This window comes from Hakea prostrata, chromosome 4 (genome assembly GCF_041222555.1).
Source record: "Hakea prostrata isolate BN-2017 chromosome 4, UWA_Hpros_2, whole genome shotgun sequence".
In the NCBI taxonomy this organism is placed as follows: Eukaryota; Viridiplantae; Streptophyta; class Magnoliopsida; order Proteales; family Proteaceae; genus Hakea; species Hakea prostrata.
The window spans coordinates 22,803,914-22,948,092 of NC_142603.1; the positions used below are offsets into that span (position 1 = coordinate 22,803,914).

Sequence of the window (144,179 nt, forward strand, 5' to 3'; positions counted from 1 at the left end):
TATGAGACAATGTGCAAGTATGCATCTAACTCTAACATATGCTAGTCTCTAGTGGCGGAATTAAGATAGAACACCATACTCCTCTGGGAAATCTCAGTCACTCTCCCTCACGGCTCTTAAGCACGTCTTTTGGGTTCTCCACGGTAGTTGGATCAAGGCATCCATCTTAGATAATCACCATGGCTAGGGTTTAGGTCACCACTCTCTCGTTCCACCATTAGTATGAGTACTGGTGCGTGTCAGGGTTATACCTAGCCCAATGCACGTCATCTATTGCGTCATATCAATCTTAGGGTCGGATACTTCCCTTCCTTGCCCCTGGCAATCTGTTCCAGTATCTTTCCCCCTAGAGTCATCGTATCTTATGGCTCCAACCAACTCGAACTAAAAACTCTTAACCCTATTGGTCATCCGCACATAATAAATGGGAAGCTCTCATGTCCTCTCACGGTTTGTCTACCGGTCTTGAGCGCCCATGAGCCCAGACTTATTATAATGTGACCCTACCAATGAATGACTGTCACATCCACCCACCCTATTTGGCATACCTGTGTGTGTGTGATCCACATTCCTGAAGATAAAGTTTAAGCCAATCATTTCCACATAGCACAATAATATAATCAAAAGCACGAACAAATCACTGTATTCAAGTAACTTATAAAATAATTTAGAAAGGATCACCAAAGGATCACAAAGGAATATCAGAGTGCGGAATAAACAAGATACCAATCAAAATAAAAAACTGTAGAGTATAGCAGAAATATACCCCACAAACAAAGTGGAAGGTAGATCAAATATCAAAAGCATAGTCTAAAGCTATTACAATAAAAGTCTAGAAGAATAGAGAGTAAGCTATTCAAATTCTTCCATAGGCTCTTCTTCTTCTTCAGTTTCCTCTTCTTCGCTTTAGGTTCGTGCTCTTGCAACTTTGGATTAGCTTCTAACTCACGAACCCACCTGCGAATAAGACGGTGCCTGCTACCATCAATAGGAGTCATCAGTGTGGTCCACACCGGTGTACTGGTCGCACCACTGGTCATAATCTTCTCCAACGACATCCGTAGCTATACCATATAGGGAAGGTTCCTCTATGCCGGAGCATGGGATCTCTTCCGTTCCTGTAAAGGCATCTAAAAATATATCCCCCGAAGGGTAGGCTCAAAAGAACTTAGCAAGTAGTTCAATCACAATAAACATCTACAAACAAATAAAAGAAAACATAAATGCAATGATATAAGATAATGGATGCAAGTATGTTTCTAACTCTATATATGCTGGTCTCCATTGGCAGACATGCATTAAGATAGAACACCATACTCCTCTGGGTAGGTCGCAAATCACTCTTCCCTCAACCTTCCCGGTCTTTTGGGTTCCCCGCAGTAATTGGGTCAAGGCATCCTTCCTGGACATTTCATGGCTGGGGTTTAAGTCAACACTATCACTCACCACCATTGGTCTAAGTATTGGCGTGTGTTAGAGTTAATCTTAGCCCAATGCAAGTCATCTACTGAGTCACATCTACTTTAGGGTTAGGTACCTCCATTCCTCCTTTCCGCGATTTTTTTCAATACATTTCCCCCTAGAGTCACCGTCTCCTTCCTAGTTACGTAGATTCTTAACTCTATTGGTCATCCACACATAATAAACGGGAAGCTCTCGTGCCTCTCATGTTTCCCGCACTCTTGAGCGCCCACGAGCCCAAGTCTACTACATGCAACCCTACCAATGAATAGCCCCCACAATGTGATTTGAGTTCTCTCACGGGTTGGTAACCTGTCTTGAGCGCCCACAAATCCCCATTGCTGCCATGGGTCACTCGGTCTCAATTCCCCTTCCAATAGGGTCAGATATGATGGGGGTTCCCCTTGCCAAACACTTCTAGACCAATCTTAGATATGTCAATCAGTAGTTAAGGAAAGCGCCAAAGGGCACCATAAGAATGCGTCCCATACCACCTCCACTGGTGTCCAATGATAGAAACGCCAAAAGGGCATTCCCCATTCCATTACCACAACCTAGGCATTCACATCACATCATGATTCCGTACATATCACAATCAAGTCCAATTCACATTTCATCATTCATAGTCAATTTCAGTATGTAAATCACAACAAAATAGCCTACTGTAATTACAGAACTGAAACAATATAGAAAAGAATACTAAACAATAGCTATCATAATAAAACAAGATCTAAGAAAGCATAGAATGTAATTGTCAATTGTGAGTGAACATACTCACCTTGTATCCAACTCTGTATCCTTCAAGTAAGAGATCAGAGAGCAAGTCTAAAATCACCAAAACAATCTTAAACAAACATGTATAGAACACAAGGAACAAACTCTAAAGATCGGAGATGAAACAGAGGCAAAATAGAGGAAAGTTGCCATCAGTAGCACCCTTGGTAGATGGGTTTGGTCGATGGTATCGACCAAGCATTCTGTATACAAATAGAAACTTCCAACTTTAGTCAGAAACTCTTCAAAACACATCGGAACGCTCCAAAATTAACATGAGGATTCTAAAATAACATACAGAGACTATTTATAATGATCTAACCATCTAAAAAGGCCATTGGAATAGAATTCCAAAATATCACCAATTAGGCCTAAACCGATCTTCATGGAAAGACTGGAATGAATGGAGATTCATTCTAAAGGTAAGAGAATAGTAGATCATACATAGAAAACAACTAAGGAATGGATCTAACATAGATTAGAATGAAAAACTACAGAAGAGTAAATCATGGCATCAAGGAAAACATAGAGTGAATGGGGATTCACTCTAAGACTAAAAAGATCAGAGGTTGGGTCATTATAGTAGAGTAATACCTTCCTTACAATGAAAACAACAAGTAGAAACAAAAAAGAGAGAATAGATCTAAGAAGTATAAGATCGAATACTAACCTTGTAGAAGAGAAATCAATGGAGGAACCTTGCTTGGATGCTTGCAACCAACCTTGAGCTTGAAGAGAAGACTCTAGGGTTCTTCTCACGTTCTCCAAAAGTTAAGAGGCAAAGTGTTTAGGTTTATACTGAAGTACATACATATATATAGAGGTCCAAAACCTAAAACTTCCAAAAATAGGCAAATTTGTCTCGGGGACTGCCTTGGTTGATGGTATCGACCAAGGAGGATCGAACAGAGGGTCTTCCCTTTGCAAATTGCTGAAATTTTTGGTTTTCAATGCCAACAACTCTTGGGTCCTCAACCAACTTAAGGAAGGGTCTAATCTAACTTCATAGGTTCTCCCAAAGATGTCAACACTGTACTCAAGGTCCAACTTCCAAGTTAAACTCCATTCAAGTCACTTCTCTTTTCAAAACAGACAGGGTCTTTGGATCTATACTATGGGTTTCCAGATTAGGGTTAGATGGGATTTCACAATGTGATTATGTCCTCTCATGGATTGGATACCGGTCTTGAGCGCCATAATTCCCATTGTTGCCACGGTTCACTTGGCCTCAATACCTGCGCCGATAGGGTAAGATATTAAGGGGTTTTTAGCCAAACACTTCAAGACAAGTCCTATGTTTGTCATCCAATAATCATGGAAAGCACTGAGGGGCATAATAGTAAAGCGACACATACCACCTCCACTGATGTCTTGAGATAGAACCACCAAAAGGGCATTCCCCATTCCACAATCACAACCTAGGCAATCACATCGCAATATGTTTCCAAATACAACATTATGTCATAATTCATTCATATCCCAAACATTCTCATTCATAACAAATATGCATATTATATAATGAATATCATAATGAAATTACATAGGCATATCTATCATGAACAAGTCCTAAAATAGTAAATAAGATCATGCATTCAAAAATAGAAAGTAACTGATGTTATTTGTAAGTGAACGTCTTCAACTTGTTGTCGACTTATAACCTTCGAATAGTAGACCAAAAGGTAGGTTCACATTTGCCAAAGAAACCCTAATAATACGATGATTCAATGTTAAGAACAAACCCTAATAATACGATGAATAGAGGTCAAGATAGGGCAACTTGCTGTCTCGGTACCCTTTGGTCGCCTAGCTTGGTTTCCCGGGGCTGCCAAGGCAATCGACCAAAGGTGATGTGTCTAGACGATAAAACCCAAAGTCGGTCTGAAACTCATCGTTTGGGTTCGAAACACTCCAAAATGTGTACAAAAATTCTAAAATAATATTAGGACACTATCTAATATGACTTAGGCATCAATCAAGGTCCACGGAGTGAAAACCTAACAAGTCCTAATATAGGTTTCATCCGAAATCAATCCGCAGATTCACTGAAAGACCATTCACTCTAGGACTAAGATCAAAGTAGAATAAGGTCTGAAAACAACTTAGAATATGATCTAGCATGGATTGGAAATCAACTAATCAAAGAGAATACAATTTTATAGATTCATGCTAGGCTTTTACCAAAATCACATCATGAAGTTCATGGAAGAACTAGAGTGAATGGGGATTCACTCTAAAACTAAGAAAATAGAAGAGTAGGCCATTACAAAAACTTAAGGCCTTCTCCAAATCATCAATGGGTAGACTCAATAGGAGAATGTAGATCTAGAAGAAAGAGAGTGATTGCTAACCTTGAAGAAGGAGATTCATCGAGCGAAAAACTTCACGGATACTTGGGATTCTTCCTTAGCTTTGAAGAGAGTGCTCTAGGGATCCACTGACGTTCTCTGACAGCCTTATGACACAATGACATGAACTAGAACAAAAATTGATTAAATAGGCCTTCGGAAACCTAATTCCCAAAAAGTGACAAAACTGCCCTGATACTGTTTGGTCGTTTGCAGCGACCAAGGCAATCGACCAACCTGTACCTCTATACTTTGGTCATTCAAATGTCCTAACTTCAACTTGGGTACTTTTTCAAGTTATAGTAAGGTCTCACCTGCTTTTCTGGGACCTTCCAATTGTGTCAACATCGTGCTCTTGGTCCACTCACCACGTCCATCATCCTTCAAGCTAGATATTCTTCCGAAATTAGACAAGGTTTCAACCATAGCAACATCACCATCTACTTCCATTGGTTCCAGGTTAGATCCCATGGGTTCAATATGGATGGCCCACAACAGTCTTCTTCCTTCACTTCGGGTCTTCGGACCTACAATATAGATTTCCGAGTTTGGACTGTGAGGGATTTCACAGCTACTGAAATGATCTGGCTTCAATCCCTTTTGCACGAACTCCATGAATTTTGGTTGATGCACTAGTTTTATAGTGTGACAATGTGAGGGCCACGTATCTCACAGTGAATTGGGTTTTTCAAGCTCGCACCGAATGCCTAAAAGACTTCCACTTTGTCCTTGAAAAGGATGCTAAAAGGGATCTTCTGGTCCAATTCTTATCCACAAGATCTAGTTCACGGTCAATCCGAATTTTGAATGATCATAGTCCGAATTTCAAATCTATCACTACCATAACCACGGGTGATACTAAACCAAACCAATGACATCAATTTGGTTATCCATAATCCCCCCTCTTGATTAGATCAGCCCTTTTCACGAAAGCAGGGTTTCCTTTTCGAATCTGATCTCACCAAGATCATAAAAAGGTAGACAATGCAATAGAAGGATCAAGAACAACCAAAGGGGAACACTAATCTACTTTTATCATAGCTTAAAGTGAAGTATGAGTGAACAGGGAATCACTTACCTCAACTAGATCAACTATGAAGGACAGCAGAACCTTCTGGAATGCTAATAACACTTCAGATCACCTTCCAGCACGTCTCCACAGCCGTCTAACCTCCAAAAACAGTAATCCCGAATATAATATTCGTAAAATAGGCGAAGGTTACTATTTATAGGAGTCTGGGGGCAAAATAGGGCAAAACCCTACAACTAGGACCGGGCAGTCGCTTGGGGCGGTCGCTTGGTCTAATCAACCGCCACTAGAAACCGCCCCCAAGTATATTGCTATACAAGGGTGCTTTGCTTAGGGGGTTGATGTCCAAGTACAACCTAACCTTAAAGAACACATGGGGGAGGTATTATCTTCATTCCGGACATCTCCAGACATCACTTGCCTTATAGAAGTCCAACTACCAAGCAAGGCAGGCTCTTCATCAAAAGAATCCAGATCCATGGGTTTAGGGTATGGATCATGGACTTCTATCCGGACACTTCACAAATTTACCCGGCTAGACCTTCGGGTTCTCTGACCTGCATTACGGATCCCGGGTTAGAAATATGGGGGTTGTTACAACAAACCCGGGTTGATATACATGTAATGCATTACCACTCAATTCTCAACACTTCACATTAACAATCATAATTTGAAATGAAAATGAATAATGCAGAGCATAACCAAATAAAGTCATATTACCTCTTATACGTGCATATTCCACCATACCAATCATAAGAATACACATGACAATTATAATAAATGAAATAAAATATGAGTTAAATACGCAAATGCATAATGATCTATTCCTCACCTGTCAACGACAAAAGTAATCTCTAAGAATCCAAGAAATCCACAAATTAAAGTGCTAACAAGCTACACGAACCCTAGAAAACGTGTAAATTAACTTAGGTTTAAGTTGGAGACAAAACTAGGCATCAATAGGGTCAAAAGCACACCATGCGAACAAGGGCAGGTGATTTAGACTCATCAGGACCAGTCGATCACCCCTTGGGCTGCAAACGGAAGTGGTAAAATCTTGCTCATTTCGTAACTCCAAGTTTTGGGGACTTTTGGGGCTTCAATGGAATAGATTTTATGTCCCAAAATCAACCTTAAAACACAACATAAAAACCCCCCAATTTGATTAACAGTGTTGCCTGCCGACATCTCTGAGATGATGAATCGGTCTCAAATGGAGAAAATAACACGATTCACCACATAATGGGGTTGTGAGACATGCTAGGAAACATAAACATATATTCAATTACTTCAACTACCAACATTCACCTTCATTTATGCCAACCACCATTCTATATAACTCAAAAGAATAGTTGCAAAGAGGGTTTTAGAGGTTTCCTTATCTTAACACACGATTATCCTTGTAACTCACGCTTTGGCACCCCCAGTCACTCAATGACACCACTAATTCCCAAGGTTTTAGATTCCAAGAACATAAAATATTCATTTGAGAGACAAAAGAACAATAGAATAGAGTTTCCAAACCCAAAATCCTGAAAATACCCTTTTCTAGGTAGGGGGCGGTTAGTCAGTTGGATCAATTGCCCCTAGGAGACCGCCCCTAGAACTTCTTCATCAAATGTGGTTTCTATTGGGCTTTGGAGGGTAGACTCCTCTAAACATGTTTACTTAATGTCATACTTTACCTTGACATTGGTTCTTCTTACCTCGATTTTCTTGTGTGCCAGAATTGCCTTTTTACCCATCCGGGTTGGCTAACTCTCTCCTTCCAAAATCATCTAAGGTGGCTGGGTCATATCTTACCTCGTCCATGTCCATAGGTTTATTTTCTGAACTCTCAGTCTCAACTCGAATGGTCCAAAGTTGCCTTCTACTGGCACTCTGGGTTCTTGAACCTGAAATGATGGGTAATCGGATTAGAATTCTAGGGGATTTTACACTTACGCCTTTGCTCATTCTAACCTTGCACCTAAGTGTTATAATTAGGTTCAAAGTTTGTCAATCCCCAAAAACACACGTAATACCCTCACATCTGTTGCATCTACAAAGGTGCCTCCCACCCCAGCCACCCCTGGATTGCCATGCGAGGTTCCATCAATATTCAACGTATCTGATCCTTGTAGCAGCCTTTATCAGGCAAAAAGACTTCCTGTGGTGTACATAATCCCAACACCTTCAAGTTTAGGCCTAGAAATCTTGCATTATGAAGCTTCTAGGTGATATGTTCTTACCCATTAGTGTCTCTGGCATCTAATCTCCATTAAAACTTGGTATCTCAACTCTAGACTGAATGCCAATCTCCACCAGATCTTCTTGAGCATTGTTCTAACCACAAGAATAGTGGATGCGGACACATCTTTGCAGTCATGCATCCCTCGAATCACTTCATCGCAATTAATATCCCTACACCCTTTTAAAAACTCCATCAATAGGAGTGGGATCTCTACAAAACTCCAAATTTTGAAGTAGAACCCTTCCAACACGCAACAGAAAATAGACACCACAAACGTAAATCATTTAAATCTTTCGATGGTGCACAACCTTGCATAACTTAGACCCTGATGCCATTGAGATATCGAGCTTCACCACAGCTTCATCAACTAAGAGCTTCCCATGCACAAGCTGCCAACTAAAAAGAGCATGGCATGGCAAGTGATCTGATTTCCAAATCAAAGAAAGCCAATCCACCTTAATTTGGAATTTCCCCCCGTAATGTCATCCCACCACTTCATCGATCACAGTTTTCCCATTCAACATTTAGTTTATTTGAGACTTGGACATAATTCATCTTTAGAAACTAGTTCTTGAACAAAGAGTCTAGACCCACCACCTGCTTGGCGGTGGGGGAACCGATCCCAACCGTCCATGGGGCTTGGGTTCTACACCCTAGAGGTAGGGCCTACCCCCATGTTTAGCTGAGATTGTCTACCACCCTCTCTACTACTTTTTTCTTTTTGATAAATCCACCACCTTCACCACTAGGACCATAGATACCTACTCTTGAAAAGTGGAGATCCTCTCTACCGAGGCGGACAATCCTCCCATCCACCTGCACTCACATGTCACCTGCCCATGGTACACTAGCAAGCTCTGTGTCAGGTCTTATGTGAGTGTGGGAGGATGGAAGGATTGCCCACTTGGGTGAAGAGGATCACTTTGTCCGTGTACCATGAGCATGCCACGTGTGAGTGTGGGAGGATGGAAAGACAGCCTACCCAAGGGAAGAGGATTTGGACTCACTCCTGAAAGGGTGGCAAGTAGCTATAAAATTTCATTTCAGGCTACTCACATGTCACAACCAATATGAGATTATTACTTCCACTTTTTGTGAATATAAACCTCACATGTTAACGAAGTTTTGAAAACGAAAAGGAGAAAATGTTTCATGTCTATTTTGCTAATTCAGCTGGGTGAACAAGTAACCTATTGGATAGAGACGGAAAGCAGCAGAGTAATCAGTTTAAGTCCAGTTCAGCTCTCTGGAAGTCATTCTCCAAAATTTTGATTTCCCTCAATCCTGTTGTCCCATTAGCTTATTGCACAGGTCAGTGCCTCATACGTCCTATCAACGCTTACCTTCAGAAATTGCTTCTTCAATCCGAAATCTTCTTTGAGTTTAAACATCATTAGGTGTGATTTGCTGTTGACTCTGGTTGTGCTTGCTGGGTTCTGAAGATCTCAGGATTTTGCTACAACTCCTTGTCCTAACTGGATAGTTCTGTTCAAGTATTATGTGATCTAGTAACTTTGGAGGAAGCTATGGAGCTCAGGAAGGAAAAGATAATGAGGTGATAATTATGGTTGACGGTTCTTTCTCCTGTGATTAAATCTTCTTTAGGATTTCATTTTCAACTGGTGTAATGGGTTTGTTTTGTACTTGCAGTATTTATCCTGATCAAAGAAATGAGTTCCCTCAACTACAAACACACTCATCCATATACGATGCTGCTTCAGCGCCTCTTCTTAGATCTAATGGCCGTCGTCAAGGCAGAAAAAGTGGAACAGGAGGTTTCAGAAGTAAGGTGACTGAGGTTCTGAAGCTCGGGTGGCCTAAAATATTTTCAGACAATTATGAAGAGTCATGGAAGAAGAAGAAGATACTTGATCCAGGGAGTGATACAGTATTGCACTGGAACCTGATTTTCGTGTTCTCATCTTTGCTGGCTTTAATAGTAGATCCAATTTTTCTTTACTTGCCAGTGATAGTTGGACAAGGGAACTCGTCTTGTATGAAGATGGATATGAATCTGGGGACCATACTGACATATTTCAGAACAATTACTGACTTCTTCTATCTGTTTCATGTCCTCATAAAGTTCAGGATTGCATATGTTGCACCTACTTCTCAAGGCTTTGGAAGGGGTGAGCTTGTAATGGATCCTCGGATGATTGCAAGAAGATATTTAAGAACAGATTTCTTCATGGATCTCACTGCTGCTCTACCTCTTCCACAGGTTAGCTTTGTAATATCATTCTACTTTTTCTTGTGAGTTTTAGGATCATTCTATTTCTGATTTCATTTATCAATATTTCTTCAATTATCAATATCAAAGGCATAAGGAGAGAGTTTTCTTCAAAGGATTCAACCCAAAATCGCTTATCAGTGAACAATAATAAAACAAGTAAACTAAATACAGTTCTAGTTTTGACAATTTCACCGATGGATTTTGATCCTCAAACTCTTGTAGAGCAACTAAGAATTAAAACTGCAAATTTTTGTACATGCAGGTTTTGATCTGGTTAATAATTCCAGCCCGTAATGACTCCCACATTAATCAAACCAGCATTGATCTTGTGCTAATGGTTCTTCTCCAATATATTCCGAGATTATATCAAATTTTTCCCATGGGTTCTGAAATTATCAAAGCTGCACGAGTCATTTCAAAGACTGCCTGGGTTGGTGCAGTGTATAATATGCTATTGTACTTAATAGCCAGTCATGTAAGTATATAATTTGATCTACCAAATCATGCACAAGACACCGCAAACCACATAAGCCTTGAACATTTTGATTCTAAATTTGCAGGTTTTTGGGGCAGCATGGTATTTGCTAGCACTCGAGCGTTACGCTGTATGTTGGGAATCAAGTTGCATAAATGAAGTTGGGTGCAGTACAAGTTATTTAGACTGTAAATCATTGCAGAATGCTAACCGCATACTTTGGGAAAAAAACACAACCGTGTTTGATAGCTGTGATGTCCAGAGTCAAAATCTCAGTTTCAATTTCGGAATGTTTAACTTTCTACTTAGTAATAACATTCCCTCCATTGATCTCCTCAGTAAATCCTTATTCTGTTTCTGGTGGGGGTTACAAAATTTGAGGTAAAATTCTATTACACTTGTAATCGTTTTGGATATCTTGTGTTTCGATACCATTTTGTGATCCATATTAATCTGATTTATTTTCTTCTTCTCTGTCAGTTGCTATGCCCAGGTGGTGATAACAAGCACCTATCTTGGGGAGAATATATTTTCCATATCTGTTGCACTTGCAGGTCTTATTTTATTTGCTCATTTGATTGGCAACACACAGGTATATATCTTTAAACTATATAAGAATTGTACCTCAATTTTCACCAAGTAATTGTTTGTAAATGCTTATCTTTTCTTGCGTAGACCTACTTAGCATCCATCACTGGAAGGGTTGATGAGTGGAGACTCAAACGAAGGGACATAGAAGAATGGATGAGCCATCGCCAACTCCCTCAAGATTTGAGAGCACGCGTCGAGAGTTATATTCAGTATCAATGGCTTGCTACCAAAGGAGCTGATGAAGAAGCCATCCTCCATTCCTTACCAGCCGACATTCGCCGAGACATCAAACGCCATCTTTGTTTGGACCTTGTTCGTCGGGTATAATTATATCTCCTATCAATTTATTACTTACTCTTTATGATTAACTACTGAACTTCTTAGTGAATTAGGTACAATATTATTTCCTTACAGTCTCTTAATTAGTATTGATTAAGTTCCTATTTGCAGGTTTCCTTTTTCTCACAGATGGATGAGCAGCTGCTTGATGCCATATGTGAGTGTCTGGTATCTTACTTGAGCACCAAAGAAACCTATATTGTCCGTGAAGGCGACAAAGTAACTGAGATGCTCTTTATCATCAGAGGGACATTGGAAAGTTCTACCACTGATGGAGGAAGAAGAGGTTTCTTTAATTCCATCATTTTGAGACCAGGTGACTTCTGTGGGGAGGAATTGCTTGAATGGGCTTTGCTCGATAAATCCACTCTTAACTTGCCTTCATCAACAAGGACTGTCAAAGCCCTTAAAAAAGTGGAAGCATTTGCCTTGAAAGCAGAAGATCTCAAGTTTGTAGTAAACCAGTTCAGACGGTACTTCAAAAGCAAGAAGCTACAACATACTTTCCGATTCTACTCTCACCATTGGAGGACATGGGCTGCTTGCTTCATACAGACGGCTTGGCATCAGTACAAGAGAAGGAACACTACAAAGATACAAAACCTAGGGGTTGCAATCATTGTTTCGATGTTTGCCGGCAACAGCTCGAGGATGGCAACTCAGAAGATCAATGGAGTTGAGGTTCCATTACAAAAGCCTGAAGAGCCAGAGTACTTAACTGAGCCTGATGATGAATAGCAAGTGTCTTGTACAGCAACAAACATTCGAAGCTGTCAACTAATAATTACACTGTGTGCATTAATGAGTATTTAAGTATATATGTGAATGACATCTCTATAGGTATACTTAGAACTTGTACCTAGTTTTAAGATTGATTTGCCTCCACATACTTTAGTGCAACCAGAATGACCTATTTTCTAAGATTTGTGATGGAAGTAGAGGATTTGGGTCTCGTTGAGCTACTCGCTGATCTCCTCTATCAGTGTGGGTTTGGGGCAAGCTCCCACTGTATGGTATGACCCAACCTAGTGGATCAATCCATCTATCTCTTTGGAACACTATTTATAAACCTGACATCCTCTTGTAATATATATAAGTATGAGATTGGAGGAATAATTTCGATTTAGGGTTTTTGGGTAAGAACTTGTAATGCCATTTTGGGTGTTTTGAAAGATCTCAATTGTAATTTTCTTCCACACATGGTAAAGTTCTTCAGTTTCGCCTATTGATGTAACACATCGAGTGGTGTGGTGTGTAAACTAAGCTAAATATTTGTGTTTTTACCTTGTTTTGTTTGTGTTTGTTCATCTTGGAGTTTACAACAACAACAAGCATTGTCTCAATTAAATGGGGTCCACTACATCCAATTGACTATGTTTGAGACTATATATACTAGATACAAGGCCTAAGCTAGCATATCCTTTCTCACTACTTCTCCTAAGATTATCTTAGGTTTACCTCTAGTTCTTCTAATTCTTTCAATCTAGATTAAATTGCTTTGCCACACATGGGCATTTATAGACCTCTGTTGAACAAACGCTTTTTGTAGCTTATCATTTGTCGGAGCTACTCTTGAACCAACTCTAATATAATAATATTGATCTTATATTTCCTAGTTTTGCCACTCATCCATCTTTGTATCTTCATTAAATTCTGCAACATTGAGTTTATCTATTTGACTTAACAGCCCAAAACTTTGCACCATACATTATAGTTGGTTGTATGACAGTCCTATAGAATTTTTCTTTGAGCTTTTAAGGAATACATCGATCACATAAGACCCTAAATGCGCCTCTCAACTTCATCCATCTTATTTTTATTTTTTAGGAAACATCATCTTTTATATCAGCTGTTTTTTTTTTTTATGATTGAGCCAGTGTACCTCAAATAATCGCTTTGTGGAATCTCCTTTTCATCAAATTTCACCACCTCATCATTTGCCTGATCACAACCATAGTTGCACACTAGATATTCCGTCTTCCTTTTATTTAGTTTAAAGCCTTTTTTATTCCAAACTTGTTTTCTATGAATTTTAATCCTTCCAAGTATCTCATTTATCAAAACAATATCATTAACAAAAAGCATGCATAAGGAACCTCATTTTGAATGTATTTGGTTAATTCATCCATATAAGTGCAAATACATATAGTCTTAAAGCTGATCCTTGATGTAGCTCAACTGTAATTGAGAAGTCACTACCTTGTTCATCCACCATTCTTACACTTGTCCACTGAACCATCATACATATTTTTAAGTATGTCCACGTCAACATTTATTTTTTCTATTACTTGCCAAATTAACGCTCTAAGGACTCTATGCATGATGAGCCTTTTTAAGTTAACAAAAACCATATGAATATCTTTCCTACACTTTTTATACTTTTATATAAGTCTCCTAATAAGGTAAATATCTTCTATTGTAAATCTTCCCCGCATAAAACCAAATTGCTTCTCCTTAATAGTGGTCATCACTTGTCCTAGACTGGTTTCAACTACTCTCTCCCATGATTTATGACTCATCAGTTTGATGCCTCCATATCTTTTCTTTTGTTTTTTTGGTTTTTTTGTTTTTTGGTAGAATACCTCTATAGTGATTACAACTTTGAATATCTCCTCCATTTTCATAAATCTGAACCATGATGCTTCTCCATACTTTTGTCATTTTCCTAGTTCTCATAATCTTATTAAACAAGTTATAGGTAGTCAAGCCAGCCCATAGATTCTTTAGCTTTTCCATACTTCTATTGGGATTTTAGTGGGACATTGCACCTAGCATACTATCATCCTTATTAAAACTTCCTTTACTTATCGAAATACTCAGTATGTATGTACGAAAATTAGTACCATGAAAACTTTTGTAATCCTCTGAATCACAGATACTTGAAGTATGTTCATTTAGTAAACTAGAGAATATGTTTCTCATCTCTTCTTGTTGTCCTCATCACATACTTGTACTTTGTTATCATCTTCACTTTTAATACATCTAACATGGTCTAGATCTTCACTGAAAAAGAAAAAAATGGTCTAGATCTCTACTCTTCTTGTCCTTTATTTTAGCTATCTTATATATAGTTTTTTCCCGCCCTTCCTTCTTGTCTAGCTTATTATATAAATTTTCATACTTCTTCTCCTTTTCTTTCCACACAATTTCTTAGCTTTATTTCTAGTTAATTTATACCATCGCGGATCCTCTACATCCTTTGTAATTTGCCATATTTTAAAACTAGCTTTTGTGTAATAGCTGCTTGAATCTCACCATCTCACCACCAAGTTTCACTATAAGAATGACGCTTTCCTTTAGAGTTGTTCTCAATAAATTAATTACTGAAACCCAAAGAAAGGGCATTAGGGTATCATCTTTGTGATTATAACGTGCGAACAAACACTACAATTTAAGCCTGCACGAGCCACATATGTTAAATTATCATGATAATGATTGTGAGAAATGCAACAAACCATGTTATTTTTTTTTCGCATTGTGAGCATCCAGGGGTTGTAGAGTAACACTTCTATTCCATTCCTTGTTTTTAGGTAAGAAATAATTTTTTCTATTTCTATGCATTTTCTGTTTTTCTTGGTCCTGTGAAGTCATTAATGTTATGCAAGAAAAAGGGGTTTTGGATTGAAGGGTTGAAGACAAAGCTTGAAAAAGAACTTCAAAAGTCAAAAGTGGGGAGAATGTTTGTTATGTTTTGCCTTCAAATGACCTGATTGCCTCTGCATGCCATCATGTTTCTTCGCCTTTTCTAGATAAGGTTTTTATTTTTGACAAGGTATTTCTCAAAGTGGGCTTAAAACTGTGCCAAAACATCATCTCATTTCAAAAATGAAAAAATAAACACAAGAAACAGGCTGGATTACCATACATTATTTGGATTGTTTCAATTCCCAAAAAATAGTAACATTAAGGGTTGTGTGGTAATGTTTCTATTTCATTTTCCTATTGTTAAATAAGAAACAAAATTTCTTGTTTCCATGCATTTTCACTGTTTCTCTATATTTCTAGATGTTGAAATAATGTATGGTTATGTTACACAAGGAAAACAAAATGTTCCTTTAACCAAAAAACAAATGAAGTAAGGAAGGAATTTTGAGTCCTTAGGGTTTCAAAGTAGAAGGTTATGTTTTCATATCAAAAAGACAAGAATGCTTCCGTTGAAAGACTTTTTTTTCCTTTTTCTTTTTCCGGTGAAAAGTGCACTCAAAACTATGCAGAAGCATTGGTTCATTTTAAAAAATGAAAAGAAAAAAAAAAAAAGAATCATCCTGCCATGGATTATATATATGATTTTGATTATTTCTATTAAAAAAAATCCAAAAAACACAAGAAACAAGGTTTAACGTTATTTATTTTTATTTTTGGTAGGTAAACAAGAACATTACCATACAACCCTCAATTGGCCATTTTAGCATGTTCTATGCTATGCTTAAATCACAAACAATTTTACTAGACAATAAGAATAACCAACCATAAACATATAAAACATGACAACAATCGGACAACTCAACAAAAAAGAAGGAGATGTTTGTTAAATTACATTTCTAACAAAAAGGAGAGAAAAAAAATCATGCTATCATCATTTTTGAGATGTTTATGGTTCTGATAATCTCATTGTCATCTAATTAATGTTCTTAATGGTTTCGAAGAGTGAATCATATAAATTGAAAACCTGAAATAGTCTAAAATATATCTTTCAACAATGAAATTCCAAAGGGAGTGGGTGGAATGTGGTGCCTGAGATCATTCAAATTATTAGTGAAAATTGATTAATTTTATTCTAATTAAGAGAATATTCTAGGATCTATTTTAGAGTCTGAACATACCAAATGGTAAAAAGTTCGCAAGCTATCATGTTGTTGGGGATTTTACTTATTGTCTGTGATCGATAAGTTGTCTTGTTTTGATTGGAAAATTAATGATAATGTGGGCGTGGGCGTGGAAGACCTAAATACCTAATTCAAATTCCTTGTTTGTTTGTAACTTTGTTGCTTGTTTATATCACTTTGTTCTTATTAAGTGATCTTATTGGGTTGCTCAGCTCATCCAATGGTTTTTGAGGTCTTATTTATTTATTTTATTTGTTTGGTAACTAGCTCTTGGTTGAGTATGCCATTGTTAGAATTGAAGGGCTTTCTTCCAACTTAAATTTTTTTTAGCTGATTTGGATTTAAAGTGAATTTTAGTGGCTAAATAATGGTTTTTTATTTTTATTTTTTGGATTGTTGTCTTTGGTGGTGTTGTGACTAAACCATTTTTTGGGTAGGAACTAATCCATTCAATTTATCCAAAAAAGAAGAAGAAGAAGAAGAAGAAGAAGAAGAAAAATAACTCATTCAATCAAATGGTTTCAAAATCAAAACCTCGACTGTTTACATGTTTCCGGTTTCGACGGTTTCGGTAAGTCGGTTTACATATTTAGGATAATTATTCATGCCCTCTTGTATTGTAGCTTAGTTATTATCTTATCTATGTAATTTTGAAGTTATTAATCTAATCTTAATTTTGTACAAATTATTGATGCATGCATGTCGCTATGCTCCATTAGTTAATTGATGACATTGGAAAATAATGACCTGGTGTCTTTGTATTTTTCAAAAACCCCAAAATAATCTTGAGGTTTGTTGTTATTTAGGGATAATTATTGATACCCTTGTGTTATAATTTAATTACTAATTGGACCATGCTCTTTTTGAAATTACTATTTGTCCTCTCAATTTTAATTGTCTAAAAGACTACTAAGGTTGGGTTTACAATGTTCATTTCACCTTTCGCTAAAATTAAGAAGCCAAAAGATGATATTACATTGATTTCCATGAAATACCAATTTTGCACATATGTTCTAGTCATGTTGAATTTGAAAGAGTCAAATTCTGATTATACTACGTAAAGGGTAAATAACTATAACAAACCTCAAAGGTTATTTACGGATTTTTGAAAAATACAAAGATGTCATTTCATCAATTAGCTATTGGAACTTAATTATAGGAGGTATCAATAATTTCAGGCAAAGCATGGGGTTGGCTTAGTAATTTCAAAAAAATACAAGGGATAAGATAATAATTATATTATAACATAAATGCATCAGTAATTCTATCAAAGGGCAAAATGGACATTATAAATCCAACCTTTATAGCTTCTTAATGCTATTAGAAGTGAGGGGTGATAGAAATTTCATAAATAGATGAACTTGAATAATAATTAAGCAATAATACAAGGGGGCAACAATAATTATCTCTATTTATTTACATTTTCTCCTCTTTATGAACTAAGGAGTGGGAAAGGGATATCGATCTCTTGATGACTTATGTACTACTTGTTTTCTTAGCTAATGAAGTTCTTCCTCTTGACACACCAGAAGAGAGAGAGAGAGAAAAAAAAGGAAAAAAAGAGTGGAAAAATGAGTAGACACATCCAATATTAGAAGGGCAAAATGGGCATTGCACATCCAACTTGTATCAAACACAGAAGGAAAAATCGGTGATTTCGGAGCTGGGCTGAATGAACCCAGCACCAAAACTCGATCCGGCTGAATATCTCGCCGATTTCTTGGCGATATCTTGCCCTTTTTTTGTAATTTCTTGCTGTTTATCAACGATTTCGGCGATAAACACTGAATTTCGCTGCTGCTGGGGCCGGTAGCAGTCTCTGGCTGTGCGTCACCATGCTCGCAGCAAGCGATCTGTACATCTTCCTAGAGAGAAAAAGAGAAGGAGAGAGAGAGAAAGCTTGGCGTTGAGAAGAAATACTTGCAGAGAGAGGTTAGGGATGATGAGTGGGAGAGAGAGAGTTACAAAGAGACGGAAATTCGGTTGTCGCGTTGGTAGCATCAATATTGCGGAGAAGGTTCTGACCTGCCATCCATTACTACCATAGAGGCGTACCTGTAAAGCTCGCCACAGAAGAACTTGGACTGCTAGAAGCTGGGGTTGTTCTGCGGTGTGCACCAAAAGCTCGTAGCAACCATTTGTTTTTTTGGGGAAACCAAAAATAAAAAAAAAAAAAAAAAAGATGGAAAAAATGGAGAAGAAGAAGGACGGAGAGAGAAGTGGAAGATGGAAAATGGAGAATAGGGACGGAAGAGATGGAGAGGAAAGTGAAAACGAAGTGAGCGAGAGAGATGATGAGGGAAGATGAGGCGATGAGAGGGTTCGGAAAACACAGATCGAAGTGAAGAACTTCAGATCTGGTTTTTGAAACTAGAGAAAGAGAAGACAAAAAAAAAAAAAAATGCCGATCTAAAGTTCAGATGCGAGCAGAGGAGGGAGGGGAAGAAGGTGGGAAGAGGAGGAGAGGAGGAGAAAAGAGAAAAGGAGGCGGAGAGACTACAGAGGCCGAGTCTCTTCGCCTCAAATGGCGGGATGGTGGAGGGCATTCAGCGTGGGCGGGAGGCTAGGGTTTCTCAGCTAAGCAATAGCAAGTAAGAGTTACACAAAAAATTAGTGAAAAAAACGTCGAGACAATGGAAATGTTTTACTAAGAAGTGTTGGTCATTGTCAACTAATAAGGAATTTTGTGATGGTAACATCCATCATGTTACATCCAATTCTTATAGTTGGTATTTTCCTACCAACTCCATTAGAATTGGATCCCAAGGGAGAATGGTCTCGACATTTATGCTTCTTCAAGCCCAACTTGGGGCTGTTTAGTTTCGTTAGGTATTGGAAGTTGGAAAGCCATATCTCTACAAATCCAAGTGGAAACTGGAAAATCGGGTTTTAACCAGGCGACTCACCTAATCCGGGTCAAAATTTTGAAGAAAAGGAGGGAACAAAACTGGTCCTTCCATGTCTATTTTGGTAATTAAGCAGTCACAAATGTAGTTAAACAAGAGTTTTATATATCTATGCAACCATGGAGTATTGGAGTGTTTTGTTTCTCAGTTCTCAACTGTCAACGACAAATATAATAAGTTCAGTTCGGTGCAGTTTACCTCTCTGCAAATCACTGAAAGCATCCCAACTGGTAGAAACGTTCTCCAAAGGTGTAAAATTTCTGATGTCTCTGTACACTGCTGTGTCTTTAGCCTTAGGGAACTGCATCTCCTAGAGTTATTATTTTTGTTTGAGTTTGATTTTAAGATATGATTTGCTATTAAATTCAGCTGGGCTTGCTGGGTTTTATAGAATTTGTTCTTAACTCCTTGTTTCGTCCTGACTGTTGTTCTCTTCTCGTGTATGGATTTGGTGCTTCTAAGGAATCTATGGATATCGCTAAGGAGAAGAAAGTGAGGTAGAGTTTTGCCTTATTTTTGTATATTCTTGTACTTGATTTCTTGTTAGTGTTCTTTCTTTTTTCTGGGATGTAATTGTAATTGGTGAAATGGATTGATCTGTACTAGGGTTCATCCTGTTGTGAAACAAAACTGTAATGCACTGTGGGAGAGAACTGATTCCCCAGGACTTCAAACACCCTCACCCTTGTACAAGGCTTCAGCTTCGCCGATGAAATCAAATGGCCACGGCCGAGGCAAAGGTGGTGTCAGAAGTAAAATTACAGGGGTTTTGAAACTTGGTTGGTCCAAAGTCTTTCCTAATGAGCACAAGCTATGGAAGAAGAAAATACTTGACCCAGAGGGTGATATTGTCTTTCAATGGAAACGGTTTTTCATGTTCTCATCTTTAGTGGCTTTGATTACAGATCCAGTGTTTTTCTACCTACCTGTGATAAATGGGGAGGGGTACACATGTTTGAAGATGGATCTGAGTTTGAGGATTGTCTTGACATATATCCGAACAATTACTGATCTGCTCTATCTGCTGCACATCCTTATTAAGTTCCAGACTGCATATATAGCACCAACTTCACGGGGACTTGGCAGAGGCCAACTTGTAAGGGATTATAAAAGGATAGCGAGGAGGTATTTATGCTCAGATTTCTTTGTTGATGTTGCAGCTGCACTACCTTTTCCACAGGTATGTTTTTGTTCTTATGACAATTTTGTAGATATTTTTAGTTACTGTGAGAATGCAAATTTCCCTTTGGATGATGTTGATGTCGTAATACATTAACCTTAGCCTATCATGAATTTGAATGTTGTGGTTTCATTTCACAATATTCATGGGAATCCATATTCATTTCCCCCCTAGGCTTACTCCAAAGCTGCAATGGAACCCACTGTGTACAAAAGTTTCAATTTAAAAATTTCTCTGTTGAGAACCAGATCTTTTATTGCTAGGCTCTTATGAGCAGCTACATCAACTGACTGACAATCAAAGCTGTGAATATATACCTTTTCAGGAAAAGAGAAGGGGGTATTTGAAACGTACAATTTCTTCCAAATGTCAATAATGAAGTCCTAAATAGAAGACAAGAAAACAATAGTTTTATGTGAATGCTATTCCATATAGTTTGCTGAGAACCAGCTAATATCCATATCATGACAGAAATTACTGTCATGATCAATTGGGGCCAGTACTAGCTACTAGTATGACAAAGGAAGTTTGGAAGTGATGACAATTTTTATGTCCAGTACTTTTGGCCACAAAGTCAGTCCATGAAGAGAAATATAGTTGTATGGACGAAAATTAAAAACCTATTATATTAGAAATTTATATAGTGGACTCTAAAGGATGTATCCATTGCACATGGCCTAGTATATAAGAACTTCATAAAGTGGACTCTAAAGGGTGTTTCCACTGTACATGGAGTGGACTTGGAAGGGTGTATCTAGTGTACAAGGTGTGGGGGGTCATAATGGAGACTGGATTAGTATTAATTTTTCAACTGTTCTTGGAGAACTATAATTGGTTCAGTGTCAGGCATTCTATTTGTTGACAACCCTAAATTGTCAATAATGTGAAAAAAAATGAAAACAACTCTCAGACCATTCTGGCTTGAAGTTGAGAATTACTAAATTCCAGCTGTACGCATGATGTTGTAGACCACTGATCTTAAGCCAAGTCGAATGATTTTTCGAACTTTGTCAAATATTAGATATATTAGAGTTTAAATGCGAAATGCTCTTGGTGCCATGTTTTCAGTCCCTACTTCTGTGTCACTGATAACTCGATTGTAGTTGTGGGTTTTGATCCTATTGGTTGCATCTCTTGCAACTTCCCTAAACACATGATTGATGATATGTATAGACCAATTTAAATGCCTGATCTTTTTCTCTGGTTTTTGAAGGCATCCATCCATTATAATTAATGGTCCCTTGACCAGTTAATGGTTCTGGTTCCATGGAATATCATGGCTGTGGTAAGGTTTGTTGCACTACTCTATTCTGTTTCTGGTCCAATGGTCAACCCAACAATCCTTTTTAAAACTGTAGGCTATATAGTTGGTGATCAAAGTAGTGTATTATTGGAAGGTTAGATGTTCTTCATCATTTGTTTCTTATATTTGGCTTCAAAGGAGAAAGCAATAGACTGAGTGATCACCCTTTAAACTTGAAGAGAGTATTCTACTGAAGAATTTTGGCTGTCCATACGGCAGTGACAGTTCTTCTTCATTATTACTTAAGCAGAAAAGGAAACTAATAATTAGAGTATAATAAGAAAGATATATTTATGAGTAAGGAACTTATCTTCTCTTTGGGATCCAAGAATGATATGTGTTCGTGAAATAAAAGTAACTGCAAGCGCACTGTATCGTGTAGCCAACGGGTTGATCTCAGGGAGATATACCACTTTAGAATTTAACCTCTTGATGGTAATGTGAGAGTGAGAAAATTCAAATTTTTGATTAATTTCTTAAACTAAATTAGCAGCCTTAACACATGCATCTTACAAAGTTGAGTTGGAAATTAAAAAAAAAAGAATAAAATCAACTATAACCTAACCATTCATCATCTAATAAAAGAAAATGCATGAGTAAATAAAGACAAGAATCATGAATAAAGAAATAAAAGGGAAGTGATCTGAGTGTCAACTCAGAATTGAGGGAAGCGGAATGCAACTAAGATGTCTTTGACGGTAAACCCTTTGCCATAGCTTATAGTCCACTGATCGGGGGAACGGATATAAAAGAAAGAAAAAAAATGCAGAAAGGAAATAATAGAAAAATAAATAACAAAGTAATAACTAAGAAGGGAACCTTAACCAAAAAGAGGCACTACTATGGGCATCTTTGATAAGGACCCACGGGGAAAGGGAAATAGTAAATAAATACTGAAAAATAAATCCTAAGTTAAGAATACAGAGGGGTAGACAGAAGCAAGAATGGAGGGGAGAGAGAAGATTACTGACGAAAGCTACCTACTTGAACTCTTGAATGTCAAATAACAAAAGAAAAACCTTGATTGATTCGGAATTCAACCGACCCTAACAACCAGGTCTGGAGGAATCAAAATTTACAGTTGCTAGACCCAGAGAAAAATGAGTCCTCTTAAAACTAACTCGAAAATGAAATTACATTTATTGAAATAAAGAAAATACACTTGCATAAAAGAAATTAAAATACTTGAAGAACCATTGCATTACATAAAAAACATTGAATTTAAAAACTAAAACCGACCAAGAATTCAAAGAACTAGAGAAGGCCTAAAAAAAAAAACTAAAGAGAAAAAAAAAAGTGTAACCTTACAAATAGGAGTTGTTGAATGGATTACAAATAAGGAAAGAGAAATAATAATAGTAATAGTAATTGAGTAAAATTAAATCAAAGAATAGAAAATAGACTAATTAAATAAAGAAAGAAAAATTGGGGATAGAAAGAAGAGAGGAAGAAAAAAAAAAGCAAATAAAAAAAATCATATGACAATGGAATAGAGAGAGTGGAAAAAAAGGAAGCGTGGGTTGGTGGGGGGGAGAAAACAGAAAAAAATAAAATAAAATAATAAGGTGAAAGAAATAGTTAGTGGGGACAGGGAGAAAATAATTAAGGAAAGAAATAAGATCTAATAGAATAAAATAATCTATAAAATCTATGGAAAATTGAAAAATTGGAAGATCCTAATCTTCGACTACTTGTGGGCTACATACAGTAATATTTTTCTTTTTAAAAAAAATAAAAATAAAATAAAATTCTAACTATTCTCAGCCATTGATCAGAATTGGCTTATTTATTTCTAAGATATTCTTGGAGTTGGCCGATAATTGCATCTTGATTCACTTTTGACTCATCATGCATAGAATCGAGCCCTCTTTGCACTTGAGAAATTGAATTGGACCTCTTTATGTGTAAAATAGCATATATAGTACTTGAAAACTCCAAATATTTGCTTATTTCCAAGACATCCTAAAATCTGCAAAAAACAACAAAAATCCCAAGGTCACTCCACTCTAAGCGTGTAAAGTGCATGCTTTATGCCCTAATATTTCACACATAAATGTGCTTATCAATATGCTATTCTTCTGTTGTTTAAATAGTTCTTCTAATCTTAGAACATGTGCTTATCAATATGCTATTCTTCTGTTGTTTAAATAGTTCTTCTAATCTTAGAACATGTCCATTGTTGCAACTTGTGTATCTGCTTTATCGAAATATCTACAACAGAAGTGCATCATGTGTCTAGGGCTACTTGCCTATCCATTCTTTTCAAGCATTAAAATCTTTTTTTTTTGTCTGCTTTTTTTTTTTTTTTTGGGGGGGGGGGGGGGGGGGGGAGGTGTTGGACAGCTTCTGGTGAGCCCATTCCCTTCTTTGTCATGCCTTCTCTTTAATGTGGAAACCAGTACTGTAGACTAAATAATTGAAATAGTGTATGTCTGTGCTGATTTTTGGTGTCCTTATCTGCAAGGTCTGATCTATTCACTGATGGGTTCTGACTTGTGACCCTCAGGATCACATCATAAAATGAGTTATGCTGCCTCAAAGGTTCTAAGAGTCCTGAAGCAAAAGGCTATATATAACATTATACCCTTAGTTTTGATATAGATGATGCTTAAGACTTAAAAGTCTACTCTTTTCAAATATAGTTGGTTATGAGACAGAGCACAAATTAAAATGCAGAAATTCTGCAGGTTTTTGTCTGGCTTATACTACCAGAAATTAGAAGCTCTCACGGTGACCACCATGACTATGCTCTTCTGTTCATTGTACTGGTCCAATATTTTCCAAGATTATATCAGTTTTTCCCATTGGGTTCAGAAATTGTTAAAGCCACTGGAGTAAATTCAAAGTCTGCCTGGGCTGGGGCAGTGTATAATCTACTTCTGTACCTGATAACCAGTCATGTAAGTAACTTCTGTGCCTTTGTCTTTCTTTCTTATTTCAGTTTTTACTTTTCTTGATTTTAATGACTTCGTATTTTTGCCATTTTATAATCTATTGGTTCTTCAATTTAGGTTCTTGAAAGATAAGGTTTCTGATTAGAATTGCCATTTCTACCTTATAGGTTTTTGGGGCAGCATGGTATTTGCTTGCAATTGAGCGGTACACAACATGCTTGAAATCAGAATGCAAAAACGAAGTTGGACCTTTAAAGTGCAGTCTTAGTTATTTAGATTGTGGATCTTTGCAGAATAATAATCGCACAATTTGGGAAAACAATACAGTTGTGTTTAATAACTGTGATGCTAGCAATCAAAATATCACTTTCAATTATGGCGTTTTTGCATATGCACTAACAAGTAATGTTGGCTCCTTAAAAAGTTTCCTCCTGAAATCTGTCTTCTGCTTCTGGTGGGGCTTGCAAAATGTGAGGTAACACTCTGTTAAACTTTCTGTTCTCTTTGCATGTGTAGGATCCTAAATTTTTTGCTAGTAATCAAGCAGCATTTGAATTTCTATTTTTTTAAAATTTTTTTAAGTATCTTTATATAACTTGCAACCATTTTATGCAATCTGTGCATTATGAAGTACATAATGCCTAAATTATGCATCACAAGATGTATGTACGTTTGAAATCTTATGTAAAAGAATGCATGAGCATACAAATGTATACCATATGAAATACTGGTTCTTCTCTTTGATTCTATTTGTGTCATCATTTCTCTTTTAACTGGCATTAGTAAAAACAGAAGTACAGCTGAGGTACACCCATGCTTAAGAAACTACATCTGGGATACCTCAAGTTTGAAATACTGTATTTAGGGATCCTAGTTAGCCAATTCTGTGTATAAGACTTGAGGTAAATCCAATTTTTTCCATGGCCAGTTCTGTCAAGGCCCCGGTACCTCAGCCCCCAAGTCCCGCTTCTGCCCCATCCCAGCATCTCTCACTTGCTGTTCTTCCTCCCCCACCAAACCTGTTTGTGCAAATCTTACTAAATCCCTCTCCTCTCCCTCCTAACCGGCTTTCTGCAACCCCAACTCTAAGCCTTTACATTTTTGTTCTTTCCTCCACCACCCCCTCACAGAAAATCAAACTTATAATCAGGACTCCTAATTTTTCCAAATGATAAAACAAGGTGTGAAATTTTTATTTATTTATTTATTTTTTATGGGGCTTGCTTGAGTTGTTTTTGAAGTCCCAAAGTTACAGGAGTCATCTGGAGGTGGAAAATTCAGAATGATTTACAAGTGAATGTTGAGAGGATCCACAGATTCATGCTCTATTTCCTAACTTCTGGTCTGTAATAATCATAATAGTAGTGCCCCAGAAATAATTGCTGAAATTCCGTAACATAGATGGGTCTGGGTGGACTTGCAGTCTAATCACCTCTCTTTCAATGCTCTGGTAGCAGCTGAAATCCTAAATGTAGCTCACCTGGTCTATAAGGATGGTCTCGCTGTTCTGTTCCATGTGGTTCACTAAGTAGCTGCCTTTGTTCTAGTATGAAGGGCCTTACTACTTGAAATTTAATTTGAAAAAAGAAAAAACATGAAAAACATTCATAGGGTTTTAATATTTTAAATATAATGGATGCATATTTCTTGGTTTTTTTTTTTGGAATTAACTTTTTACATCTATATTAAGAAAGTATTTATGTTTAGTCCCACATCGGATACCAAGGAGTTGAATTCCAAGTTAATTAATAGGTGCTTCCTATTAATACCAATTTATGATAATAGGAGATGCTATTGCATGTGTCCTGTGTACGAATGAGGATGGTTTACAGTCCAAGCATGCGTGGCATGGGCAGTGGGTTGTTTAGGTTCTTTTGGTGCACGCACTTGGCACTTTGTACGCTTTCATCACTTCGAGCGAGATTTGATTTGGACTGTTTGTTTTAATCAATGGTTGATTAGGGTGATAGAGGTAGATCCATCAAATCGAAGAAGATCCACCGGTTAGATATCAATAATCTAGCCATTATGAAGAAAGATTCTTATCAATACACAAGATCAATTTGAACCATCGGATCGTGCGGCCAAATGATCCAACAGTTCAGATCTGTTCACGTATGGATGTGCCTATATAGAATCATAGATAGGTACCTATATGGTCATGGATGTACTAAATAGGTACCTTTATGCCCCATGGGTACCCTCTGGTTCACAAAATGAGCTGATGTATCTCTATAAATACTTTGTGTTTAGAATTGTTAGTGCATAACAAATTCTGATAACGACATTCTGTTGAGCTTTCTTGTACCCTGGGAGACTATTCACTGTAGCCTGATTGCACACAATGGTGGGGGGGGGTGAATATAGTATTAAGAAAAGCAATAAAAGTGCCAACATCCATTTCCATTGTGCTATTTCGAGCTTTCTTTTATAATATTCTTACGACTATATTCTACACGAAATGGCACAATCACTCAAACAACTTGTTGCGGATATAACCAAGCTGAAGCGTTTGATGGTAGCAACTTCAAGCGTCGGCAGAAGAAGTTGCACTTCCTTTTGAGTCAATTGAATTTGGTTATGTACTGATGGCACCCAAACCGGAAGAAAAGGAGGACGAAATTGTTGAGGATACAAGGTGTCAAGGACCAGGCAGAAATGGGAGTAGGATGATTATTGCTGCAAGGGTTACATCTGCAATTTTGTGTTACACACTCTTTGACAGGTAAGCCCAGGTTTAGGGTTTGTTAACAAGGACCCTCTTAATAAGAACCATCACTAATTAGGGTTTATGGTGGCTTTGGCTAAGGGTTTTAGGGTTTACAAGGCTGCTGGTTTCGTTTTTTCAGATCTGAAATTGTATAAGATTTCAAATTTCAGATTTGAAACTCAAATCCTAGGTGACCTAGAATTCGGCTTGGGTTAGGGTTTGGAGTGGGGAAGGTATCCTGCAGTTTAGAGTTGGTTATATCTCTGTTCTGTAGTTTAGGGACTGTTTAGAGGAGGTAGGGACTGAGGTATGAAGGTTTGACAATTTTCTTGAGTTTAAAAAATTTACCAACTTCTCAAGGAAGAAGATGAAGTGCAGAAAGTTTCAAAACTCAAGAAAGAAGGCTGGTTTGGGTAAACTAAGATTAGGACTGTGTTCTAGGCTTGAGGGCAACCAAAATGGTTCAATTGGGTCTGGGAATATGGGTTTCCTATGAGGGTTAGGGCTGTAAACGTGGGGAAGAAGAAGAGGATGGGAGATGACTTCTTGGGCTTAGGAAAGGGCTGAAATTTTCAGAAAACTGAAGGGGAAGGGTGAGAGGGTATTAGTGATGGGTTTAGGGTCTGAAACTAAAGGGGAGGGGTTGGGATGGCTGCGGGCAGCAAGGGAAGAAGGCTGGGGTTGGGGATGGGGTTACAATTACTTGTGAATTGAAAGAACTGTAGAATGCTCTCTGTAGAATGCTTGAATCATAGTATTGCTGAAGCTTGAATGAGAAAGAGAAGAATTAAAGTTGCAGAAATAGAACAATTTCCAGCCATAGGTCATTCTCCCAAGGATCCCACGACTATACCAATCTATTCTTCAAAACTCAATTCATTCAATTAATCTAATCTGAAAATAACTTACACTAGAAAGGCTATTTATAGCCTGAAACAAAGGACTCAAACTCATACTGGATTACCCTGATTGTTAAGGTCCCATCACAACTTGGACTTTGAAAAATGTATATAATTAGTATGCGATCTCAGCCCTTGGATCTGAGATCTCACGGCTGAGATCTCACGTAAGTCACATAATGCTAATTAGATAACAAACAAACTGGGCCCAAAAAGGAACTAACTCTTCCTAATTTATCCTTAAAAGTAGGACTTCGTAAATAAGAAACAATGCTTTCCTAAATTAACACAACTCTATGATTCTTTCCAATTGCAACTTCAAAACAAATAACTTGACTCTCAACACTTGAAAATAAACTAAATCACAGGATTTTGGTCTTCATTATAGCTCGATCCAGGGGTAGGAATTGAATATTCTACCCCTGGCCCTGGGATGGATTGGGCCTCCCTGACTCAGTTGGGCTTGGGTCCATTTTGGGGTGGGGGCTCCAACCCTGGATACATCAGAAGGATGTTTGGGATGATTTGTAGAATACTTGTCTCATAGAAGATGCAACTAGTAAGAAGTTCTTCCTCTATACTATGGTTAATAGTAGAAGAGTAATGGAACAGTCTTATGAGATCAAACAGGTGCTTAACCAATTTTCTCAATATATTATGAATATGTATGAGAGCATTGTTGTCTTAGCCATTATAGATAAAGTGCCTCCCTCATGGAAAGACTATTGGAAGATCTTGAAACACAAAAAGGAGGATGTCACTCTTGTAAAATTAGAAGCTGACATGCAGATTGAAGAAGAGGATAGGACTTGTGAGAGTACTAATGTTTCAAAGGTTCTGGTCATGGAGAAAGGCAAACACAGAATCTTGACAAGTGTAAAAGAAGAAAAAGAGGAGCTCGAACTTTGACTCAAACATGAGACAAAGATTTGAGCCAAGGAAGAAGGGACTTTGCTATCACTGCGGCAAGATGGGTCACCTTAAAAAAGAATGTCGCCTTTTGAAGAAGAAATCAGATGACAAGGATAATCAGAAGGAGAAATCTTGTGGCAATGATTTCGGAAGTCAATCTTCTTGGAGCTGATATATCTTGCTGGGTTGATTCAAGTGCTACTAGACAGGTTTTATAATGATAGAAAAGTCTGTTTTCGACTACATCCCCAGAAGAGAATGGAAGCATTCTATACATAGGAAATGCTTCTACTGTTGCAGTGAAGGGCAAAGGAAAAGTGCATCTTAAATTTGCTTTTGGAAAAACCCTCACTCTGACTGATGTTTATCATGTTCTAGAAGTTAGAAGAATCTTGTCTCTATGAGTCTTTTAAATAAGTTTGGGTTCAACTTTGTATTTGAGTCAGATAATTTTTTTTGAACAAGGGTGGATTCTTTGTGGGAAAAGGGTATTTGTATGAGGGAATGTTCAAATTGAGTGTAGCTCCTATTTCTATGAATAAAATGAGTAGTTATGCTTATATGATTGGCTCCTTTTCTTTGTGGAAAAATAGATTAGGACATGTGAATTTTCGAGAAATGAATGATATGGTTAAGCTAGAGTTGATTTCTAATGTTAACCTTGATATTGATAAATGAAAGACATGTATGCTGACTAAGATAACTAGGAAGCCCTTCCCTAAGGTGAATAGGGTTTCTAATATTCTGGATTTGGTGCATAGTGATGTTTGTGACCTTCATAGTACCCCTACTAGAGGAGAATAAAAATATTTTGTAACCTTCATTGATGATCTTCTATGTTTTGTTATGTAAATCTTTTTCCAAAGATGAAGTTTTGAAGTAATTTAAAATTTTCAAGAGTGAATATGAAAACTTGTGTAAGACTACTATCGAATGTCTGAGAAGTGGTTAATACTGGCATTGTTCACGAGGTTATTGCACCTTATTCACCACAGCAAAATGAGATGGCAAAGAGGAAAAATAAGACTTTGATGGAACTTGTGAACACCACGATGTCGACGGGGTGAAGCATTGCTGACAACTCACCATATTTCAAATAAAAGTTCCTTTCAAATAAAGCTCTAAGACCCCATATAAACTTTGGAAGAAACAAAAACCAAATCGGCATACCTTAGGGTTTGGGGCCCTGGAGAGCCATTGTGAGAGTTCAAGAACCTAAAAGGAAGAAAATAGGAGGAAGAGGTGTTGAGTGCATCTTCCTAGGATATGCTTTCCATAGCAAAGCATATAGGTTCATGGTTATTGAACCTAATGACTCAGTAGAATTAAATACAATCATTGAGTCAAGAGATGCCATTTTTAATGAGACAAGGTTTACTTCCATTCCTAGGACCACATATTCCATAGTTGTCAAAAACATGAATGAAGAGCCTCAAACATCTATTCTAGAACCTAGAAAGAGCAAAAGGAAAAGAACTGAAAAGACCTTTGGCCTAGATTTCTTAATGTACTTAGTTGAAGGTACTAGAGAAAACTATAGTGATCAAACTTTACTTGCTTTGAATGTGGAGAGAGATCCTAAAATGCATGAGGAGGCTATGAATTCGGGATGCTACCTTTTGGAAAGAGGCCATCATTGATGAAATGGATTCCATCGTGGGAAACAATACCTGGAAATCGGTTGATTTACCCATTGATTCTAAAATCATAGGGTGTAAATGGATTTTCAAAAGAAAATTAAAGGTTGATGGAACCATTGATAAGTGTAAGGCAAGGTTAGTTGCAAAAGATTTCACACAAAGGGAAGGGGTAGACTATATTGATATTTATGCCCAGTAGCTAGGATTACTACTAATAGGGTTTTGATTGCATTGACTTCTACATATAAATTTGTCGTTCACCAAAGGGATGTTAAAACAACAATTTTGAATGGTGAATTGGATGATGAAATTTATATGCAACAACCTGAACGGTTTGTCATGAATGGATAAGAGCATAAAGTTTGCAAGTTGGTGAAGTCTTTATATGGAGTTAAATAGGTACCAAAACAGTGGCATGAAGAGTTTGATGAAGTAATTTCCTTAAATGGTTTTAAAATTCATGAGTCAGATAAATGTGTTAGCCGACCCTATTTAGTTGGGACAAGGCTTATTGTTGTTGTTGTTGTTGTAGTCAGATAACTGTTTGTATAGTAAGTTTTCTGAGGGAAAGGGTGTGATAACATGTTTATATGTTGATGACATGCTTATATTTGATACTGATTTAGAATAAGTAGAAATTACTAAAAGGTATTTGTGTACTGATTTTGATATGAAAGATATGGGTGACACTGATGTCATTTTGGGTAGAAATGGGGATACTTTAATGTTAACGCAATCTCATTATATTGAGAAAGTGTTAAAAAAATTTAACCATTGGGATTCTTCACCTGTGAGTACACCTTTTGACTCTATCATCAACTTAGTACCAAATGATGAAATAGTAATGTCTTAAACAAAGTATGCTAGTGATATAGGTTGTCTCATGTATGCCATGACATGTATAGACCATACATGCATTTGCTATAGTGAAACTTAGTAGGTATAAGCAAACTCTGTTCATTTACATTGAAAAGCAGTTTTTAGGGTTTTGAGATACCTTAAAGGAACAGTCGATTATGGTATTAGTTATATTGGTCATCCTACTATTTTGGAAGGCTTCACAAATGCTAGTTGGATAACAGAGAGCGAGGATTACTCATCCACAAGTGGTTGGATATTCACTCTTGGTGGGGGTGCAGTATCATGGGGCTCTAAGAAACAAACTTGTATTGTTGATTCCACTATGCAACAAAGTTTGTAGTGTTGGCTTATGGAGGTAAAGAAGCTGAATGGCTTTGGAATTTATTAATACAAATTCCAATATGGCCAAAACCCATGTGATCGATATCGATACACTGTGATAGTGAAACAACATTAGCTGGAGCATATAGTTAGATCTATAATGGAAAGTCTAGACATATTGGACTGAGACACAATTATGTGAGATAATTGATTATTGATGGAGTGATTACCATCGATTTTGCAAGATCGAGCCAAAATTTGGTGGATCCATTAACAAAAGGTCAACTGGGAATTTGGTGATAGTACAACAAGAGGGATGGGTCTTAAGCCCATGTCCTAAGATCACCAATAGGGGAAACTCGTCCCAATACTTGAAATATCATATTGGGTTCAACGAGTAAAGTACCTTATATGGAGTGGTCTATAAGCACTAGATATTGTAACCATCCCAAGGGTAAGTGCTTGGTGATGTGTTGAGGTGGAGCATGAGTTGTTACTCTTAATAGACTTATTACAGTTTCTGTTTCTGTTAAGATGTTGTGTTACAGGGCATCTCTGGTAAGTCTACCTAAGTGAGTATGTGAAGTGAGGCCGCTTTTGTTGAGTTTTGGCTTGAGCTTTAAGGCACTGATGATATTGGGATATAGACACATTCTATATGTGTCGATTTAGTAGAGTACTTGTCGAGAAGTCAAGTGTGTGAGATGTGTCCAGCTTATCATAATGGATTACCAATCAAGGATTTATCTATTGTGTACTTCTGATAAGCTTTGATGAGTTTCACCAAGTGGAGGTTTAAGTCAATAGACACCTTCCATTTATGCATTTGATTTCTAAGGCTGTTTTGTGAGAGCTCCACTATGTTCAAAATGGTGGGGGATTGTTATATTTTAACTATAATGGATGTATATATCTTGGGATTTTTGGAATTAATAAAATAAAGTGCCTTTTTGTATCTATATTAGGAAAGTATTTATGTTTAGTCCCACATTGGATACTGAGGAGTTGGATTCCTAGTTAATTAATGGGCGCTTCCTATTAATCTCAGTTTATGATAATAGGACACGCTATGCGTGTGTGTTGTGTACAAACGAGGATGGTTTGCTGTCATAGCACGCATGCACATGTGTGGCTTGGGCACTGGTTTTTTAGGTGCTTTTGGTGCACAGACTTGGCACTTGGCACGCTTGCATCATTCCAAGTGAGATCTGATATGTTTTAATCAATGGTTGATCAGGGTGATTGAGGTAGATCCGTCGGAATCCAAGAAGATCCAACTGTTAACAATCTGAATCATCGGATCGTGCAGCCGAACAATCCAATGGTTCAGATCTGTTCATGTATGGATGTGCCTATACAGATAGGTACCTATGTGTATAGTCATGAATGTACTGAATATGTGCGCTTTTGACCAATGGGTACCCCTCACTCACAAATTGAGCTGATGCATCTCTATAAATACTCTGTGTTCAGAATTGTCAGAGCATAACAAATTCTGATGACAACATTCTGTTGAGCTTTCTTGTATCCTGGGAGACTATTCGCTGTAACTTGATTGCACACATTGGTGGGGGTGAATATAGTCTTGAGGAAAGTGACGCCATAGCATGCTTGAAAGTGCCAACATCCATTTCCATTGTGCTATTTCGAGCTTTCTTTCCTAACACACAGTTCCCTTACACTTGTGCTGTGAAAGGGAGGGGGAATAAATTCCTCAATTGCTTGTTGATTATCATGCTCTTTTGGCCACAACCATAAGGGTTGCCTTTTTAAATCTCCTTGTACGTGACTTTTATGCTTGTTCATTATAATGCCCTACCACTAACCATACCCTTGAAGCTGTTTCATTTTAATGGTTATTCTTATTTGGAGTTTTTTCATCAAGCTGAAAATAATTTGGCATCTCTTAAAATTTAGAATCAACACCTCGTCAATTATAGCAAGCATAAAACATGGATTATGGCTGAAACCTAACATACTTTTTGATGGAAAACCAAATGCTGAAACATGAGTGAAGCTAGTACCTCTCGTCTCTGAGTCTCCAACCTTCTTCCAGCCCCACCATGACCCCTCTTTTTCCCCTGCATGCATTGAAGCAGTTGATCCCTAATGTCCAACGACAAACAAAATCTGGTACAGAATCCATGAAGACATGGAACTTAGGACAGGTTGAGCTACAGAATTACTGAGAGACCTTAATAGAGTGGGCCGGAGAATTGGATCAATCCCAAGTGATTGGAATGAGGTTTTGAACTTTCCTCAGTGAAGCAAATTATGTTTCAAATTGTTGTTTCATTTCATTATTGAATGATTGATGAAATCATGGTATCCAACACTAAGCTCCTAGAATATGATATGTTTATTGAGAATTTTAACAATTTCCATCTTCTTTCTTCTTTTTTTTCAGTTGTTATGGGCAGAATTTTTTTCCAAGCCCTTTTATTGGGGAGACTATATATATCTCAGTCCTTGCTGGTATGGGTCTGGTGTTATTTGCCCATTTCATAGGGAATGTCCAGGTATATCATGAGGCAATATCCTCTTACTCTCAATTTGTAATTTCAAGAGAATATTCCATACCTCTAGTTCTTATTAGGGTATTTAATGTCTTCTATTACTCAAGACTAACTGTACAGTGCCGAAGCCCACTTGTTTGCTTGATAAATTCTTGCGTGTATCTTCTTGGTTTCGTCTGTTACCTTATTCCATGGGTGGAGCCATCTTATTACTTATAATTGATACTTGAGTATACTTAGGTTGGCGTCATTCAAATTGAAGTTCATCATGAAGGCAATTTTAAAAGAAATTAACATATTGTTCATAAAAATTAGAAGAAAAATAAAAAATGCTAATTCCGTGTATTTGTCTTGGTTTTGTCCTTGTTTTCTTTTGCCCTTCAGTCCTGTGTTGCTTTGCTTAGGGCTGTTAAGCTTTGTTGGGCTTAGCCCTGTTCTTGGATCTCCTCATTCCCCCCTCCCCTCTTCTTCATTTAGTTGATGGAAATTTTCATTCATCTGAAAAAAAAATATATTCTCTCTCTGTTCATTTGCAATGCTACAAATATGTGATGGCTCCAAGACACTTCATGAATTTCCATAGACCAGAATGTCTCACTATTCAGAACAGAATGAGTTCATGCCTAGTCTTTTGTCTTTTTCCTTATAAGAAAATAGAAAGAGTACGATTAGTTATTCATCACAAAGAAAAGAAAAGAAAAGAAAAAAAATGAAAAAGAAAAAGAAAAATAAAGATAGTACAATTAGTTGATTAGTGATAGTGAAGGAAAACTTTTAATCAAATTATATGTCTTAACATAAAAGGAGGATTTTGGTAACTTGATTATTTTGATTATTTGCTTGATTTCCTCCCTGATTATCTGGTGGGTTTCGTCCTCCGTCCAGCACGGTTAACGTTTCTGTTGAAACGGACTGGATTTTGGTATCTTGATCATAGCTCTCAAAGGCTAATTTTTTCAGGGCTGCCAACTTGGCTAATTTTTCAAGGGAGAGATGAAAAAGAATACTTTCAATCGGCAATACAATCAAAGAGACTTCCCTCAGTCCCTATTCCTATTATAATCAGTGTGAATAAGAACCTTGCATTTTTGAATGCTGTAGCTTGCCGTTGGCCCAAGTCATTCCTTCAGACACTTAAGTAGGACGGCAAACTGCTATTTCATTCAGTTATTTATTTTCTCTCAAGTGTTCAGTCTCATCACTTTTTCTGTGGAAACTATTAGCAGTAGTGCACTCTTTCAGTTTATTATATAGTATATTTGATCAAATAATTGTCTTGCTCAGCTTGTCAGCTCCTTTTCAATTTTATGGTGTTATTCTACATGCTTTGATTCGTCTTTTCTGGTGTAGACCTACTTGGCATCCACGACTGCCAGGCTTGAAGAGTGGAGACTTAAACGAAGGGACACAGAAGAATGGATGAGGCATCGTCAACTCCCACAAGATTTGCGTGAACGTGTTCAGAAATTTGTCCAGTATAAGTGGCTTGCCACACGAGGAGCTGATGAAGGAGCTATCCTGCGTACCCTACCAACTGATATTCGTCGAGACATCCAACGCTACCTATGTTTGGACCTTGTTAGACGGGTATGATCATCCCTCTGGGCCTAATAGTGTATCAGTCTTTCAGATCAGATGAGTTCATGGCAAGTACAAGTTGTGTAGAAGCTAAGCCAAATCATGACTTAAAAAATATTCAATGCCCTGAGTATTCCTAGACTCAATCCCATCCAGCCTTTTTTGTTTTCTCTTTCGTCTGCAATGGGAGCCCATCGTTTTGCTATTATCTCTCCACTTTTTGCAATCCCATTTGTTGACTGGATATGCTTATTATTCCTAGCCAGGTTTTGATTGGATAAAATTCTTGCTGAATTCCATTTCCCCATTCCTTAGTGTATTTTTAGATATCTTTGAATTATGTGGATTCATCTGATGTATAATCTTTTCATGTTTAAAGATTTCACAACCCCCCCCCCCCCCCCAAACCAAAAAAAAAAGTAAAGTTAGGTTCATTTTATTTACATATTTCAAGCTGGTGACATATCTAAGAATTGAATCTAACCATCTACGGATAATTATTTTGGGGTCTAAAATGTTTAAAAGAATTGCATTTTCAGGTGGGGTTATCCAATTTGTTTGGAGCTTCTCCTAGAAATGCAGCTTTGGGCTTCTTTATTTTCCCTTCTGTATTAGCTACAATTTTTTCTTGACTGCCCAAAAGAGTGAGATTATTGTATCTTCCAGGTCTTGGGTCTGTTCAATTGTGTTGGAAGAATTCATGTAAATGGTCCTTCCATAGATTCCCTAGGGTCTCTTTTTCTTTTTCTTTTCTTGTGATGGATGTGACCTTTCATAGTATTGGATGATAAAAATGACATCAGATGACCTTGCAATCAAGTTGAGGTATTTATTCTGTTCAATTTCCCAACCTTCTTTGGAGGACTAGTGTACAATCAAAGCATTAAACCATGGCTGGGTTTGAACCCGCTGGTTAATGGTTGCAAATCCTGCATCTGCAGCATATGTGCATATAATAAAAAGGGATGGCTTCTGTTATATGTATAGTAGTAATCAATTAAACTGGTTTCTTTAATTAGCTTATTTATCCTTATTCCCATTTGCAGGTTCCTTTTTTTGCACAGATGGATGACCAGCTGCTTGATGCCATATGTGATTGTCTTGTATCCTCTTTAAGTACCAAAGGCACTTGCATTGTACGGGAAGGGGATCCCGTAAGTAAGATGCTTTTTATCATCAGGGGAAAACTGGAAAGTTCTACCACGTTTGGGGGAAAAGCAGGTTTCTTTAATTCAATTACCTTAAAACCTGGTGATTTTTGTGGGGAAGAGCTGCTTGCATGGGCTCTGCTTCCAAAATCCACAGTTAGCTTGCCTTCTTCCACAAGGACAGTCAGAGCTCTTGGTGAAGTGGAAGCATTTGCATTGCAAGCAGAAGATCTCAAGTTTGTTGCTAACCGGTTTAGACGGTTGCACAGTAAGAAGCTGCAACACACTTTCCGCTTCTATTCTCACCATTGGAGAACATGGGCTGCTTGCTTCTTACAGGCTGCTTGGCGTCAATACAAAAGGCGGAAGATAGCAAAAGAGCTCTTCATGGAGGACACTTTGTCATCCTCATATCCATTACATGATCAAGCAGCTGTTGTAACAGGACAAAACAAAGACTTAAGTACTGCTTCAACATGTCCTTCCAGACTGAAACAAGACTTGGAGGTCACAATGCTGTCTTCAAGATTTTCCACAAGCAGAAGGATGGGAGCACAGACAATTAAGGGTGTTGAGATTCCCTTACAGAAGCCTGAAGACTCCAAATACATCACTGAGCAGGATGATGATTAGCTAGGTTTTTTCCTTTTTGGGTTTTTTTTTTGGGTGGGGGGGGGGGGGGTGTGCAAGATTAGCTCGGTTCAAGTATTGGAATGTAGCAACATATTGAACAGCTGATTTTAAGAGATATATTTGTGATGTATCAGAACATATGTGTAAATATGCTTATGATACATTGAGAGCTTTTTAGCATTGTGTTCCATATATAAGTTTAAAGAAAAAAAGTTACAGGACTTGTGCATTTGACAGGGTGTTCCATAGAGGTTCTTTTCAGGACTTGTACCATAATCAAGTGATAAATTATGATATCTACAATATCAAATTACATTTGTCTTCATGGAATCTGTGATTTTGAATCTCTTTTGTAAAATAGAATGTATTCTACTAATAAGTAACTAGAAGTAACTAAGGAAAAAGACTGAAAAGGAAAATCTACTTGTGTAACCTGAAAGTAAAGTCATATACAATAAGTTCATATGCAGCAATGATTCTACTATTCTCTGCAGATTTAAGTTTTTCTAATGTAAAATTTTATTTTTTCTATTCTTAATACAAATGAACTTTTAGCTAAAAAAATAAAAAATAAAAAAGCAAATCTTGTTGCAGCCCTCAGGATGCCAAGGTGTCCATAATACAATTCGATTGAAGGTTGGATGGGAGTGTGACTCCCTTAGATTATCCTCCAAGTACTCTGCCAATTCAAGAAAAACACACAAACCAAAGGCAACCAAAACTGAGTTGGTTTTGTTTTAAATATCTAGTGTTGATTTGGTTCTAAATTGAAAACCTTGCTTCTGTTAAGTAAGGGTTTGAGAAGAAAATAGAAGAGAAGAAGATGATGTAGATGACACAGGATTAGAGTGGTTTCGATTGCAGTATGCAACCTACATCTACTATTGAATGGGCTCTTTCAGTTGTTTATTGATTGAGGTGGTATACCTCTTATAGAAGATCTATAGAAGAATCCTATATTGATTAGCTTCTAGATCTGGGATTCATTTTATATTTGACTTTTCTAAGATACAATTGGTACACAACTCTTTTTAATTTGCAATTCCCGTATCCGTATCCATATCCTACTTGAAGTCTTGCTGGTGTCAGACTACTAAGGATTCAAATTGAAGTTGTTGATTCAGTTGTTGAGGAGTACTCCATGTGTAACTTGTACTCTAACAGCTTCATAGTCATAAACATGAATAGGTACACCCAGTGCATGAGGCTATCATAAGGAGGTTGAAGTGAAACATGTGAACACTTGATTGCAATGGAGCAAACTTTAGAAGTTGCACCAAAGCTCACCCTCTAGAGGCTATAAACATAAACTCAAATATAACAAACCCAATACTTTTACCAATCATAGAGGTGCAGTTGTGACTGCAATCTCTAGTCTCTAGTCTCTAGCCTCTATCATTCAAGCTGCTAGAAGCTGTTTCAGAAAGGATCTTCATCTCACAATTGAAAGTGGACAATTTACAACTCATCAAGCTCCTAGAAGATGACCAAAAGCCCAATACCAATGATTGTTCTTCACATACTATTGGATTTAACTCATTTGCACTTGTTTTATCTCACATAATTTTTCTATATCCCTAAGAAGTGAAATTGTCACATCCACCCAGCCGGTACCCTATCTGGCATACTCGAGTGTGTGATCCACAGTCCACAAGATCCAGTAGTTAGTAAAATCAACCTCCCACATTCACAACAATATAATCAAGAACAAGACTAAATCAATGTTAACAATATTATTCAAATGAATCATAGTTAAGTAACGAGATAATCATCAGAGTGCGGAAAAGATACCAATAGATATATAAATCAAAAGTAGAGTGAGGCGGAATCTCACTCCATGAGTACAGTGGAATGTAGTTCCAAAATCAAAGGGATTACAATTGATTCTAAAGACAAGAAATAAAGATATAATCTAACTAAACTAGAATCTTTTCTACTTTATAAAGGATGTCCTCATAAACATAGACTTCATCGATTACGCTCAGACGCTCCCACTCCATAGTAGGGCTAATCCTGGTAACAAGAGAGACCACTCGAGGGATCCTCAAGGTAATCTTCGTAGTCGCCAACACTTTGCGTATGGTACGCTTCTTCATCTTGCGCTTCCTCATATTGCGCTTCATAGCCATCAAAACCTGTAGAATAATCTAACAAAAGATATTGTACAAAAGGAGTGAGTTTCAAAAGAAACTCAGCAAGGCAGGTTATTTCATAATAGCATAAATAACATAGTATCACAAACAAAGCATAAAATGATATGATATAAGACAGACAATGCATGTATGAATCTAACTCTATATATGCTGGTTTCTATAGGCAGACATGCTTTAAGTCATAGCACCATACTTCTTTGGGTAGGTCTCAATCACACATCATCAGTTGGCAAAGGGTCCTTCATCCATCTCGGACAATCCATGGCTAGGGGTTAAGTCACCTCTTTCTCACATCACCGTTTGGTCTAAGTATTGGCGCATGTCAGGGTAAAGCCTAGCTCAATGCAAATCTTCTACTTAGTTACATAAACTCAGATCCAGATACGTCCATTCCTCCCCTCTCGGGATCCTTTTCGGTATCCTTCACATTAGAGTCAATGTATCCGACTCTCTCAAATACGGACTCATCAACCCTATAGGTCATCCACATATAGTAAACGGGAAGCTCTCATGTCCTCTCACGGGTTGGTTACCAGTCTTGAACGCCCATGAGCCCAAGTCTATCCATATGCAACTCTACCCATAAATGGTCCCCACAATGTGATTCATGTCCCCTCACGGATATAACTCACCGGTCTTGAGCACCCATGAATCCCCATTGCTACCACGGGTCGTTCGGTCTCAATACCCTTCCGAATTGGGTCTGATATAACAAGGGTGTAACCTAGCCAAACATTGCTAGACAAGTCCTAGGTATGAAAACCAATAATCCGGAAAAGTGTCAAAGGGCAACATTGGAAATATCCCATACTACTCCCAATGAGGTCCAAGGACAGAAATGTCAAAAGGACATTCCCCAATCCCAAATCATACCTAAACAATCACAATCATAATTCAGTCATATCATCCACGACAGATATCTCATCATATGAAAGAGTATAATAAGACAAGATTAAATAAATAAGAAAACATACATGAGTAAGTATTCATACATAATCAAGTACATAAAGTAAATAAGGAAATAAGATCCTAATGTACTTGCATCATTCATATCATAATAAAAACTAACATAACAGTAGCAAATCTAAGTAGTTCCCAAATTAGAAACTAAATCTATGCAATCTATGTTAATATGGTAACAACTTTCCTTTCCTTAAATAGATTCGAATGTATTCCAGACGAACAAGAGGATGAATTCAAAGTTAGCAAATAAACCCTAGAATAGCATCACACAATCATTAGAAAGTAATCGTAAAAGAATAAGCATGAATCAAATCGAATCGAACGAAGAAAACAGATTCTGTTCTTGCGGGTTGATTGGCTAGGTTGAGTGCTCCAGTCGACCCAGGCAATCTGCCCAAGAGCAAATCCGGAAATAAAAAGAGAATCTTGATCCGAAACCTATGCTACACAAATCGGAATGCAACGAAACTTGGAGAGAATGTCTAACACAGGAGTCTAAGACTAAAAAGCATAATTTAGACATCAAACCACCATTAAAACCATTACTTACTAATTTAGAATCATAGTTTCCATTTTGGTAAAAATCATAGTTTTCATTGGAAACATGCTATGAATGAAAGAGATGAACTAGAGATGATTAGATCTCATTCTAGTACAAGAACACAGTAGATCAGAGGTATGAATAATCATAGAGAAGCATCTATACTGCTAGAATGAATCAAAATAGGAATATTATCATAGTTTAAGAAGAAATCATAAGAATCATGTCAAGAATGAATGAGATGATCATAGCACAAGAGAATGAAAAGAGATTGTAAAGATATGACTACAAGGTTGCAGTATCTTCATCATACTCTCAGTTCAAAGATGAGAGTGATCATAGAAAGAATAAATCAATAACACAAAAGATAGAATACTAACCTTTAATTGAAGAACAAGAGAGAGAATTTGCAAGATTGCAAGATTAGGCTCTTCTTCACTCTTGGAGGCTTGGAGATGGTTTCCCTCGTCTCTAAGTGTTATGGAGGCTAGGGATACTAAAATCACAAAGCATGGGGATATATAGCAAGATACTCAAAACAGAAGATTATGTTCGAGTCAGCATACCGGGCGAGTGGCTAGGAGCATGGCCGGCGACCCAAGCCGACCCGGCACAGCAAGCCAAAGACAGGGATTTGAGGGCTTCCACACCGGAATCAAACGAAACTTTAAACACATATTCTATAACATACCAGCATGGAAAAATGTCTTAAATCAATCTCACCAAGCTCTAAAGTCATCAACTAATCCTCTCATCAAGGGCAACCTCCTATATCCAACATTGCCTTCAAGATGGGGCACACTTCAACTCCATAGGTCGGAGTCGAACACTATATCTTCACCAATATGGCCCAAGTTGACCACTCTACTCGGGCTTGGACCACAATCAAAGAGATCCGGGAAGGTTAGGGCCGGGTTTCACAGAAATAGTGTAGTTGACTCCCTCGCCCAGAAAACCTTTTCCCATGCCTCTTGGACTGAGTGGCAACTCCCCTTTCCTTGGCTGTCTCAACCGTGTAATTTAGACACTGATGTGCTGGCTTTTTTGAATGAAAATTCATTTGTAAAAAAGGATAAAAAGAGATAGAGAGTCAATGTGAGAGAGAAACTTGGAATTGAGATTATGTCATACATAGTCAGCTTTGATGGATTTCTATGAAAGAGGGACCAAGAAAAGAAATAAAATATATACACTATCCCGATAAATGAACGAGAAAGAGAGAGAGAAAAACCACATAATCACAATTAGTTAATGCATTTCAATAAAATGAAGAGAGAAAAAAAATCACATATAATCACAATTAGTGAGCCCCTATTAAAAGGGGTAAATATAAAAAAAGAAAAGAAAAAGAAATCAAAGCAGACTCTTTCTTTACTACATAGGACACTTGGCGATTCAATAAAAATCCTTTTTTACATTACTCGAGAGGATCCAAAATTGCCGTCTCCTTGGTCAATTGTCTCTTGAATAGGAAAAAAGAAACACTTAAATGTATTTGGATTCCCACATGGTTCCTTGCTATCCTAACAATCATCGCTTTGTGCTCTAATTCCTCGGGTTTCCTATTTTGTAGCTGATGCCATATGATTAGTTCTTCAAGAGGAGGCCTCATAGCCATGTGAGGTACACGTATATTCCAACACCACAAGTTAGTATTATGTTTGATATAAAGCTGCCAATTGTTAACACGCCAATAACCTTTTTGCCATTATAAATAGAGTCTCACCTTCACCCTTTCTCTTCACCCAACAAAGCCTACTTCATTATGAACATGGCGATTAAAGCAACAAATTTATGTTCTCTTCTCTTACTCCTTTTTCTCTTCCTTCTTTCCACTGCATCGTCTTTTGCTGAAGGAGAACTTAAGAAAGAAAATAAGCTTGATATGTCGAGGAGAGAACATCAAGAATGCCAACGCCATTGCCACCAGCAAGAGCGAGACCCCAGCCTGCTACAACAGTGCCAACAACGTTGTGAAGAGAGTGGGGGTATTGAGAAACTTGACAGCCACTTTGATGCACAAAGACAATGTGAGAGACGTTGTCAACAACATGAGCAAGATCCACAACAGCAACAACAATGTAGAAGTCATTGTCAGGAGACATTTAAGAAATCTAGCTGCTATGGCAATGAAAACAACAAACACGATTGTAATGCCCCAATTCCCAATATGGGAAATTAGGTCGATAATTAACCCAAGAATCGGTTTCCCTTAGGTAGCGAACCAACCATGATAATGACTATAAATTAAACTCAAAGAATTTAGAATATTTAAGCAGCGGAAGTCTATTTTTAAATTGTAATAAATTGAAATATTTTTATTATTTTAAAATATCCAAAATAAAGGGTTCGACTATTACATTTATCAAATAAAACAATTCATCACCAATTACATAATTATTTAAAGATAGATTAAAAAACATATTTTATGTCCTTAACAAATAATATATGAATGAAGTTCATTACCAAGATAGGCTTCTTCTGTCTCACGACCCAATTCCTCAAGGTCATGTCCATTCACCATCTGGAGAAAAATATTGATAAGTTTCGAAAAACTTAGCAAGATCAAATCCAGCAAGATATCGACATGTTTGAAATAACGTATTGAAATAATACAAGAAATACAATCAAATTGAAATAAATAATGCAATAATACTAATGCACAAAATGATTATTTATCTTATTTGAAACAATACAATGCCCCATGCCGTTTACATGGCATGCATGCGTTATACAGCCTTGACATGCGTATTGCTCCATTTGGGATTCAACACATCATACCCCATGTCGTTACATGGCTCTGCACGCGTTATACAACCCCGATATGTGTGTTGATCCCTCCAGTATTCTCATGGGTTTTTCCAATAGGAAAGGATGAAGATTGATCCACGCCATTACGTGGCCTACGCGCGTTACACAACCCTATCAACCCATCCAATTTTCTATCGAACCATGATAAATGGAAAAGTTAATGTCTTCTTCTTATAATGCAATATGCAATGCAATGATAAATCTTGATATTCATAGAAAATTTATAAAAGACAATAAATCAAAACATATAGATATAACGCATGATTTGCAATATAGATCAAATGATACAATGATTCAAGTTAGTAGATATACATAAAGGATTCTCATTTGTTATACATATTAAGATAAAATACAATATTTCAAACTATAGATAATATGAAGGATTATCATTTGCAATTTAGATCAAATAAAAGACAATATATAAAAAATGTAAGGATAGTGCGAGATTATCATTTGCACCATGAATCAAAATAAAGCACAATCGTTCAAACTTGTGGATAACATGGAGGATTCTCACTTGCTTTCACAATAGATTCAAGATTACAATATTGAAATGCTTTGAGTGGTCCAAGAAAACACAAACTAGTACAACCGTTACAATAAAATGTATTTGTTTAAAATCAAAAGAAATTTAGAATTTCTATTGATTTTAGTGAGAAATGAACTCTCTCTCTCTCTCTCTCTCTCTCTCTCTCTCTCTCTCTCTCTCTCTCTCTCTCTCTCTCTCTCTCTCTCTCTCTCTCTCTCTCTCTCTCTCTCTCTCTCTCTCTCTTTGGAAAAAAAAAAAATCTCCCCCGTAAGGTGAATCCCTCCCCCTATTTATATGCAAGAATTGATATAACAATTTAAACAACTTTAATTAGAATTTCTATTGATTTTAGTGAGAAATGAACTCTCTCTCTCTCTCTCTCTCTCTCTCTCTCTCTCTCTCTCTCTCTCTCTCTCTCTCTCTCTCTCTCTTCTTTGGAAAAAAATATCCCCCGTAAGGTGAATCCCTCCCCCTATTTATATGCAAGAATTGATATAACAATTTAAACAACTTTAATTAGAATTTCTATTAATTTTAGTGAGAAATGAACTCTCTCTCTCTCTTCTTTGGAAAAAAAAAAATCCTCCTCCGTAAGGTGAATCCCTCCCCCTATTTATATGCAAGAATTGATATAACAATTTAAACAACTTTAATTAAGTAAATTAATTAAACTAAATGCATTGATAAATTATTAAAGAATTAAGTATTTTTTACTATATATAAATTAATTTATTACATTATATTTTAACTCTTAATGTATTTTGATTTCTTTACTTGATAATAAAGAGTTAAGATTATTAAACTAATAATAATAAATACTTAACTGATATTATAATTATTAACTTAATATTTGAGTTTATTTAAGTATTATAAATTTAATTAAAAAAAAGATTAATTGAATTGTGATTTGGTTTCCTTATTTTGATTAAATTATTAATTTATCAATATTATTATTACTTTCTAAATAAATGGTAATTATCATGATTTAACCTTATAACAAAATGACATATATAATGTAATTAATGATTAATTAATGAGAAAATTGACCAAAATACCCTTAGTAGAATCTAGGGGTATTACAACGATCCACAAAGAGAATACTAACAATGCCAAAGGCGTTGCCAACAAAGGGAGGCTGACTCACACCAACTACAACAGTGTACAACACACTACAAGGAGAGATCTGAAGAGGGGAGTCGGGATAAGAATGAAGATAACCACAACAATCCTCAAAGACAACACCAACAATATGAAAGGCATTGTCAGCAACGGGAGAGAGACCCACAACAATGCAAGAGAGCTTGTGAGGAGCAATATGAGTGGAGAAGTTGGGAAGAAGATGAAGACAACCATCATGATCTTTGTAGACAATATTAGCCATGCAGGAGGCAGTGCCAACAGCAAGAGAGAGATCCAATGCAACAACACCAATGCCAAAGAAGTTGTGAGAAGAGATTTGAATAAAGCATACAACTTAATGAAGATAATCGACGCCAACGGGATCAAAGTAAACAATACCAACAGTGTGAGAGACGTTACCAACAACAAGAAACTGATCAACGTAAGCAACAACAATGCCAACAAAGTTGTGAGGAGAGGTTTGACGGGAGAAGTTTGGATGAAGATGAAAATAATCAAAGTGATCGTCGTAAACAGTATCGGCAATGCAAGAGGCAATGCCAACAACAAGCGAAAGATCCAATGCAACAACCACATTGCCAAAGACGTTGTGAGGAGAGATTTGATGAGAGTAGGCAACATGGATTTTTATTTGTGGCAGCACTGCTGCCAGCTGCCAATGGTGGATATTCTTCCACATATATAGGAGGCAATCAAACGGTGTGAATCAAAAGGCGGGGGTCTTAATTGTAAATATAATTTTTTTCTTTTTACATTTAAGTTTGCAAATTTACAAATGAGGCCCCTCACTCTACCAACGCCGACGCCGACGTTCTTTTTGGTTTCACTCTCGAGCTTGTGTTTGATTATCCCTTCAAAGACTTACCCACGAAAATATGCTCACCATTTAACCTTATTTGTAATGGAGAGTTGCCGTAAAGGATCCATGGTGGGTTTGTAAACTCTAGGGTTTAGGGTTTGTAAAATACCTTTTTGATAAAGATCCCTGTTACTTCTCTACCTCAAGTGCTTAGGCGAAAGATGCAGGGTTGAAACCATCAAATTTTGGGGAACACGCCATTGTTCCTAACACCTCCACCACCACCACCACCACCGCCAACCTTAGCCTTCCTCATCTTCCCCCAACCAAGCAGCAGTCAAACAGAAAAATACTACCGCCACACTCTAACACCACTACCAGTGCCGCTAACCACCTCTCGAGACCAACAATTGAAAAGACCATCCAATTGCCCGATCCAAATCTAGCAAATACCCAAACAAGGAATCCTAATTCCTTAACAGATTTTTTCTTTTAAAAACAAAATCCATTGAGTTGTAGAACAATTGAAGATGAATCAATGACCCTTCTTTACCACCACCACCACCACCCTTCTTTAGAAAGAATAGTCTAAACCTCACCTATTCGCTAGCATGGTGGATGCTGCAAGTTAACAAAAATTCAAAAGAAAAGGTGTAAATGTTGAAAATTTTAGGATTTGTGTTGGATTATTTAGCTTCCAAAAATCCGGGATGGTTGAACTTTATAAATGTTAATTGTATAATCAATATAAAATCAATGAAGAAGATGTAAGATCTAGAAGGAACAAGAGGAGATTACATGGTTCGGCCAGAGGCCTACGTCCACGGGAGAAAGGAGGCTACTGTTTTCATTAAGTTTTAGGGTTTTACAATGATCCACAATTTATAGGCTTATTTCCACCGCCTTACCCTCTCTACTTGGGTACGGGTTATGACCCGACCCAATACAATTTAACACTCCCCCTCAAGTTGGAGCATGAACATCATGAACACCCAACTTGCTAAAAGAAAATGATATTGTTCTTGACACAAAGCTTTAGTAAAAATATCTGCCACTTGATGCTTAGAAGGAACATAAAATGTTTGAATTTGCCGAGCCTGAAGTTTTTCACGAATCACATGACAATCAATCTCAATATGCTTTGTTTGCTCATGGAAGACTGGATTTGCAGCGATGTGTATGGCCGCTTTATTGTCACAAAATAGATCCGATAGATTCCGGATGCAAAACTCATAAATCCTTAAGTAAATAATGCAACCAAGTCAATTCACAAGTTGTCGTGGCCATCGATCTGTATTCCGCTTTAGCAGAAGATCGGGAAACAATTGATTGCTTTTTACTCTTCCAAGAGATAGGACTTGATCCAATGAAAACACAATAGCCGGTAGTAGAACGACGAGAAGTGGCACAGCTTGCCCAATCAGAGTCACAATAGGCATTGATGTGTAGGTCGCTAGCAGAAGATAACAAAATGCCTTTCCCTGGACAAGATTTTAAATAGCGTAAAATTTGAAATGCAGCATCCAAGTGAGGCTTTCTGGGTTTCTCCATAAATTGACTGAGAACTTGCACAACATAAACAATATCAGGTCTAGTGACTGTGAGATAAATCAATCTTCCAACAAGTCTTCTATATTCTATTGGAGATGGAAGAAGTTTGCCATCTTCACTGTTCAATTTTAAGTTTAGCTCCATAGGACAATTAATGGGTTTGGATCCAAGTAGACCTGTGTCATTAAGCATCTCCAAGGTATATTTCCTTTGAGAAAGGAAGATACCTTTAGGTGATTGAGCAACCTCAATGCCAAGAAAGAATTTGAGAGTGCCTAAGTCTTTGATATGAAATCGACTATGAAGAAACAATTTCAAAGCATTGATGGCAACTTGATCGTTTCCAGTAATAATTATATCATTCCCATAAACCAAAACAATAGTGATGCCATACCCACTAGAAGATACAAACAAGGAGTAATTAGCCAATGATTGTTTGAATCCAGCAAGTTGTAGAGCAGAAGTGAACTTGGAGAACCAATTGCGAGAAGCTTGTTTTAAACCATATCTGGACTTATGAAGATGACAATCCAAATTATTCTCCCCCTTTCGGGAAAAACCAGGTGGCAAAGAAATGTAAACCTCCTTATCTAGATCACCTTGAAGAAAAGCATTATTAACATCCATTTGAAAAAGAGGCCAACCTTTAATTGAAGCAATAGCAAGGAGGTATTGCACTGTGACTAATTTCGCAAAAGGGGGAAATGTTTCTTGGTAGTCAACACCTTCAATTTGAGTAAATCCTTTGGCAACCAAGCGGGCCTTGTAGCATTCAATAGAACCATCAGCTCGATATTTAATTTTGTATACCCATTTACACTGTATAGCAACCTTGCTAGGGGGAAGAGGTTGCAAGCTCCAAGTATGGTATAGCTCAAGAGCCTTAATCTCATCAGCCATGGCAGCACACCATTTGGGATTATGGGAAGCCTCAACAAAGGAACGAGGTTCAGAATCAGTAGAAATACTAGAAAGGAAAGCACGATGAGTAAAACAAAATCGGTGGGCCCCACAAGTAAAAATTATAAAACAAAAAAAATTCCCATCAGCCAACCCTTGGGCCCCCCCGTAATTTGTGGTGGTAAAGCCGTGCCGCCAGGGAGCACAAAGAGCTCTCCCGACGGGTTGAGGATCCGGACTCTTAAGATCACACCATGTGCACAAAAACTAACATTTACATGGGGCTTAACTATAAATGTGCATTTTTTAATTTTATCAGACCCCTCTTAATCTTTCTAAATTTATGAAAGGAACTCCCTGTGCAGTTTTCTGTGCAATCAACTTGGACTTGACGTCAGATCTGAAATTTTGTCTACAACTTTGTTTGATTTTCAAACCTAGGAATTCAAATTTCAAACTCCAGTTCGAGTCTCTTTTCCTCAAATTTCATATTGCAAATTGATGCGTTACAGTTATGTTGATGCTGCTCCCAACTAAACCTCCTCTTCGTGCCGAAGACGACAAGTCCTGCAAAAAGGGTTAGACATGGGCTGGCTAGAATACCGGGCAACCGCCTCAGATGGCTTAGTCAGACAGTGAACAAATTAAGGTCCCATGCAAGAATTACACAAGACTATGCTCAGAATGTATTGGATACTTACCGGAGGGGTTCGTCCTTCTTCTTATACTGTAAGTGTTACCTTTTATTTATTTGGTAAGTTTACCCGACGAAGGCTGTTGTTTCTCCTGGGTTAAATCTTCTGTGGCCAAAGGCCAAACATTAGGAGAAACAACAGCGTTCGTCAGGTGTAAACTTACCAAATACATAAAAGGTAACACTTACAGTATAAGAAGAAGGACGAACCCCTCCGGCATCCTATACATTATGAGCATAGTCTTGTGTATTCTAGCCGGCCCGCGTCTAACCCTTTTTGCAAGACTCATCGTCTTCGACATGAAGAGGAGGTTTAGTCGGGAGCAGCATCAACATAACTGTAACACATCATGGATCGAGTGTCTTTCTTAAATTTCATATTTCAAATCGAGTCTCTTTCTTAGATTTCGGATGAGTTTCTCTTTTGGATTTCAGATTTCTTTTGATCTACGGGTTTTTTTTTTTTCTTTTTTCTTTTCTTTTCTTTTTTCTTTTTCGGCTCTTGAAGGTCTGGTGCTTCTTCTGAGATTTCTGGTTTGCATTTTTTTTCCTTCCAAAAAGAGAAACCCTTGTTAGAAGGGTAGAGTTTCAACAAGAAGTAATCGAAAGAAATCTAAATCCATTAAGGGCCTATTTGGTTACATGAGTGTGGATTGTTGTAAATATGTTTAAAACTTAATATTATTTTATATAAATATATGTTTTAATCGTGTCTTTTATCCTATGGTTTTATTTAGTCCCACATCGGGTTGAGAGGAGCTGATTATATCGTTTATATATGGTAAGGGCCCATGTAATATTAATTTGTGCCACACGAACCAAGCCTGAACCCTGTTGTGACCCTGCCATGATTATATAGATATATATTAATATTAATAAATCAATATGACTTGGGACTTGGGACTAGGCCACTGCTTGGTGAAAATGTGGAGATGTCATTAGAGAGGCACTCTCCTGTAGGGAGGTCAGCTGGATAGGTACCTTCTTGAAGGGAGTTGAGATGAAAGGTACTCTCACCTTAAGAGGTGACCTTACCATTTTGCCCATAGCCTTTGGGGCTCTATATAAACCCATTTTCGAGTTCATTCTAAGTACGGATTTTACCTCTCTCTCTCTCTCTCTCTCTCTCTCTCTCTCTCTCTCTCTCTCTCTCTCTCTCTCTCTCTCTCTCTCTCTCTCTCTCTCTCCCTCTCCCTCTCCCGTTGTTATTCTCTTAAGCAGTGAACATAACCTGATTACACCTAAGTAACCTTTCTGGGTGCAACCTTAAAGGTTTGGGCTGACTGATCTTGGGGTGACACTGTAGAACCCGTATTGCACAAATCGGGGTGTCTAAATACCTTAAAGAAAGTACATTTTGTACGTTTCAGCTCTGAAGAAGTATTGTGAGAACAAGCGTTCAAGTGTATTTGTAGATTCCTCAATAAGGTTTTCAACATGAAGATTTCAAATATCTAGAAATTTCAAATCTATGGAGTCATAATTCATACAATTAACTGTTTGGTTAGCATGAATTTGTGGAAATTTCATTATGAAAAACAGTTTGGTCGACATGATGTTTGTGAATGCGCAACAGTTTAGTGCTTTCATAGGAATGAAATTTCACCCCATACCCATAAATCTACAGATTCACATTTTTAGTGTAAAAAGATAAATCTCCAGATTTCTTGAATCCAAGGATTTTCACTATCAAACCGTATAAATCTCGCATTCATGAAATCTCTAGATTCATGTAACCAAACAGACCCTAAAGAAACTTGACCTGAGATTTGAAATTTAAGAAAAAGACTCAATCTAAAATCTGAAATTTAAGAAAGAGGACCTGATCTGGAGTTTGAAATTTGAATTCTTAGACCTAAAAATCAAACAAAGTTTCAGATCTGACATCAAGTCTAAGTCAGTTGCAAAGAAAACCACACATGGGGTTCTTTTTGCAAACTAGAAAGGATTAGGAGGAATTTGATAAAATAAAAAGAAATTATACTTACAATTAAGTTTATGTTGCCTTATGTTCTCATCCGTCGGATTAGTTTGGCCCACATGGCGCGATCTTAATGACTACATAGCCAAAATGCATTTTAGTAAAAAAATGATGCTATATATGTCAGTTTTTTGAGATACCACATTGAGAGGTAAATATAAAATATCATTATCTTTGGACTAAATATGATTTAAGTATAATCTCAGAGATCCAAATGAAAATTACCCTTAATAAAATACAGATTTCTCTCAATTACACAACAACTGTTGACTCAGCCATTTTGCCAAACATCAAGACTGTAATCAGTACAAAGAGAATGGGGGTGAAAGAGATCTACAACAGTTTGACTTGGAAAGTTTGGTCACCAACTCTTCATCACAACATACCATTGGGTATCCTTCATAGCTATTGTAGATTTAATTCCAATAATAAAATACAAAACTTCTCTATCTTCTTTCTCTTTTTCTCAATCTTAAGGGGTTGGCTTAGTTTGCAAAAGACCAATGCCAAATAGTATGAGGTCAAATCAAATCTCCTTGAGTCTCGTTGTGTATTTCATTTTTATATAAAAACTAACTTGAGGATGTGGTCAAGCTGTACGTAAACTGACCTGAATGAACTCAAATCCCAAAATAAATAAATAAACAAAAATAAAGCACCAAAAGGAGCTTCACCAGACAATTAGAATAGAGACACCTAAAACATGACAAACCATTATATCCATTAGACAAATGAATTATCTTGCTAATAAAGGAGAGGAAGAAAAAGCATGCCATGCATCATCTTGCTTTTACAATTACAATGGATCATATTGCTGGTGCTTTTGAACTACTAGAAAAAGAATTTACATCCTGCAATAGATCTTGCCATTAACATCGTTCCTGATTTATTCGGGCGAGAGCTTCTGAAAGGTTATTCTCATAATTAAGGTTTACTTCAAGCACAGTTATCATCATTCTTGCCAAGAAATCAGCATCCATATTTAGCTCCTAAACATTATGATACTAAGGCAAGGCACACTGAGTCACTGAGACAACATCAACCCCAAATGCCTAGGACCAAACATTTTTTTCCTTTTTCATTTTGGCTTTCCTCCCTCAAAGGCCAGGGACCCATTATGGTAGTTCAACCACGCAGATAGATTCCATTTGTTCTAGTCTAGAAACTCTTTGTAAGCAGTTTACTGATGATTGTGAGAAGGTATTAGCACCCAAACTCACCGGATATTATCGCTCTTTATATTAGATGCAAGATTTAAAATACTCTCTATTATTGTGTCATAAATCCACATGCATCGCTGTATGGTCATATGGACCACTACTTGAGCCGATAAAAATACACCACGAACCCAACCTATAAAGGCATTCAATTAGTGCAAAAGGCTCCCTATACTGCAAGGTTTAGGGAGGATCATAATATATGCAGCTATACTTTGTGTTTTCCCACAGAGACTATTTCCATACTTGAACGCATGACCACTTAATTAGGACGAGAAAACCTTAAAGACAGCATCAAAGTCAATATTCGTCATCTCTTTATCAAGGACTACCATTTTGGCTATCAAGTATTGGTTTGGAAGGATTGATGACAATATATGTCCATAAGTAAAGGAAGGAAGAAAACATGAGTGAGGAGAGAGAAGCTCTGGAGAATTCGGGGGTGCCTAGGGAATCTAGTTTCCTGAGTTTGAAGACCCCAAACAAAGCTAATGAGGTATTCGTGGCAATGGAGAGGGGAGAAAATTGTATCTTGGAGCTATGGGAGTTCAAAAATGTCTGAGATCTATTCTCTTCCTTCTCCTATGCAAGTTGGCTCATATAGCTGAATTGTGATTTTGCAACAAGAGTATTAATTGCAGCAGAACTAAATTTTGTTTCTCCTTAATTGGTAGAGCAAATTTCCATTCAACTACCATGGATGAGTTGTGAGAACTCACAAGGAAGCATATAAACTAGATTAGGGGGTGGTTTTTACACTCTTTGGGGAAAGGTTTCATCATCTTCTAGTTTAGATGTGAAGTGGATATGTCAGATGTAAAACCCAACCCTAACCTTGACCCGGAAACCTTGTTATTTGTAGGTCCAGTGACCCGAAGTAAAGTAAGAAGTCATCTTTGGGCCATCCCAGTGGAGGACTTGGTGTCTCGCTTTGAATCCATGAGAGTTGATGATGAAGTTCTATTTATGGAAACTGAATCTTGATGAAGATCGGATTAGTTGATGGACTTGGAGTGCTCTCTATCTTGGTTTGAAGGCATTTCTACCTATTAGGTAAGTCACTTGATATGTGTGCAAAACCCCTTTAGGATTGGATTTGATCTGGGCCTTCAATTCCGTGTTTTGGAATTGCTGTCTGCATTGGTCGACTGATTGGTCGACTAGACCAGTCGACCAATCCACTCCACCAATGGGTGCTGTCTTTGGCAATTAGGTCTTGCTTGCTCTATTTAAGTCCAATCTCGAGTCTACTTCGTATTTGTTGCCTCCAAACTCTTTGGAACGAACCAAAGACCTCTGCAAGTCATCTCCCTTGCATCCTTGGTGATTTTCTTGACGGATCTTCGTCAAAACTCTTCCTTTTGCATCAAAGGTATGTCTACACTCTCTTCTTCTCCTCCATCTCTGTTTTTCTTTCCTTTTTGAGTTGAGACAGTAGAGGAGATGCTGCATTCTCTGTTGCAAACATCTCTGGACTTGTCTCTCATGATCATCCTAAGGATTAATGGTTAAAACAATGATCTTAACCATGATCATTGCAAGCTTTTGAAGGAATCATGATCAAACCATGATCTAGTCTTTGTTTAACTTCTGATTTGAATTCTGATCTCCTTGGATCTTCTATATTGATCATGTTAGTAGTCAATTGCTGTGTTTTCTTTTCATGATCCATGATCTATCAATCTCTAGTTGTTTCTCTTCTACCATACCATGTTTTCTTCATGAATCATGATAGTTACATATATGGTAGGTTTTGTTTCCTTATTTAGATTTATGCTTTTAAGCCTATTTCCTTGAAGATCTAAGTATGCTTTTCATGATACCTTTACCTGAAGCAATGATCCATTCTCCTATTGTTCTTGTCTTTGATTTCTATCTTGAATTCTTCAAGATCCATGGTTGATCTAATTATGCTAACTTTTTGTTTCCTAATTTGGATCTTGATGGCTTGATTCGATTAGTGTTTTGAGGTCCCCTATATGTTAGGATACTACTGATGTAGTTTACCCCTTGATTAGTACCCTTTTGAACCACCAAATTCGGATTTTATATCTTAAAACTCTGTTTTTTTTAGGCTACTGTCTGCATTGGTCGACTGATTGGTCGATTGGACCATCGACCAATCCACTCGACCAATGAGTACAAAGCAACTCCCGAATTGGTCCGTGTTGGATGTTTTGGTATCTTTTCTGTTAGGGATCTTTCCTAATATGTTGTATACACTTGTTTAGGACCTTCTTCTCAAGTTTGCCAAGATCTTACTTGATTTCTTAGGATTCCTTTGCGAGTTATAAAAGGTAAGGATGGTTACTTCTTTAACAACATAAATTGCATATCTTAGTTTCTATATTTGAATCTTGTTAATTTATTTCTTTAATTAGATTCTTATAATGTTATACTACTGTGGTACTATCTTGATATCAGTAGCGTTACTTATTCATATTGAATTGACTCATGTATGATTTACTTACCAATTATATACAAAGTGATTGTAATTATTGATTTCTTTCCATATATGAAGTTACCATATATGTGATGATATGAATTGATGCATGTGTATGCTTAAGTATGGTTTGGAAAGGAGAGGTGTCCTTTTGACACTTCTGTCCTTGGACTACTACGGGAATATTATGGGATGTTTCCGGAGATGCCCTCTGGACACCTTCCTAAACTGTTGGATGACATATCTAGGATTGTCTAGTAGTGTTTGGCTAGGATGTCCTGTTATGTCAGACCCTAATCGGAGGGGTATTGAGACCGAATTACCCGTGGTAGCAATGGGGATTCATGGGCGCTCAAGACCGGTAACCAACCCGTGAGAGGACAGGAATCACATTGTGGGGGCCATTTATTGGTAGGGTTGCATATGGTTAGACTTGGGCTCACGGGCGCTCAAGACCGGTAACCAACCCGTGAGAGGACGTGAGAGCTTCCCGTTTACCATATGTGGATGATCAATAGGGTTGATGAGTCCGTAGTCAGGGACTATGAGGACTCTAGTGTGAAGGATACCGGAAAGGATCGTCAGGGACGAGGAATGGACGTATCTGGATCTGACTTGATGTAACTAAGTAGAAGACTTGCATTTGGCTAGGCTTTACCCTGACATGCGCCGGTACTTAGACCAATGGTGATGTGAGAGAGTGGTGACCTATACCCCCAGCCATGGAATGTCCCGAGGGATGCCGGACCCATTACCAACTGATGATGAGTGATTGAGACCTTCCTAAAGAAGTACGGTGCTATGACTTAAAGCATGTCTGCCAATAGAGACCAGCATATATAGAGTTAGATTCATTCATTCATTGCTTGTCTCATACCATATTGCATTTATGTTTGTTCTGAAATCCTGCCATTTATGTTATTATGGATTTAACTGCCTTATTGAGTTTCTTTGAAACTCATTCCTTTATTGTACAATGTTTGTTAGACTATTCTGCAGGTACTGAATATTATGACGGCCCCTATGATGAAGCGCAAGGAGAAGAGGCATATCTCCAGGAAGGTGATTGCGGTTACAACAATTACACTGAAGATCCCGTGAGTGGTTATGCTCCGTACGATGCTTAGTCCGACCATTGAGTGGAAGCGCCCTTGTGCTGTTTATGAGATTTATACTTATAGGGATGTTGTCTATAAAGTGGAGAACAATTTAGTTACCCATTGTACTTGCTACTGGGATTAGATTTTGTCTTGCTTATTCTCTTTTAGAACTACTTTTCCGCTGGTTGTAGAGTGGGATTTTGACTCACTTTACTTATCTGTTTTAGACATTCTGATTTATATATGATTCATTCTTTCCTTATTTGGATCTATGGTTTATCTTCCGCACTGTTATTATTATTGTTCATGATTATGTTATTGTTTATGTGGGAGGTTGATTACTCGATACCTGATCTTCGGGCTGTGGATCACACTCTCGGGTATGCCAGATAGGGTACCGGCTGGGAGGATGTGACATCAGAGGTCTAGCATAGGGGCTGGTGGAAGGTCAGAAGCCAATTCATCCGTTTTTAGAGGTGGCACGTGGGTTTCAACATTCATTCTCCTCAACCGGTAGCCAAGCTCGTGTGGGTGCATTTTCCTGATTTTCCACTTGAGTCTTGGCATGAGAAGGTCCTTCTTTCAATTGCTAGGACTGTGGGAAGACTTGTCTTGCTTGACAAAAGAACTCGCCAAGGTTTCATTGGCCATTATGCCCTAGTTTTGGTGAAGTTAAGGGATGATGATGTCCGTGTGCAGGAAGTTCAAATTGAACATCTTGAACCAAGCTCTACTCGAGTGTTTAGCTTCTTGCAAAAGGTTATTTTTGAGAATGGAATTCAGAAGGGTGCAATTTGCAACCGTGAACGTCACTTACAACAGCAACTTAAGGTGAAGAAATATGTACATCAGACGGCCAAGGCTACTCTTGTGAGTCCTAGTACAAGAGAAACTCTTGTGGAAAATGTGGGGGAGAAAAATCATACATAGATTCCTCAAATTGAGGTGGTCGTCCAAAGGGTGGACTCTGGGCTAGCATCTAATGTGGTGGGGCCCCTTGATGCAAATCAGATCTCAAATAATGTAAATTCAAACTCGATGAGTCTTACTCAAGAGGAGGTTGAGCCAGGTGGGGTCTCTTTTAATATTCAAAATCAAACACATTGTAATAAACCCCCTCATTCTTGCCCGAAACCTGAATTGCAAGTCCGAGAACCTGAGCATCAAGTCGGAAGAAGCTGTGGGCCATTGGAATTGAAGACCATGTTTTTGCCCCGTAACCCACAAACCTAGATGAAGAAGATGGTGAAGACCTGCCTTGTTTGGAACTAGAATAAAATCCAGTTAGAATCCGGATGGTTTGGGCAGGTAGATTTCCAATGCAAGGAAGACAAATTTTGGAGATGCTTATGAGCAAGGTAAGAGCCGTTTAAATGATGTTTAGGCTTGCGCCAATGTTTGAGATTAACTGAGAAAGCAAATTGCCCAAGTACAGAAAATTACTAGGGGCAATTGCTTGGGGCGGTTAATTGGCCAAGCAACCACCACCCCTAGCGGTTGATTGGGTTAGTATGGGCAGAATTGCCTCTTTTGGCCTCAACATCCTATATAAGGCCTCCTAAACCCTATTTCAGATTATTTTAATGCTTGAGACTGCAGTGGACTGCTACAAGGTTAGAGAGCAAGTGTTGGTGAAGGAAGACCCCTTTTTCACTGAAAATCTAACAAAGCTTTGTTGACATTTGGATTCTAGAGGTAAGTGGATTAACCAACTCCCTCTTCCTTCATTATACTAATGCTTTTGGGGTAGTTTTTCTTGCGTAACCTCTGTTGGAGAGGATCTAATTTGGGGGGAAAAATTTACTTATCAATGATCCAGATTAAATCACGCCGGAAAGATAGATCTCATATCTATTTTAATGGCGAATACCCTCAGAGAAGATGCTATAGTTTTCAATCTAGCTTTCCGTGTTCTTGTAGTTGGGGGATGTTTTGGTAGTGTTTCTGGGATATGATCTAAGCATAGAATCATCCCAAAGTCTACCTAAATTGGAGATTAAAGGTTTGAATTTCGGACTTGGAATACTGCTATAGAGCGTGGCAGTCACTACAGATAGTGATTGAACTTAATTGGCTTAAGCAACTTTCTAGTTCACAGAATCTGTTTCAATATTGATTTTGCTTCATTTGATTCCTAAGCCTAAATGTAACTTTATGAACAAAACTATAGGATTTACTGGGATCTACTAGAGTATTTGATTGTGAGGATCTAGGTCGTTTATCAGTTTTTCCATTAAGTTAGGTAAGGAAACAGTTACATATTATGTTGGATTGATTGACATGCTAACTTCTTTAATATTTCAAGCATTTTTGTAATACTTTGGTATGTTGTATTTACTGTTTATGCATATCTATTTACCACGTGTGAATTATGATAACAATCATCATTCTTTACTTTATTATATGTTCTGATAAGATGGATGTGGGGCTTTGACTTGGGGAATGCTTGGATTGGTGGTATCCCCAGCTTTGAACATCAGGGGCTATGGTTTGAATCATTGCCTTTGATGTTGTTTGCACATTCCTTAGTTGTTGTCCTACATGATTAGGGAGTCTAAATGCATGGTTAGGTTACCCATTACAGGCTACTACTCTTTTAATAGGGGAATTGAAGCTAAGTGACCCTTGGTGGCAGTGGTTGGGTCCAATGGCGTCCTAAAGAAGTAATTAGTTCATGAGGAGACACATGCCACTTTTATCATGCAATGTAGGGTTGCATATTGTTGAGAGTTGGGTTCATGAGCATCCAGAAGACGGCTTGGGTGTCGTGAGGAGACATGAGAGGCATCTGCTAGCATAAGTGGATGACCATAGGGTTATAGGGTGTTAATCCAATAGAGGTAGCTAGTCCATGAGGATTAACATTCTTAGATGGAAAAGGATACTAGACCAAAAGGGCACTAAGCATGATGAAAGGTATTTGGACCACATGTAGTGTGTTTCTGTATGACTTTCCATTGGTTTAAAATACCCGACATGTGCCAGCACTCAGACCAATGGTTGTGGTGACAGAGTGTGGACCTATACCCCAACCAAGGCGATGATGCGGACCGTACCCCTTACCCGGAATCCCAACAAAGGAAGCTAGTCTGTGAGGGATTAGAATGACGAGACCTATCCAGAGGAGGGTTGATGAATATCTTAATGCATGTCTGCCTAGACATAGACTAGCATAGTTAGACCATTAGCGGCAGACTTAGCATATCATTGCATTATTTCATTTCCTTATATTCGTGTGATCATAATATATATGTGGATTATTTCCTTACTGAGTTCTTTAGAACTCATTCTTTGTGGATTTCCTTATTTTTCTCAGATGGTTATGCAGGTGCAGAAGAAATCTTGTATCCATGTGAGAACACCGCTGAAGAGATATTGGAGACGCCAATGGGAACTGGTTACGATGAGTACTAATTTTAGTGTGGATGTCACGAGTCCTCTTACAACACCCATTAAACAAGGACAAAGCTTTAGTTAGTTGTTCGTTGTTTGAATAAAGGCATGGAAGAGGGACTAATGACTCCTTTCATAGAACAACTGGAAGAGAAACCCATAAAATGCTTAAAGAATGTTCTAAACAATAATGAGACTATTTTCTTTGCTTCCTCTCACATACTTTTTTTCAGCTATTCCTAAGTATTCATTTTGGGATTTTGGAACCTTTTTATTACTATTAATTGATGAATTGTTTATTCTTATTCTTGATTATAGAATTGTATGTTTTATTTATTACTGATAGTATAACTAGATCTTGTGGCTATGGATCACATCTCCTCCCCCTATTGGAATGACATTCTTTAACCCTATGGTCATCCACATATGTTGGGGTGGATGTCTCTCAGGTCTCCTCACAACACTTAAGCTGTCTTTTGGACATCCCATGAGCCCAACCCTAACATATGTAACTCAACCACTAAATGATAACAATGGACCTGCATGATGCTCATAGGACCTAGTCACTGTCATCACGGGTCACTCTACTTCAATAACCCTTCTGAAAGAGTAGTAGCACTCAAATGGGCTCTTAGCCAAACACATCTAGACACATAGCCACCATGCACTTAACAAATCTATTTTAAATATGTATAGGCACTAGGAGTGAAATCCCCCATGATCCTAACCCCAAAATCCATATTGTAGGTCAGAGAACCTGGGGTGTAGGTAGAAGACAACTGTGGGCCATCTAGATATAGACCATTGGATTGGATTCTGAACCAATGGAAGTGGATGGTGATGATGTTGAGTTGGGAGCATTGTTGGAATTTGGAAGGAGATCTGACTCAGACGTTGACAAGCTTGGTAGATGGATCACGTGTTCCTTGGTGACATGTGTAGAGGGTCTCGAAGATCAGGCAAAACCCTTCTTGAGTGTGGAATAGGAGCTAAGGTAGAGCCATAGGCTTTCAGAGCCGTGAAGGCGCTTTTGGCCTGGTCACCCCAGCGACTAGCCTGGTTCGTGGAGAAAAAGGGAAAAATTGGAAAATGAGATTTTGAGGCCCTATATAATGTGTTTTCATTCTAAAACGTGTCATTATGATCCATAGCCGTCAGAGGACATCAAAACATTTCAGAGAGTGCTTCGCAAAGGTGAAGGACAATGTGGAGATCTTCCCAAAAGGCTTTCCGTACAACGATTTTCTAGGGTTAGTACTCATTTCCGTTCATTCTAATTTTATTTTGTGATCATTTTATCTACTACCTAGACCTTGTAGAAGCCTTCTAAGTACTGTAATAGCCTAGTTCCTCTATTCCCTTTGCCCTAGAGTGAATCCCCATTCGCTCTAGCTTATCTGTGTTCTTTCAGAATGATTTCGGAAAAGACCTAACAATTGATTCACTAGGTTTTCAATTCATTTTGCATTGCTGAATGCCTAAATAATGTTAGATCATGTTCTAGTACTACTTCAAAATTTTCTATGTATGTTTAGATGTAATTTGGAACCAATTTGGAAGCCAGTTGTTGATCCGAGTCAATTTTGTCCGTACTTGGAGACTAGTTGATTGGCTTGGTCACCTTTGGAGACCAGCCCAAGCGACCAGTACCCCCCTAGTCGACTGCCTTAGTTGCCCCAGGCAACCCATCCAACCAACCACTCCCTGCAGTGTCGGGTTTTGTTTTTCTTTTCAATATAGGACTTCTAGGGATGTTTCTAATCTTGAACCAACATGTAAATATGACTTTTTTCTTTTCTTTTTTGGGGGGGGGGGGGGGGGGGTTGTAACTATCTTTTGAATATTTTTGGAAGCTTACAAATTAACCTCAAGATGAGGAAATTCATTTACATATGCTTACTTTCAATTCCCAACACAATGTTGACTTGTATATTGATTCTATGCTACTATTCTATGGTTTCCTCATGCATATAATGCTCTGAAATTATGTTTTCTTGCTGATTTCATGATTACTAATTGACATGGTTGAGATTGGGAATATCATTATTATATATAGACTTGAACTGGGATTGTGAATTATGAATAATGAATAGTGCATTTTATTTCCTTTTGTGGGAGGTTGTTGTTTGGTGTGACTGTGAATTGGGGAATACCTAGCTTGGGATATTAGGGGTTGTGGTATGAGACACTATCCTTATATGCCCGCCAACACTTTTAATGGTTGTTTTCTTTCATGACTAGGAGGTCTAGATAACATGGTTAGGCACCTTATCATATCATTACCCTAATGGCGAGGGTATTGATGCCGAGTGACTCATGGCAGCGGTATTTGGTTGGTGGGTGCCAAGAATGCGAGAAGCATAAAGGGATACAATATTGCCCTAGGGGCCATTAATTGGTAGGGTTGAATATAATAGGCTTAGGCTTGTGGGCATCCAAGAAGGCAAGAAGCTTGAGGGTACACAAGAGCTTCCTATGTGGATGACCAATAGGGTAAAGGGAATGCGTAGTTTGAGTTGGTTGGAGCCATAGGATACGTTGACTCCAGATAGATAATGGTATTGAACCAAGAAGGTGGGAAGCTTGAGGGGAGGTATTTGAACCTAGAATGACGTGACTAAGTAGATGACTTGCATCGGGTTAGGTTTTTCCCTGACATGCGCCAGTACTCATGCCAATGGTGTGGTAAGAGAGTGGTGACCTAAACACCAGCCATGGTGATGTTTCGAGAAGGATGACTGTACCCCTTATCCGAGATCTCAAGACCGTTAACCAATCTCTTAGAGATCAGAGTGACGAGACCTTCCCAGAGGAGGCTGGTGTTATATCTTAATGTGTGTCTACCTAGATATAGACTTGCACCGGTTAGAGTCTAGGAGCATTATTACGGTGCATTACATATTCATGATACTTCATACCATGTTAGCAAATTATGGTTAATACTTTTGTGCAAATGAAGGATATGTATTTTGTATTTACTTGTTGAGTTCTTCGAAACTCATCCCCTGTGGCTTGTTGTTTTAGATGTCTATGCAAGTGAAGAAGAAATCTCGAGCATGAGTTCGGAGATATTTCCCATTGATTGTACAGCTAAGGAAACAATAGAAACTGACAATGCTTGGTAGTACGATCCAAGTACCAATGTGGAGTACTATTACGACCCTGATCAACAATGATAGGAGACGCCTTATACTCCAGGATTACGAGCTGGACATCGCCCCAAAGTTACAAGTATATAAACGCTTGGAGAAGAAGGGAAAAGATTAGAAGAATTGATTTTTGTTCTAGTTTATTTTTTTTGGGTCCATCTTTCCTTTGAGGATTTGCTTATTAGATCTAACGTTGTTTCCACTCAAAGTTTTTGAGATCCTTGTTTATCTAATATGTTCATTTTTTTAATATTAAAATATTTGATTTATTCTTGCTCTTGATTGAGTCATTATGTGGAATGGTATGGATGTAACTGAAACCTGATCTTTTGATTGTGGATCCCTCCCTCTGATATTCGGGTGGATGGATACTGGCTGGGTGGATGTGACACAGGGGATAATGGGTGGTCCCATAACCCCGGGTTGGTATATAAATATGTAGGTGGCAATCTATCACCAAAATCCAACACACCACATTCAACACATCATTCGAATGAATTGAAAAAGTAACATGAACATAGATTTCAATGAATAATAACATGAACATAAACATCGAGTTACCTTTTGTCCATGTAAAATCTCATGTAATTCATAAGATAATAAATGACGATGACAATAATGAGAAGTGGAATCAAATTAAATTGCAAGATGTAGGATGATGTTTCCCCTCACCTATCAATGATAGATATGAACTTCAAAGTCCAAAAATTCCACAATTTGAGAACCGTAGAAACATGAAGATCAAAATGGGTATCAATTGGGATTCAATCGGGCTTTGAACGAGCCAAAACACGCATCCAAACCAGAGGGAGGTTGGATAGGCCTACCAAGGTCAGTCGACCGCCCATCACAGGGTTGTGACCAAGTTCTTTTGATTTTGAAATCTTCTTGAAATCCAATCACTTGGGGTTTTGGGGACTTCAATGGGACACTAGTTGTCACACCTCACCCGCCGGTCTCGGTTACCCGCCCAACAACCCGTGGGAGTGATCCATCACAGGATCCACGGTCTTACCCATCAATAATAATAAATGCAAGTAAAGATAATCATGAGCAGGAATAAGTTCAATAATTAAATAAAAAGGATTACAGGAGTCCAAATAGTCCAATAAAATAATCAAGGAAAGAATAAACTATCAAAAGAATAATGAGTTCAGCGGAAGCAATCAAAAAGAATTAAATGATCTTCTTTCAATTTCTTTCTCTAAAGCTAAGAACTTGGACTAAAGTTTATCAAGGTGAGGGGTCCTCCAATTCTTCTGCATACAATGAGCAAACTGCCTAGCAACTTGTCTCCTCCTCCCATCAATGGGTGCTATAAGCGCACTCCATGCACTCGCAGGAGCTCTTGCACAAGCTATCTCCATTTCCCATTGCCGGTGCCACATCCTCTTCATACGAGAAGGCTCCTTCATGGGAAACCAATCCATCTTCCGGCGTATATCCTCCATCTACAGGCTAATATAACATAGAAAAATAAAGGAATGGGTTCTGACGTACTCAGTAAGAACAACAATAATTCTCATCCATATGTCAAACCATCAGAAATGCAAATATGATATGTATGAAATGCAAAAGTATGAATACCACTAAGATCTAACTATGCCAGTCTCTAACAGTTGACATGCTTTAAGATGTACACCAGCCCTCCTCTGGGTAGGTCTAGTCACTCTGATCCGGCAAGGACTGGCTACCTTTGTAGGGATCCTACGTAAAAGGGTAAGTCCCACCCTGGCTCTCAAACCATGGTTGGGGTTAAGTCAACACTCTCTCACCACGACCATTGGCATGAGTACTGGCGCATGTCGGAGTTTCTAACCCAATGCAAGTCATAATGGTAACATACTACATGAAGTCCAGATACATCCCCTATGGCACAAACCAACTCAATTCAGTATCCTTCACAACCTAGGAATGAGAACCCTCACGGACTGGCTACTGCTATTGGACTCCATTCCATAACCCTATGGTCATCCACAAATTGTTGGGGCGGAAAGCTCTCATGACTCCTCATGACACCCAGTCTGCTCCTTGGACGTTCGTGAGCCCAACCCTAACATATGCAACCCTACCATTGTATGACCAACAGTGGACCACTGAGTCTCCACACGGACTGGTTACTGCTATAGGATGAAACAGAGTCACATCATTGTTGTCATGGGTCATCCGGCTTCAATTTCCCTACCGAAAGGGTAGTAGTATGTGGGGTACTTAGCCATGCAACTCTAGACTCTACCTAGGTATGTCATCCAATAGTTATGACAGTGTTGGAGATATCAGCAAGCATGTGTCCCATACCATAGCCCTCTGATATCTCAAGCCAAGATATCCCAATGGAATACCCTTTCCATCAGACCACATACCATCATCATCATCATACCACATTCATAATTTATAAAGCATCTGTAAAGACAATACAAACAGCAAGCATATAATAAGATTAGCATGCTATTCATGGTTACAGTAGTATATAAAATGAAAGAACAGTATTGGAAGACACTGGACTAGCATGTTCAAGTCATTTCCTAAAGATGAGGTTGTATGTCCTTACCTGTAAATAAGTAGAAATCATCTAGATTGCAAACTAGAAACAATTATAAGACTTTTATTGGAAACAGAGGACACCTATAAATAGGGTTACAATAATATGTAAGTCGAATGAATCAAATCGGACAAAAGCCAGAAGTTAGTTGCTCTCTGGAAACCAGCCGGTCGCTTGGGCTGGTTGCTTAGGTTGAGCGACTGCCACTAGTGACCGCCCGAAAAAAACAGAGAGTTTCAATCCGAAACTCAGGCTTCTGATCATCTAATTTCGATCCGATTTTTGGATGATCACAGTCCGAATTTCTAACCTAACACTACCACAATGAAGGGGTAACACGAAACCTAACAATTGACACCACATTGGTTACCCAAAATCCTCCCCTTGATTGGATCAATCCTTTTCACGAAAACAGGGTTTCGTTTTCGGACCTGATCTCATCAAGAGCATTAAAAAGGTAGGCACTGTAATGAGAGGATCATTAACAACCAAAGAGGGAAACAAATCTACTTTAATCATAGCCGAGGGTAAAGAATGAGTGAACAGGGAGTTACTTACCTCAACCAGATCAGTTAGAAAAGAAAGGAGAAGCTTCCAAATCACCAACAGCACTTCACTCACCTTCCAGCACGTCTCTACTACCGCCTAACCACCAAAAATAGCAATCCCGAATATACTATTCGTAAACTAGACGAGGGTTGCTATTTATAGAAGTCTGGGGGCAAAATAGGGCAAAACCCCGCAACCAGGACTAGGCGGTCGCTTGGTCCAATCAACCACCACTAGCAACCGCCCCCTAGTATATTGCTATACAAGGGTGCTTTGCTCAGGGGGTTGAAGTCCAAGTACAACCTAACCCTAATCAACACATGAGGGGGGTCTTACCTTCATTCCGAACATCTCCAGACATCACTTGCCTTCCAAAGGTCCAACTACCAAGCAAGGCAGGCTCTTCAACAAGAGAATCCAGATCCATGGGTTCAGGGTATGGATCATGGACTTCTATTCGGACACTCCACAAATTTACCCGGCTAGACCTTCGGGTTTTTGGACCTACAATATGGATCCCGGGTTAGAAATATGGGGGTTGTTACACTAGTTTTGTCCTAAAAGCACTTTCCAATCATTCCAATTAGTTCCCAATCAGAAGTCCCAAATTGGCTCTCGGAGAGTCGCCCTCGGGCATCTTAGAGAGGCTCAATCGGTCTCAAATAGGTGAAATGGGACTATTAAACACTCAAAGAAGTTGGGAAACACAAAGGGAAACTTAACCAAGCATTCAATACTAACCAACTACTTCAATCACCTCCATCAATGCAATAATTCATCACAAATACTCCAACAAATACTCGAAGAGAAAGGTTGCAAAGAGGGTTTTATGGGTTTTCTTACCTTAACACGTGATTCTTTTCGTATCTCGCGCTTTGGCATTGCTAAATGAGTGAGCTTCCTTCAAATCTCCAAGTTCATCCTCTCTCCCACGTTCGTAGCCTCCTTCTAGCATAAACAATGCATTTATGAGGTGAGAGAACCTTAAAATAGGGTTTTAACCCGAAATCCCGAAATCCCGAAATCCCGAAATTGCCCGAATTTCATGGGCGGTTGATCAAACTGTTCAATCGGTTCCAATCGATCAACCCTCTATCTCCTTCATGCAAAGCCCAATTTTGATGGGCTTAGGAGGATAGAAAGCTCTAATTATTTCCCAATTAATGGTGTAGTTTACCTTGACATTTGAGTCCTCTAGCATTGATTTTCATGCATGCCAAAATCTCATTTTTATGCCTTTAGGACTAACTTTCTCTCTCCTCTTAAACTCCATTAGGGTATCTAGGTCTTCTTTGTCTTCATCCAACTCAATGGGTTCAATTTTGAACCTCCAAGCTCAACTGAAAGGTCCATAGCTGCCTTCTACTCGAACTCTAGGTTTGTGGTCCTAAAATGATGGGTTAATGGGTTGGATTTTAGGGAATTTCACAATATTTGTCATTATATTCAACACATCATGGGTTGTGACCACCGGTGAGGCATTAGGTAGGTCACCACCTTGGGGTGCGGGCAATACTTCCACATGAGGAGGAGGAATTTCACTCCCATCTTTGTGACTTGAACTGTGTTCGGTTTCTTAAGTTAACCATCCTGTCACAAATCACAAATTCCATCATTCCCAAATTACATGGGCATATTCTCAATCATCCAATTTCATGCTTAAAACCCAAGAAACATATTCAATTGATGCATACATCTGCATGGGTGTCGCTTAAAACATAAAAATAAGGCCCAAAAACGATATTTATTGGGGCCAGTCAAATGGGCCAGTCGACCACCAAATCTCTGAAACTTCAAAAACACATCAGAAAAGGGGGATGGTCAATCTTCAGATGACCACCCGTTCAACTGCCCCTATTCTAGAGTTAAAAAAAAAAAAAAAAAAAAAAAAACTCAAAGAAGTGATTGGTCAAGTGACCGGTCAGTTAGAGTCGGTTGACCGCCCGGTCCCCTTGGGTCACAACCCGGCCAAAAACTGGCTGAGTCAGAACAAGTTGGTCCAATTCTCGGATGGTTTGACCCAATCCAGTCGGACAAGCCGAAAAACAGTCGGGTTCATCTAACCGGTCAGGAGGGCGGCGACAAGTGCTTTATATCCAACCGTTGCCCTCCTTTGGTCATTCCCACTTCTCTTTGATTTTTTTCTTGCTCTGGTGTGGGGTTCTACTTCACTTCTTGGGTGAATCCTGCTCTATATAGCGTGCTAACATGATATTTGACAACACTTTCTCCGCGAAACCACAGGTAGGCTTCTCTTTTGTACCATTTCTTTTTGTTTTCGCTTCAAATCCATGCTAGATTTGATATCTCCCTGTATTTTCACCTATGGAAAATTTAATATTATAGTAGATTCACACCGTTTATAGCATCCTTGTTACATTACCATGCATTTTAGCTCAAATATGCATATCTTTTGTTCAATTTGCCATATTTTTCAAAAATTTCACTAGTCGTGGAATTTCTTTCAATTTCCTTTTTTTTTTTCCCCTTTTATTTTCTCTTCTACTCATTGATGTCTCATCGAGGAGGGAGACGTACACCCAAGGGAGGCCGTGGCGCTAGATATAGCGTCCCCACTTGTTTGACATCGCGGAAGCAGAGTTCTTTTACAACCATAACTTTAGAGATTGAGCCATCAAGTACGGTAGATTTGTGGAGCCTCACCTCATAGCTCTGTTCAGGATCAAGGACCCAGGGGAATGTAGAACAATAAATAAATGCTGAAAGTAAATTGTAGAAAGTAAATAACAGAGTAATAAAAGGAAAGGGAAACCTTAACCAAAGAGAGGCACGACTGTAGGCATCTCTGATCAAGGACCCAGGGGAAGGGAGAACAATAAATAAATGCTGAAAGTAAATCCTAAATTAAGAATATTGAGGGGTAGATAGAAGAGGGAATGGAGGGGGGAGAGAAGATTATTGAAGAATGTTACTTACTTGCATCTTTGAACTTCAACCAATAAAAAAAAAAAAAAGATTTGAACAAATGATTCGAATCTCAACCAACCCTAACAACCAGATCTAGATCTAGAATGATCTAGATCTGCAATTGCTAGACCCAAAGAAAAATGAATCTTGAAACTTGAAACTTGAACTTGATCTTGATCTTGGACTTGAAATTGCATTACATTACATAGAAAAATTAAACCTAACCATTCAATCTATAAATTAGAATCTCACAAAAGCAAGCAAATAAAACTAGAGAAAGCCTAAATAAGCTAAAGAGAAAAGAAAATGTGCTCTTCCTAAGCTCTAAAACACGTTCTCCCTTGATGGGGTATGCTCTCCTTTTATAGAGTCTACATGGGATATGAATCTTGACAGAATTTGAATCAAACTCAGGGTTCCTATCTAACTCAACCAATTAGGGTTTTGACGTACTAATAGGACTGACTTAGAGAGATCAAATGCACAATTCCACCGTTGGATTTGAGGATCAAGAAGTCATGAAGCTCTCCTCCAAATATCAGCTCGATCAAACACAGGAAGACCGTTCGATGAAGGGCTTGATCGAAATTGAACAGAGACATTCAAAACAGGATTTTTCCTTCTTCCTTATCTGAATATAATTCTTTTTCCTCTTTTTCTTTCTTTAATCAAATTACAAATAGTAAATAAGATATTGAAGTATGCAAGGACTCTTTTCTCCATTTGGACTCTCTCAATATTATCTCTGTAGATTTGATTGATAATTTATAATCTTAGCCGTAGATCAAATTTGCCTTCTTTATCTCTTAAATATTCGGAGTTGGCTCATAATCACATCTCTAGCCCATCATGCTCCAGATCAGGCCCATTTTTGCATTTGAGAATTTGAATGGACCTCTTGACATGTAAAATTGCATGATTCATACCCAAAACTCCAAATATTTGCTTAAATCTTGAAAAGTTCTAAAATCTGCAAAAACAACATAAAACCCAAGGTAGCTCCACTCTAAGTGTGTAAAATGCATGCTTTATGCCCTAAGATTTCACACATAAATGTGCTCATCACCCTTCAAGGAGGCCGTGAAGGTACGGCAAAGAAGTTCATTCTCCTGTCCGAGAACAGTCATCATGGATTTGAAGTAACTAATATGTTCTTTCGGGTTTGTTTTTCCTTCGAATGGAGTGAAAGTTGGCATGATAAAATTTTGAGGGAGGGGCATATTCATGATCTCATCTGAGAATGGCTCCCGATCCACAACGTCTAGGTCCTCATCATGGTCCCAGTTTTCTATCTTTGTTCCACCTTGGTCATCCTTCTCCGGAGGCGATTCTACCTTGCTCCATTGCTCCTGACTCCGCAATGCTTGTTCTTCTGAACTGCGTTCGGGAGACTGATACCCTCGATCGGGCTCCTTGGGACTCTCCCCTTGTTGTTTGCTTTCGATCCGGTGACTCCTTTGAGGAAGGGACCTTGTTCGGGAAGGTACCGAGATGCGGTCAAGGGCGCTGACCCTTGTGTCCTTTGGCTGTCTTTGACCGTGTTCTGTCTGTATGAGCTGACCTTTGGCCTTTAGCTCGCACTCCTCTCGGGATTCCACCTTGTGGTCGGGTTCTCCTTGCATTTTGGAAGGCTCTGAGTAACCTTCCCGTTTGGGTGTTTTGTCTTGGTCCTTGTTTGACTCCAATCAGATGGACCAAAGCGCTCAACACCCCCTGCATCTCGAGCATTCCTCTTCGGATTTCATCTACATCGGCCGTAGTGGCATGTCCCTGGTGTCACATCCCCCTAGCCGGTACCCTAACTGGCATACCCGGGAGTGTGATCCACAACCCCGAAGATCAAGTATCGAGGATATCATCCTCCCACATATATAATAACATAATCATAAACGGAAAATGATCAAGGTTTTGATATTATAAACAAAAGATTCAAATCAGGAAATGAATAATCAATATAATCAGAGTGCGGAAATGATACCAAATGTAATCACATAAAAAAGAAGTAGAGTGAGGCAGAAACTCACTCCACAGATACAACGGAACTTAGTATGTAAGTCTAAAAAGAATTACAATTGTTTCTAAAGAAAAGCAAGAATAGAATGTTCAAAGTAAACTACGCGTTTTCTAATTTATAGATGACATCTTCAAAATAGTGGACTTCATCAATCCAACATTGATGTTCCAGCTCTACATTACGTCTAATCGTAGTACGCAATGTGATTGCTCGTGGGATCATCAGGGTTATCTTCATAATTGCCAGTGCCTTGCGTGTAGTACGCTTCTTCGGCTTGCGCTTCATCGTCTTGTCCTTCATAGTAGTCAGTACCTGTAGAATAATCTAACAAAAAGATTGTACAAAAAGGAGTGAGTTCGAATGAACTCAGTGATAACTCTATGAAATAGAGTTAAGTTTGGTAACTTTATACTTGAGATGGCTTGATTTAAGAGCATTTTGTCCTTGTTTTAGTGATAGTATTCATTAGATGTAGTCTATTTAGTCTTAACATGTTGAATCTTGTTTAGCTCATTATTATCACCTTTACATGAGTTTCTCTTCAGATTTGTGGATGAATTTGACTGTTTCTCTTTCTTTTGAAAAATGTAGGTAAAGAGCCATAATAGGAGAAGAAGCTTTCCTCTTACTTTGCTGTGAAGTTGCTGCAGCAAAACGGAGCAGAATATTCTTAGATCCAATACAGGTGGAAATGACCAGAAGGGGCTAACTTAAGAGGACATAATTCTTGTAAATATATAATTGTTCTCAGCCCTTGATCTCAGGAGGAATGTTCTAATCCTATGGCCAGAATCTAACCTAATGATTGAAAGCATTTTTGGAAGAAAGAGAAGGGGGAAAAGGAGAAGAATGAGGCACATTGGGCTAAGGGAGGCAAGAGAGTGCTCGGCTGAAGCGAGGAGAGATAGAGAACGAATGCTGGAGCTCTTGTGGAAGCAAGGAGCTGCTGGAGTTGCTGATTTGCTGGAGAAGAAGGCTGGAGCTCGTGTGGAAGCATTGAAGCTTTAGTTTCTTCTTGTTTTTATAACTCTATCTTCTTACTTTCTAGTCTCATGACAACTATACTTGGTTTTATGCATTTGAATTATGTTATGGGTTAAATCTTTGCTGTATTAGGATGATAGTAGTACCTAAACCTGAATTTTGAGATGTAATTAATCATGTGTTCTTTAGTTTTATTGCAATCCACTTTATTGTTAATGAATTCAGCATGTTATATTGACTAATTTCAGTTCTTGAATGATCTTTCTTGAATGAATGTTATGATTTCATTAATTGGAAAATTAATGGAGTCTAGGTGTTTGTTGAATTGTGTGAGTTAGCATAATCTTTAATTAGGTTGTGTTAATTAGTAGGTTGGGTAGGAATACCCAATTACCTCACATTACCATTGATTGGATTAGGTTTAAATTGCATTCTTAATTCAATTCTTCATAGGAATATGTAGATGTTGATTTAGGATGCTAGCTTATGTGTACTAGAAAATACCATATTGCCATTCATTCCAAGTTCTTGAATTATCTTGGGGTTGTAGTATTGCTTTAGTATTTGCATTATAAAATTCAGGGGAAGGGAAACTTGATTCTTAACACACTTGTCACTCACTAAGTTTCTTCCATTGCTTAATCTACATTTTAGTTCCTTAGTTTTCTTTACCTGTCATTTGGTTATTTAGTTAGTCAATCACCAATCAACCTTGTTAATTTCATTTAAATCAATTTTACTTTTACATTGAAGCTAAGGATATAATTCTCCATGGGATTGATACTTTACTTATCATTTATTACTTGATTGCGATACGTGTACTTGTGTAATATCTTGAGATACAAGCAACAAGTTTTTGGCGCCGTTGTCGGGGAATTTTTGTCTTTGATAATTAGTGTAGAAGTACTTGTTTTATCTATTGAAATTATTTACTTTGATATTAGTTTTCTTGTATTTCCAGGTGCTTTTACCCTTGTATGAGCACGCTGCCTGATCAAGAGTTGGTACCCTTTGACTTTGAAATAGAAAGGACATTTCGAGCTAGAAGAAGGGAGCAGTGAGGCCTAGCAGCAGTTCCAACAATGGCTGAAGCAGTGAGAAATGGATTGAATAATAATGAGAATAATATGGCAGCTAAGGGTGATGATAGAGATAGGGCCATCAGAGCATATGTTGTCCCCATGTTGCATGAGTTGAATCCAAGCATAGTACGGCCAGATATTCAAGCACTACATTTTGAACTTAAGCCGGTGATGTTCCAAATGCTTCAAACTGTGTGACAATTCAGTGGGCTGCCAACTGAAGTAAACTCAGAGTTTCTTAAGGTAGAAACCAGAGAGTATACGATCTATGTTATTATGAATAATTGTCCTTACCTTGATTATCGCCGAAGATAATCCAAAGATCAAAGAGAGAGACTCCAAACTTAGCAAATAAGCCCCTAACAATCATAGATACAACATTAGGAAAGATACCTCAAAGATCAAAGAGCAAACGAATCAAACTGAGCGAAAAATGAAGCTACTGACATCATTGGTCGAGTGCTTGATCTACTGACCCAGTCGACTAATCGACCAACCGAGTCAGTATGGAAATGCAAAAACTAGATTGGTCATAACTTCTTCGTTTGAAGTCGGATTGATCCGAAATTTGAAGGGGAACTTCCTAGAATGTATTAGAACTGTATAGGAAGGTAAAATCATCAAGTCAAGGTCAAGAGATGGGTTCTTGATTTGAACCAAGAAGTTAGGGTTTCAACCTTATGGCTCTCATGAACAGGCTAGGGTTACAAGATGAAAGGGAAATAATTGCTAGCAAGAAAATCATTGAAAGAGAGTTTAGATTAACATAAATATAATTCATGTGGTTACCCTCACATGGGAGGTTACCAATGGTTTCCAAAAAGATCAAACAAGGGTCAGGGTTTCAAGAAAAGTTTCAGGTTAGGGTTAAGATCATGACGATGATCATGGATCTCAAAGAATAGAATGAGATCATGGAATAAATGGTTGCAAGAATGCAGCATCTTCTTCCTGATCTCAATCAAGAACAAAATCGAAGAAAGAATAATTTAAAATTCAGAAGAGATACTAACCTTGAATTGACAAATTAGAGATGAGAGGCTTCAGATCTGCAGAGGAATCTTTGAAACCACCGGAAAGAGTTTTGGAAAGGTCTTCCCATGTCACAAAGTGTTTAGGAGGCAGCCGTAACTAAGAAACTCGATGTAGGTTTAAATAGAGAGTGAAAAACCCTAAAATTGGATTTTCTCGGATTTAACACACAGTTGGTCGATTGCTTGGTCGACTGGCCTAGTCGACCAATGAGTTGACCAATCAGGTTAGTAAGGTTCAAACAGGGAATTGAAGGATCAAATGGGCTCTAAACCTCAAGGGCTTTTGCACACACATCAAAGTGACATACCTAGTGTGTAGAAATACCTTAAAACCAAGTCAGATAGTACTCCAAGTCCTTCAACTAATCTCATCTTTAGACAGGTGCAGCTTTCTTTCCAGATCTGCACAGACCTCCAAGTATGGAACTCCATCATCAACATCCATGGGTTCAGAGTCAAACACCATGTCTTCTACTGAGATGGCCCATAGTTGGCTTCTTCCTTTACTCCGGGTCTTCGGACCTAAAAACAACCGGGTTTCCAGGTCAAGGTTAGGGTTAGGTTAGGGCTGGGTTTCACACCTGGGGCCTCCTTGACGTGCCTTCCCCATGAGGAATTTTAGGTACCTGATTATCCTCGGGAGGTTCTTGTTCCACTTGGGTTGAAAGTTCGGCTCCATCGTCTTGATGCGTTTGATCTTCTAGGTTCGGGTTACCACTGGCCATCTCTTGCCGAGTACACTCGTTACTCGCTCCTCGCCTTGCCATGACTTAAAGATTGTCGTTCCCACAGTCGGCGCCAAACTGATGCGTCTTAGTTATTATTTTGATGCCGACTAAGCCCCTTCTGGTTCCCAAGACGATGAGTCCTGCAAGAAAGGTTAAACACAGGTTGGCTCGTATGCCGGGAAGCCACCTCCGATGGCTAAGTCAAACAGTGAACAGATTAAGATCCCGTGCAAGGGCTACATAGGGTTGTGTTCATAATGTATTGGATGCTTACCGGAGGAGTGAGTCCTTGTTTTTATAGTGTATGTATTACCTCTTCTGTATTAGGCGGGTTTCTCGGCAAGAGTCGCTCTCTCACCCTGGACTATGCTTCCTTGTCGTCCGCCTGCTTAATCATCCTTGTAGTTGACCTTCTATCTAGGGCGTTGTTGCCATGTAGGTCCAGTGTAAACGATGCTCTTTTTTGGTTAGTCGGTAAAGGTCCCGACTAAGTGTTTGGTTTAGCCCCACTCAGGTCTGAAGTCGGTCGGGTAGAAAACCTCCCATATCAACCCCTCACGTGGAAAAGACGAAAATGTTAAAAGAAAATGACTGTCTAGTAAGAGTTATGTAAAAAATTGGGATTTTTTTTTTTTTTTTTTTTTTTTATCTAAGGTAAAACTTGTATTCACAATCAAATGGGGATAGACCCAAGATAACACAAAAATCATGACAAAAAATCAGGTGGCTACAACCACCAAAATAAAGGATAAACCCTTTAACTTTAGAAGTTTTAGCAAGAACTTGCTCTTTTTCAAAATTTTGTTGATGGATCATGGGATAGTACTTCACACAAAGGAGGTCGAGGGTGCATCATGTGGGATTATAATGGTGGATTTGTAGCAGCTCAAAGCAGATATGGTCATAGTGCTTCCCCAACCTTAGTTGAACTTGAAGTAATTAGAGATGGCATTATTCTGGGCTTTTCTTTAGGAGCGGTGGATTTGCATCTTCATTCGGACTTGTTTACTGTTGTTGGGGCTCTTATGGGTCTCCAATTATCGTTAGATTGGATGAGTCTCAGTTTAGTAGTAGATATTTTGAAGCGTTGTTCTTTCTTTTCTAGGATTTATTTTAGTTATATTCCTAGAATTGGCAATGGCTATGCGGATTTTCTTGCTAAGGGGGCTTGCAGGTTATCTCTGGATAGATCTTGGTGGGGTATACCACCTTTGTTTATTGTGGATCCCTCCCGTTTGTATAGGTCTTATGACCTTAACTCTTTCATTTAATATAATAGTAATTTTCTTGTTTTGGCCAAAAAAAAAAAAAACCTTGACATCCAATCTACCACATATAAAATTGAGGCCCGCCTCCAAACCGACAAATTGGACCATCCCTGAATGTATAGTAGTTTTCAGGTCAAGTAGTTTTAACCGGACTATGAATATAAACAACTGGCCCTAGCCAAATAGTTATATGGTGTGTGGGCCCATGATATGGATCCTTATTCTTCTAGTCTAGATTTAAAATAGGAAATTTTCTTTTGCGGTATTTGGTGGTTTAGTTCAAAATTGAAATTGTTCCAAACGTGCTCCTGATGTCTATATTTGTTTGGAGAATTCATAGAAAACTGATCGTCTGTATAGGAAGGAGACCTAAATACCTAATTCAAAATTCGTGTTCTTTGTTGCATGTTTCTATTATTTTGTACTCATTAATGATGTAATTGAGGTTGCTAAGGTTAGTTCAGCAGAAAACGTTTTAAAACAGGAAAGACAAAGTAAGGTCCTGCTTACGCAAATGATTTTTTTTTTTTTAAATGGAGGGAACCAGTTTTGCTCCATGTGTGTTCTGGTGATTCAGCAGGAACAGTGGAGTTTGGGAGTTAAACAACAATATAATCAAGTTGACTTCAGTGCAGTGCACCTCTTTGCGAGACACAGAAAACATCCCAGCTGGAACAAACGTTCTTCAAATGTGTAAAACCTCTGATATCTTGTCACCATAGAATTTAGATTTCTGTACCAGTCTCATTGATGTGTATTTAGCCTTCTGGAGTTACCCTCTTCCAGGATTTCTTTAGGTTGGGTTTGAGTTTGAGATATATGATTTGCTATTAAATTCAGTTTGGTTTGCTGGGTTTTAGAAGATTTGTTTTTAACTCCTTGTTTTGTCCTAACTGTAGTTCTGTTCTTCTATACTGGTGTGGTCCTTCTGAGTAACCAATGGATAGTAGGAAGGAGAAGAAAGTGAGGTAGTTTTGATAAGGCTTTTGCATTTATTTCTATTTCTGTTATTAATTTCTTGTATTGTTTTGTTTATTTATTGTAATTGGTGAAATGGATTGTTTTGCACTAGGATTCATCCGGATAAAAAACTTGACTTTGATCTGGGTCTGGATTACCCACGACTTCGAACACCTTCACCCTTATACAAAGTTTCAGCTTCTCCAGTGAAACCGAATGACCATGACCAAGGCAGAGGCAGAGGCAGTGTCAGAAGACAAGTTACAGGGTCTTTGAAACTTGGGTGGTCTAAAGTCTTTCCTGATGAGCATGAGCTGTGGTGGAGGAAGATAATTGATCCAGGGAGTTATATTCTCTTGCAATGGAAACGGGTTTTCATGTTCTCATCTTTAGTGGCTTTGATTACAGATCCATTTTTTTTCTACTTACCAGTGATAGTTGGGCAGGGGAACACATGTTTGAACATGGATTTGAGTTTGAGTTTTGTCTTGACATATATCAGAACAATTACCGACCTGTTCTATTTCTTGCATATCCTTATTAAGTTCCGGACTGCATATATAGCACCAACTTCACGGGGGTTTGGGAGGGGCCAACTTGTAATGGATTATAAAAAGATAGCAAGGAAGTATTTACACTCGGATTTCTTCATTGATCTTGCAGCTGCACTTCCTTTTCCACAGGTATGACTTTATTTTTCATTTAAAATTTGGTGGATATTCATTTCTTACTGTGAGAACACAAATTTTTCTTTGGATGCTATTAATTTGGTAATACATCAACCTTATCATGAATTTGTATGTATGTGGTTTCATTTTCGCAAACTTGTTGGAACCCTTGTGGTGATTTGGTAATAGTCCATTGAACAGTTAATGGTTCTGCTCCATGGAACTGTAGTCTGTAGGGCCATTGTAAGCTTTATTGCATCTTTCAGGCAATGGTTCTATTGCTGGTCCAACTGTCAACCTAGCATTCTTTCGTAGAACTTTACACTGTAAAGTTGGTGCCAAGCAGTGCATTATTTGGAAGATTAGATGTTTTTCACCACTTGGTTCCTATATTTGGCTTCCTAGAAGAAAACAATAGGTTGAGTGCCCACCCTCTGCATTTAAGAGTATTCGATCAAAGAATTTCACCTGTCCATGCAGCTGTAACAATTTATATTCTTACTTCCTAAAGCAGAAAAGGAAATTAATAGTTAGATCCAAAAGAATATGCTATGTTTCTGTTCTGTGAACTGGAAGTTTGTAGGTCTGTTTCTCTGTTGCTTAAATAGTTCTTGTAGTCTTAGAACATGTCCCCTACTGCTAATGTGTATCCGCTTTATCAAAATATTTGCCACAGGAGTTTATCGGCTGCCACGGTTTCTTCTTGTCTGTCTATTATGATCAGGCTTTAAAATCCTTCTATTTTTCTTCTTTTTTGGAGGTGTTGGAAATCTTGTCTGGTGAGCCCATTCCCTTCTCTTTATTGTGGAAACCAGTATTGCAGACTACATAATTGAAATAATGTGTTTTTAACTTCTTGCTGATTTGTGGTGTTAATTGGCCGAGTCTGACCTCTTCAGTGATGGGTCCTGATTTGTGACCCTTAGGTCAACATAGTAAAGTGAGTTATGCTGCCTCGAACCCTTCTAAGAGTCCTGAAGTAAGAGGCTAAATATACCCTTAGTTCTGATACGGATGATGCTTAAGCCTAAACCTTTTCTGTTTGTAGTATTTCTGTGATCCTCACATATAGTTGGTTATGAGGCCGAGCAAAAAGTTGACTGCAGTTTTTTGTGCAGGTTTTTTTCTGGTTTATACTACCAGCAATTAAAAGCTCTCACACTGATCACATTGACAATACTCTTCTGTTCATTTGTGCTGGTCCAATATGTCCCGAGATTATATCAAATTCTCCCAATGGGTTCCGAAATTGTTAAAGCTACAGGAGTTATCACAAAGTCTGCCTGGGCTGGGACAGCGTATGATCTACTCCTGTACTTGATAGCCAGTCATGTCCGTAATTCTGTTTCTTTATCTTTTCCTTTTGTTTCAGTTTTTACTTCTCTTAATTTTGATATGATATTTTCTCTGGTGAAGGGATAGTTTGGATGATGATTTTATAATTCAGGTTTTTTTTCTTTTTCTTTTTTCCTCCCCTTATTGAGGTTCTCCAAAGATGAGGTCTCTGATTATAATTGCCATTTCTTTGTGTAGGTTTTTGGGGCAGCATGGTATTTGCTGTCAATTGAGCGGTACATAACATGCTTGAAATCAGAGTGCGAAAATGAAGTTGGCCCATTATAGTGCAGTCTTAGTTATTTAGATTGTGGATCTCTGCAGACTAATAATCGCACAATTTGGGAAAAAAGTACAGCTATCTTCAACAACTGTGATGCTAGCAACCAAAATATCACATTCAATTATGGCATTTTTGCATATGCACTGAAAAATAATGTTGGCTCCATAAATTTGCTGGTGAAATATGTCTTCTGTTTTTGGTGGGGCTTGCAAAATGTGAGGTAATGTTCTATTAAATATTTTGTTCTGTTTATATGCTTAGGACACTAGCATTTTTGCAAGCGAACAAGCAGCACTTGATTTTTATCAAGCATCTTTATTTAGCATGCAACCATTTATGTAATCTGCATACTATGGTATATATGATGCCTAAATTATTCATCATAAGATGAATGTCTTTTTGGAATAGTGTGTAAAAGGATACAAGAGCATGCAAATAGTTTCCTGTATTTCTGGCTCTTCTCTTAGTTTTTGTCATTGTATTCCTTTTAACTAACATTATACAGCTGAGATGACCCCATGCTTAAGAAAAACGCCTGCAATACCTCAAGTTTGAAATATTCATCCATAATTTTCCCCAGGTTCAGTTTTCTCAAGCCCCAATTGATGCAGCACAAACATCAAGTTACTGTTCATGCTGCAGTAACCTGAACAGTAGATCTATGAGTTTTCTCTTCGGATCTGGCAGGCCCGAAGTCCAGCGTGCGAGGAAATAAAATAGGAGATGTTCTCTGTTTGAGAGTTTTAAAGATAATGTAGTATTTTATTATTTATTCATTGGGGTAATTATGTGCATGGACTTTTAGTTTGGGTAGGGTACGTGGGAATAACTTTAGGTAACTTAAATCACTAAGAGCTTAGTTTTATTAAAGTACATTTCTTTTAGTATTTAAATGCTTGAATTCAGCTTAAGGAAAAAATAGAAAAATATGAATAAACGATCAAGCTTGCAGCTCCCCCTTCTTTCCTCTTCTCTTCTTCTGTTAAGTATTATTCTCTCTCTTCCACCTGCTACAACTCTTGACTCTTCTCAAGTTTTCCTTTCTTCCTCTGTCTTCTCTATTCTGCCCCCCATTACTGATTCCTAACTCAGCCTCTTTTCCCCATCCCCAGAATCTCTCCCTCTGTGTTCTTCCTCCCCCAACACACCCAACCCAAGCCCCGCTCACCATACCCTGCATTACTTTGTGCAACTCTTATTCCACCCATCTATGCAATTCCCATCCTGCGCTGTCTACAGCAGTCACCTTACCCTTTACATTCCTGTTCTTCCTCCACTACCCTCTCACAAAGTTGGGAGGATCCACAGATTCCTGCTCTGTATCCTAACTTCTGTTTTGTAGTAATCACAGTGCTACAGTCCTAGTAATGGTTGCTGAAGTTTTGTAACATAGATAGGTGTTGAATGATTTGTGTCTGAAGGACACAACATGAGCTTTATTTATACAAATAACTTTCCAAAAATAGAACATCAAATCTTCCTAGTGTGGGAATATTACAAGAGAAATGAAAGATCCTAACAAATCACCCCTTAATAATAAAGTAATTCTACTACTATTATTGCCTTACAACACTCCCCATAGATGTTTACCATGTCCAACTTGCCCATGATAGTACTGAAACATTTGGTACTTAAGCTTTTTGTTAGAAATTCAAATTCGAACTGTGTTTAGAAGGCCTAAAATAGGCTAAATACCAAAGTCCAGCCTGAACTGAGCCCTAATATCCACCAAGATGGGCCCTCGAGTTGATCAAGGATTTTTACTGGATCTCGGTTTTTTGAGGAACCGAGATCCTTGTCGAGATCGAGATCTCAAACCATGATTTATACAGTTGATTGGTCATCCCTCAAAAGTGTTTTGGGTTAATATGCAGTGAATCTCATTCATATGGGCTAGGTTTAATCCACTTGTCCTTGATATAGTGTGCTAGGGAACTGGATTAATCCCAATTGATCAGAATCAGGTCTTGAACTTGTACTAGTGAAGCAAACTCCATTTCAAATTGATTGTTTCATTTAGTTTTCGAATGATTGATTAAATCATCATATCCTATATTAAGCTGCTTGAATATGATATGTTTACTGAGAATTTTAATAATTTACAGTTTCTTTCTTATTTCAGTTGTTTTGGGCAGAATTTTTTCCCAAGCCCCTATATTGTAGAGACTTCATTTATCATCATCCTTGCAAGTTTATCTCTGGTATTGATTGCGCATTTTATAGGGAATATCCAGGTATCATGGAGCTATATACTCACTCTTAATTTCAATCTCAAGTCACTATTTCATACTTCTAATTAAGGTCTTTTATCTGTTCTGTTAGTCAAGCCCAACTTTAAAATGCTGAAGGCCATTTGTTTGCTTGTTAAAATTGTTGTTGTATATGGATTCTTATTTGGCCTGTTACTGTAAATTGATCCAAGGGTTAAACCATTTTGTTCCATACAATTGACGCATGGGTACACTTAGGATGGTGTCATTCAAACTGAAGTTCCATCACAGAGGTAAAGTTTTAAAGGAATTAACTTATTCTTCCTCTCTTCATGTGCCATGCTCCGGATATGTGATTGCCTTTAGACGCCTCTGTGAATTTTTATTGATCAGAATGTCTCACTTTTCAAAACAGAATGAATTAATGGCTTATTCTCTGGTAATTTTACTTTCACAATATTGAATGATGAAAGAGTACAATTAGTTAAGTAGCGATAAAGAAGGGACTTCTAACCAAATTATAACTCTTGACATAAAAGGAGGTTCTGGTATTTTGATTATTTTCTTGATTTCCACCCTAATTATGTAGTTGGTTTCTACTCTATCCTTGTCACTCCTCCTTGGGTGGGAATGATCATGTATGCCAAGCAAGATTCTAGGTTTTGGCTTTTGGGTTTTGACTCTTTCCAAACAGAAACGGGTGGAAATGTGGGATTTTTCAGAGTCAATATCAAAACCTAGGTTTTGAGGGTCAGAAAAGTTGTTTTTTTTTGGGGTTGGGGGGGGGGGGGTTGGGGTGTTCTTTGCTGCATTTTCCACCATTTTACACATATTCCATGTATTAGTTTCCCTCCTAAATTGGTACTTGTGATTTGAACCAGAGTTTGCTAGTCTATGCTGAACATTGGTGTAGACTGGCCCTGTTATAAAGTTTGCTGCATGTTAGCTACTGAAAATGGAAGTATGCTATTAAACAATCAAAACATACATTGGATTAGGAAAATGCAAGAATACAGCAATTCTCACTCAGTAGACTGTACCACATGGACTTTCTTGGTGGGTTCAATCCATGAGCTGCATATGACTGAATATTTTGTTCCTCCTCCAAATGCAGCACAAGTGTCTCCCGTGATATAGTTGGTGCCAATTTGTCCTGATGTTTTATGACAGCTAAGCCTCACAAGGAACAAATTTTGGTCGAAATGGGAATTTCGACCTTGCAAAAGGCCGAAATTTCGACCGAAACTGGACACTTTTACTCAGACACTTGGAACCTCAATTTCGGGCCTCATATGCACTCAAATTGATTTGGATTCTTGCATACTACCTATTTCAAGAATAATAAACACTATAGAATTACTAGTTTACTAAAAAAACCATTGAAAATGTAACATCCAACTTTCCAAGTATATACTGCATATGAGAAGAAGTGAGAATGTTTGGTTTTTACAAGTCTATTCTATTCAATGTCTCCCTCTTCCGTCTGCACCCCATACAAATGACAATACAAGTCCCATGATGTTCGCCCCATATAGTTTTGGACGTAGTCAGTAATTGCATCTCTGTACTTGGCCTCCTATTTTTAAATATAAAATATATATATAAATGCATTTTTTAATATATAAATAAATAATTTAAAAATATATAAAATACACACTATCTATCTTAAAAATATCCAAACATTTCATACATGCTTCCACTAATACTCTCCTATTTTTAAGTTTAAAACAGAAATTAATTAATTTTTTAATATTTAATTAATTTTTTAATTATTTAAATATATATTAAATACAGTAAAATTACATAATTAACAGAAAAAAATTAAGTCAATGCCATAACAGAAATATGGTGTCTCAACTCTCACATACATTAATTTGAAGCTCATACATGTACTATATATATATATATATATATATATATATATATATATATATATATATATATATATATATATATATACACATTTTTAACAATATACATAATTTACTAAATAATTTTTAATAACAGAAAATTAAAAAAATAGTAGGAAGAATCAAAAAATAATTTTGACACTACAAATTTATAGATCCAACACTCTTAAAGTAAACATACTTAAATTTGGAAGCAATCTAAAGATGATTTAAGGCACAAACAAAACAAAAATAAAAAAATGAGGAGTTGGTTACTCACCTTGCAAGATTTGAGAAAATGCACAAATGGAGGAGCAAATCTAGTGTCTGAATGAAATGAAGTTGTAGAAATTAGGTGAAAAGAGGGATGAGCGCAAGAGAAATAAAAAAAAAATTTCAAAAGAGGGTCGAAATGTCTTTGGCGATAGGGGTTGAAACAGGTAAATTTAGCGATAGGGATCGAAATGGCTCAAAATTGGACATTTTAAAGGTTACAAGCGTGTCGTTTCAGCTCGATATGGTATCATGCCGAAATATCGTGTCGTATCGACCGATATACGATACAGGACACTTTTCGTGCCTGTCCACTAATTTTGTTTCGTTTTCAAATTTTGCAGGCATTTCGAGCAATATTTCGACCATATTGCTCGAATTTTGTTCCATGAAGCCTCATCAACATACTAGATGTATTCCAACCTAGGGTAATGGTTCACTGAGAGCGAAACTGGACAGAGCTGGCACAAATTGTTGAACCAGATATAAGATGTAATCAACAGAAAATGACCAGCAACTGACCCATCCCTGTAGGTAATACTAGGAATGAGGTAGAAGATCCACCACAGTTACTACATATTATCCCTATTTTTCTGGTCAGGTGCTCACTTGCTGAACACTTGTTTTGTGGGTTTAAGTATCGGAAACAGCCTCTTAGGAAACATGGGTAAGACTCCATGCATTTGTTGCTCCCTAGCCCCCCCCTGCTATACATAGTAGCCTTGTCCACTAGGCACCACCTTCTCTTGAAGATTGTGCATGGTGCATTCTTCAAATGCTCACTTATTGAATTCTCGGTCATGGGTTCAAGTCCTGAAAACAGCTTCTCTAGAAATAGAGATTAGGTTGTATACATTTGATTCTCCCCAGACCCTTTTTAAGAAAAAATCAATAAATTATTTATTATTAAATAATAATCCAATGCCTTGAAGCCTAGATCGAGATCTTGATCCCAAAATATAAGTTGCACCAAGAACTTGCTGAGTTTTTTTTTTTTTTTGGGGGGGGGGGGGGGGGGGGGGGGGCTCAAAATCAAAACCAAATTTGGGTGAAAACCATAGCATTACTGTAAAATTCTGAGATTTTCATTCAATGTCCCAGATATTACTACGTCTACATCTGTGCACTAATTCTTTTGAAAATAAGTTTCGGAAAAATTCCATTATCTTCAAGTGAGTTAATAACATAATGCAGAAAAGTTGGAAGATCAAAACATGAGAAACAAGGAAGTTTCAATCCATGGAAAAATTTTGGTTGAAACTAGGGAAACTTCGACCAAAATGCCTGCATTTTTTGAAAAAAGAAATGAAATCCTCAAAATTTCGTTTCATTCCTTTGTTTCGACTGAAAACCGACAAGTTTCGGCTGAAACAATATATACCCCTGTTATAAAATACCTAGTTTCAATCCGAACCTGCAATATTTCGCAAGTTTTGCAGGTTTCCCACTTCCGCCTCTTAGGAGTTCGACCCCCTTCGAATTTTTTTTCTTTCACTTTTTGTTGATTTCTCCCTTCATTTCACCTAATTTGTGGAACTCCATTGCATTGAAGCACCACATTTGGTCCTCCATTGGTGGGTTTTTGAGATTCTTGCACGGTGAGTTAACAAACTTTTCCATTTTTTTTTTTTTGAATTATTCATGCCTCAGAACATGTTGGATTGATTTCAAATTAGAGTATGTTTAGTCTAGAGTGTTGATCTGTGATTGTGTGGTGTTAAAATTAACTTTTGGTTCTTCCTCTTTTTTTATTTTTCTGTTTTCAAAAACTAGTTTCTAACTTAGGTATATTGCTAAAATATATCTGCATACATGATGTGTGAGCTTCAACTTAATGTATGTGAGACACCATCACTTGATCTATACTATGATGGTGCTGAATCAAATTTTTGGTTGTTAATTTTTTATTTTGATTATTTGAAAAATATTAAAAAATATTTAAATATTATAAAAATACTAATTAATTTTGGTTCTATATTTAAAAATAGGGTAATATTTGTAGAAGCATGTATGTAATTTTTGGAGCATCTTGTGATGCTTTTTAAGATATTTAGTGTGTATTTCTTGCATCAAACATAACTTGGCAATATTGGAGGCCACTAAAGCAAGTACAATTATTGCAAGAAACAAATAGAGGAGGAGGTGGGGCCATTAAATTGAAGGTTCATATAGTTAGGGGAGATAGGAATATAATAGGAAGCACCAAGGTGCCCTCAAAGGTGAAGAGGACAATGGCACAATACTTGGCTGGGTAAGCAAAAAAGGAAAGAGAAGAGAATACAAAGGAGGAGTTCGAGGGTGCTTGTCTAGATGATCTCCTAGATCTGGGAGGGTAGGACTTTGATCCAGATGAGCCTACAGAATATGGAAACAATCTTGACTCTGAGGCAGCACAGATGAGGAGAGCAATGAGGAATGAGTATGGAGCAAGGGGGGCTAGATGATATGAGGAGGCAACAAAGGGCTATGGGTTGTGTGTCCTCTAGAGAGCCAGCAGGTATAGGGGGCAGCTCCTAAGCCCCTATGAGGATGAGTCAGAGTGTGAGAGAGGAGATTCCTATTCCACAGGCCCCAACACAAAGCCGAGCTTCATTAGCACATGCTACTGATCATGGTCTTGAGATTCTTCATAATTTTGGCACTATTTAGGAGGTCGAGCATAAGTAAATGAAGCTGAAGTACTTGTGGGGGAGTGTGAAAGAGAAAAGTGAGGATGACTTTCTCCAAATGGGCATTATACCGTAGTATTGCAGCACTTGTAATCCAAAGGCCCTACTACAAGGATATGATTAAAGAGATAGGCAAGGTTGGGAGTGGTATAAAAAGGCCCACCCCTCATGAGATATACAATGTATACCTGCCTAGGTATAAACAGGAATTGAATGATTACATTGAGGGGTTAAAGCCTATGTGGGCTTATTATGTAGTGAGAGTGATCATTGATGGTTGGACTGGTTCCACTAAATAGTCCATCATCAATTTCATGTTGAATTACAATGGAAGGAAAGTGTTCCTTAAGTCAGTGGATGCATATAGTGAGAAAAAGGATGCAAAATACATTTACAAATTGTTGAAACAAGTGATGAGAGAGCTTGGAGAGGAGAATGTAGTCCAGATTGTGACTGATAATGGCTCAAACTACAACAAAGCTAGGTTGAAGATGATGGAGAATCCCAAGTATCAAAACATGCTTCTACTTCCAATACTAATTTTAAATACATATTACATTAGATACATAATTGATATTAATGGTTTATTACTAATTTGGACATTTTTATCTAGATAGATATAAGCTCTTTTGGACTCCATATGTTGCTTATTGCATTGACCTCATGCTAAAGGACATGGGTCACATCAAGCTTGTGAAGAAGACCATGGAGCAAGCCCAACATGTCAGTACCTTCATCTATAAGACTATAACCGTACCTCTGTACTATAGACAATGAGGGACTGGTGTCAGGATGAGTTGGTGAGGCTAGGCGTTACCAGATTTGCAACCAATTGGATTGCACTCTAGAGCTTTGAGAGTAAGGAGGTTGGCCTTAGGAACATGTTTGCATCAAAGAAGTGGTCTAACTGGGAGGTTTCTTCAGCCACAGGTGGGAGGAAAGCACACAATATCATACTCAATGAAACTTTCTAGACTAATGTGGGGATTGTTGTAAAGATGCTTGAGCCTGTGGTGCATGTTTGAGGATGGTAGATCAACAAAGAAGACATATTCTACCACATATATGGGCTGCAATAGATAAGATGAAGCAACAGGTTGCCCAGATCTACACACGGGGCGATAAGAAAATCCTCGTCATCTTCCAAAATAGATGGGAGAAGCGGCTACAACATCCACTGCATAAGGATGGTGTATTATTAAGTCTAGTGGTGGATTAGTTTTCATTTTCTTATCACACTATTCCCTCTTAGTAGTGCTTTTTGTTATACAACATACTATCTAAATCCTAAGTACCACTACAAAGACATGCTTAAGATGAGGCAAGATTAACTAAACTCATCATTATGGAGGTAAGATTATGATTTCATAATTCACAATTCATAGTGTCATACTAAACTTAGTAGTGCTTTTTGTTATACAACATACTATCTAAATCCTAAGTACCACTACAAAGACATGCTTAAGATGAGGCAAGATTAACTAAACTCATCATTATGGAGGTAAGATTATGATTTCATAATTCACAATTCATAGTTTCATACTAAATTATTAAGTATTAACTTAGTTATTGCTTTCACTTTATATTAGATGAAGGCATTTAAGGATACTACTGGGAGTTTCGGTCTCTCTGTTACCATATCGGGATGGGAATCCACCCCTGGGGGTAAGTTAATTATATATATTTCAGTATTTATATTCTATCTTTTAGTTACTTACTTAAGTATTGACTTCGAGTCTATGTTTGTTAATGGTGGTTGCAATATGGCTGTGACTCACCCCATTTGAGTGCGATTACATGTAGAGTGCTCTCCTAGACATGTTCTGCCAGTGGGTGTGAGAGGAATTGGAGCACCTTCAGCCTCATCCACTCAAAGAGGCGCAACCGATTAGGTGTGAAGTGTCTAGAGGATCTTGTCTAGATACGCTATAAAATGAGATGCAGGAGGATTATATTAGACATAATAGACAAAGAGAGTAACATGATCGAGTTAGCTGACATATTTGAGATTGACGATTATGATAATCCAATAGTTAAATAGATCAAGGATAGTGGTGAGTTGTTGCTGGATGAGGAGGGAGGTTGTCCCAATAAACATATTGCAAAGCAAATGGGGGCCGATGTGGATGACTTCCTGGCCTAGGAGGGGAGTGCACATACAGTGCCTGCCCATCCCTTGGTGCCACAACCCGGTGCATCCACCCAGAGTGATGACTTGATTTTTTGGTCGGACACCAAGGATGATGCGACGACTCAGGCATCCTCTGATGGTGATGATGATGGAGGTGACAATGGGGATGATAATGATGTTGGCCCTCGTGATCAGGATTCGGTTGATCCTAATGAGAGACCCCAGCATTAACTAAGAGTCAGGTAGGGGGAGGACAATGACCAAGATTCACAAATGAGAGTTTGTTCACCCATGCAACAAAGGATTTAGACATGCTGGATCTGCATCTCGAGGTTGTATTGCTTCAACATATACCAGGAAGGGGTAGGGAAAGGGGAAATAACACGAATATAACACAAAGGACACATCATCATTTGGGTCTTACTATCTGGTTGATGCGGGAAGCTTGGTGGGCTCTATGGGATACATGAGCTTAGATAATTCCAGAGCCTCCACCTCTAGAGGATCAGGATGGTATAGACCCGCCTTCCCAGTCACATAATAGTGCTATTGAAAGTGTTGGTTCTGCTTCTAGTTCGAGTTGTGGACCTTATGGTGTCCTTCCCGGTAATTAGAGTCAAACACTAGTGGGACCTTGTCCTTATGGTTTTGACTACCAGCACTAGGGTTCTTCATTTACGTACGTTTGTGGATCAAATCTTCAACATTCAACCACCACCACCAACCCCTCCAACAACATTTGTTTATTCAGACTTCCCACCATTAGGACTTCTTAGCCATGTGGATGAGGCGACATATAGAGCCACAATTGTCGACTACCTCAACAACCATATGGTCCATATGTCATGGGATATGTATTGTGCTTGGTATGGGGAGCAAGCATTACGGACACAAATGTATTAGACAGTAGCAATCTATCACTTTTGTTCATCTGTTGTCTACTTGTCTATGTACTTGTATTTCTTGAAACTTTGTTAGTTTTAAGGTCTAACTTGAGTAACTTCTAACCATTACCATGCTATGTAAATGTAATATGTAATACAGTTGGTACTTCTTGGTTTTTGTCATATGGTAGTGTATACTTGAATCTTAGCTTTTCATTGGTTTGATAAGATAGTAGTTTGTGTTTATTATGCTTTAAATAGATAGAACGCAAGAATTCAGAACATTTGGAGGTCATATAAGGCCCAAAACCCGGGGTTGAAAATTTCAAAAAAAATTACCAATTTCGGTCGAAACCTGAAATTTTCGGTCTTTGTCTGGTTCAAAACCTTCGACCGAAAGTTTCTCTGTTGTCTCAATCAAACCCTGAAAACTATATATATGGCTTGAACAAACAGGGTCAATAGTTGGACCAAACTAGTGTTGAAACTAGGTTTGATTTTTTTAGTGTTGAAACCAATATGTCTCAGTCAAAACTTAAAACATGATACCAAGTTTGGACCAGAGAGATATAAATTGAACCATGAACAAGAGCTTTGGTTTTATTTACAGAAAATAGAAAGAGTGCAATCAATTAAATTTGATTCAAGCGAAAGTTATATTGACCTTAGAACTCATAACATGAAAGGGGAATGGTGTTATCTTCAACATCAAAACAAGTAAGGTCTGTTATCTGCTTGATTTCCTCTTCTATCCAGTTTCTTGTATGAGTTGGGATTCTATCTATATCATGCCCCCCTCAAGCTAAGGTGGGAATGATCATGTACATTGAGTCTGGACTGGAGAGAAAGAAATGAACCATGAGCAAGAGCTTTGCTGAAAGCCTGATGCTACCAACAAACTGAAGTGGAGAGGGAATGAGTCAAGTAATAAGAGAGCCAACAGTCACCTTTTCATGGACCAAATGTTAATCAAGCTCAACGTGCGTAGTTAAGAAATAAAAACAGGATTAGTAATCAAGAAAAAGCTCCAGTCAGATTATCACAAAACAGAATATGAGCATTAGGGCAAGTATGTCCTGTAGTAATAATTCAAGTTAATTCAGCGGCACTGGCAACCAAGAACAGTATTCAAGCCTGAGAACTAGAAAAGATTGCCCATGTACTTAAGAGCGAACTCAAATCTTTGGTAAATTAGGGAAGGTTTCATCAAAGAATTCAAACCAGTCATCAATATATTGTCCAAGTATTCCAGCATCAATAGAATACCATGAGGTGAATGAAGAACAAAAGGGATGGTTCTACCTGACTATATAAAACCTCAGGAAAGATGAGATTAAAAAGACAACTAATTGTATGCTTGGTTTAAACAATATGAAGCTCGTTTCAATGAATGACATGACTACGAAACTGTTGATGAATGAAAATTGAAATTTGTTCCATATATTGTCTTCTTGAGAATTTCATTGGATGGAACAAGATAATAGTTGCCAGCTTAACAGTAGGGGGAACAGTATTAGAAGTTACATCTATCATAAGTCATGTTTTATTGTATTTTTACCTTTTTTTCTTGTGTACCTTTTGCCTTCGTAGGAGTTCTCTTGTAATTCTATATCATAAGTTACCTGTTTTATTGAATCAGGTAGGTGAATCGTGATTTCCGTCCTCCCAACAGCTTTTTCCATCTTTATCTCATCTTCTTTCTTCTTTCTTCATCTCCTTCTTCAAGCTCTCTACTGATTTTTAATCTCCCTAGTTTCCAACTTGCTATCAGAGCAGGTTTGATAGTTGGATGAGCTCACTGTCTTCTTCTTCCCTTTCTTGGAACCTTAGAAAAGTAGAGGGTCCCATGAGAGGTTATACTAGGTAAAGATTATACTGCCCAGAACACCCTGAGGTCCATTACCTCATTCAAAGTATGAATGGGAGGATTCTTGTTCCTTTCTGAAGCAGTTTGAAGCATCAAAGGGGCTCCACAGCTCAGTGCAGGTGTTTCCCCTGTTTTCCACCAGCAGCAGGGTGCTTGGTTGTTTTCTCCCTGCTAAGACCCGCAAATGGACTGAAGCCTGTTGGATCTGCATTGCCTAGGACTGCTGCTCATCTGCCGCAGGGCCTTGATCTACCTTAGAAGTGCATCAGAGACTTGGAACAGTTTGTTCTCAGAATACAGGCACCGCCAGGCTGCTATTTGCTCTCTCTATTTGTTCGAATGCTGTGCACAGCCATGTGAGGTTTTGCCCTATTCAATGTTTGCTTACTTGTTTGTGGTGCATCTTCTGAATATTTTTGACTGAGCATTCAGCTTGAAAGCCCCCTGTGGTTGCTGATAAACATGCTTGATTGAACCAAATCATGTTCTATTTCTTATTGCTTTTCTGAGTTGAGTGTTCTCCGTAATCTACCTTTATTGCTTCTTCTGCATCTATCCATCATACTAGGGTCCGGTTCTTGAGGTTCACTCCCCCATGGTTGGGAGTTCAAGGGGTACTAACCCTCTTACCACTGTATGAAAATCTAAATGTGCAGATTTCTCTACCAATTTCTTGGATTGGTCTCACTCTATGAACTATGAAATCATCCCTATGTAGTGCAGGCAGACTTGGCTATCTGTCTCGTAATGTATCAAAGCCCTAGCAAGTAGTAAGTTAGTCACTCCCGATCCTACTTATCTTAAATGGGAACCAAGAATTCTACAGTAATGGCTTGGCTGATCTTCTCCATGAAGCCTGAGATTGGTTGAAGATGTATGCACAAAGAGCCTGCAAAAGAACATAAGGGCAGTGTTTGCAAGACTTCTGATACAGTGGGTGATTCTACAAAGATTTATCAGCTTCAACAAATACAGTACCTTGAGCAATTTTGAGTACTTCAACACTGATTGGTCTCTTGGAAGAGTATGACAATTGTTGGGATATTCAACTTACTAATCTAAAAGATGAACCCAAGGGGTATACGATCCTTGAATTGCAAAAAGTCCTAAGCCTACTTGGAGGGCTAAATCTTGAATTTCAGCCCATTAGCCTGTAGATTTTGAAGCAAACACTCCTTCCTTCTCTAAATGAGGTCTATAGCTACCTCCAAAGTGAGGAGACTAGAAGACTTCCCCTGGATAATGTACATGTAACTCCTTTCGAAAGATCTGCCCTTGCTACTAACTCTCCTAGATGAGGGCCAAGTGGTGGAAGGAGTCATGGGACAACCCTAGGAGATATAACAAAAACAGAGCACTAGATGCCTAGATGGTTCTTCCTGGTTCTTTTGCAATTTTCCCATCTTCCTTCACCCTTGGTAAAGATCTTCCCCCCTCTACAAGGTTGACTATAGTTCAGTTCCCTTGTGGGTGTCGCTTCCAAGTCTTCCTTTGAATTTTGGAATAAGGGCTGTTTGAGCCATGTTGGATCTCTGATTGGTAAACCCATTCACTCAGATATCAGAACTCAAACTGCCGCAGTTCTCTTTCTAAAGAATCCATGTGGAAATTCTAGCCTTCAAGCCAATCCCTTCTACTGTGCTCTTCTGAGATGACTGTGGTAATCACTTCTACCTGCAACCCCTCTGCAGCCTTTGCCTTCTTCTTCAGTTCTTGCTACCACCAATGTGATCACCAATTTGTGCTCCGCGAGCCTGCCACACCCGCTACCATTGTCTAGAGCTTCCATTCTTGGCCCCTTACCCCCTTTCACTACCTTTCTGGACATGCGCCTTGCTCATTCTCCTATGAGCTTTGTTTCCCAACCCTACAAATCACCCCTTTTGTCCCCCCTAACCTATTGTCCCGCTCCTTTTCCCCCATTTGGCAACCCTCAAACATCCCATCGATGCCCACTTTTTTGGGGCTTGTTTCACACAATCCCTTTGAAATCCCCCTTTTCCCTCCCAACTTTGTCTCCACTCATGTGCCTAAACCTCCTGTTGGTCCTTTTTCACCAGCCGGCATGACAGGCTTACCCCTTCTAACCCCTCTAATCCAAACCAACCCAATTATTCTAACCTGAACCTGAACCAACCCTCCTTTGAACCAAACTGGGCAATCCCTCCTCTTTGGATCGAATCCCCCCTTAATTTGAACCTTCCCCTCTTCCACTTTTCCCGATTCCCCTCCTCAGTCCCGATTCCCCTCCTCAGTCCTTTTTATTCGGACCGCCCCCTCTCCCCCCTCCCCCCCCCCCCAAGTTTGTTTGAACATTTTTTGGACCCCCTCCCCCCTCTTGGACCATTGGAGTGAGGCTCCCTTATGGTTTGCCTCCCTAGAGTGAGATCTCTTGCTTCCACCTCCATAGATGCTTAGATCTCCTGCACCTAAATTCGTAGGATGCACGGATCTTGCGTTCAACATTATAGTGCCCCCCCTCCTCTTCATGTCTGACACCATTCTGATTTGGGATGTCAGGGGTCTTAACTCCTTGTCTAAACGCCAATGTCAAGGCCGTCCTCCTCTGTGCCCTCCTTGAAACCCATATGCAAAGTGATAATGCTTGATGTAATCTTTCATTGACATGATCCAGGCTTGGAAAGCAACGCGAGTTGATTTGGAAAGCAAAATATGCTTGTTCCCATCTAATTAATATTATTTTTTATATTTACTATTCATCCATTTAAGTAACTAGTATATTTACTCCCCGTTTACTAATATAATTAGTGTATTTTTTATCGTCCTATTCAAATAACTAGCGTATTTGCTACCTATCGATATCACTTATTTAGATAGCTTACATGTTTGCTAGCCATCTATTTGAAGTATTAGTATATTCTCTAGAAAAGGTTGTTTTACGTAAATTGTATATTTTTTTTTTCTTTTCATTTCCTTTCTATGAGAGCTCTTGTGGGCACTCATCTATCATGTAATAGAAGAATAATTTCACTCATGCTTGAGTTGATGTAGGACCTTGAAGAGTCCTTGTTTATAGCCTTGAAGAGCTATTTATCATCTTGAAGGACACTCCCTTTATCCTTTATTTTGGGTTTTGTTATCCTCAATACTGATCTTTGCAATCCTAGGATTGCACCATTGATCCTAGGATTAGCCAGTGCTCTTGTCCTGTGTCTGTTGTCAACTACACATAGCAGAGCTTTTGGACATTGCTATTCGTTTGCTATCGACCATATGTAACCTGGTTTTAAAGGAAGGGAAAAAGAAAGAAGTTTTACCATCTTTCACCCCCTCCACATCCAAAGCTTTCTCAGTCATCTCTTCTGTCATTATGAATGGTTAATGCATCCATCTAAGAAAAATTAAAGTTGTCAGCTCCTTCTCCTAGTAGTGCCTTCACACCTGTCTCAAACTTCTTCCATTATCCACCTTCAGATGATGGCTTGGATTCAGTGACAAATTCTTTTCAGCCTGAGGAAAATGATGCACTCTTGCATGGGCATGATCCAAGCTTGGAAAGCAAATCGAATTGATTTGGAAAGCCTTGGACAAAATATGTTGGTTCCTGTTTATTTGAATTATTAGTATATTTACTAATATCATCCATTTAAGTAACTAGTATATTTACTACCCTTCTATTCAAATAATTAGCATATTTTCTGTTTTCCTATTCAAATAACTAGCATGTTTGCTAGCCATCTGTTTAAGGTATTAGTATATTTTCTAAATGAGAAGGTTGTTTTACCTAAATTATGTTTTTTGCATTTCCTTTATATATAGGCTCTTGTGGCCACTCATCAATCATATAATGGAAGAATGAATTCCACTCTTGCCTGAGCTGATGTAGGACCTTGAAGAGTCCTTGTTTATAGCCTTGAAGCATTATTCGTCATGTTGAAGAATGAAAATCCTTTCTTTATCCTTTATTTTCAGTTCTGTTTATCCTCTATACTGATCTTGGCAATCCTAGGATTGCGTCAGATATCCCACTACTTGGACGGCAAGAGCTAAATATTTTCCTCTATTTTTTATCCTATAAGTACTGTTGCAAGTTATATTACTGCTGCCTTGTTTTGTTGAATTTTTCTCTTCTAAAAATTTATTCTGGTACCGTATAGCTTCGCTACTGCGTCCATTTTTTGTTTTGGAATTGAAGTCAACTTTCCTTTATCTAATACCTCTGCCAAGAGCCCAAGGACTAGGATTACTTTTTCTTCAGATCGTTAATGTTTCAGATCCAACAAAAACTAGCTGCTATGGTCCTAGGTACAATGCAAGATGCCTCTTTTCTTCTGAAAATCAAACTGCGGTAGTGAGGACTGAGGACCTCCAGGATGTTTTTTTCGATAAACTCATAAACTACGAATTTAATCCCATCTGCACTACACTGGGTGCTATATTTTTCTGGTAAGCATACCTGATACTGTCTGACATTGCGGCCACCGTTATTGCACTTCTGCTGAGGTATTCACTGCCGTGTTGGTCCTAATTCTGCTATGGTTTGTAAATATTATAATGGGTGCCACTACTGAATAAGTGAATATTAAAGTGGGTTACTGCAAGCCCGCAACTAGCCAAACTACTACTGTATTTCTGAGACTACTACTCCGTATGACTATCTGCTGCCCAATTTTATCAGATTCAAAACTGGTTCTGTAATTTTCTTCTGCTTTAATTTGTTGCTGCCCTGTTTGAGTGTTACTGGTGGTCCCAGCATTCTTTTTCTGGAAAACAAGACTTTGTCTTGTGAGATGATTTACTGCTGCTTTATTGGTGAATAACACATTCCTCTGTGAACCCTACTTTTTCTTATTGGATTTCCTTTATGCTCATACTTTGAGGTGCTGGTAATTAGTTGTCACTATTTTTCCATGTGTAATGCTACACGTGAGGGGGGATTGGAAACTCATATATCTACTCAAGACTTTTTGAAGAATATTATCCATGGAGACTTATCCTAAAGATGGTACCCTCCACCAACATAACTACATACTACCTATTTGGTCTGCTGTAATCTATACTGCAGTTTTACACACCTACTTGGTCTACAATAACGTATATTTACTTGGATAACCTTTTTTATGGATACGGTTCATCTTCACTACTGCCCGGAGTTCTCATTGTCGGAAGGGTCATCCAACATTAAGACATTTATTTATGTTGAAGTTAATTATCTCTTTGGAGAAGGTCTTTTGGTGTCTATTGGCGTCTGCTACTACTACTTACGCTCAAGATTATGTTCTTGTTGTTCCAATCTGGAGCCCTTATTTTGGGTGATCCAACTTTAGGGAGCGTTGACGATTATGGCTTAGCACTGCCAAGATATAGTTTACTTTCTATTTTCCTTGTTACTTGGGTAATAAGTTATCTTCTTAGGATAGTTTCATTGTTAGTAGATTTGGAAGATCTGATGTGATCTATGCAATATATACTTTTTGTTGTAATTCAGTTTAAGAGTTTCCTAACCTGGGATTAGTTTTTAATTTATAAATAAAGACTCACATTTGTGAGCTTTCTCCCTCTTTCTCCCTTTCACAATCTCCTTCTCTACTTTCTTCTTCAGTCTTCTTCTATTCTTCTTCTTCTTTTTCAATTTTCTTTAGGTACCTAGGCTGATTGCAAGCACTAAAATTCTAACAATAAAAAAATAGCTAAGACCCTAAACCCAGAAATAACCAAATCACCCCTAATGAAAATGCCCCTGGCCACCTCCTAAAGTATGTGGCTCACAGCATATTGATTTGCCTTATTTTGCAATTCAAGCATGCTTAGACCCCAAAACAGTCCCTGGAACACTGTGATCTTGCAAAATTGGTCTTCACTGATAACGTGCTGAAGTAGGATAGTGACCTGTTGTCTTACCCAATTGTTTATCCTCACTCAAATTGTTTGATGTCATCACTTCTTCAGTGGGAACTAGTGACAGTCGCACCCTCTTTTCAGTTTCTCAATACTATATTCGATTAAAGTGTTCTTGCACAGGCTTGTCAATGCCTTTTCGATGTTTCGGTATTATTGTACATGCTTTGACTTGTCTTTTCTGGTATAGGCCTACTTGGCTTCCATGACTGCAAGGCTTGAACAGTGCAGACTTAAGCAAAGAGACGCAGAAGAATGGATGAGGCATCGCCAACTCCCTCATGATTTGCAGGAACGTGTTCAGAAATTTATCGAGTATAAGTGGCTTGCAACACGAGGAGCTGATGAAGGAGCTATCCTGCATGCCTTACCGACTGATATTCGTCGAGATATCCAACGGCACCTATGTTTGGACCTCGTTAGGCGGGTATGATCATCCCTCTAGCCTAATAGTGTGTTTATCTTTCAGATCAAGCAAGTTCATGACAGGTTAAGTTGCGTAGAATTGCATACCATATTTTCGGGTGAGGGTTATCCATCCTAGAATTACAGTTTTGACTTGTCTATTTTCCCTTGTCTGTTATCCGCACTTTTCCTTGTCAGCCCAAAGACCGATCTATCCTTTTTTTTAAGGTAGAAGAGATCATCATATCTTCAGGATCTTGGATTTGTTCAATTGGATTGGTAGGATTCATGTAAATGGTGCTTTCATAGATTCCCCGGGATCTCTTAATTATTTCTTTCTTGTGATGGACCTCTCATAGTGTTGGACAACTGAACAAGACATCAGATGATCTCACAATCAAGTTGTGGTTATCCTGGCCAATTGCCCAACCTTCTCTGGTGGACTAAAGGGTACAGTCAAAGCATTAGAGAATAGTTTGGTTCCAAATCCATTGGGTTGGTTAGTGGTTGTATATCCTGCACATGCAGCATATATGCATCTCACAAATAGGGATGGCTTCTGTCAATATTTATATTGGTAATCATTCGAACTGGTTTCTTTAATTTGCTTATTTATCCTGCTTATTTCCTATTTGCAGGTCCCTTTTTTTGCACAGATGGATGACCAGCTCCTGGATGGCATATGTGGCTGTCTTGTATCCTCTTTAACCACCGTAGGGACTTACATTGTCCGGGAAGGGGACCCCGTAAGAAATATGCTTTTTATCATCAGGGGAAAACTGGAAAGTTCTACCACCTCTAGGGGAAAAGCAGGCTTCTTTAATTCAATTACCTTAAAAGCAGGTGATTTTTGTGGGGAGGAGCTGCTTGCATGGGCTTTGCTTCCAAAATCTCCTGTTTACTTGCCTTCTTCCACTAAGACCGTCAGAGCTCTTACTGAAGTGGAAGCATTTGCATTGCAAGCAGAAGATCTCAAGTTTGTGGCTAACCAGTTTAGACGCTTGCACAGTAAGAAGCTGCAACACACTTTCCGCTACTATTCTCACCATTGGAGGATGTGGGGTGCTTGCTTGATACAGGCTGCTTGGCATCAATATAAAAGGAGGAAGATAGAGAAAGACCTCTTCATGGAATATTCATTGCATGCGCACACAGCTGTTATAAGAGAAGACTTTAGTACTGCTTCAACAAGTCCTTCCGGACTGAAACAAGACTTGGAGGTCACCATGCTGGCCTCAAGGTTCTCCACTAGCAAAAGGATGGCAGCTCAGACAATTGAGGGTGTTGAGATTCCCCTGCAGCAGAAACCTGAAGAATCCAAGTACTTCACCGAGTGTCATGATGATTAGCTAGTTTTCAAGTTTTGGAATCTAGCGGTGTATTGGAATAAGCTGATTTTAAAGAAGATATCTTGGAGACGCATCATAACGAAGATAAATATGCCTGTAAGTGCATGAATATTTGTTTATGATACATGAAACACAAGTGTTTTTCAGCATTGTGTGCCATAAATAACTAAAATAAGAAAAGAGGTCTTATTAGTGGACAAGGCTCCCCCATTTAGCAGGGTCTAGCAAGGGTCTGATGTAAATAGCCTTTCCCCTATATCCCAGGGGGTTTCTTCCCAAGACTTGTACCATTAATAAGTGAGAAATGATAATGTCTGTCCAATATCAAGTTATCTGTGTCTCCAGAGAATCTGCAACTAAACTCTTTGCTGTTGAATACAATCTCAGTTCCACTGATAAGTAATCAGAAGCAGGTAACAGGGAAGATTCTGATGAAAAATCTAGTTAGTTTTATACTTAATTGCCTAAAGTATTCTTCTACACAGTTAAGTTCATATGCATTAATCTTTCTACAGTATTAGCAATGTATAGTTTTAGTTTCTAATAATAAGTGCTAACCCAACAAACATAGTTATAGATGGGAAGATTACAAATAATTCAAGGTAATCCAAATTTCGGTCAGTTTTCCAATTTATTTGTAATAACTGGCAAAAGCAAGTTAGAAATATTAAAATTTTAAGCCCATGGACAGTTACTCTATCCATTATCTAGACCCAGGAAAAGAGGGAAGTTAAAACTGTTAAAGCAATAAGAACAAAAAGAATTCATGGGTGAAAGCATACAAATGTAATATAATGCATTTTTAACTACACTTTTTTTTTTTTTTTTTTTTTTTTTTTTTTTTTTTTTTTTGCCCAAAAAATAATTATATTAGGCTCTCTCCAGTGTGACTCTACCGGAGACTATAAAACTGTTAGTCTACAAAACATAATGGTTGAACATATATACCCCCAACACCTGTTTAAATAAAATCAACAAAAAAATTCAAAGAGCTATTAGTGAATCTAAACTCAACAAAAGAAAAGGAGTTGCAAGTTTGTGGATCTCCTTGACTAAGCTAAAACATGATCAATCAACAGAGTGGTTTTGGTGGTTTAAAGCATTCACCATTGGCAAGCAATCAGAGTATATAATTAGTTTGTTGATTTGCAACATGGGTGCTAAGAGAACATCATCAAGAACAACCTCAACTTCCATGGCAGTTGCTGATGATCCATGGCAATGCCTGGCTTGTGAAGCACCATCCGAGCATAAACAATATATGTCCTCCTCATCCAAATTTGTGGCAGCAATCGATGTGGGAATTAAAGCATATGTGGCTGAGCAAAAGCTTAGTAGCTGAATTAAAATTGTCACATCCACCCAGCCGATACCCTATCTGGCATACCCGAGTGTGTGATCCACAGTCCACAAGATCCAGTAGTTAGTAAAATCAACATCCCACATTCACAACAATATAATCAAGAACAAGACTAAATCAATGTTAACAATATTATTCAAATGAATCAAAGTAAAGTAACGGGATAATCATCAGAGTGCGGAAAAGATACCAATAGATATATAAATCAAAAGTAGAGTGAGGCGGAATTTCACTCCACGAGTACAGCGGAATATCGTTCGAAAATCAAAGGGATTACAACTGATTCTAAAGACAAGAAAGAAAGTTATAATCTAACTAAACTAGAGTCTTTTCTACTTTATAAAGAATGTCTTCATAAACATAGACTTCATCGATTACGCTCAGACGCTCCCACTCCACAGTAGGGCTAATCCTGGTAACAAGAGAGACCACTCGAGGGATCCTCAAAGTAATCTTCGTAGTCGCCAACACTTTGCGTATGGTACGCTTCTTCATCTTGCGCTTCCTCATATTGCGCTTCGTAGCTATCAAAACCTGTAGAATAATCTAACAAAAGATATTGTACAAAAAGGAGTGAGTTTCAAAAGAAACTCAACAAGGCAAGTTAAATCTATAATAGCATAAATAACTTAGTAACACAACAAACATAAGATGATATGATATGATATGAGACAAACAATGCATATATGAGTCTAACTTTATGTATACTGGTCTCTATAGGCAGACATGCTTTAAGTCATAGCACCATACTTCTTGTGTAGGTCAATCACTCCCCCTCAGCTATCTTAGCATCTTGGGTCTGCCGGTGGTAGTTGGGTCAGGGCATCCTTCTTGGACATTCCTTGGTTGGGTGTTAAGTCACCTCTCTCTCACATCACCATTGGTCTAAGTATTGGCGCATGTCAGGGTAAAGCCTAGCCCAATGCAAGTCTTCTATTTGGTCATATCAACTCAGATCCAGATACGTCCATTCCTCGCCCTGGCGATCCTTTCCGGTATCCTTCACACTAGAGTCAGCGTATCCTATGGCTACAACCAACTCGGACTACGGACTCATCAACCCTATAGGTCATCCACATATAGTAAACGGGAAGCTCTCATGTCTTCTCACGGGTTGGTTACCGGTGTCACATCCACCCAGCCGGTACCCCATTTGGAATACCCGGGATGTGATCCACAGTCCAAAGATCAATGATCTGAGGTCCATGCCTCCCACATACATGGTAACATAATCATGAACAGTAATAGTCAATGGTAAAAACAATTAATATTAAACAATATGTATAAGATAGGATTAAATATATATCAGAGTGCGGAAGATAGATAATATCAGAATGTGGTCAAAATCATATTAGTGAGAGAAGGTGTGGTAGCCACCCTCTCAAAGCAGCGGAAAGTAAAAGTAGTTAAGTACATGTCCAGGTATCACCAGAAGAATCCAAATACATGTTAATTTCAGGCCCGTATACTCCATAAACACACCGGGGAAATGGGGCACTACGCTAGGGTTTCTTCTATACTAATAGTAATCTCCTCAATAGTACGGATGAAGTAAACCCAACGCTGCCGTTCCAGCACAACTGTGGGGCTAACCCTGGTGCGGATGGTAATCCTCCTCGGCTCTAATATACGGATCCTCACCGACACCACTACCCGGAGGGTAGTATGTGAAATCATAGTCCGCCTCAAGGGAGGTGCCATCGTAGTCCTCGGTACCTGTAATATAATCTAAAAACATTTGCACAAAAGGAATGAGTTCGAAGAACTCAGCAAGGAAGTTATTCCATAATTAGAAATCATACACATTCAGAACATATTATAATGCAATGCGATATGGAACATATAATACAAATATGAGTCTAACTCTATGAATGCTAGTCTCTAGGGTAGACATGCTTTAAGTCATAGCACCGTACTTCTCTGGGTCGTCAGTCACTCTCCCATTTCCATATCTTGGGAATGCCCGGGGAAGATTGGTAAAGTCATCAAAAAGCCGTGGTAAGGGGATCGGTCACCACTCTCTCACATCACCATTTGGTCAAGTACTGGCGCATGTCACAGTAAAGCCTAGCCCAATGCAAGTCATCTACTCAGTCGGTCAAGTCAGATTCAGATACGTCCATTCCTCGCCCCCGGCGATCCTTTCCGGTATCCTTCACGCTAGAGTCAGCGAATTCCTGGATTTTCGGACTCATCAACCCTATTGGTCATCCACATATAGTAAATAGGAAGCTCTCACGTCCTCTCACGGATTGGATACCGGTCTTGAGCGCCCGTGAGCCCAAGTCTATCCATATGCAACTCTACCAATAAATGGCCCTTTTCAAGTATCCGTAGCATGGTTTATGTCCCCTACCGGATTGGTTACCGGCCTAGAGTGCCCATCCAACCATACACTACCACGGGTTGTTCAGTCTCAATGCCCTTCCCGATTCAGGTTTGACACGACAAGGATAAACCTAGCCACCCAACTAGACAGTCCTATGTATGTAATCCAATAACCCGGGAGAGTGTCGATAGGCACCATCGGAGAACATCCCATACTATTCCCTCCGATGCCCAAGGATAGAAGTGTCAGTAGGACACCTCCCAATCCCAAGTCATACGTAAGCAATCACATATTCAATCTCATCATTCTCATGCATCAATGCATATCCATAATAGTAATCAAATCGTGATATTGAAACGAATCATTATAAACATAAGCAAATCAAAATGATAAAGTAACACAACAAGAGTATAAAGATTTAAATGCTACTGTTCTAACACATACGTAACAGTCTTATAATGATTGAAAGAAAATCAAGAGATTCCATTCTTTAAATAAAACACAATTCAATATTTGATGACTTATATGTTTATGGAGATAACCATCCTTACCTTGGATGAATTGATGATGAATTGAGAGTACCAAGAATAGTCCAATAGAATTGTTAAGGCCCTAAACAAGCATCAATAATAAGTTAGAAAAGAAGTCGGGAAGATCGGATGTTAATTGGATCAAAATTGGCCAAGGTTGCTGTCTGCCAACATTTTGGTCGATGGTCTTTGGTCGATGGTATCGACCAAAAGGATTGACCAAAATTTCCTTCGAGACAGAAATGTGGATTTTGGGGGTTTTCATCCGAAATGAGTTTTCCGGTGTTCGAATCAATCTAAAACTTGGAGGCATACTTAACAATAGTAGTAGGACACTATAAATCAAGAAATTAACCCAATCCAATGGTCTAAACAAAAAGCCCCTATTTAAGCTATCAAGTTCAAGTGATAAACATCATGACATGAGTTGGAATTGATTGCATTGATGAGGAATGGCATGTAATAGTTAGAGGAACTAGTAGAAATTCGATTGGAATCATATGGCAATGTTAAACATGAACATAATACATCCTATAACTCAGTTTGGTACCAAATGGCATGATGTTAATAGATAAATCATAGAATACATATGTTAGGCATGAGATAGAAGCATAGCATCAAAGAATAGTTAAGGAAATCATGGATTGAACATGAGTAGACACTTGGAGTGGTGGTTGCAAGGTTGCAGCACCATTCCAAATGTCTCATCAGCAAGATGGCAATAGAAAAGAGTAGAAAATGGTAGGGTAGAGAGTGGAATGATGATTCATACCTTAGTGTGGAAGATGAAGACAAGAATCAATGATAAACAAAGAGTTTTTGATGAGGTGCCCTTCAAATTAGCCAAGGAGCTGCTTTGGGAAGCTCTCCCCACGTTTTCAGGTGAGAAAATGATTGCAATAGGGCTCAAGGCTCGAGGTTATAATAAATAGAAAAGGAATATTTCATGGAATCATTAACTTATAGATCGGGATATTTTGGTCGATGGTCCTTGGTCGATGGTATCGACCAAAAGGATCGACCAAAATATTCCCAGCAGAAAACTAAGGTTTAGAACAACAACTTCAAGTAGGATTTTGAAAGGCTACACAAGGTCAATTTGAGTGAGGTTTTCTTCTACAATTCAATCAAGAAGTCTAGTTTCAGGGAGTACCTTCGGATTGTGCACAGGAGGTCATTTGGTACATCAACTATATTAATCTTCTCCGATGCGCAAACTTTCCTTAAACACTGACAATGCATTTAAGCAAGGGGTATCATTGTCAATGTCCATGGGCTTAGTCTCCGAATCATGATCATCAATCAGAATGGTCCATAAATCTCTTCTTCCACAGCTTCGGGTCTTCGGACTTGAATACAACAGTGGATCTGGGTCAGGGTCAAGGTTAGAATAGGGCTGGATATTATAATTGGTCTTGAACGCCCATGAGCCCAAGTCTATCCATATGCAACTCTACCCATACATGGCCCCCACAATGTGATTCATGTCCCCTCACGGGTTGGTTACCGATCTTGAGCGCCCATAAATCCACATTGCTACCATCGGTCATTTGGTCTCAATACCCTTCCGAATCGGGTCTGATATAACAAGGGTATAACCTAGCCAAACACTGCTAGACAAGTCCTAGGTATGACAACCAATAATCCGGGAAAGCGTCAAAGGGCAACATTGGAAATATCCCATACTACTCCCAATGAGGTCCAAGGACAGAAATGTCAAAAGGACATTCCCCAATCCCCAAATCATACCTAAACAATCATAATCATAATTCAGTAATATCATCCACGACAGATATCTCATCATATGAAAGAGTATAATAAGACAGATTAAATAAATAAGAAACATACATGAGTAAGTATTCATACATAATCAAGTACATAAAGTAAATAAGGAAATAAGATCCTAATGTACTTACAGCATTCATATCATAATAGAAACTAACATAACAGTAGCAAATCTAAGTAGTTCCCAAATTAGAAACTAAATCTATGCAATCTATGTTAATATGGTAACAACTTCCTTACCTTAAATAGATTCGAATGTATTCCGGACGGACAAGAGGATGAATCCAAAGTTAGCAAATAAACCCTAGAATAGCATCACACAATCATTAGGAAGTAGTCCTAAAAGAATAAGCATGAATCGAATCTAATTGGACGAAGAAATCAGATTCTATTCTTGTGGGTTGATTGGCTGGGTTGAGTGCTCCAGTCGACCCAGGCAATCTGCCCAAGAGCAAATCCGAAAATAAAAAGAGAATCCTAATCCGAAACCTATGCTACACAAACCGGAATGCTGCGAAACTTGGAGAGAATGTCTAACACAGTAGACTAAGACTAAAAAGCATAATTTAAACATCAAATCACCATTAAAACCATTACTTACTATTTAGAATCATAGTTTCTATTTTGGTAAAAATCATAGTTTTCATTGGAAACATGCTATGAATGAAAGAGATGAACTAGAGATGATTAGATCTCATTCTAGTACAAGAACACAGTAGATCATAGGTATGAATAATCATAGAGAAGCATCTATAATGCTAGAATAAATCAAAATAGGAATATTATCATAGTTTAAGAAGAAATCATAAGAATCATGTCAAGAATGAATGAGATGATCATAGCACAAGAGAATGAAAAGAGATTGTAAAGATATGACTACAAGGTTGCAGCATCTTCATCATAATCTCAGTTCAAAGATGAGAGTGATCATAGAAAGAATAAATCAATAATACAAAAGATAGAATACTAACCTTTAATTGAAGAACAAGAGAGAGAGTTTGCAAAATTGCAAGATTACACTCTTGGAGGCTTGGAGATGGTTTCCCTTCTTTTTCTAAGTGTTATGGAGGCTAGGGATACTAAAATCACGAAGTCATGGGGTATATATAGCAAGATACTCAAAACAGAAGATTCTGTTCGAGTTCAGCATCTCTGGGTCGATTGGCTGGGTAGCATGGCCTAGTCGACCCAAGCAGTCGACCCAGGCTGTCAGCAAAGCCAAAGACATGGATTTGAGGGTCTTCCACTACTCGGAATCAAACGAAACTTTAAACACATATTCTATAACATACCTAGCATGAAAAAATGGCTTTAAATCATATCCCACCAAGCTCTAAGGTCATCAAATAATCTTCTCTTCATCAAGGTGCAGTCTCTTCTCTATATCCAACATTGCCTTCAAGTATGGGGCATCATCTTCAATCTCCATAGGTTCGGAGTCGAACACTATGTCTTCTACCAATATGGCCCATAGTTGACTTTCACTTCTACTTCGGGTCTTCGGACCTACAATCAAAGAGTATCCGGGTTAAGGTTAGGGCCGGGTTTCACAAAAATAGTCTGGAAATTAAAAGAGTGAGAATGTGTATAGCCAAGAGGGAGTGTCCTTTAAATAAAGCATTGTTTCTAGCCCACCAAGGACACCAAAATAAAGTGCTCCATAGAATATCATTTGTGTGTATATCAGTAACATTCATGAATCGTGTGTGCACAAAGTGAACCCAGTCATGCATTGATGTGTCAGTTAAGTCAGAAGTGTTTATTCTAAGTGGACAAAAGCGCCAACACTCTTCTGCACATTTACAATGAAAGAAAGATGTAAAAGATTCATAAGCAAAAACACAAATTAGACAAAGGGGGTGGAGGAGCACTCTTTCTAAAAAATAGTCACTCAAAGAGAGGGCCTCATGGGAGGCTTTCCACAATTACACTTAGAAATTTAAGTTCACACCCAAATTTTATGAAAAATTAGGCCAAAGATCCATTCCTCAAATTAAGTTGGAAGAAATCATGGTGAGCTTTTAATTGTTTTTCTCTTCCTTTTCTTTATTTCTTTTTGGTGTGGGGGTGCACGAGGGATATGTGAGGAATATCCAAGTCTTTAGTGTGATTCTTCTCATGGGTTCATATTGACCCCACAACCATATGGACCAAAGGATATCCAAGTCTCTGATCTGATTATTCTCATGGGTCTATACCCATGCCACAACCAGATGGACCAAATTATTAGGGTTAAATGAAAAATATTCAACTTTCACCAGAAGTATTGAAGAGCATCAACCACCTCAACTGAGTACCCCTCAAGATACGAGGAGTTGAACCTAAGACCCCAAGCTTCCTTAAGCAATGGTCCCTAGCCAAACCAATTACTCCCTGTCTGGAGTTACGGTAAACTTCAATGATTTTTTGAAAAAAAATATGTGTGTGTGTATATATGTATATATATATATATATATATATATATATATATATATATATATATATATAAACTTAAGGGAAATACTCTTCCTATTTGGCTTTTATTGGGATAGTATTTCGATTGTACTTGTTGCTCATTGACAATTGTTCTCTCCTTGATCTAGGTGCAAAGGGTCCGACTTTCACCTGGAAGAACAACAGACAAGGAAACACACTCATTCGCAACAGAATTGATAGGGCCTTTGCCAACCCCCTATGTAGAACAACAAACGAAAATGCCACCACAACCATTCAAACCACTCTAGGTTTTGATCACTTCCCAATCATCATCGATTCAATCGGAAGTGCTAAAGCTGGAGTCAGACCCTTTCGTTTCGAAAACATGTGGTTCAGACATCCTGTCACATCCACCTTAAATCCACCAAGGGGTACCCTATCTGGATTTCCCGGGGGTGTGATTCACGATCCCGCCGATCAAGTTTAAGAACGATCATAGCCACTTATCACAATAATATAATCAAAAGCAAGAACAAATCTTTGTATTCAATTACTTTAATAATAAAAGTCAAGAAAGGACCTCAGAAGGATCACAAAGAACATCAGAGTGCGGAAATGATACCAATCAAATAAATAGTTAAAGTGTGAAAAGAAGGGGGAAACCCATTCTACAAAAACCGTGGAAGGTAGATCGAAATAAAGTAAAGGTTACAACCAGTTCTCAAAAGAAGGGAAAGAAAAAGGTAATCAACTAAGTTATAGTTTGTTCTAACTTATACAATGTTTCCTCAATAAGATAATCATAAGAAACTAGACCAGGCCGAATCTGCTCTTGACAAATATCAGTCTCAAACTGATAGACTTCACCGACGTAGTCACCATGATCAGTATTGTGTGAGTCATCAATTTGGTCTTCATAGTGTTGACCATCATAGTCAACAGTAGTATTACCTGTAGAAAAGTCTAACAAAAGATATTGCAAAAAGGAGTGAGTTCAAAAGAACTTAGCAAGGCAGGCTATTCCATAATAACATAAATTACATGATACAAAACATAACATGATGTAATATGATATGAAACAGATGATGCAAATATGAATCTAACTCTATGTATGTTGGTCTGTATTGGTAGACATGCTTTAAGTCATAGCACCATACTTCTTTCGGTAGGTCTGCTCACACCCTCAACCATTTAAGATATCTTGGGCAGCCGATTGGTAATGGGTCCTGCATCCCTCTCGGACATTCCTTGGCTGGGGATTTGGTCACCACTCTCTCACATCACCATTTGGTATAAGTATTGGCGCATGTCACGGTAAAGCCTAGCCCAATGCAAGTCATCTACTCAGTCATGTCAACTCAGATCTAGATACTTCCATTCCTCCTCAACCATTTAAGATATCTTGGGATCCTTTCTGGTATCCTTCACACTAGAGTCACGAATATACCCACCGGACTCATCAACCCTATTGGTCATCCACAAATAGTAAACAGGAAGCTCTCACGTCCCCTCACGGATCATTTCACCGGTATTGAGTGCCCGTGAGCCTAAGTCTAGCTATTTGCAATCCTACCAATAAATGGCTCCCACAATGTGATTCATGACCTCTCACGGATCATTTAATCGGTCTTGAGTGCCCACAAATCCCCACTGCTACCACAGGTCGTTTAGTCTCAATACCCTTCCGATTCGGGTCTGACATGACAAGGACATCCTAGACACACTACTAGACAAGTCCTATGTATATCATCCAATAATCCGGGAAAGCGTTGATGGGCATCTTCGGAGAACATCCCATGCTATTCCCTCCGATGTCCAAGGACAGAAGTGTCAATAGGACACTCCCAAATCCCAAATTATACCTAAGCAATCACATGCTTATTTCCATCATATCATATATCAATGATACATCATCATATTGAAAGATATGTCATAACATCTCATGATCAAGTGTATAAGTAAATGACAAGAATAAATAGACATGATAAACAAAGTGATTAAGTATGGTGCTACTGTCATAAGGTAACTACAGTAGTCATATGATGTCTAGAATCAACTAATAAGTTAAACCTACTAAGTTGCCAACAACAGTGTAAAAGTCATACAGTCTATGTTATATGGTGATAATCGTCCTTACCTTAAGCCGTGATGATGATGATCCAAAGGTCACAAAAGAATGATCCAATGATAGTATTAAGACCCTAGACAAACATAAATGAAAGATTAGAGAAGAAATCGAGAAAATCAGAGGTCAAATGGGTCAAAACAGTGAAAAACAAAGTTCAGCTGCATGCTTGGTCGATGCTCCTTGATTGATGGGATCGACCAAACAGAATTTAGTGCGGGTAGAATAGTGGATTTTGGGATTTTTGGTCCGAAATCGATCTTTCGAGGCTCGGATTGGTCCAAAACTTGGAGGGATTGTTAATAACAGTATAAGAACACTACCTAGCAAGTATTGTCATAATCCAATGGCCCAATTGAAAACCCCCAATTTGAAACCCTATGTTCTATATGCTAAACATCAAGTTTCAAATGAAATCAAAAGCAATTGTAAGGGAAATCAAGGATTCAATCAAGAGAATGATAAGCAATAGATTAGGAATGATTACTAACATATAATTAGACCTAGCATACTATAGGAATCAGTTTAGGAGATGAAATCATGTTGCTATGAAGGAATCATGGTAAGGCATATGCAATGATCAAAATGAAAGTGAGGTATAGCAAGAATGAAGGGAAATCAATGTAAATGGGAGGAGACACTCATGACAAGGTGTTTGCAAGGTTGCAGCACCTTGGCCATGGTCTCAACAGTAAGAAGAAGAAGAGGAGTGAGTAGGATAGAGAGCAAGAGAGAGTCATACCTTAGGATTTGATAATGGAGGCAAGAGAGAGTGATTTGCAATGATTAGATAGAATATCCTTCACCAATATCAAGGAGGAGCTTTAGGGAACCTTCTCCAAGTTCTCAGGTTTTGCAATGATTAGAATAGGGTTCAAAACACGAGGCTAGCATAAATAGGGTGTGGAATATTCCAAAGGAATCATTAACTCAAATCTGGGCAGCCTTGGTCGATGCTCCTTGGTCAATGGGATCGACCAAGCATAGTTCAGCAGAAAAAAAATCAGCAATAGTTCAGCAACTTCGGACAGGGATTCGGAGAGCTATACGGCGTCAAATTGAATGGGGTTTTCTCCTACAAGTCAATCAAGAAGTCTTGTTTCCATAAATATCTTCGGATTGAGCACAGGAGTTCGTTAGGTACTTCAAATAATTCAACCCTCTTCAATGCGCAGTTTCTTAACAGTCACTGACAATGCTTTCAAGTATGGAGCACTATCCTCAAAATCCATGGGTTTCGGGTCAAACACCATGTCTTCCATAAAGAGGGCCTACAAGGACTTCTTCTTCACTTCAGGACATTGGATCTACCCTAAGGAAAAGGTCGGACATGACCTCCTAAGGCTTTCAAAGATAGCAACATTGAAATCAAGGTCCGACTTCAAGGTCTAACATTAAACAAGCCTTTCTTTATTCCAAAACAAATAGGGTGTCCTGGCAAGGTTTGGGCTGGATTTCACACATCCCACCTGTAACGATACAGCTTCAACTACTTGGTCTACTCAACTGGTTGGCACCCCTGCAGAGACTATATTGGCAAAACAAGATCATTGTAAAGATGCCTTCCGTAAGTGGAACATGGAAACTTTTGGTATGATTCACACAAACATTTCCTCTCTTATCTCTGTTTTGGATTATCTCCACTTGCTTCCCCAAACAAATGATTTACAGGATCACTTGAAAAGCATTGAGAAGGAGCTTGAGGAACAATTGGTCAAAGAGGAAACCATGTGGCATCAAAAATCCAGATTAGATTGGTTACAAGTTGGAGACAAGAACACCAGTTTCTTCCACTCTACCACGTTGCAGCGTTGCCACAAGAACAAAATTGCCCGCCTCAAATTGAGGTCAGGGAAGTGGACTAAATCAGAAGAAGAGATCACTACTGAAGTTTTGCGGCATTTTTCCGACGCATTAAATCTGAAGGGATTAATCCCACTCGTTGCAAACTTCCCTTAAGCGTCTCCATCATATGGCTTTAGATGAAGACAACCAAATGCTATCAAAACTTCCAGATTCTCAAGAAATCAAGAGAGCCCTTTTTGCAATGAAACCTTCAAAATCTCCGGGCCCTGATGGTTTTTCACCAGGCTTCTTTCAAAGATATTGGAATCTAATCATGATTTGATATCAGTGGTTCAAGAAGCATTTTGAAGCTCAAAAATCTGCCCAATGCTCAATCAAACATACGTGTGCCTAATCCCAAAAATTCAGAACCCTGAGAAGATTTGACATTATCGCCCCATCAGCCTTTGCGGTGTAATTCAAAAGGTAATCACAAAGATAATAGCAGATCGTTTTAAAACAATACTAACCCTCTGATTTCAGAATGTCAATCTGCATTTGTCCCTAACCGATCCATATTTGATAATATACTCTCTGCACATGAGCATGTCATTTTCTCAAAGGAAAGAAGAAAGGGAAAGAAAAATCCATTGGTCTCAAACTAGATATGCAAAAAGCTTTCAACCACCTAGAATGGTGTTTCATCGAAGGTGTGCTACGTAAGCCGGGTTTCTTCAATGCTTGGGTCAACTTAGTTATGGAAAGCATCCTCACAACCTCCTACCAATTTTTGATTAATGGCTGTGTCGAAGGGAACATATCTCCTACTCGGGGAATACGACAATGAGACCCTCTCTCCCCATTCACCTTCATTCTATGCACCCAACTTTTATCAGCATCAATCAAAGAAGCAAAGGATGAGAACAAGATACAGGGAATGCGGATAAGGAATCGCGGTATCCCAATTACACACTTACTCTTCGCAGACGATTGCCTAGTCTTCTCTACTCTCAATTTAGAGAAAGTGTTTAATCTAAAATCTTGTTTGGAGGATACTGTGCAGCAAGTGGCCAAGCAATCAACTTAAAGCAAATCATCCCTGATGTTTAGTGCAAATACTCCACTCAAATTCAGACGATGGTTTGCCCGTATCTTGAAAATCAAGTACTGTTCTCCTCCATCCAAACATCTCAGCCTCCCAACAGCAGTAGGGCATGATAAAATACATCTCACCAACAATCTGCAGGAATGATTATCCAACAAACTTCAAGGATGGAAGACCAAATTGTTGTCTCATGCTGGGAAAACAATTCTCCTCAAATCTATGGCTTTCTCTATGTCAAATTGTGCAGGTTCTCACTTTAAACTTCCCCAATCTTTTCATGAATTCACTAGATAGCAGGCTGCAAATTTCTTTTGGGTGAGAAAGAAGGGGAAAAAAGAATCCATTGGATTAGCTGGGCAAGATTGTGTGAGCCCAAAATAAAGGAGGTCTTGGGTTTAGAAATTCAAAGTTACAAAATCTAGCTTTACTCACCAAACTGGCGTGGAAGCTATATTCTAACCTTCCTCTCTCTAGGCTAATTTGATGAAAGGAATTTATTTTTGCAGGTGCGACTTCATGAAGGCTCGGCTTGGATCAAATCCATCGTGGGCATGAGAGGAATCTTACAAGGGAGGAAAGTACTTGAAGAAGGCCTCACCTGGAGGGTGGACAATGGGCAGAAATTCAAATATGGAATGATAGATGGATCCCCTCTCTCCCTACAAGCATAGTTAAAGCTTTTAGACCAGCTGACTGTCAACTCAATTGGGTCCATAAACTTATTGATGAATCTAACAGATGTTGGAAGCTGGATCTAATTCACCAAACTTTCCCTACCCAGGTAAGTAAAGCCATTTTAGACATAAATCTAAGTCTCTTTCACAGAGAAGATGAATTGATCTCGGGTGCTTCTCAAAATGGTCTCTTCAGTGTCAAATCTGTATACCACCTGCTCAGCAACCTAGAAGAACAGAGAGACTTGGAGAAGGCTAGTACCTCACGCCCTCGTAGACAAGTTCTTGAACAAGTCTGGAAAAATATTTGGAAGATCAACACCTTACCAAAATTGAAAGACTTCATATGGAGATTAGTAGCAAGAGGAGCGGCTTCAGGTGAGGAACTTAATGGCAGAAAAGTTGAGATTGATCCATCTTGCTCATTTTGTGGTCATTCGATGGAAACAATGGACCATATTATTTTGGACTGCACAATGGCTAGATTAGTTTGGCTTGGGTCTTCATTATCCTTCATACCCCCACCTTCGCCATTGTTGAGTAACTGGATTCAAAGCTAGTCACACCTACCAAACTCGGGGAAAGAAGAAAAAGGTAGAGTACTCTCCTTATGCAAGTTTGTGATTTGGCACTTGTGGATGGCTAGAAATGCACAACTCTTCTCTGGAAAAAAATCTCCCCATCGGAAGTGATTGAAGCAGCAGAACGTGAATTCAAAGAATTCACCAGTGCCACTAAAACAGAGACCAAACTCCTCCACACCGAGTATCAAACTCTAATGCATCTTTTAATGCCCAATCAAAGAAAGGAGGTATTGGCTTCATCATCCGTGATCACTCAGGCAACCCAACTATAGTTGTCTCTAAACCACTCTCTTTCCCTTCGGTTGCAATCGGTGAAGCAATGGCAATCAGAAACGGAATTCTTCATGTGATTGGTGAAGGTTATGATCATCTATTAGTGGAAAGTGACTGCAACTCTGTGATTCAGTACTTAACAGACTTGGGGAAAACGATCCCATCTGATCTTGAAGTACTGATTTCAGATATTCGAAGATTAGGAAACTCTATGTTATCTTGTTCCTTTTCTTACATACCAAGAGGCATCAATATTGTAGCTGATGCTCTTGCTCGATGTGCCTTGTCTATCCCGTGTATGACGATTTGGCCCTGCTCCTCTCCTTGGATTTGGGGTTTGTGTGCCCTTGTTTCCTTGGCTCCCTCACGGCCTTTCTTCTGAATGAAACTACTTTCCTACCAAAAAAAAAAAAAACTAAGTCTCACATATCCACTAGTTGGAATTATGATTTATTCAAGAAAGGGAGGGGGCGAGGGAAGAATTACCTGATCATTCTTCTTGATATGATATGACTAGTTGGGCCAACCTAAATCAAATTTCATGCATCATGCATTTATTATTATTTTTATTACAAACTTTATGATGAGTTGTAGTGAATATCTATCACACCCCACCCAGCCGGATCAGATCATACCTGAATACTCGTAGGGGTGATACACTATAGGACCAAGGTTTATGGCCAAACCCATACCACCATACAACATATTATAATCAATAGACAAGAATAAATTAAAGTATCAAGATTTAAAGTTATAACAATCAAATTATCAAATATGATTATAACCATCCATAAATTTAAAAGTTGAAACATTAACCAAAGTTAATCAAATCTAATCATCAAAGTTTAGAGAAAGAATAGTTAACAATGAAAGTCTACTTTCTTGAGTGGTTTCAAAAGTTAAGTATCGCCCTCATCTATCAAGTGGGTGAGAAAGATAAGGCACAAAGATACAAGGGCAACTACTAAATCATATGATATCTCCAATGTCTCAGAATGGCTAGAAAAGGCACACAACTTGCCATGTAGCTCCATGTCCTCTATCATGGGTCACTCATAGGACTCATACGGCGGGCAAACTCTCCAGGTAAATGGGATCCTCATAACTTGCAGTGAAATCTATAAAGAACATACACATAAAAGGAATGAGTTCAATAGAACTCAGTAAGATCAACTTAACTGCATACCAAGCATACATTCACAATTCTCCACCACAAAATTATCTAAATATAGTATTAAGATGAATAATAAATGAATATGTAATCATGCTTCTAACTCTAATCATGAGGTCTCTATGGTAGACATGCATTAAGCTATAGATCAGCCTCCTCTAGGCGGCCTCAATCACTCGAGATGTCTATTGGGTTCTCCGCGGTTGTTGGGTTAAGTCACATTAGTCTGTGGTTCGGGATATAGGTCACCACTCTCTCACATCACCATTTGGCTTGAGAACTAGTGCATGTTAAGGATATTCTAGGCCAAATGCATGGTCATATGGTATCGTACTACATATAGCCCGGATATGATTCCTCAATGAGAGGCCTTTGTTGGTTTGATATCCTTATTCACCTAGAAATGGGATCCTTAATAGGAGGCATATGTTGGATTCCATTTCCTCAACCCAATGGTCATCCACATATATATATATATATAGATGGATGCTCTCGTGGTCTCCCCTCAAAATCACACATCGTGCTGAAAGTGACACAAGCCCAAACACTATACATATGCAACCCTACCATCTCATGAGGGCAGTGGGCCTGCTTGATGCTCATAGGAACCAACCACTAACATCACGGGTTAACCGGCTTCAATACCCCAGCTGGAAGGGTAGTAGCACTCATGGGGTTACCTAATCGACACATCTAGACACATAATATCCATGTACTTAGGTCTAAGTGCATATACATACTACATAGAGAGTCATCAAAGTAATGAGCGAACCCACAACCTTAGTTGGCACATACATATAAGAGGACAAAGTCCCATAATCAAATCCACACATTCACATTATTCTCATATAATAGTTCATGAAATTTGAAGTAGAAACAAACATGGGATGATCTTACCTTTTGTTCGCACAAAGTCGCACACAATTTATAATAGAATATGAGATAGCACTAACAATGAAGATTTAAAAGACACCAACAATCACACAAGATATGGTTTAAAAAGTGTTTTCCTCACCTTTCAAGCTACTATCAATCTCCAAGTTCTAAAGAAATCCACAAAAGAGAGTGCAATTGACCCAAAATAACCCTAGAAATATGAGAAATTAAATGAGCAACAATTGGGAATCAACCGGGGTCGAAGGGGAGTAAAACAAGCACCTGAAATAGGGACGAGATTGAGCCACATAGGGCTGGTCCACCCAAGGTCAGACATGTCGACCTGTATCGCCGTGTCGATGCCTAGCGACACCATCGACACGGCGACACAGGCCGATATATCGGGCGACTTTTTGAGGGAGTTCGATGAAAAATCGACTCCCTGTTTCGAGGGGTACTTGGGGTCATTTTGACCTAAAATTTGACGTGAAGCCTAATTCAAGGCCAATAAACACATTGTGAGTGTTATTTTGACCTAAAACATCACCTAAACTGATGTTCTTCATCGACTCATGTCCGACTATATGCAGGCGAAAGCCCCAAAACTAGAAATATGAAAACTCATATAAACCAAATCATCTAAAGTCTACAATTCATTGTACAAGTACATAGAGTCATCCAACCATATAAAATCTCCAACTCTTAATTCAAGTACTGTGCCTAGGTGGATCGAACTCCATTTGACTATGTTGTGCCTGCCATCAATGATCTCCCAACAAACTCACATTATGATCCCATCTCATACGATACTAATAATTCTCTAGATAATCATCAATTGCAGCTTTATAGCGGTCATCTTCCGCCTCCAAGAGAACTCCCATGTGAGGGAAGTGAGAATAGGGCCAAGGAAGGTGTTGCATGCCTGATGATGATGATCGTGCCAATGACTGTGAAGTTATGGACTCCTTAATAGACATTGGCCTCTTGAGACCATGGTCATAGTAAGTATCGCCCTGCGAGTGCTGAGAATAGGAAATACTAGAGGGGATACTTATATCCATATTCATACCATACTATCCATGTGAAGGAGGGACACCATAAATACCGGTAGGCCAATAACTTGATGTAGAGCCTACAAACTCATCAAAGCTCAGGGACCCCATCACTCCTATTAAGTTGCCCGCTGGAGCTGAAGGATTAACATAAGAATCATAGGATTCGTAATCGTAAGAACCGTAAGATCCGTGCGGGAGGGTGACATCATCATAACCACCTATGTGCTGTTGTTGGTTCCCATTGGCCCTTCCCCTTCCATTGGTGGCTCAACCTCGTATCAGAATATTTATGACCACGATGCTGGTCACCACCATGATCAGAATCCTGGGTGGCATGTGTGAAATGAGTCTCCCCAGTGTATCTAAGTGGGGGGCTACTATGTCTCCGATAGTGGAACATGCAAACGCTCTTCAAGGCCTCCAGCACCACCACCACCACCATCATCATCATCATCATCCCTCGCAGTCTAACTAGGAGGGAGTGTGTCATCTGGATTGTCATCCTGCCACTCCTTCGTGCCTGGTGCCATCATCCAATCCTCATCAACAGTGGCAGCTGGCTTTGCATGTGCCTAACCCTATCGAGAGGCCATAAACTCATCCACATCAACCCCTGTAGCTTGAGCTAGCTCTAGGTCTGGCCTCCCTCCAGGTTGGTCTAACACCAGCTCACCCTTGTCCAACATCCACTGAGTGAGGGGATCTTGGTCATTTGCACCCACCTTAAATATATAATCAAGATCGATGTATTGCCTACTATTCTCAACCTGCTCCCTGACTTGTTGTATCTTCAACCTCATGTTATAGTGACAAAACACTAGATCATTTAGGCGTTGGCTTCCCAATCGATTCCTCCTCTTGGGTGGATCATATTGAATGTACTCCAATTCCTCTCACATCCAGAGGCAGAGCAAGTATGAGACAGGATCCTGATTACCAATCTCCGAAGGTTTGAAGCATTGTTGCCATAGAGATACCACCACTCAGCTGCATTATCACAAAAACATTAAGTTAGAAACTCATAACTTTAATAATTAACATCAAATCAACTTACCTATAAATAATAATAATAATGCATTTATGCATCTAAGGATCTAACTATCTAAATATCTAACCTGGATCACTGGTTTCTTTGCCCCGTACAACAATATTTCCACTAAAAGACCCAAATGCATCCCTAAACAACTTGATTTGCAATAATACAATCATTAGTATTGATTAGTTAGCTAAATTCATTAAAACAATAAATCTAAATTCTAATCGTTTGAAATTCCCGAAGTCTCACCTCGTTGTGGCAAAATGATTGGAGAATCGGATCTGGCTCCAACCTCAAAATCACCTGTAACAGGGCATCCAATAGGTTTGTGTCCAACCCTAAATATTCACTCTATTGATATTTAGGGTTTAGAAAATAGACTGCATAGTTAAAAAAAGCTTACAATTAGTACTTTGAGGCTTATAGCTAGGATTGAATGAATTACCATTACCTACAAGGCTACAACTACAAGTCAGCAACCCACAATATTTACTTACCGGCCCTATGCAGGGGATGCATCAGATGAGCTGTCTATCGTGCATCCACAATGTCCAAGAAAGCCAATGCCCTCTAGGGTTTGCTGCCTATATAGAAACCTTCATACGCTTAAGGAATGCATACAAGTGGGGCATAGTGGGTCCCCTCAAGGAAGAGTCCACCATACGCAAGACCTTTACAATAGGCTCTAAGGTCTACAACACCACAGTAACACTTTTCTAGATATCATCAAATGATATTGTGTTATGTGCCTCATGTCCATTGGTCGTGCTGAATTATCACAAACTCATTAAGTCAAGACAGTAGATAACTAGATACAAGAAAATCATAGACTCATAGTATAATAATTTATAAGATGAAACAGTATATAGTTATCTTACTTGGATCCAACCCAATCAAACCACTCCTGGGATGCAAACATGGATCTGAGGGCCGACTTCTTCTCTTGCATACTGCTCAAGGCGACGAAATTCGTTGCGAATCTTGTCCGACCAGGTCGCACCAACTCACCTCCACATGATCTCCTCATCATGGCCAAAGCAATGTTATGATTGTAGATGAAGTTGGTTACCTGTCTAGCACTTTCAATTGTGTTGTGGACAATGCTGATTTTTCCAATGTCCTTCGGCATTAGGTCAATAGAATGAGCTGCAAAAGGTGTCCAAAAAGGATGATAATCAAGTGAACTCATCAACACTTCACCAGCCTTCTTGAAGTTGGAGCCATTGTCAGTGACAATTTGCATCACATTTGTCCTACCAACCTCATCAATCACATCCTGTAGGAGACCCATGATATATTTATGGTCTTTTATATGACTAATAGTGTCCACTAATTTCAAGAAAATGGTTCTCCTGCCACAGTATACCATAAAGTTGATGATGGACTTTCTCGTCGGGCTGGTCCATCCATCAGACATGATGGTGCATCCATAAGTATCCCATTCATACTGTCAATATATTGCTACAACTCTTCCTTCTCCTCCTAAAGGAGGGTGGTCATCAACTCTGTAGGGTTGGGACCCTCATATCATGCATCTGTAATAGTATCAATCATGTGCCTGTAGTATGGACCCTGTGTTGTGTTTGCTGGGATGTGACTGTAATACATACACTTTGATATTTCTTTTTTTACCATCTTGGCCATACCTTTCCATGCACCAAAAATCTTGGGCTACTTGGCCCCCTTCTTCCTGAATAGATCAGGATCCTGCTCCGTGATCGGGTCCCCATGGCGTGGATAATCAGATTGTGTTGAACATGATGTACGAGGGGCCTACAGACTCTATGATCTACCAGACATGCCAAATACACCACCCCTCCCCCTAGATTCAGAAGGTCTAGCCCCTGCAGCCCTATAGGGACCAACTCCTAAAGCTCTAGCTCTGGCCATATCATGCTCCTAATGGTGCAATCGTCTGCTCTCTACCATGGCTTGTTGCATGTCCCTCTCCTCCTGATCTCTCACCACATCAATAGGATCAACATCCCTATCATCATCTGAATCATCTACGTATGATGATAGTCCCCGCATTGCATCATCTAGTGCTTTGTTGACTCTCCTCCGATCATCTTTCTTCTTGCCCTTCGCTTTTTGTAAATCCGTAAGTGCCTTCACTACATCTGGATGGGCCTCTATGCATGTCATCACATCCTTTGAACTCCCAGTGATGTGACCCTTGAACCTGCTGATGCCACCTGAATAGATTCTCTTCCCACAAAAATTACACTATGGTTTATTTTTTATTTCTCCATCAATAGCCACATAGTATTGCCATGCTCGGTCAGTCCTCCCTCCTACTGTTGGTCTCTGAGGCTGTCTCCGTCCCTGTGACTGTCCCCGTCCACCTTGGTAAGACCCAGCTCCCCTTTGATTCCCACTAGCAAACATGATGACTGTTGCATTCAAAATGATGGCATAATCGCATAAGTCACTTAACAACACCAAAATAATTTTCTCTACACAAATAAACAATCATGTATGAATATTGCATGTATGATGTAAATAAGTAATCATGTACCTAAGCATAACTGTATAAGTATATAACTATTAAGTATTAACTAGCAATTCTTCATCTTATTTTTAAATTCAAAAGAATTTGTACAATTTTATCGGCAAAAAAAAATAAGCTGCCCATATCAAAACCGGCGATGAAGCCACATGGGCAACACAACCAACAGTTGAGAAATACTTACATAATTATCCATAATTTTCAAAACATTTTCTCCTATTTTTTTTCTTCCATTTATTCATAATTATTGATATTTTTATTAATATTGTAATATTTTTTTAAAAATAAAATAATTATTTATAAGGTGAAAAAATATTTTGACTCCATGAGTCCGACGATTGGCTCACGGAGTTCCACATATGTTTTTTCTATCATCATACAACATTTATATCGCTTAAAAAGTAATCATATTCAGTGTTCAAAATAAAATTTTTTATTCACAAAAATAAATTAAAAAAACTACTTTGCGAAAAAATTCCCACTCTGTGAGATCATAGATCGGCTCACGGTATTCAACATACTTTAATTTCATAATCATCCAACATCATTATAGCATGTATTTTGTCAAAAATTAGTTGGACAAGAATGTTTATCTGTTTGATGAAAAAAAAAACTCCCAGATCTATATGAAACCCCCTCTTGATCGACAAAAACAACGTGATATCCGACAATAATGAAGCAAAATGTACTCGTAGATGTCAAAGATCGGACCAAAATATGGTGAAATGTGCAAAAATAAGAGAGAGAAGCTTTGGAAAAGTTGGAAAGGAGAGAGAAATTAAGAAATTCGGTCGAATTTTCGACCGAATTCCCTCATATAACCGATTCTGGCGATTCGCCGAGAAATCGGTGATATATCGTCGATTAAAAGAATTAATCGTGTCGCTGGGGGTTTCGTGTCGCCCCCAGTGACACGGTGATATATCGTCGACACACTGTACCTTAGGAGAATGTAGAAGAAAATTTTAATTAAAGGTAATTTTCATTTAAATCTCTTGAGGTTTGACTCAAGTTATTTTTAGTTCAAAAATTATGATATTTTGGATTTGTCTTCCATATGACGTCTTAAAAAACCAATTGAGGACATACAGTCTTCCTTTTTTTAACCTAAATATCCTTTGACCACGTGCGCAAAAACTAACTCGGGGTTGTGGAGGAAAACATAGGGCGTAAGTGCTTAACTATAACTATGCGTTTTTTAATTTGATCAGAAACCTCTTATTCTTTCTAAATTTATGAAAGGAATTCTCTGTGCAGTTTCTATGCAATAAATTAGGAATTCGGATCATCACCCCATCAAGGGTGCATTACTGTTTTACCATCACAAATCTTGTGGAACCCACAGGTAAAAAAAAAATAATAATAATAATAAATTCCATCACCCAACTCCTGGGTCCCCCTGTATTTATGGTGGGAATGCTCCCCCGACAAGTAGCTGATCCGACTCCCACTCATCTTTTTTTTTTTTTTTTTTTTTTTTCTAGGACTTGACATCAGATCAGAAATTTTGTCTGCAACTTTGTTAAATTTTCAGATCTAGGAAATCAAATTTCAAGCTCTAGTTCGAGTGTCTTTCTTCAATTTCATATTTCAGATCGAGTCTCTTTCTTAGATTTCGGTTGATTGGTTGAGTTTCTCTTTGGGATTTCAGATTTCTTTTGATCTACGTGTTTTTTTTTTTTTTTAATGACTGCTCAAAATGCATTTTGGTAAAAAAATTGATGGTATGTCCTTAATTAGTTTTTTGGGTACCAAATATAAAATATTATTATCTTTGGACTAAAAAGGACTTAAGTATAACCTCAGAGATAGACCTGTAAATGAATAGTCGAAATCCTTTTAAGGGTGTCTGTATGTCGAATTTATCTTATCGGAAAATATTCGTATCCGTCCACTAGGCAACCGAATTCAGATAATATCCAGATAGAAATTTATCCAGATAGAGTAAAGTATTTAATATTTGTTTCCTCTAAAAATGGATGATAATCGGATTCGGAAACCAGTAATCGGAAATCTGAAATTATCCAGTTAGAGTAAAGTATTAAATATTTTTCTCTAAAAAATGGGTTAATAATTGGATTCAAAAACCGGAAGTCAGTAATCGAAAATAAAAAATAAAAAAATGATAATCACCAATTAATAATTGGACAGTTTATCGAATCGGATTATTATCGGATATTCGATAAAGTTCCAGATTCAATTCGGATGCTTCTCTAAATTTCTGCCGGATTTGGATTCAGATTCGGATAACGTTTTTGCTAATTGGATTCAGATTCGGATAACGTTTTTACTAATTGGATTCAGATTTGGACAGCGGTTTTGCTAATCAGATTCGGATACTGGTATGAGCCGAATCTGATCCGTTTGTAGGTCTACTCAGAGATCCAAATGAAAATTACCTTTAACATAATACAGATTTCTCTCAATTACACAACAAATGTTGACTCAGCCATTTTCCCAAACATCAAGACTGTACTCAGTACAAAGTGAAAGGGGGAGCCAAGATGGTTTTCTCCCTGAAACCGATCTAGAACAGTTTGACTTGGAAAGATTGGACACCAACTCTTCACCACAACATATCATTGGGTATCTTTCATAGCTATTGTAGATTGAATTCCGATAATAAAATACAAAAATTCTCTATCTTCTTCGTTTTTTTCTCAATCTTAAGGGGTTGGCTTAGTTTGCGAAAAACCAATAGCTAATGGCATGAGCTTGAATCAAATCTCCTTGAAGTCTCGTTGTGTATTTAATTAATATATAAAAACTAATTTACGGATGTAGTCGAGCTGTACGTAAGTTGACCTGAATGAACTCAAATCCCAAAATAAATAAATAAGTAAAAATAAAGCACCACAAGAAGCTTCACCAAACAATTACAATAGAGACACCTAAAACATGACAAATCATTAGATGACAATTAGACAATGAATTAAAAGAGATGTTAAATGAATTATCTTACTAATAAAGGAGAGGAAGAAAAAGCATGCCATGCGTCATCTTTGGATGTTTATGGTTTAGATATTCCCATTGTCACGTATTGTTCTTAATCAATGGTGTCAAAAATTTCAATAATTTTGTCTTAGATTATCCCAGTTTTGAAATGACTGTTGGCACATGGATTTGTTTCTTTTGCTTTTATAATGACAACGGATCTTATTGCTGTTGCATTTTTTTCTTTCTGGATAAAGGTAACTTGTATTAGAACAACTAGAAAACGAATTTACATCTTGCAATAGATCTTGCCATTAACATCATTCTTGATTTATTCGGGCGAGAGCTTTTGAAAGGTTATTCTCATTGTTAATGACCGGAATAATCATTTCCTCATGACCGGTCCGACCATCAAGTTTAGAGAAGTTGGTCTGACCTGTTCCGACCATTTTCTCTAAGGTCAGTCCGATCATCCGGTCAAGAAAGCTTCATCCAGGTAGTCAGTCTTCTACAATACTTCAACTATCTAGAAGGAGGAGACAGGTAAATAACTCTTCTAATAATTGGAGTCTGAGTCTAACTCTATCATCTTAAACTATATAAACATCACAAACAGGTATAAGAAAGTAAGTATTCATATTCTGTGTGATCAATTACTTGAATTTATTATTGAGTAATTGAGTTCACATCTTCTTGGTACTGACTTGCTCGTCGGAGACGTACCTCAACCCCCCAAGGTCGAGCACGTGTTTTGTAAGAACTTGGCAAGGGAGGACGAGTAGGGTTTCGTATCAACAATGGGTGTCATTTGTGGGAAACGCATCAAAAAGTCATGGTGCGAACCAAATCAATGGTCAGAGAAACTAGTGAGAATGAACACGAAGTCAATAATGGGAATATTCCCTCAAAAACTGCAGAGATTCCTCAACAGAAGGAGCAACTGGAACAACCTAATCAATTTGTTACCATGAGTCAGTTTGATGAGCTCCAAAAACAAATCTCGAGTTTGAACGAATTGGTTAGGGTAAGTATTCGCCATCAAATCGCCCCAGGAGTAGGTTGCTAGGAAACCTAATTAACCTTGATGAGACCAAAGAGGGACGACCACAGATTCCCGATCAAATAGCCTGACCATCTCAAAGAGAATGGGAGAAAGCAAAGGAGAAGATTGGAGAAAAGTCTAGAGCATCAAAGGAGGTAATTCCAAAAAATATTCCTCGGGTCAATAATGATGAAGATCGTGGAAGCAGCACTCATCCAATCAAAGATCTAGAGGACAAAAACAACAACAATGGTCCAAATAAGCATGAGGACTATGTGAATAGACGTTTCGAAGAGTTGGATGAGAAGCTGAAGAGATTGAAAGATCCAGGTAGGGATGCACTATATTTTGTTTTGAAAGATCCTTTTGTTTGAACTATCTTGGAAGCAGAGGTGCCTAGGAATTTCAAGTGCCCTACCTTCACTATGTTTGATGGGGCGAGATGCCCAAGACACCATATCATGCATTATAAATCTGTCATGTCCTCATATAGACAGTAAAACAGCTATGTGTTGAATTTTCCCTACCTCTCTAATCGGAGCTACTTCATAGTGGTTCTTGGGACTTTCAAACGGTTCTATTGAAAATTTTGATAATCTTGGGTGGGTTTTCCTGTCACGCTTTCAGGGCGGAGTAAGCACCAAGAAGAGAGAAGATATTTTGTTTTCTATTAAACAAGGTCGAACAAAATCCAGAAGAAGCTTTCTTCAAAGGTTCAACAATCTGACCATTCAGATTGAAAATTTGGATGAGAAGATTGCATTTCACAGATTGTATCAGGGACTTAATCATGAAGGCTTACTCGAACGAATCATGTTAGATATGCCAGAAACATATGTGGATCTGCTCGAGAGATGTCACAAACAAGCGGAGATATCAGAAACCCTAGAGTCCCAAAAGAAGGAGCCGAACACATAAGTTAAAAAAAAAAGAAGAAAGATTTCAATCGACTTGGATGCTAGGATCGAGTTCAGCCAAACCTGGTTGAGCAGAACCAACCAAACAACATGATGGTAATTATCCACCTTCAAGTAACTATCCACCTCTCAATACCAGGATGTCAAAGATCTTGATGCAAATAAAAGGTCAGGGGCTACTCAAATGGCCGAACAAAATTTATGCCTGACCAGAGAGTCGCGACAAGAGCAAGTTCTGTGAATTTCACAAAGATCATGGTCATTGGACCGATGATTGCAAAAACTTAAAGATGGAGATTGAGAAATTAATTTCCCAGGGCAACTAAAGAAGTACGTCCAAACCAAGCAAGGAGCACGACCACAAGTTAAGGCAGGTTGGAAAAGAGAAATGTCAGACAATCATGAGGGATGAAGAAGCCCAACCAAACACCAACCAGAGTGTGAAGATGACCGAAGTAAAAGATCCCCATAAACACTATATTCGATGGATTAATGAAGAAATCAAATCGGCGAGCAAAAAGAAAGGCTTCGGTATATTGGGAATATAGAAACCAATAGATCCAATACAAAGATATCATCGGAACCTATCACCTTTTCTTCTGAGGACATGCAAATTATCAAGATTCCTCATGATGATGCACTGATAATAAAAGTTACACTGACTAGGACAGAGGTACATAGAGTCTTGGTAGACACTGGATTCTTAGCAGATATATTATCATTGGAGGATTTCAAAAAGTTAAAGTTGAGTGAAGATATGATCGTTCCATGTGGAACTCAACTTTATGGATTCATAGGATCATCCACCTGAGTAGAAGTAGCTATCAGATTAGATCTCGAATTGGAGAACATCCAAGGGATAGGGTTGAACAATCAAATTTTATGGTTGTTCAAGACCTGTTAGCATATAATGTTATTCTTGGACGACCAACTCTTTGTGCTCTCGAAGCAGTGATCTCCACATTACATATGAAAATGAAGTTTCCGACCATAGAAGGGATTGGAGAGTGTACTGCCGACCAGAAATCAAGCCGGCAAAGCTACAACAATTATATGCGAAAAAGAGCAAAAACAAACTCAACAATGTCTGTCAAAGTTAAAGATGATCGAGATGAAGAGGCATTACAAAGAGTTGAGCCAGTGGAAAAACTAGAAAGGATCTGTTTAAACCCTGATCAAGAGACGCAAGGAACCATGATTGGATCAGAACAAGAAACAGATTTCAAATCCCAGCTAACTCACTTCTTAGAGTTAAACGCTAATGTGTTCGCCTGGTCGGCCGATGATATTCCAGGGATTGATATAAAAGTGGCTGAGCATAAACTATGTATTGACCGGCAAGCAATTCCAGTTATACAGAAAAGAAGGAATTTCTCCATTGAGAAACATGAAGCTATCCGAATAGAGGTACAAAAGTTAAGGCAATCAGGCTTTATAAAGCGAACTGATCACCCAACATGGTTGGCCAATGTGGTGATGGTCAAAAAAGAAAATGGAAAGTGGCAGATGTGTACAGACTACACAGACCTCAATAAAGCTTGCCCAAAAGATTGTTATCCACTACCGAGGATTGATCTACTTATAGATGCAACCGCCGGACACGAAATGCTCAGTTTTATGGACACTTACTCTGGGTATAATCAAATTCTGATGCATCCAAACAATGAGAAGCACACAACTTTTATGACTGACAAAGATAGTTATTACTACAAGGTGATGTCATTCGGTCTCAAAAATGCCGGAGCAACTTATCAAAGAGCGGTGAATAAGATTTTTACTAATCAAATTGGTTGGAATATGGAGGTATGTGTAGATGATATGCTTGTGAAGAGCATATCAAAGAACCACAACCTGGCTGACCTGGTTGAAGTATTTGGGGTACTTCAAAAGTATAGGATGAAACTTAATTCTGACAAATGTGCCTTTGGAGTATCATCCGGAAAATTTCTTGGTTTCATGGTGTCTCAGAGGGGAATTGAAGCCAATCCAGAAAAGATAAAGGCTATCTTAGACATGAAGCCGCCAAGGAACATTAGAGAAGTCTAGTGCCTAACTGGTCAAATAACAGCATTAAATAGATTCATCTCCAGGTTAGGTGAAAAATGCTTACCCTTCTTTAAATCTTTCAAACAAATAGCCAATTAGAAAAATGAAATTTGGAATCAAGAGTGCCAGGGCGCTTTCGAAGAGCTGAAGGAAAAACTGTCATGTCCTCCATTGCTCGTGAGGCCGATCAATAAAAAAGAGTTATAGTTATCCTTGGCTACATCACCGGTCGCAGTTAGAGCTATGCTTGTTCAAAAAGAAGGTAATATAAAAAAATCCAATCTATTATATTAGTCATGTATTGAACGATGCAGAGACTCGTTACCCAGAGGTGGATAAACAAGCATTGGCTCTAGTCACGGCGGCTAGGAAACTTCATCCGTACTTCCAATCTCACCCCGTTGCAGTAATGACAAACTTACCTTTGAAAAATATTCTACACTGACCAGACCTGGCCGGGAGATTGGTAACCTAGGTGATAGAATTGAGCGAACACCAATAGAATTTAAACCCCGACCAAGCATTAAAGCTCAGGCCCCGGCAGATTTTGTTGTTGAAACACCTCAGCCCGAACAGGAAGCAAGTGAGTCTACTCCTAAATCAATTAAAAGATGGATTTTGTTCGTCGATGGATCTAGCAATGGACAAGGCAGCGGAGCAGGTTTACTAATGAGGAGCCCAGGAGGATTCGAGATAAAATATGCACTCCGTTTCAAATTCAAAGCTTCTAATAATGAAGCGGAATATGAAGCTTTATTGGCCAGTCTTAGGGTGGCCAAAGCTCTAGGTATCCTACATCTGGAAATCAAAAGTGACTCACAGTTGATCGTCAATCAAGTAAAAGGAGTATACGAAGCAAAAGAAAAAAGGATGGGGAAATATTTGAGTTTGGTCACAGTTACAAACAATACTTCAAAGATCTACAAATTACACAAGTACCAGGAGCAGAGAACAACCAGGCAAATTCACTATTCCGTCTAGCTACGGAGAGCATGAACATTGATAAACCAGTAATTTATCTAGAAAAGCTTGCAAACCCAAGTATACATATGGTCGACCACATGCTAAAAGTCACCGAACAAGGTTGGATGGAGCCAATCATACACTACTTGGAGAATGACCAGCTACCAGAGGATAAAAAAGCTGCCCCAGCAATACAACAAAGAGCTGCTCGATTTACAATCAGAGATGGATGACTATACAAAATGTCCCTCACCCAACCACTTCTGAGATGTTTGGACCCTTGGAAGCAACCAAGGTCCTAAGAGAGATACATGAAGGAATTTGCGGTGCACATATAGGAGCTCGAGCACTAGCCAACAAAACTTTACGTCAAGGTTTCTATTGGCCAACCATGGAAGATGATGTGAAAGACTTCGTAAAGAAATGCAATAAGTGCCAAGCACATGCAAAGATTCTTCACACACCTACAGTCCCTCTAACATCAGTCCTATCCCCAATACCTTTTGCAAGATGGGGAATAGATTTGGTAGGGAAGTTACCAAAAGCATCAGGGGGAAGAGAATATTTGGTAGTAACAGTAGACTATTTTACAAAATGGGTAGAGGCAGAAACCCTAGCAACAATTAATATCAAGCAAATGAAACGTTTCATCAAACACAACATATTATACAGCTACGGAATTCCAAAGATCATAGTGACCAATCATGGGAAGCAGTTTGCAAACATCGCATTCATAGCATTTTGCAAAAGTATAAGGGATCGAACATCGGTTCTCCTCGGTGGCCTACCCTTAGAGTAACGACCAAGTTGAAGTTACTAATCGAACTATGCTCGACGGCTTAAAGAAAATACTCAATCAACTCAAAGGAAGATGGGTTGACGAGCTACCCAGCGTACTCTAGTCGTATCAAACAACCACCATAGGGGAGTCACCATTAAGACTAACTTATGGAGCAAAGGCAAGAATTCCTGTGGAAATTCAAGTGGGATCACTCCGGGAAAAAGAGTTCGAAGAAGAAGCAAACATCCAAGGAATGAAGGCTAGCCTAGATTTGATTGATGAAGTAAGAGATCAAGCACAATTCCGACTAGAAGAATCTCAATGAAGAATCTCAACGTACTACAATGCAAAAGTTCGAAACGAACAATATTTCCCCGGGGAACTTGTACTTCGTCAAACGGCCGCTTCAAATCCAACCAATCAAGGAAAATTGGCCCCAAATTGGGAAGGACCATACATAATAATACGGTAGGCAGCTTCAGGAGCATATCATCTCCGTGATCCAGAAACAGGAACAGAGATCCCTCGATCATGGAATTCGAACAATCTCAGGAAATACGTACTATCAATAAGAAAAGTTTCAACTAAAGATTTTTCAGGCACAAAAGCCAAGAGTGCAACATTTTCCTTCAATTTTGTTATTACTTCAGCATACAATTTCTATTTAAGGGTTTTAACCCTAGTACTTCAGTTTTATTTCATGATTTAGTTTTACTAAAATCAAATGATATACTTCAACTATGTTATTTACTTCATGATTTATAAGAATCAACTATGGTTTTTCCAAGTTACCCTGGCTGGGAATAGAGGAGGATACTAGTAGTTCAAGCACCGAACACTTTTATGCCCTTGAACTTGAATTATCATACTTCAAAGAATCCAGTCATACACCGAGCATCGCGAAGTGAAAACTTCAACATTTTTATCATACTTCAAGTTACCATGCCCGAGGGGTAGAGTAATAGTTCGAACATTACCGAACAATATGCCTTGGAAACTTGGTATAATAAATTATTTCACATGACCGGATAGTATGCCTTGAAAGGCTTGAACAATCAAAAGAGACTACTGTAACCCAAATACCAGACAAATATAAAATACCGTATACAAAAAGGACCAAAATGATTGTTTCATGCTGCCATAGGCAGAAAAGAGAGTTGATAATAAAGAAAACCTTGGTCAGTATCTACGGCTTCGGACGATTTCTGGTTGTTTTCGGGGTTCTTTGATGAAACACCGGCTTGAATCCCTACTTAGGGGCCAGTTCCCAGTCGGAGTCCAGAAAATCCCGAACATCGACCTCCTTTGGCAAGAAAAACACTTTCTTACCTACCGCCCAAGCTGGACGGGGGATCTTAAGATCATCATAAATGCTCGGATCAATAAATTGACTCAACTTATCAAGGTCGAGTCCTCAGAACGCACCGATGATGCTCTAGAAAGCGTACCGCCGACCATACTTGAAAGCTGGGGCAGAAACTTTATCCATGAACTCACGGCACCCCTTTGTACGAACCCATCTTCGAATCACCTCATGTCATAAATCATTGGAAAGATCTTCAAAAGTGGTCAGAGAAGCCTGAGCAATCTAATCGGTCAAATCTTTAATAAACTGATCTTTCTCCAACTTCTCTTGTTCGGCAGATGCAAGTTCTTTATCTCGTTCAGCCAACAACTTCTTATGATCTTCCAATGCAAATTTGAGGGTGGTGACCAGGTCCTCAGCAGACCTTGCTTGTCCCTCCAACGATACCATCTTTTCTTGCATAAGTGCTTTCTCTCCAACCAGACTTTCCAACTGGGCACCCATATCCTTCACTTTTTCTTCAAGCTGGTGGATGACGACATGATCTCTCCGAGCATCCTCCATGCTGCCCCACAAAGCAACCTGACAAAGGAAGATACTTGGGAAAAGCCAAAATAAATAACTCTGATAAAGGAAACAACAAATACCAACTTACCTTGTCTTACGTCATGGGTTCGTGAAGGGCCAATCTCTTTCAAGAATTTATGGTCGGCAGGAAACAAAACTCCCGACAACCAATCCTTGGCTACAACAGCTCCATCTTTTTGGTTGTTCAAAACGCTCTGGTTTGGTTGGTACTCTTGTCTCTGCCTCCTCCATTTCTTCTTCAACCGCTCGAGCACACTCTGCGGGATTGAGCAACACTGAGACAAAAGATGAAAATAGTTAGCCCTGACCAAAAGAAGATATTCCAACAAAGAAAAAATAGGAATAAAAATGACTCACCGGGAAGGAACCACCAATGACGTAGCACATTGGGGTATTCCAGACAATGACCATGAACGGAAAACATATTCTTGTCTTCAGTTGAAAGCTGAAAAATCCGCTCCTTGGCACGCTCCTCGGCTTCAGTAAGAGTTGGGAAATCGTTTGATCCTCTAATCGGTCCACAGACCCAGTATATAGGGAAAGAAGGCTCGGAGGGTGGTCAAACAAAGAAGAATTTAGGGCGCCACCCTTTAGTGTTGGACGGGAGGGTGCTAGTCCCTACAAATTTCCCGTCCCAACCACACTGGGAAGAGGTACGCTTAGATAGATAATACCACCCATCTTGGTCCTATTTCTTAGCCAGGAAGAAATGAAGAAACAAGCCAAGGGATGGTCGTGCTCTAACTCTTTTACCTTGACAAAACCCCAAAAACAAATAACGTTGCACCAACTATTTAGCACAAACATCCCAGGGCACATTTGGAAGTGGATCATTATTTCCCTAAACAGATCATGGACGCGAAGACGAAAACCACTTTTTAAGGCATCTTCATAAGGGAAAATTCCCCAGGATGAGGAGTGTTCTCCCTTTCATCATTGGTCGGGACACGAAGTACAAAACCTGATGGAATTTCATATTTTTGGCGAACATACTCTAGTCATTCTTCAGTCATATGGGAAGACTGGAATTCAGGACCAGAGGAGTATGGATCATAATCTATATGGTCGGGAGTAAGTTCTTTAATTTGCTCGATTTTATATTCAGCAAGAGAAATACTATCTTTCCACCTTTTCCATTCAGCTTTAAACCGAGCTCGTGCGCTCAAGGAATTTCTAACTACCATAGGTCAGGTTTCTTTATCGACCTCTTTGCCATCATTACTAGAAGGATCACGACCAGAAAGAGTTTCGGAAGGTTCATCAGACTAACCACTGGAACATTGTCCAAGGTTTTTGGGATGTTCAGTTCCGAACCACCCAAAGATGCTAAAATAGAAGGTTTTTCATCTAAGTCTCTTTTGGGTTTTATAACAGCAGAAGCTTTCCTCACTACGACCATGGTTCTCTAGACAAATAAAGGAAGATTACAATGGAGAAATGAAAAGAAACATACAAACAGAAACAAAAGGAAACAGAAAAATGCATAAGGTTTTGAAGGCAAAAACGTAATATTTACCCTATAAACTGTTATAGAAATAAAGGGAAAGAGGAAGGTGCAGATAGCTTACTGGTTCAAGTCTTTCATAAGAGACAAAGCAGTGCAGCGAGCTAAGAATAGAGGAGAAGAAAAACTTCAAAAGAGCAGCAGCTTCCACTTTTTTAATCTCACAAGAAGAAATGAAGTAAGAAGAGAAGAGGAAAGAGGAAGAAGATATTTATAAAGGGTTAGATTCCAATCTAAAGGAACTGATAAGTCTAGCATCAAAGGCCCAAATTTAAAAACATATCTAAATGCATGTCCAACGATCATCAAAGCAACAAATGGACAGTGATGCCAATGGAGGAGTAGTAGAATGGTTAGGAACCTGCTTCTCAGTGGAGAGGTCATGGGTTCAACTCCTACCGGCGGCATATGTAATATCCCTATCCCTATATATAAAAAGCGCCTTTGTACCAAAAAAAAAAAAAAACAAATGGACAATGATAGATGATAGAACTTTTCGAATTCATAATGGATAATTAATGAGATGTGATGGCTATGACACATGGCAGGCCTCACGTAGACTTTGGAAAACATGCATCGATATTTGCCCGCCAATGACAGTTACTCATAAGTAAAACGTTACGTTTTTCGAAACAAGGGACTTGCACGAACTGGTCAAGTACATTTATACGGGAGCAATATAATCCTTTGGGTCAAACACACAACTCACGACTCCAAAGGATTGGGGGGCTTATGTTAATAATCGGAATGATCATTTCCTCATGACCGGTCCGGCCATCAAGTTTAGAGAAGTTGGTCTGACCTAGTCTAACCATTTTATCTAAGGTCAATCCGACCGTCCGGTCAAGAAAGCTTCATCCAGGTAGTCTTCTACAATACTCAACTATCTAGAAGGAGGAGACAGGTAAATAACTCTTCCAATAATTGGAGTCCGAGTCTAACTCTATCATCTTAAACTATATAAACACCACAAGTAGGCATAAGAAAGTAAGTATTCATATTGTGATCAATTACTTGAATTTATTATTGAGTAATTGAGTTCATATCTCCTTGGTACTGACTTGCTTGTCGGAGACGTACCTCAACCCCTCAAGGTCGAGCACGTGTTTTGTAGGAACTTGGCAAGGGAGGACGAGTAGGATTTCGTATCAACACTCACAATTAAGGTTTACTTCAAGCACAGTTCGCATCATTCTTGCCAAGAAATCAGCATCCATATTTAGCTCCTAACATTATGATACTAAGGTAAGGCACACTGAGAGAACATCAACCCCAAATGTCTAGGACCCAAATCTTTTTCTTTTTCATTTTGGCTTTCCTCCCTTAAAGGTCAGGGACCCATTATGGTAGTTCAACCACGCAAATATATAGATTCCATTTGTTCTAGTCTAGAAACTCTTGGTAAGCAACTTACTGATGAGTGTGAGAAGGTATTAGCACCCAAACTCACCTGATATTATCGCTCTTTCTATTAGATGCAAGATTTAAAATACCCTCTATTATTGTGTCCTAAATCCACAAGCATCGTTGTATGGTCATACGGACCACTCCTTAAGCAGATAAAAATCCCCCACAAACCCAACCCAACCATAAAGGCATTCAATTAGTGCAAAAGGCTCCCTATATTGCAGGGCTAGGGAGGATCATAATATATGCATCTATACCTGTGTTTTCGCACAGAGACTATTTTCATAATCGAACTCATGACCACTTAATTAGGATGAAACAACCTTAAAGACAACATCAAAGTCAATATCCGTAGTCTCTTTATCCAGGACTACCATTTTGGCTATCAAGTATTGGTTTGGAAGGCATGATGACAATATATGTGCATAAGTAAAGGAAGGAAGAAAACATGAGTGAGAAGAGAGAAGCTCTAGAGAATTTGGGGGTGCCTAGGGAATCTATTTTCCTGTGTTTGAAGCCCCTAGACAAAGCTAATGAGGTGATCCTAGCAATGGAGAAGGGATAAAATCGTATGTTGGAGCTATGGGAGTTCAAAAATGTCTGAGATCTATTCTCTTCCTTCCCCTATGTAGGTTGGTTCGTATAGCTGAATTTGTGATTCCGCAACAAGAGTATTAATGGCAGCAGAACCAATTTTTGTTTCTCCTTAATTGGTAGAGAAAATTTCCATTCAACTACCATGGATGAGTTTTGAGAACTCACGAGGAAGTCATATAAGCTAGATCAGGGGGTGGTTTTACACTCTTTGGGGAGTTCAGATGTGAAGCCGATATGTCAGAGGTCTAGCATAGGGGCTGGTGGAAGGTCAAAAGCCAATTCATCCATTTTTAGAGGTGGCACGTGGGTTTCAACATTCGTTCTCCTCAACCGGTAGCCAAGCTCGTGTGGGTGCATTTTCCTGATTTGCCATTTTAGTCTTGGCATGAGAAGGTCCTTCCTTCAATTGCTAAGACTGTGGGAAGACTTGTCTTGCTTGACAGAAGAACTCGCCAAGGTTTTATTGGTCATTATGCCTTAGTTTGGTGAAGTTAAGGGATGATGATGTCCGTGTGCAGGAAGTTCAAATCGAACATCTTGAACCAGGCTCTACTTGAGTGTTTAGCTTCTAGCAAAAAGTTAGTTATGAGGATGGAATTCAGGAGGGTGCAATTTTCAACTGTGAACGTCACTTACAACAACAATGTAAGGTGAAGAAATATGCAATTCAGACGGCCAAGGCTACTCTTGTGAGTCCTAGTGCAGGAGAACTCTTGTGGGAAATGTGGGGGAGCAAACTCATACATAGATTCCTCAAATTGAGGTGGTCATCCAAGGGGTGGACTCTAGGCTAGCATCTGATGTGGTGGGGCCCCTTGATCCAAATCAGATCTCAAATAATGTAAATTCAAACTCGATGAGTGTTACTCAAGAGGAGGTTGAGCTAGGTGGGGTCACTTTTAATATTCAAAATCAAACAAATTGTAATAACCCCCCTCATCCTAGCCCGAAACTCGAATTGCAAGTCTAAGAACTTGAGCATCAAGTCGGAAGAAGTTGTGGGCCATCCGAATTGAAGACCATGTTTTGGCCTCGAAACCCACGGACCTAGATGAAGAAGATGGTGAAGACTTGCCTTGTTTGGAACAGGAAGAAAATCCAGTTAGAATTCAGATGGTTTGGGCAGGTAGATTATCCAGTGCAAGGAAGACAGATTTTGGAGGTGCTTATGAGCAAGGTAAGAGCCTATTAACTGATGTATAGGCTTGAGTCAATGTTTGAGATCAACTGAGAAAAGCGAAGTGTCCAAGTATTGAAAAGAACTGGAGACGGTTGCTTGGGGTGGTTGATTGGCCAAACAACCGCCACCCCTGGCGGTTGATTGGGTTAGTATGGGTAGAATTGCCTCTTTTGGCCTTAACATCCTATACAAGGCCTCCTAAACCCTATTTCACATTATTTTAATGCTTGAGACTGTAGTGGACTGCTACAACGTTAGAGAGCACGTGTTGGTGAAGGAAGACCCCCTTTTTGCTGAAAATCTTGAAGAACTTTGTTGACTTTTAGATTCTAGAGGTAAGTGGATTAACTAACTTCCTCTTCCTTAATTATACTAATGCTTTGGGGGTAGTTATTCTTGCATAACCTCAGTTGGAGAGGATTTGATTTGGGAAAAAAATTTTATTTATCGATGATCCCGATTAAATCACGCCATAAAGATAGATCTCGTATCTATTTTAATGGCGGATACACTCAGAGAAGATGATATAGTTTTAGATCTAGTTTTCCGTGTTCTTGTAGTTGGGGATGTTTTGGTAGTGTTTTAGGGATATGATCTAAGCCTAGAATCATCCCAAAGTCTACCTAAAATTGAAGATCAGAGTTTGAAATTTGGACTTGGAATACTGCCATAGAGAGTGGCAGTCGCTACAGATAGTTGATTGAACGAATCGGCCTAAGCAACCTACTAGTTCACAGAATCTGTTTCGATATTGATTTTGCTTCATTTGATTCCTAAGCCTAAATGTAACGTTATGGACAAAACTATAGGAATTACTGGGATTTGCTAGAGTATTTGATTGTGAGGATCTAGGTCATTTATCAGTTTTTATCCGTGAAGTCAGGTAAGGAAACAGTTACATATTATGTTGGATTGATTGACATGCTAACTTCTTTTATATTTCAAGCATGTCTATAATACTTTGGTATGTTGTATTTACTATTTATGCATATCTGTTTTCCTTGTGTGAATTATGAATAACAATCATCGTTCTTTACTTATTATATGTTGTGATAAGATGGATGTGTGGCTTTAACTTAGGGAATGCTTGGATTGGTATCCCTAGCTTTGAACATCAGGGACTACGGTTTGAATCATTGTCTTTGATGTTGTATGTTGTTTTCACATTCCTTAGTTGTTGTCCTACATGATTAGGGAGTCTAAATGCATGGTTAGGTTACCCATTACAGGCTACTACTCTTTTAATAGGGAAATTGAAGCCGAGTGACTCGTGATGGCAATGGTTGGGTCCAATGGGCATCCTAAAGAGGTAACTAGTCCGTGAGGAGACACAGGCCACTATTATCATGCAATGTAGGTTGCATATTGTTGAGAGTTGGGTTCATGAGCGTCCAAAAGATGGCTTGGGTGTCATGAGGAGACATAAGAAGCCTCCGCTAGCATATGTGGATGACCATAAGGTTATAGGGTGTTAATCCAACAGAGGTAACCAGTCTGTGAGGATTAACATTCTTAGATGGAAAAGGATACTAGACGAAAAGGGCACTAAGCATGATGAAAGGTATCTGGACCATATGTAGTGTGTTACTGTATGACTTTCCATTGGGTTTAGAATTCCCGACGTGCACCAGCACTTAGACCAATGGTTATGGTGAGAAAGTGTGGACCTATAACCCAACCAAGGCGATGATGCGGACTGTACCCCTTACTCGAAATCCCAACAAAGGAAGCTAGTCCGTGAGGGATTAGAGTGACGAGACATATCCAGAGGACGGTTGATGTATATCTAATGCATGTCTACCTAGATATAGACTAGCATGGTTAGACCGTTAGTTGCAGACTTAGCATATCATTGCATTATTTTATTTCCTTATATTTATGTGATCGTAGTATATATGTGGATTATTTCCTTATTGAGAGTTGTTGGTGTGATCCTTGCAAAAGATTTCACGTTTTGACTCTCCGAGACACCAAAACTAGGTTGAGAGCCAAATTTGGGCCTTTTTGATCTAGAACAAATTGGATCAGATTGAAGATACTCTTAGAACCTTATTGCTGCCAATTAGACTTTCCCAAAGTTTCGTTACGATTCGACCTCAAATCGGAGGCGAAATAGTGAATTTCGCTGAAACTAGGTTGAGAACGGCGAGTTTGAACCTAGTTGTCAGAATGGGGTTTTGTTGGGTGATTTTGGGAACTCCTTTGAAACCCAATTGAATTCTAACTTGTGTCTATTAATCTTCTTGTATGATTAGGAATTTTTGTGAGTTTAATCGCCGACTCTTGTGAGCCAAAATTATGAAATTGAGGAAAGAAATCCAGTTAGGAGGTGAGGAATGATTAACCATGTTTTGTATTATTAATGTTGTTATTTTTACGATTGATGATATAAATTGCTTTAAATTGATATATCATGGTATGCTTGTGTGTGATTTTGAGCGGAGGGAAGGTAAGGTTTGACGTTGGATATTACTCGTTATTTTGAATTTTATATTACTGATATGAAAACGATATGAGAATGTATGAGATGGATGACATTGAATGAGATTATTCTTCTTATCTTATTTTATCAACTAGGGTTGTAGGTATGCCCATTAGCTTAGTGACCTTATGTGATTGCATCTAGACCAAACTGCATGGATGATTGGTGTCTAGAAATGTTGGGCTAGGAACCCCTATGAGTACTACTACCCTTCCGACAGGGGTATTGAAGTTAGTTATCCTGTGATGTTAGTGGCTGGATCCTAATGTCAAGGAGGTCCACTATCATCATAAAGCGGTAGGGTAGCATATAATAGATAAGGGCTCATGGGCGCTCAAGACCAGTAACCAAGCCGTGAGAGGACATGGAGAACATCCTGTCCATTATATGTGTATGACCATTGGGTTAAGGAACAGGATCTAACAGATGCCTTCCGTTGAGGATTTCATTTATGGATGGGAAGGTATCAAACCAAAAGCGCACTAGGCATGAGGGGAGATATCCGGACCATATGTAGTACAAGACCATATAACCTTGCACTGGGCTTAGGATTATCCTTGACACGTGCCAAATCTCATACCAAACGATGATGTGAGAGAGAGGTGACCTATACCCTAACCATGGCTTGATAGGACTTTACCCAACAACCGTGAAGAACCCAATAGACATATCTTGTTGAGGGAGAGTGGCTGAGACTGCCCAAAGGAGATTAGTATTTAAACTTAATGCATGTCTACCTTAGAGACTACATGATAGAGTTAGGAACATCATATCATAATCATGCATCTGTTTATTTATATTATTAATTACATGGTTATTGATGAGCACATCTATGGCATAAAGCATGCATTTTACACACTTAGAGTGGAGCTACCTTGGGTTTTATGTTGTTTTTGCAGATTTTAGGACTTTTCAAGATTTAAGCAAATATTTGGAGTTTTGGGTATGAATCATGCAATTTTGCATGTCAAGAGGTCAATTCAAGTTCTCAAATGCCAAAATGGACCTGATCTAGAGCATGATGGGCTAGAGATGTGATTATGGGCCAATTTCGAAATATTTAAGAGATAAAGAAGGCAAATTTGATCTACGGCTGAGATTATAAATTATCAATCAAATCTACAGAGATTATTGAGAGAGTCCAAATGGAGAAAAGAGTCCTTGCATACTTCAATATCTTATTTTCTATTCAGGATTTGATTAATCAAAGAAAAAGAGGAAAAATAATTATATTCAGAGGAGGAAGGTAAAATCCCGTTTTTGAATGTCTCTGTTCATTTTCGATCAAGCCCTTCATCGAACGGTCATCCGGCGTCCAATCGAGCTGATTTTTGGAGGAGAGCTTCACGACATCTTGATCCTCAAATCCAACGGTGTAATTGTGCATTTGATCTCTCTAAACTAGTCTGATTAGTACATCAAAACCTTAATTGGTTAAGTCAGATAGGAACTCCGAGTTTGATTCAAATTCTGTCAAGATTCATATCCCATGTAAACTCTATAAAAGGAGAGCATACTCCATCAAGGGAGAAGGTGTGTTTTAGAGCTTAGTAGAAGCACTCTTTCTTTTCTCTTTAGTTTATTTAGGCTTTCTCTAGTTTTCCTTGATTACTTTTGTTAGATTCTAATTTCTACATTGAATGTTTAGGTTTATTTTTTCTCTGTAATGCAATTCCAAGTTCAAGTTTCAAGTTTGAGGATTCGTTTTCTCTGGGTCTAGAAATTTTAGACCTAGATCATTCTAGATCTAGATCTGGTTGTTAGGGTAGGTTGAGATTCGAATCATTTGTTCAATTCTTTTTTATTATTTGAAATTCAAAGATGCAAATAAGTAACATTATTCAATAATCTTCTCTCCCCCCTCCATTCCTGCTTCTATCTACCCCTCCATATTCTTAATTTAGGATTTACTTTTAGCATTTATTTATTGTTCTCCCTTCCCCTGGGTCCTTGATCAAAGATACCTACAGCCGTGCCTCTCTTTGGTTAAGGTTTTCCTTTCCTTTTAGTGCTCTATTATTTACTTTTAGCAATTTACTTTCAGCATTTATTTATTGTTTCTCCCTTCCCCTGGGTCCTTGATCAAAGATGCCTACAGTGGTGCCTCTCTTTAGTTAAGGTTTCCCTTTTTCTTTTATTGCTTTGATTATTTCCTTTCTGCAATTTTTTTCTCTAATATCCGTTCCCCCGATTAATGGACTGTAAGCTACAGCAAAGGGTTCACGATCAAAGTCATTATAATTATACTCCCCTTCCCTAGATCTAGGAGCTGACACTCGAATCACTTCTCTTTTATTTTTATTTATTTATTGTTCACATTTTTTTCTGCCTTTTATTAATTATGCGTTGGTTATGTTTGCTTTATTTTTCATCTCAATTCGATTGCATTAAATGTATGGATTAGGACCGCTCGTTTAATTTAATTAATAAGTTAAAATCTTTGAATCATTGGACTCCCGCATTATCATTAAGAGGTTAATTTTAAAGTGGCATATCTCCTTGAGATCGACCCGCTAGCTACACGATACCGTGCACTTGCAGTTATTTTTAATTTCACAAATAGTTATCTTATGAATATGATGTGGAAATTTGAATGAGTGCATGACATGGATATTAGTTAACATTACTGAGTTCTGTGAACTCATTTCTTTATTTGTGTATGTTCTTTAGACTTTCCTACAGGTTATGAGGACCCCACTCCCATGGAGGATCCATTGCCGGTAGATTACTATGAGGGCATTATCGGAGAAGATGTGGACACACATGATGCTTCATGCTTGTGTCAAGATTGTTCTTATGGAGTCGCCTTCCATTAGAGTTTTCCTTAGAGTTATTCCATTGCAAACAAACTATCCTTTTTCTTTTCAAACTCTGATGTTGGATTTATTTGCTCTTAGACAAGGATGATTGAAATTTAATTTTCAGATTTGATAACTTCATATTTGAACATGATTTATTCCCGTCCTTTTAATTTTGTTGTATCATATGTTGTATAGAATTGTCACTGAACCTAGTCTTTTAGTGTATCACCCCCACGAGTATTCAAGTATGACAGGATCCAGCTAGGTGGGGTGTGACAGTTATGCAGGTGCAAAAGAAATCTTGTATCCATGTGAGAACACCACTGAAGAGATATTGGAGACACCAATGGGATATGGTTACGATGAGTACGAATTTTAGTGTAGATGTCACAAGTCCTCTTACAACACCCATTAACAAGGACAAAGCTTTAGGTCCTATGCAGAGGTAGATTGAAGGTCCCTGTATTCCAAAATTTTGAAATTCTGGCAAGTCCAAATTAAAGAAAATCCGGCAATGGGGGTTCGGGATGACTAAAGATCCCAACATCTTGGTGCAATTTCAGGAGGAAGTTAAGTAGAAGCAAACTTTGAAATGACTCAAAATCAAATTGAAAATTCAAGTTTGAAGGCCTGTTTCAAATTCAAAGAGTTTTGATTGGTTATCTAACTCTAGAAATGATGGGGATTTAGTTCAAATTTAATCAAATTCTCTTGTTGATAAGGAGGGGCTCGAATTTCAAATTCAAAATGTAGATAACATGGAAAATTTTGTTCAAATTCAAACAAATGCTCTTGTTTTTTTTTTCTTCAGTAAAATGTGCTTTATATTACAATAAGAAATATATCTAATACATTGTAAATTTAAATACAGTAATAAATATGACCATTCTGGTCCGCATCAATGATCGCACTGAGCTCGTCCGGTAGGTAGGAAACCAAATAAGAGATCTCTGTTTCAGTCATAACATGACTTGCAAGATGATCAGCAGCAACATTAACTTCGCGCAAGTGATGAATGAAAACACATTGGCGGAATCCAACACAAAGCCCCCAAATCTCTTCCAAAAAATCACGAACTAACCATGTTGTATAAATAGGATCATTAATGTGATTAATTGCTTGCAAAGAGTCACTGCATACCTCCACATCGACATATTGTCGTTCGCACGCAGCTCTGAGGCCCACAACAATCGCCGTTAATTCCGTTCGAAGCACACTATTAGTGGTAAGCCCTCCGGCTATCGGACTTTGCCATGACAATTTCGTCCTAAGGTTTCGTACCCTCCACACTGTCTTACCTTATCAACAAATGCTCTTGTTGATAAGGTAAGGCGCCGATTTCAAATTAAAAATTGCAAATTCTCGTTGATAAGCCCAAATTTCAAATTCAAAATGTAGAGAACAAGGAGGAAATAATTAGAATTCAAACAAATGCTCATATTGATAAGGTGGGGCCGAATTTCAAACTCACATTGTAAATTCTCTTGTTGAGAAAGTGGGGTTTGAATTTCAAATTCATAAGTGTAGAGAACATTGTGGGGGGACAAAATGGAGACTCCTCTAAATGTGGAGAGGGAGTTGGCCATTGATAAAGTGCCTCATGATTTAGGAATTGATCCAACAGTTCGGTTGTGTGCTACAGTAATGCCAAGACATTTTGGTACAAATTATGTGATTAAATAGCATGGAGGAAAAAGGGAAACTTGGTGGATGAGAGGGAAGGAATCAGCCTTGCTTGCTCAGTGTGTACAAGTCTAGCAAATAGGGAGATCTCAAACAATAAGCGAAGGGAGATTGTTTTTGAAGAAATTGCAAAAATTAATCAATTCTTGGTGGAGAAAGAAAATAGTGGAATGAACAACAAACTTAGATTGTAGGCTCCTCTGATAAGAAAGGGTTTTTTTTTTTTTATTTTAGTTATTATGATATTTTTTTAGAATACTAGGAGTATAACAAAGAAGGCAAGGATCAACGCTTTGCAAATGTAATTTTTCCTGATGTGAATTTATCTCTTTCCCATTTTTAATACAGATTATCTTTCAGTGAGAAAAAAAAATGCATGACAAACTTCATAATGAAACATTCATTGTGTCTAATAGAGGCAAACCTACAATGGGACCCGAAGGGACCATGCCCCCCCCCCCCCCTTGAAAATTCTGATAAATTTTTTAATTTTTTCAGTTTTTTCTATTTTCACGTGTGAAATATTACTATTTAGCCCCCTGAGAACAATTTTTAAAGGTAAAATAATGGGTATAAATGTCATTCTTAATTAAAAACTAACTTCTCAATCCCTATTTATTCTCCGCTCTCTTTTCTCTCATCTTTTCTTCCTAGTTATTCTCTTCTCTTTCTATAAACGTGGGTTAAAGAAATTTTTAAAAAACAAATCTCATTAGGTATTCAAAATGTCATTCCTAATTAAAAATTAATTCATCAACCCTTATTTATTCTCTTCTCTCTCCTCTTTTCTTCCTATTTATTCTCTGCCCTTTCTGTAAGCGTGGGTTAAGGAAAATATGAAAAAAAATTCTTCTCCACAATTAGTACTCGATCTCTTTCTCAATTTATTTATCTTTTCTCTTTCTTTCAATTTTTTTTTTTTTTGTTATTCTTTTTATTTGATTTTGTATTCTAATTTTTTTTATTTGTTCTGCAATTTTGTTATTTGATTCAATATTGTGAATAAAATGTCTATAGTTAGTAAGGCAACTAACTGTCATTGGTTTGCATCTCCTACTCAAAAAAAAAAAAAAAATGGTTTGCATCTCCTACAAAAGAAAATTTTTGTATGCATCTAACTTTTTAGGGTTGAAGTCATGTGTTATTTATTTATTATTATTTTTTTTTGTATTGCTACTTTAATTTACCTATGTTTTGTCAAAAAAAATTCATTTCAATAATTTACCTATTTTTTCAAATATGTGTGGGGCCCA

General features: G+C 38.4%; 2 protein-coding genes and 1 pseudogene across 4 annotated transcripts; all 3 read left to right on the top strand.

The window, feature by feature from the left end:
- The first annotated feature begins 8,932 nt into the window (after positions 1–8,932).
- LOC149018532 (putative cyclic nucleotide-gated ion channel 14) lies at positions 8,933–12,739 on the top strand. The gene is made up of 7 exons (XM_089154380.1): positions 8,933–9,398; positions 9,494–10,064; positions 10,339–10,551; positions 10,637–10,932; positions 11,032–11,143; positions 11,227–11,463; positions 11,593–12,739. The coding sequence occupies exons 1-7, from the start codon at positions 9,370–9,372 to the stop codon at positions 12,217–12,219; spliced, it is 2,085 nt and encodes a 694-aa protein (XP_089010506.1). The 5' UTR covers positions 8,933–9,369; the 3' UTR covers positions 12,220–12,739.
- Positions 12,740–19,364: 6,625 nt separating this feature from the next.
- Positions 19,365–37,839, top strand: LOC149018533 (putative cyclic nucleotide-gated ion channel 14). Of its 2 annotated transcripts, XM_089152735.1 has the most exons (8): positions 19,365–19,462; positions 19,676–19,710; positions 19,820–20,393; positions 24,384–24,596; positions 24,758–25,065; positions 34,341–34,452; positions 35,800–36,036; positions 37,074–37,839. In XM_089152735.1, exons 2-8 carry the CDS (start codon positions 19,682–19,684, stop codon positions 37,806–37,808), a joined length of 2,208 nt encoding a protein of 735 aa, XP_089008861.1. In that variant the 5' UTR covers positions 19,365–19,462; positions 19,676–19,681; the 3' UTR covers positions 37,809–37,839. The 2 variants fall into 2 exon arrangements, with proteins under 2 accessions (XP_089008861.1, XP_089008860.1); XM_089152734.1 differs by having other exon boundaries at positions 19,365–19,710.
- A 38,756-nt stretch (positions 37,840–76,595) lies between these two features.
- Positions 76,596–99,757, top strand: LOC149018534 (putative cyclic nucleotide-gated ion channel 14; annotated as a pseudogene). Its single transcript, XR_016172955.1, has 9 exons — positions 76,596–76,795; positions 76,882–77,098; positions 77,201–77,269; positions 77,374–77,944; positions 79,048–79,261; positions 79,463–79,767; positions 81,670–81,781; positions 97,520–97,756; positions 98,373–99,757. The product of XR_016172955.1 is annotated as a putative cyclic nucleotide-gated ion channel 14 (transcript).
- Positions 99,758–144,179: the final 44,422 nt, after the last annotated feature.

Bases quoted from the DNA above. Each gene is read 5' to 3' on its own strand.
- LOC149018533 (XM_089152734.1), top strand. From the start codon at position 19,682: ATGGATATCGCTAAGGAGAAGAAAGTGAG. The intron at 24,597-24,757 runs GTAAGTAACTTC...TCTACCTTATAG, and splicing joins TGTACCTGATAACCAGTCAT to GTTTTTGGGGCAGCATGGTA. The intron at 36,037-37,073 runs GTATGATCATCC...TCCCATTTGCAG, and splicing joins GTTTGGACCTTGTTAGACGG to GTTCCTTTTTTTGCACAGAT.
- LOC149018532 (XM_089154380.1), top strand. From the start codon at position 9,370: ATGGAGCTCAGGAAGGAAAAGATAATGAG. The intron at 9,399-9,493 runs GTGATAATTATG...TTGTACTTGCAG, and splicing joins AGGAAGGAAAAGATAATGAG to TATTTATCCTGATCAAAGAA. The intron at 10,552-10,636 runs GTAAGTATATAA...CTAAATTTGCAG, and splicing joins TGTACTTAATAGCCAGTCAT to GTTTTTGGGGCAGCATGGTA.